Raw genomic sequence first — 140,577 nt, 5'->3', positions numbered from 1 at the left:
CCTTCCCAAACTTCAGGAGGCCCGTTTTTCGCCCTTCCCAAGCCTCCCTGCGCACCCTGCACTTACCTGCATCCAAATCGGGCCATGTGGGGACAACTGGGAGGGGTGGGGAGGGCAAGGCCCAGCCAGGAGTGGGATTTGGGGGTTCTCTGAACTGCGCAGAATCTTAGCCAGGGTCTCTCCTGAACCCCTGCGAGCCCCAGCAGCCCATCCGTGGAGGGGACGCAATAAGTGAGGTTACACAGGTTAGACAGAAAACAAACCCAAATTTCCTTTCTTCCGTTTGGAATCCACCAAAATTCCCAGGGAAATTATCAAGTTAGAAATGGGAAGGAAGGAAGCTTGTTGCTTTTCTAAATTGACCCATGTTTGTTTCTTTCATAAAACTTGCAATATTGTAAACCAGTCTCCGTGAAAGTGAGATGGGTGGTATGTAAATTTGACGAATAAAAACTCTGAAGCAATTTTTTCACCTATCAATTTGAAGAAAAATTTCTAGAGGCAGCAAGAGATAATATTCCAGTTTTACTTTAAAGAGAGACACTCAGTCCAGGTTTTGATAAAGAGAGAGAGAAAAAGAAAGAAAGAAAGAAAGAAAGAAAGAAAGAAAGAAAGAAAGAAAGAAAGAAAGAAAGAAAGAAAGAAAGAAAGAAAGAAAGAAAGAAAGAAAGAAAGAAAGAAAGAAAGAAAGAAAGAAAGAAAGAAAGAAAGAAAGAAAGAAAATGACCCACCTCAGGATCCTCACTCAATTATCTGAGCCAGATTAAGGACAATTCATGTCCCAAGAGTGGAATGAAAGGAAAATATCCTTTTGACAGAGCAAATAAAGCAGAGAAAGAAAATTTTAAAAAGCACTAAAGGGAAGTGTGGCAGTGAAATAATTAAGGGGGAAATCTTCATTGTGGCTCCTTTTCCTTGCTGTCCTAAACAAATTTTAATTTAGTGGTTGTTCCAGGACAAATCTGGCCACCTGAAATGCCATGAGTGTGGTAAATTTTCTTGAATTAAACGCTTTTTGATGAACTTTGGTCTGTTCTGACTCTACATCTGCTTTCTTTTTTTCCAGAAAACTATTCCATCTTTCAGGAATTCTTTCAGCCTTTTCACAGTTCCTAAGAAACCATGCAAGTAGCCAATAGGGAGAATCCTCCTTAGCTCTAGTGACACACACACACACACACACACACACACACACACACACACACACACACACCAGACAACAACCCTGATTATACCTGTAGTCAGCAGGACGGAGAAGAAAAAGAGCCCCAGCAGAAGCTGCATGATGATGAGTTAGGTTTTTAAAAAAATTATCTCTTCTTGAAGGAACACAATTGTGTGGCCTAGAGATTCTGCAAAATAGCACACAAGGCATCCAATGAACAAAAAGAAATCTGAAAGACTTGTAAAACTCTTTTTTAATTACCCACGACCACAAAGCTTCAACGTTGTCTCTAATCCTTACTGTAGAACAAGGGTCTTCAAACTTGGCAAGTTTGAAGTTAACATGACTGGAGGAGGAATTCTGGGAGATGGAGTCCACAAGTCTTCAAGCTGTCAAGTTTGAAGACCCCTGCTGTAGAATCACCTTCTGCACGGACTGTGGAGAACCTGCCTTGAGAAGGTAATTCGCCTTCCAGAGGTGGCTGTGAGGTGGGCTCTCAAGGCAAATTGCTCCAGCTCTGTTAAAAAGACATGGTGGGAGCAGTCTGTCTGCCCTTCCTGACCTTTTCTTTTTCATGGAAGTGGCTTCTGCACATGCGCTTCCCCAGACAAAGCAAGGCACCTCTCTCTCTTGGAAGCTCTGCACTGAAGGAGCCCTTTTCTCAAGCATTTGTGGCAGCCAGATGTCCAACTGAAGGTCGTTGCAATCCTTTCACCTGGGCTATGCCAAGCAGGAGGGCCCTGGCCCACATCTTCTCAGCTAATTTTAACTTTGGCAGCCCAGAAACAAATGTGTACCCTGGTTGTGTAATCTCAAAGCTCGCCTTGTGGTGAGATAGACGGAAAAACAAATTGAATAAATAAATAAATGGCCCACCTCAGGACCCTCACTCAATTACACCTGAGCCAGGGCCAGATTAAGGGCAATTCATGTCCCAAGAATGGAAGTCCAGAATGAAAGGAAAACATCCTTTTAACAATGCAGGTTAAAGTCAAAGAAAGAAAGAAAATTTTAAAAAAAGCACTAAAGGGAAGTGTGGCAGTGAAATAATTAAGGGGAAAATCTTCATTGTGGCTCCTTTTCCTTGCTGTCCTAAACAAATTTTAATTTGGTTAGTGGTTGTTCCAGGACAAATCTGGCCACCTGAAATGCCATGAGTGTGGTAAATTTTCTTGAATTAAACGCTTTTTGATGAACTTTGGTCTGTTCTGACTCTACATCCGCTTTCTTTTTTCCAGAAAACTATTCCATCTTTCAGGAATTCTTTCAGCCTTTTCACAGTTCCTAAGAAACCATGCAAGTAGCCAATAGGGAGAATCCTCCTTAGCTCTAGTGACACACACACACCAGACAACAACCCTGATTATACCTGTAGTCAGCAGGACGGAGAAGAAGAAGAGCCCCAGCAGAAGCTGCATGATGATGAGTTAGGTTTAAAAACAAAAATCTCTTCTTGAAGGAACACAATTGTGTGGCCTAGAGATTCTGCAAAATAACATACAAGGCATCCAATGAACAAAAAGAAATCTGAAACACTTGTAAAACTCTTTTTTAATTACCGGCGACCACAGGGCTTCAATGTTGTCTCTAATCCTTACTGTAGAACAAGGGTCTTCAAACTTGGCCAGTTTAAGACTTGTGGACTTCAACTCCCAGAATTCCTGAGCTGACATGACTGGAGGAGGAATTCTGGTCACAAGTTCTTTTACATAGACCAAGCTAACAGACTCCAATATCCAAGAGAGCCAACAAAACCATACGGGGCTTAGGCCACAAACACACAAGTACTCAAAGACTAATACTCACTGTGTATTCCTCCACTTCTTACTTTCAGGACACGTCCTCCTTTTATTATTCCGGTTTCTACTCCTTGTGAGTCCTACTGCTGGTCTGCAGTAACTTTATCTATCTTTATTTTAGGCTGCTTTTATAAACAAGTACACCTCCTTCTCTTTCTACGAAATACCAACACCTCTACTCCAGCTTTTATAGAAAAGAGCTAAGGCTAGGACAAGGCCACAGCCACACCCTCATTATTCTTTGTTGTTTTTTCTCTCCCGCCTACCATCCTCTCTAGTTTCTATTTCAGATCCTTCTGGGACTTGTCCAGTTGCTCATACTGCTGATGTTGCTCTCACTTGGCATCATGAAGTCTATCACCACTTCTGTCTCTATGTATGTATGTATGTATGTATGTATGTATGTATGTATGTATGTATGTATGTATTGAGCATGTATTAGATAACAGGTATAAGTATAAACATGATTATTAATACATGAAATGGATAAGAATAAAAGGGAACATTAGGACAGGGACGGTAGGCACATTGTTGTGCTTTTGCATGCCCCTTAAAGACCTCTTAGGAAAGGGGTGAGGTCAATAGTAGGGGTTTGGAGAAGAAACAACAGAGTCAGGTAGTGAGTTCCAGGCATTGACTACTCTGTTGCTGAAGTCATATTTCCTGCAATTGAGTTTGGTGCGGTTTACCTTGAGTTTGTATCTATTGTGTGCTCGTGTATTGTTGTGGTTGAATTTGATTAGTCATTGACAGGTAGGACATTGCAATGGATAATTTTATGTACTGCGCTTAGGTAGGACCAAAGTAGGCATAGTTCTAAGTTGTCTAAGCCTAAAATTTCAAGTCTGGTGGCATAAGGTATTCTGTTACAAGTAAAGGAGTGGAGGACTGTTCTCGTGAAATATCTCTGGACTCTTTCAATTGTGTTAATGTCCGATACACAATGTGGGTTCCAGACAGATGAGCTGTATTCAAGAATTGATCTGGCAAATGTTTTGTATGCTCTAGTTAGTAGTACAATATTACCAGAGGAAAAAAACTACACAGGATTAGGTTTACAACTCTTAATGCCTTTTTGGCTAGGTTGTTACAGTGGGCTCTAGCACTCAGATCATTACAGATGCGTACTCCAAGGTCCTTGACAAAGTTTAGTTCATCAACAAGGTCTTGACTATTCAGCTTGTATTTTATTTTCTGATTTTTTTGCCAATATATAAGACAGAGCATTTGTTTGTTGAGATTTGAAGTTGCCACTTGTTTGACCATTCTGACACATAGTCAAGGTCTTTTAAAGGGTATTGTTGGTGGTGTTGAAAAGTTTTACATCATCAACAAAAAGAATGCAGTTGCTTTTAATATGATCACAAAGGTCATTTATGTAAAGTATAGAGAGAGTTGGTCCTAGAACGCTAGCTTGGGAGCACCGCTGTTGACAGGTATGAGATTTGATAGGGTGCTCCCTATTTTGACTATTTATTGCCTGCTTGACAGGAATGCAGCTATCCAATTATGCAGGTGTCCAGAGATGCCATAAGATTTTAATTTTAGAAGTAGTTTGTCGTATACCACTGAATCAAGGGCTTTACAGAAGTCTGTGTAAATAGCGTCTATTGCTTTGCCCTGATAGAGTTGTGTAGTCCATATGTTTTTGCAGTATAGGAGTTGCAGATTACAGGATGTTTTTTCTGAAACCAAATTGTTAGAGAGTAGGTTGTTTGTCTCTATGTAGAGAGTAATGGATTGGTTAATAATTGATTCCATGACTTTGCAGGTGATGAAACATAAAGAGATTGGTCTGTAATTTTCAACTAGGCTGGGGTTTCCCTTTTTGAAGATGGGGGTGTCCATGGCTAGTGACCATAGATTGGGTAAGGAGCTGGTCCTGAAAGATTTTACAAAGATTATGCTTAGAGAGTCTGCTATAGCAGTGGAAAGCTTTTTTAAGAAATAGGCACATAGTCCATCGGGTCCAATAGATAGAAATGGCTTTAGACTGCGTAGTGCTTTTTCAACATTATCTTCTGTAAAATTGATATGTATCAGATCATTGTAATTATCTGTGGTTCAACTATGAAATATTGGGTATGAGCCATTGCTGTTTACAAAGACTGAGCCAAAGAATGTATTAATGAGGTTGGTTTTAATGGTTTCATCATTACAAACCGTTAGGTCCTTTTAGGGGTGGGATGGATCTCATGTCTTTAAGTTTGTAGTTAACAAAGTTCTTGAAGGCATGGGTGGATTTCGTGCACGGAAGGTTTTTCTCTTGTTTGATGTGATAATTGGTGCATTCAGTCTTTATCTAGGGGCATAAGTTTTTGTAGCAGCTTTTAAAGTTGGCTATGTAGCCAGTTTTGTTTTTCTGCCAAAAGGATTTTTTTTTTTTTATTGGAGCTTCCTTATTGTTATGGGTAATTTGTTTTTTCTAGTTTCGGGGGTTATTAGTGGCACGTTTAATTGGATGAATCTTTTGACTAAAAAAATGTATCGTGGTCTTTGGCAGTATTGCAGCCAGTGAATAGAATTTGCCAATCAAGAGATGAGAGGTCATTGTCTGTGAGATCATAGTTGGCTTTTTTAAAGTTATAATTGGGGATCCCGATATTGTGATGGACTTATGTTGAGACAAAAGTCAATCATGCTGTGCTCACTGTTGGAAAAGGGTTATTTTATTTGTAGTCCATAAATTGCAGAAGATGAGCTCGAGGCAGTTGTTGAATCTAGTGTTGTTAGTTACTAGTTGTTGCAGTCCCCTATTAGTTACAGCATTGTACAAAGTTGCATGTATGGGTTCAGTTGTACATTCATTTTGTACAACTGCATTAATAAGAGGAAATTGAGGTCATCAAGAAAGATAAGTGTGTGTGGGCAGGAGGTTGCCCACGTTAGTAGTGAAGTTAACTTTTTCGCATGTACGATGTCATAATCAGGGGCTCTGTAACATAGTAAGAAGTGAAATGTGATATTTAAGGACAGCTCTCAGATGATGGTCTCAGGAAGAGCAAGCTCCTGGGTAAGTTGAATACTTTTAGATGTAGGGACTTTTTGTAGAAGATAGGAACACCCCCTTCTCTATGGATTTCATGATCGGATCGGTAAACGTGATAGTCTCTTACTGTGGTAATGGAGTCAGGGATGGATGCATTTGGCCATGTTTCACAGAAAAATATAGTGTCGAATTTAGCTGTATTTAGTAAGAGGAGGAATTCAGGTATTTTATTTATGAGACTTCTTGCATTAAGTAGCTTGCATTTAAGATCATTAGTAGTTGGTATTAAGGCAGTTAGGGGCATGTGTGCCTATTTTTGGATGGTGGTATACTCATACAGCTGGTGTTGCTGTCACTTCTGATGTCTTTCACCATTTCTGTCGTCATGTCATCTGTCTGGTTGATTGGTTGGTATCTGCCCATTTGTCTGGCTCTGGAGACCCCCTCCTTGATATGTATGAAGGGTTTAAAAGCAACTTTCCTGTGATCACTTGAAAGCAATAACCAAAGCAAGATTCATCCGTAGTCTTGTAAGCAGTGGGGCCCCAACTGAACTTCATCTGTGGTTATGCTTACCAGGTACCTGTAAAAAGAGTACTTAGGCCTACGCCTATATGATCTTTTTTCCCCTCTTCTAATCACAGAAAGACGGGTTTTTCAAAGGCATACATGTGGTAGCCAAGAAAATAACTTGCCCATTTCACTGATAAAGGGTGTGTCAATTTCAGGCAGCAGCACAAAGCTCTTAAGAGGGTAGTCACGTAGTCCACCAATGAAGATTGTAGAGTGGAGTTTGTTAAATGTTCTTGTGTGGGTGTTTCTGTGTGTATATGTGAGTGCACCTTAAATGTGTTTGTGAAGCTTCCTTGACAATTAGAGAAACTGTAGGCTGTTGACTAAACTGGAAAGAAGACAAGTAACAAGAGTTGCCTTCAGGATTCAGATGTCATGAACAGAATAAAATAAACAGCGGATCAATAAAGTGTAACTACAATGGTTGAAAAAAAAATCATTACATGGGCAGGTTCTACATTTCATAAATTAATCAATAAAAATAAATCAATATCAAATCAAATCTGGAAGAAAGGAATGGCAAACAATCCCTCCAGAATATAAAATGTAGATATTTTGATTTTCTACACCAAAGCCAAAGAATCAGGCAATGACTGGAATGCAATTATTTATTTATTTTTTATTTAAATTACACCATCTTTTTTGCTCAAACCCTCGTTCCAAGCTGCTGCTGAGATTTCTGTCTGCTTAACAGGTTTTCCATGTGGGAAAAGCATAAGCATGACATGATCCAAGATCCCGCCTGATCAGCTGGAGAGAATATATAGGCCAAGAAAAAGGGGACAATTTCTCGGGTGGATGGAAGAGCTTTAGAAGAGAAGTTTCATCAGGAAGAGCCCAAGGAATGCTGGGAAGAAGGATGCGAATGAGGGAGGGGCTTTGCTGCAGGTAGCTTCTTTAATGACAGCTCCAGGTGGAACTTCAGGTATTCTACTAGGGTCAGCTTTCCCTTTCAGACGTTCATATCGCTTGCAATCATTTTTTTCAGCACAACGTTTTATGATGACTTGGATCGCTGAAGGAAGAGAAAAACGTCAGCGATCAGAGCAATCACTAAGACTTAAAGACATTCCTTCACCCACCCAAACACAGGTTTCCAGTACTCTCTATGCAATCAGGCTTAAATTATCCTATATCAGACACATTATGTGAAAGCCCAACTCTTGGGAGAAGCTTCCAATGCTGGGGAAAGCAGAGTGAAGAAAAGAGGAGGAAGAGGAAGAGGAAGAAGAAGAGGAGCAGGAAGAAAAAGAAGAAGAAGAAGAAGAAGAAGAAGAAGAAGAAGAAGAAGAAGAAGAAGAAGAAGAAGAAGAAGAAGAAGAAGAAGAAGAAGAAGAAGAAGAAGAAGAAGAAGAAGAAGAAGAAGAAGAAGAAGAAGAAGAAGAAGAAGAAGAAGAACCAGCAGTAAGGTAGAGGGGCTTCTTTACCGTGGTGATGGGGGCACTGTTGGAAGACCTGAAGGAACATCTCCAGTGGTGGGATTCAAATTTTTTTACTACAGGTTCTGTGGGCTTGGCTTATTTGGTGGGCGTGCTTGGTGGTCGTGTGGCTGGGTGGGCTTGGCTTGGTGGCCATGTGACTGGATGGGCCTGGCTAACTCAATGTCACTCATGCCCCTGACCCAGGCGACCGGGTCAGGGGCATGGCCAGCCAGAAGTCACTAACGGTTCAGCAACCCATGCCAAATCGTCGCTACCAGTTCGCCCAAACCGGTGCGAACTGGCTGAATACAACCACTGAACATCACCCACGTGACGGAACAGGATCAATCAGATTTATGTGGCTTGTCTTACTCACGTATTTTATCTTCTTCAGCCTTCAGAACCAAGCTCATACAGACGTGATTCTCATAAGGACATTCTTCCTTTACATTAGAACAATATCCATTAACTGCTAGACACTTTACACACTGCATGGAATTACCTGGAAAGAAAAGTGGAAAGGAGATAAGAAAGTAGGACAAGGAGAGGGAATCAGAGATGCTTCCAATATTACTGAACCAGGATTCTCAGAAGCCTTAGCTAGGCTGGTCAGTGGAGATGATGGTGAGACCCAATCCGAGCCATATTAAGGTAAACCTAGAACAAGATGAAGAACTCTCTCAGAGAGAAATTTTAGCAGAAGCCATTGTGAGGCAGAGGAGGCGTCCACAGCTAACTTTAGGCAGGGAGGGGACCAGGGGTGGACTTCAAAAATTTTAGAAAGGGGTTCTCTGCCCGGTTGCTGGGTGGGCGTGGCCATGGTGGGCGTGGCCTAGTTGGCCTCCTGCACCACAGCGGGAGAAGCATTTTTGTCCTTCCTGGGGTTCGGAGGCTTTCCTCGAGCCTCCAGGAGGGCGAAAATGGGCTCCCCAGGCTCTGGAAGCTGGAAACAATCCTATTTCCAGCGTTCCCAAACTTCAGGGAGGCCCATTTTTCGCCCTCCCAGACTCCATGGGGGCCCTGCACTTACCTGCATCCAAAACCGGCCGCATGGGGACTCCTGGTAGAGGAGGGGAGGGGTGGTCGGTGCCAGCCAGGAGTGGGATTTGGGGAGGTTCTACAAACTGCGCAGAATCTTAGCTAGGGTGTCTCCTGAACCCCTGCGAGCCCCCAGCAGCCCATCCGTGGAGGGGACGCAATAAGTGAGGTTACACAGGTTAGACAGAAAACAAACCCAAATTTCCTTTCTTCCATTTGGAATCCACCAAAATTCCCAGGGAAATTATCAAGTTAGAAATGGGAAGGAAGGAAGCTTGTTGCTTTTCTAAATTGACCCATGTTTGTTTCTTTCATAAAACTTGCAATATTGTAAACCAGTCTCCGTGAAAGTGAGATGGGTGGTATGTAAATTTGACGAATAAAAACTCTGAAGCAATTTTTTCACCTATCAATTTGAAGAAAAATTTCTAGAGGCAGCAAGAGATAATATTCCAGTTTTACTTTAAAGAGAGACACTCAGTCCAGGTTTTGATGTCTTGAAGCTCGCCTTGTGGTGAGATAGACATAAAAACAAATTTAATAAAAAGAAAAAGAGAGAGAGAGAGAAAGAAAGAAAGAAAGAAAGAAAGAAAGAAAGAAAGAAGAAAGAAAGAAAGAAAGAAAGAAAGAAAGAAAGAAAGAAAGAGAAAGAAAGAAAGAAAGAAAGAAAGAAAGAAAGAAAGAGAAAGAAAGAAAGAAAGAAAGAAAGAAAGAAAGAAAGAAAGAGAAAGAAAGAAAGAAAGAAAGAAAGAAAGAAAGAAAGAAAGAAAGAAAGAAAGAAAGAAAGAAAGAAAGAAAGAAAGAAAGAAAGAGAGAAAGAAAGAAAGAAAGAAAGAAAGAAAGAAAGAAAGAAAGAAAGAGAAAGAAAGAAAGAAAGAAAGAAAGAAAGAAAGAAAGAAAGAAAGAAAGAAAGAAAGAAAGAAAGAAAGAAAGAAAGAAAGAAAGAAAGAAAAAATGATCCACCTCAGGATCCTCACTCAATTATCTGAGCCAGGGCCAGATTAAGGACAATTCATGTCCCAAGAGTGGAATGAAAGGAAAATATCCTTTTGACAGAGCAAATAAAGCAGAGAAAGAAAATTTTAAAAAGCACTAAAGGGAAGTGTGGCAGTGAAATAATTAAGGGGGAAATCTTCATTGTGGCTCCTTTTCCTTGCTGTCCTAAACAAATTTTAATTTGGTTAGTGGTTGTTCCAGGACAAATCTGGCCACCTGAAATGCCATGAGTGTGGTAAATTTTCTTGAATTAAACGCTTTTTGATGAACTTTGGTCTGTTCTGACTCTACATCCGCTTTCTTTTTTCCAGAAAACTATTCCATCTTTCAGGAATTCTTTCAGCCTTTTCACAGTTCCTAAGAAACCATGCAAGTAGCCAATAGGGAGAATCCTCCTTAGCTCTAGTGACACACACACACACACACACACACACACACACACACACACACACACAGACAACAACCCTGATTATACCTGTAGTCAGCAGGACGGAGAAGAAGAAGAGCCCCAGCAGAAGCTGCATGATGATGAGTTAGGTTTAAAAACAAAAATCTCTTCTTGAAGGAACACAATTGTGTGGCCTAGAGATTCTGCAAAATAGCACACAAGGCATCCAATGAACAAAAAGAAATCTGAAAGACTTGTAAAACTCTTTTTAATTACCCACGACCACAAAGCTTCAACGTTGTCTCTAATCCTTACTGTAGAACAAGGGTCTTCAAACTTGGCAAGTTTGAAGTTAACATGACTGGAGGAGGAATTCTGGGAGATGGAGTCCACAAGTCTTCAAGCTGTCAAGTTTGAAGACCCCTGCTGTAGAATCACCTTCTGCACGGACTGTGGAGAACCTGCCTTGAGAAGGTAATTCGCCTTCCAGAGGTGGCTGTGAGGTGGGCTCTCAAGGCAAATTGCTCCAGCTCTGTTAAAAAGACATGGTGGGAGCAGTCTGTCTGCCCTTCCTGACCTTTTCTTTTTCATGGAAGTGGCTTCTGCACATGCGCTTCCTCAGACAAAGCAAGGCACCTCTCTCTCTTGGAAGCTCTGCACTGAAGGAGCCCTTTTCTCAAGCATTTGTGGCAGCCAGATGTCCAACTGAAGGTCGTTGCAATCCTTTCACCTGGGCTATGCCAAGCAGGAGGGCCCTGGCCCACATCTTCTCAGCTAATTTTAACTTTGGCAGCCCAGAAACAAATGTGTACCCTGGTTGCACAAATGTTTGCTCAATGCCTGCTAAAACCATGTTACTTGTTACTTAGTCGTGCTTCAGCAAATAAAGGGATTGGCCCGTGGAACAGCGTGTCAGGTAAAGGAGTCTGCCCTTTATTTCTCCTTCTGTAAAATCAGTTCCTTCTGCTTCAGAGCCCTCTGGGAGCCAAGAATGCCAGATTCAGCTTGAGAAGTTTCTAAAAAAAAAAATACCTTAGATAAATTGAAGCCATGGACCCCATTGAGAAAAGACAACAAGATGACAACTCGGGGAGCTGCCCTCCAGTGGTCATTGGGTCAAATGGGATGCTCAGCACGAGAACTGAAGAACTGGGAGTGACCTTTTGGGTCATAGATGTTAAACCTTTGCTCAGAAGTACTGGTAGGTGGTCAATTCAATGACCCCAGAGAGACAGCTGGCCTTTGCAATTGGCTCTATTTGTCCAACCCCTTGTCCAACAAGGACAGCATCTTTCAGCTTCTTTTTAAAAGTATAGCAACATGTCACAAGTTCTTTTACATAGACCCCAAGCTAACAGGCTCCAATATCCAAGAGAGCCAACACAATCATACGGGGCTTAGGCCACAAACACACAAGCACTCAAAGACTAATACTCACTGTGTATTCCTCCACTTCTCACTTCTACAACACTTCCTCCTTTTTTTACTCCGGTTTCTAATCCTTGTGAGTTCTACTGCTGGTCAGCAGTAGCTTTATCTATCTTTACTTTAGGCTGCTTTTACAAACAAGAACACCTCCTCCCCTTTCTCCCAAATACCAACACCTCCACACCAACTTTCTGTTCCGCTTTTATTAAAAAAGCAGCTAAGGCTAGGAATGGGTCTTAAAAGGACAGAGCCACAGCCACACAGGTAGCCTGTCCTTTCCTTCTATCTCACCCCTCATTATTCTTCCTTGGTTTTTCATTTCTTTCCCCCCATCCTCTCTAGTTTCTCCTTCAGGCCCTGGGACTTCTCCAGTTGCTCCTACTGCTGATGCTGCTCTGACTTGGCACCACCATGTCACCACCAACTTCTGTCTCCATGTCTGTTCCCACAACATCTGGTTGATTGGTTGGTATCTGCCCATTTGTCTGGCTCTGGAGACCCCCTCCTTGATATGTATGAAGGGTTTAAAAGCAGCTTTCCTGTGATCACTTGAAAACTTCCCATAGAAGTATGATATTTATTTGAAAAGTAAATGTGTAAAATGTTAAGATTTAAATGAATATTAATATTAATGATAGAATTGAATTGGAATGGATTGTTGTTTTAATTATATTATATATTTATAATTTTTTCTTTTTTCAAAATACAGTGTGTAGCTTTAGAATGTACCAAGCAGAATCCGAATGGAAGTTATGTATTATATTAAGTGTTATATTTTAGGGGAAAGATATAAAGGCGTCATACTCCAATTAGTGATTACAGGAGAAATTTTGTTTAATGAGAAAAGATAGTAGACAGTTGAAACAGGACAGACAAAGAATATAAGTATAATGATCTGAATTGAGATGAAATAAACAAAATAAAATTAAGAAAGTGAAAAGAGGGGAGAAGCTATATAGAAAATGTAGAATAGTAATAAGATATGGAATGGAATATAAAAATGAGCATGAACTTGAATTTGTGTCTGTACAAAGAGATGTAACCCGGGGTTATGCCGCTTTCAAAAAAGATGTTTTATGTTTTATGTTTTGTTAGTTTATGTTTGTTTTTAAAAATCAATAAAATTTTCAAAAAAAAAAAAAGCCACAACACACAAGCACTCAAGCGTTAATACTCACTACGTACTCCTCCACTTCTTCCCACTTCTACTACACTTCCTCCTTCTACGACTCTGATTTATATCCCTTGTAAGTCCTACTGCTGAAGACTTTTTTCAACTGCCTTGAGCTTCTTTATGCTGCTTTTACAAACAAACACACCCCTCTCCCAAACCCCAACCCTTCCAAACCATCTCTCTGCTCACCTTTTATAACCAACGCAGCTGAGCGGGCTACAGAGAAGTCTTAAAGGGACAGGACAACAGCAACACAGGTGGTGGCCATCTTGCAAGTAGAATGTCCTTTCCCATACTTCACCCATTTTAATAAACATCATTATCCTTTGATTTCTTTCTCTTCACTCTAGTGCCCTCTCTGTGTCCTTCTATCTTCATGGGAAGTCAGCAATAACATTTTGATGTTCCATGTGATGCATAATCCTGAAATGGTACAATTGAAATGTCAAATCTGGAAGCAGCAAATAGCAAATTTTGCTGTTTGCTGTAGAATGGAAAAAGTGATTCCCCCGATACCCAATCAAAAGAATCAGGCAATGATTGGAGTCCTATTATTTATTGTATTTTTTTAACATTTGAATTATGCAATCTTTTTCTTCAAATAAAAGATGCAAGGTGGCTGATTGTATTTCTGTCGGCTTAACTGGTTTCCACTTGGGAAAATATAGACACATACGCATAACATCCAAGATCCCGCCTGATCAGCTGGAGAGATTATACAGGCCAAGAAAAAGGGGACAACTTATTGGGTGGAAGGAAGAACTTTAGAATAGAATAATAGAGTTGGAAGGGACCTTGGAGGTCTTCTAGTCCAACCCCCTGCTTAGGCAGGACACCCTACACCACTTTAGAAGAGAAGCTTCATCAGGAGGAGCCCAAGGACTGCAAAGGAGGAAGGGTCTTTGCTGCCCTCCACCCCTTTAATGATAGATTCCTCTGGAACACGGATTCTCTTTCAGACCTTTGTATCGCTTGCAATCAGATTTTGGACTGCACCTTTTCAGGGTGACCAGGACCCCTGGAGGAAGAGAGGGATTTCAGTGATGAAAGCCATCAATCACTCAGTCCTAAAGTAATTCCCTCACCCATCCTAATACAGCAAGGGTGTCAAACTCAAGACCCGCAGGCTGGATCCAGCCCATGGAGGTGCTTAAATCTGGCCCCTGGGCAGTGATGGGATTCAAACTTTTTTTTACTACCGGTTCTGTGGGCGTGGCTTGGTGGGCGTGGCAGGGGAAGGATACTGTAAAATCCCCATTCCCTCCCCACCCCACTAACCTGCTTTCCAGCTCCGTTCTCCTGTGCAGGGCAACCAAAGGAGACCCAGCCAATCAGCTGGGACTCGGGAGGCAGAGAATAGATGGGGGCGGGGCCAGTCAGAGGTGGTTTTTTCCGGTTCTCCAAACTACTCAAAATTTCCACTACCGGTTCTCTAGAACTGGTCAGAACCTCCCGAATACCACCTCTGCCACTGGAAATATCAAAGGACCAGCCCACAGTGCCTCTGCTGGCCAAAACGGGTTGTGCGGAGGCCCCGCGAGGCCCGTTTTTTGCCTCCCTGGACTCCAGCAGCACTCTGCTGGCTGAAAACGTTAAGGTGGAGTTTAGTGAAGTACGAAAAATAAGTCATAAACGTTTTGCTAGTAATATCTGGTAGAAGAGATAGGAAAATGGTTATAGTAAAGAACCGAGGAAAGAAAGAAGAGAAGGAGGGGTGGGAAATGTGCCTTGAGTCTGTGTCAAACGCCCCACCAGGGCCATGTCCACCCCTGGCCACATGCCACCCCACCACTCCAGAGATGGTATTCAGCAGGTTCTGACCGGTTCTGGAGAACTGGTAGGGGAAATTTTGAGTAGTTCGGAGAACCGGCAAATACCAGCTCTGACTGGAGATTTTACAGTATCCTTCCCCTGCCACGCCCACCAAGCCACGCCCACAGAACTGGTAGTAAAAAAAATTGAATCCCACCATTGCCCCACCTGGCCCTCCAAGGTCAAACACAACCCTTTTTTTAAAAAAAAAAATTAATAATACCACTTCCGACTGGCCCCACCCCCATCTATTCTCTGCCTCCCGTATTCCACTGATCGGCTGGGTCTTCTTTGGTTGCCCTGCCCAGGAAAACAGAGCTGGAAAACAGGTTAGTGGGGTGGGGAGGGAATGAGGATTTTACAGTATCCTTCCCTTGCCACACCCACCAAGCCACGCTCACAGAGCCGGTAGTAAAAAAAATTTCAATCCCACCACCGATGGGACACTACAACCATCCTAAATACAGGTGGGGTTTTGAAATGCTGTAAATTTTGATCAGGTGATTGTGGGAATGCTGCAAAGGTCATAAGTTCCTTTCTGGGGCACAACCGCAAGCCAACATTTTCAGCTAAGACCCTTTTGTGTCAATCTGTGTCAACCACCCCCTCCATCCTCACCCTGTGACAAACGTGAGCATAAGTAAAGGATTTACAGTCAAGTCATAAATCTCTGCTTGTTTCTGGCCTAGAATTCCAGAGGGGAAAATATCCTTATTAAAGGGAAGAGCTTACTCAAAAGCACCCCACCCTTCCTTCTTCCTGAAATCACAAGGACCAGCTACATAAAAGAAATCACATCTTTGCAAATTTGGTCCCCAATGAGGTACTCGTGCATTTCTCTAAATTGTCACACAAATCCAGGGTACACTTGACAAAGAGTCAGATATACCACTGGAAAAAAAAAACTAGTTCCTGAAATCCAAAGGCGAATGCAGAAAGCTGCATTTCCTTCCACATTTAATATACGATTCTTTCTCTGAAAAGACAAGGCAAAGGTGTATTTGTGCTTTATGGCTTCTTAGCAAATTTGGAAGAGAATCCCAGCTTGCTCCCCACGTATCGCTGCCAGTTTTGAGACAAAATTCATCACTGCAGGTCCCGTGGAGTCTGCTGTTAAGTCCAGATGGAGTCATTCCCATCCTCCAGCTATCCCTCCCCCGTTATGATTAGCAAATGCCTCTCCTGTTTGCACAAGGCTTTTGCTCAACGCCAGCCAAAATCATGCTTAGTTATTTTGCTTTGGCGCATATCAGTTTGGCCTTTCATGTAAAAGTTTGTCAGCCTGCAGAGTTCTCTCCTTCTTTCTCCTTTGCAAAAACAGGTTCTGCTGTGAGCCAAGATTGGGCTTGAGAAGTTTTTTTTTATTTTATTTTTTTAGTAATGTTTTGAAGAAATGTAAACTATGAATTCCATTGAGGAAAGATCATAAGATGACAGCTCAGGTGGTTGCCCTCCACCGGTCAGTGGGTCAAATGGCATCCCCAGCGTGAGAACTGAAGAACTGAAAGTGACCGTTGAAAGTTGTAGATGTTAAAACCTTTGCTCAGGACTAGGCAGTCGGTACAATGAACCCCGAGAGACAGCTGGCCTTTGCAATTGGCTCTTGATTGTCCAGCCTCTTTTTTTGTGAGGGCAAGAACAGCACCTCACATCTTCTCTTCTAGAAAGAGTGCAGAGAAGAGCAACAAAGTTGATTAGGGGACTGGAGGCTAAAACATATAAAGAACGATCGCTGGAACTGGGGATGTCTAGTCTGATGAAAAGAAACGCTGGGGCAGTGGTGGTAATTCTACCGGTTTGGCCCGGTTCGGCCGAGCCGGTAGCAGCGATGAGCAGTGGAGACCAAACCGGTTCTCTCCGTCACTCTGCTGTTACCCAGGCTCCCATACCCACTTTTATCTTTTGCTTTTGAAGTGCAGCTGCTTTGTGTGGTGCAGAAGAGTGCCGCACAGCAGCTGCTGAAACAACCGGGAGAGTGCAGTCTTGCAGGAGGTGAGTTAGAATGCCTCTGCCCCAGTGGTGGGATTCAAATCTTTTTGTTACCTGTTCTGCGGGTGTGGCTTGGTGGGCGTGACAGAGGAAGAAGGATACTGTAAAATCTCCAGTCAGAGGTGGGATTTGCCGGTTCTCCGAACTACTCAAAATTTCCGCTACTGGTTCTCCAGAACTGGTCAGAACCTGCTGAATACCATCTCTGCTCTGCACCTGCGCAATGGCCTCTGCGCAAAGTGCACATTTGGCGCACGTACGCATGCAAAGTATGTGCACGCATGTAAAGCGCGCCCACCAAGCCACGCCCACCAAACCGGTGGTGAAGCTTTTTGAATCCCACCACTGGCTAGGGGTGACGTGAGAGCAATGTTACAATATCTCAGGGGCTGCCCCAAAGAAGAGGGAGTCAAGCTATTCTCCAAAGCCCCTGAAGGCAGGACAAGAAGCAACGGATGTAACTGGAAGATGATTTTAGGTTTGGTTTTGTCTATGTTTGTTTAAAAATAAAAATTCTTTTTTAAAAAAAAAAAACACAGTCACACAAGTAAGAAAAGTCCCTTTAATACCTCCAACTTTGCCTACAATATCCAGTCACCTTCGGCTGGAGAAAAAAAAAACTCTCCCAAAAACAGTCTTTAAGTGAAGGAAATTCAGTCCGAAAACAAAGTACATATAAACTGTAAATAAAAATCCAAACAAACTACATTGCAGCAATTAACTGCAGGATAAGGAATTGCAGACTTCAAAGGCCAACAAAACAGGGAAGACACCAGGAACCCAGATAAGCCTCAACAATAAAAGATAACTCACAATTTGCTTCCAACAAGTTTCTGTGCGCAATCTCCCTTTTTAAACACTGTGTTCCCAGCTGCAGCTAATGAAAGGAATCAGGGCCCTTTCTTCCCCTGTAAGCCACACAACTCATGTTGCTCCCTTCTCAGTTCCTCCCTGCGTGGCCTAGGATGAAGGCAGGGGGCTGGGTTTTCCTCCGAATTCCCTCTCCCTTGCTCTACCTCTCCCCTGCTCTGTCCAGCCGGCCTTTGCCCTTCCCCAGTTTCTTCCACAGCCAACCGGAGCCACACTCCCTGTCAGCTGCTTGGCCACCCCCTGGGCATGACAGTGTCCATGAAACTTCCTTGTACAGGAGATTGCTCAAGAAAGCTATAGGCTAAATTAGAAAATAATGCATGAGGTTGTCTTTGGGACTGATATGGCATTGAGATGAATAGAATAGAACAAAATAAAATAAAAGTTGAACAATAAAATCACATATAATGGTTGAAAGGGTGGGTTGTTTCTAAATCTGGTAGATAAATCAACAAATCAACATAAATAAACCTGGTCCTTCTGTCCCTCTTGAGTCAGATGTCGCACGCCCGTCTGATTCAAACACATCAACGCACCTTGTGAGATTTGTGGGCCTTCAGTTAAGAAAATAGCCTTGATAAATAAGATTAAACAATAGAACCACAGGTAGCAAGAGCAGACACCAGTGCAATGAGTAGACAATAAAGGGGAGTATTTGTAGCTTGGAGAACTGGGCATGGCTAGTCTAGTGAAGAGAAGGACCGGGGGAAACAGGATAGCAGTGTTCCAATATTTAAGGGGCTGCCACAGAGAGAAAGGGGTCAAGCTATTTTCCAAGGCACCTGAAGGCCAGACAAGGAATAATGGATGGAAACTGGACAAAGAGAGATTCAACCTGGAAATAAGGAGAAACTTTCTGACAGTGAGAACAATCAACCCATGGAACAGAAGTTGCCTTCAGAAGTTGTGGGAGCTTCATCACTGGAAGCTTTCAAGAAGAGACTGGACTGCCATCTGTCAGAAATGGTGTAGAGTCTCCTGCTTGGGCAGGGGGTTGGACTAGATGACCTACAAGGTCCCTTCCAACTCTGTTAATCTGCTTTCTGACAATGTTCCCTAGTTTGGGTAAATGAAACATCTGCGAGAAAAACAAGGAAGCTCAGAAAGCACCAAGGACCCCTCAGTGAGTAGACAAACAATAATACAGCAAAATACAGTGGATATGGATAACACAATAAAGAAATTAGCTTTTATGTGAGGTAATGTACCTCCTAGAGTAGCCCTACAGCGAAAGAGGCAGCAAATAAATAAATCATGAGTAAATCAATCGATGTTGTTCAGCGAATGCTAAAGGACCTATATTGTAGCAGCCCAAACTCTGCATTTATGGCTCTTGGGTAGAAGACACAAATGAGTCACCGAAACCATTTTTGTGGCCAGATGATCTCTCTCCAATCCCGCCCACTTCCTTCTGGATCGTGTCCCCCAATATCTCACAAGAGGTCCATGTGGCTCATCTTTCTAGCCGGGGTGACAGATCAGGAATCTGCTCCTCTGCTGGATTAGGATTTTCACTTCTTTTATGGCAGGAGGAATGCAGACCCAAAGACCAGGATGCCAGAGCAGTCCTCTCTAGGAAAAAGTTTTCCCCTCCCTCCCTCTCTCTTCCAATCTTCTTCTTCTTCTTCTTCTTCTTCTTCTTCTTCTTCTTCTTCTTCTTCTTCTTCTTCTTCTTCTTCTTCTTCTTCTTCTTCTTCTTCTTCTTCTTCTTCTTCTTCCCTTCTTCTTCTTCTTCTTCTCCTCCTCCTCTTCTTCTTCTTCTTCTTCTTCTTCTTCTTCTTCTTCTTCTTCTTCTTCTTCTTCTTCTTCTTCTTCTTCTTCTTCCTCCTCCTCCTCCTCCTCCTCCTCCTCCTCCTCCTCCTCCTCCTCCTCCTCCTCCCTTTCTCCCCCTCCTCCTCTCAGTCTCTACCTGTCTCTCTCTCTCTCCCCCCACACACAAAAGTTTCCAGAGCCTCCAGAGTGTGCCTTTCTGCTTCCTCTACTCCTTGTGAATCCTCTCTCCTCCTGTTTCTCCCCACTCTCCTTTTCCCTGGAGCTGCCTTTTCCATTTTCATCTCTCAGCTGTTGCCCCCCCTCCAATAGTTCTGCTCCACTGCACTACGATTCGATTTTCTCTGCTGTAAACTACATCTCCCAGAAGTCCACTCCAGCGTGCTTCTGTTCAATGTCCAAGGTGTCAGGTTTCCAGCCACCAGCCTATCAGGGAAGGCTGGTTGACTGGCCTATCAGAAACAGCTACTGGTCGAGACAACCTCAGAGATGCAGACAATAACACTCTAAGGCAGGGGTCTTCAAACTTGACAGCTTTGAGACTTGTGGACTTCAACTCCCAGAATTCCTCCTCCAGTCATGTTAGCTCTGGTTTTCTGAGAGTTGAAGTCCAGAAGTCTTAAACTGGACAAGTTTGAAGACCCTTGCTCTAAGAGCAGAAAGTGAAGAAGAATTAATACCACTCTTCCACTCACAATAGGATCCCCTATGCCTCCAAGGCTCGAAATTTTGGGGCCGGACAGTCTAGAACTGTGCCGCCTGCGGTCCAATCTTAAGAATACTACACAAAATTGTCTGTTACAACGTCTTACCTGTCAACGACTTCTTCAGCTTCCACCACAATAACACAGGGGCAAACAACCGATACAAATTCAAAAGTAAACCGCTCCAAACTCGATGGCAGAAAATACGACTTCAGCCACAAAGTGGTCAACGCCTGGAACGCCCTACCCAACTCCGTGGTCACAGCCTCAACCCCTCACAGCTTCAACCTCAAACTGTCTACCGTGGACCTCACCCCATTCCTAAGAGTTCCTTAAAGGGGGGCGTGCATAACTGCACCGGTCTTACTGACCCCATTTATCTGTATTTACTCCCTTTGTTCATGTTTATGTTCATACCTGTACTTATCACCTTGTACATGTTTGATAGATAGATAGATAGATAGATAGATAGATAGATAGATAGATAGATAGATAGATAGATAGATGAATAATACAGAGCTTCTGGATGAGGGTGAAGGAGAGCAAACATTGGCTTGAAACTCAACTTTGAAAAAAACGAGGATCTTGGCATCTGGAGCCATCACTTCCTGGCAACTAGAAAGGGAAGAAATGCAGGCAAGGCAGATTTTCTTGCGTTTCAAGGTGACCGCAGATGAGGACTGCAGCCATGAAATTAAAAGACGCTGAAGCACTCCTTGGGAGGAAAACTACGGCAAACCTAGACATCATATTAAAAAGCAGACAACAACTTGCCAGCAAGCTTCCTTATTAGTCCAAGCTGTGGTTTTCCCAGCACAGGTAGACCTCGACTTACAACTGTTCATGTAGTGACCGTTTCAAAGTTACAACATCATTGAAAAAAAAAGGACTTAGCGCCCTTTTTCACATGACCATTGCAGTATCCTCATGGTCCCATGATTAACATTCAGATGCTTAGGGACTGACTCATATTTTTGATGGTTGCAGTGTCCCAGGGGTAATAAGATTCCTCTTTTGAGACCTTCTGACAAGTCAAATCCAAGGGGAAACCAGGTTCAACTAGCAACCGTATTACTTTGGAAAAGAGCTTGACACACCCACACCCACACACCCGTCTGTGGCAGCCCCTCAAATATTGGAAGACTGATATCCTGTCTCCCCTGGTCCTTCTCTTCACTAGGTTAGCCATGCCCAGTTCCTGCAACCGTTCTTCACGTGTTTTAGTCTTCAGTCTCCTAATCATCCTGGTTGCTCTTCTCTGTACTTTTTCTAGAGTCTCAACATCTTTTTTATAACGTGGTGAACAAAACTGGATGCAGGACTCTAGGTGTGGTCTTACTAAGGCTTTATAGAGTGGTATTAGTACTTCCCTTGAACTTGATTGTATCCCTCTGTTAATGCAACCTAGGATTGCATTGGCTTTTTTGGCTGCCGCTGCACATTGTTCAGTGGTGGGATTCAAACATTTTTACTACCGGTTCTGTGGGCGTTGCTTTGTGGACGTGGCAGGGGAAGGATACTGCAAAATCCCCATTCCCTCCCCACCCCACTAACCTGCTTTCCAGCTCTGTTCTCCTGTGCAGGGCAACCAAACAAGATCCAGCCAATCAACTGGGATTCGGGAGGCAGAGAATAGATGAGGGCGGGGCCAGTCAGAGGCAGTATTTGCCGGTTCTCCGAACTACTCAAAATTTCCACTACCGGTTCTCCAGAACTGGCCAGAACCCGCTGAATACCACCTCTGGTCTTACTAAGGCTTTATAGAGTAGTATTAGTACCTCCCTTGATCTTGATTGTATCCCTCTGTTAATGCACCTTAGGATTGCATTGGCTTTTTTGGCTGCTGCCATACACTGCTGGCTCATATTTAATTGGTTGTCCACTAAGACTCCAAGAGCCCTCTATAAGGCACTATGAAGCAGTATATACAGTATAAGTCTAAGTGCTGTTGCTATTGCTACCTCCTCCCCTTCAACTCCCCCAAACATCCTGTTTCATTCTGCCTTTTTGCTCAGCTTTTATAACACTTCCTGCGAGAGGCTTCAAAACAACAAACTTGTGCAGAAGGAAATGAATTTCCGATGTATGGTTCCGATGTAGATAAGATAGATTATAGAAAGAAGAAAATTGACAATTGAGAGTAAGTTTGCACTGGAACCTAGGATTGCTGTAAATGAGGTCAGAAAGTACGTCTTTGCATCCGTTCTCTTTTTGTCTCATGTTGTTTTCCTTTCTTGCCATTTTAGCTTTCCCTTTGATTTCTTCCCTTCTCTGTTCTTTATATTAATTTTATTGGTTTTCATTTTCCGTCTTAAAACCCGTAATAAAATTATATGGGCGTATTTTAAAAAAAAATTGGCCTTCTCGGCCTTCGACAATTTAAATTGGCAATTTTTAATCCAAAAAATTTATAATATGAATTTAGGCACCAAATTTGAAAACATTATAACAACTATTTATGATACACAACAGGCTAATATTATAATAAACGGGGAATATACCTGCCCAATAAAAATAGAAGTCAGACAGGGCTGCCCACTCTCACCCCTGCTCTTCATATTATCATTAGAAACATTATTAATGCGAATTAGACAGAACCCAGATATAAAAGGATTAAAGGTTAAGAAAGAAGAATATAAGTTGCAAGCGTTTGTGGACAATATGATTTTTTTTCATTGAGGAACCAATAGAAAGAGGACAAAAATTGATGAATGAATTAGAACAATTTGGAGCAGTAGCAGGACTCAAAATTAATAGGAAGAAAACTAAATTAATGACTAAAAATTTAACAGAAAAACAGAAAATAGAATTAGAAGAAGTTATGGGAATACAAGTGATAAAGAAAGCTAAATACTTAGGAATATGGTTGACAGCACATTGTAAGACACTTAAGGAAAATAATTATGATAAATTGATGCAACAGGTAAAGAAGGATTTAGAAACATGGGGTAAGCTGCAACTTTTATTATTAGGCAGGATCGCTGCCATTAAAATGAATATTCTTCCAACATTTCTATATCTATTTCAGACTATCCCAATTAAAGTACACAAATTTTTTTTTTTTTGAAGAACTTAATAAAATAACTGTTAAATTTATTTGGCAAGGGAAAAAACCTAGAATAAATTTAAAGGCAATGCAGGATATGAAGAGCAGGGGAGGGCTGGCACTTCCAAATTGGGAGTTGTATTATATTGCTGCCTCTTTAGTATGGTTGAAGGAATGGGTGAATTTAACTAACAAGAGAATATTATTTTTAGAAGGCCATGATTTGCAGAGTGGGTGGCATGCTTTTTTATGGGATGTAGGGAAAACTAGCCAGAAATATTTCCACAGACACCTAATCAGAGACTCATTATTAACTAATTGGAAGAAAATACGGAAAAAACATTATTTAAAAGTACCAATTTGGATTTCAACAATGGAGGCGATGATTCACCCAAATAATCTGGATATCACTAAAATGATTAAATATAAGGACCTATTGGATACACAAGGAAATTTGAAATCGTGGCAAGAACTTCAAGAGCGGGGACTAAAAATTGATCAGTGGGCATACCTTCAAATTCAAAGTAGACATAAACAGGACAAGAAAGAATTCGGAATCAACAATAAACTCCAGCAATTAGATAAAATTTTATTAGGATCAGGCAAAAAAAAATGTAACAAAATTTTATAATTATTTATTAGAAGTAGAATTAGAAGAAGAAATTGTAAAAGGGAACATGATAGCCTGGAGTAGGAATGTAGGACGTAGCATCACCCTAACAGAATGGGAAAAGGTCTGGGGTAGAAATAATAAGATTACAAAATCGGTAGCATATAAAGAAAATGCCTATAAAATGTTTTATAGATGGCACCTTCCTCCTTCGAGATTAGTGAAGATGTACCCCAATATGAGTCCGAATTGCTGGAAATGCAAAAAAAAAAGAGGGAACTTTTTTCCATATGTGGTGGTCCTGTACAGAAGCTCAAAAATATTAGCAGAAAATTAGAAATTAGCTGGAAGAAATGACAAGAGAACAGACCAAATACAAACCAGAGTCTTTTTTGTTAGGGATCTTTGATAAACAAATATCAAAAAAAGCAAAATACACAATAATACACATTTTGACATTTTGATTAGCTTTCGCCCAATGTTGGAAGCAGCCTCATGTTCCATCAGAGGAGATGATCATTCAAAAAATTTCAAGTTGTGCAGAAATGGACAAATTAACTTTGGCATTAAAAAATAAAGACACCTCAATATACTACAACAGCTGGAACTGCTGGTACAAATGGATAGACCAAAGATAGACTTTACACTATAAGGCAAAAGAGGATAGGATAAATCCATAGTAGTGATACACAAATATATGTAAGGATTAGGTGTGTGTATATGGCATAAATTAAGGATAAAAAAAAGAGGTCTTACAAACTGTTGAAGATGAGAATGTTTTTAATTGTTTTCTATTTTTTTCTTTCTATTTTCTTCTCCCTTTTTTTCTCTCTTTTTTTTTCATTTGTGTATGTGTTGTCGGTTTGTTTTAATTGTAAAATCAATAAAATTTATTTATAAAAAAAGAAAAAAAAATGGCCTTCTCAGCCTTAAGGTTGGCCTCTGTCTTCCTCAATCTTCTCTGCCGGGAAGTTCCATGGTTCTGCACAGGATCTGAGCAGTTTCTAGCTCTTCTGGATGGAATATTGTGATGTTGTTCCCAGGATCTTTGAGAGCCATTCTCCCAGCCAAAAGGTCACAGCCTTAAGTTCTCCTGCTACCACTTGGGAATATTTGGTTGAACTCTACTTTCCCAACCCTCTCTAGTTTCTCCTTTATGCCCTGGTCCTTCTCCAGCTTCTCCTCCTTCTGATGTTGTTTTTATTGGCACCACTACATTTATCCCCATTGCTTTCTTCTGGTCTACTAGCACGATGTCTGACTGATTGGCAATTAACTAAGGTACCAATCTGGAATGTTGGATCTCGATTAGGAAGTCCCGCCCTTCATATATATCCATTTATTAAGGTTGTAGAGTGGAGCTTGTTAAATCTCCCTCTCTTTCTCCCTCTCCCATTCTCTCCCTCTCCTCCTCCCCCCTCTCTCTCTTTCTCCCTCTCTCCCATTCTCTCCCTCCCTCTCCCTCTTTCTCCCTCACTTCTCTCTCTTTCTCAGCGTGTGTGTGGTGTGTGGTGTGTGTGTTTGAAAGAGAGAGAGAGACTGAGTGCACACACCTTTGTGCCAGCCCAAATCCTTACATGCATCCTGAGACTTTCTTTTCTAGGTGACCAGCAGGGAACTCTGGGACTGTAAACTAAACTGGAAAGAAGAAAAATAATGCATGGATTTGCCCTCAGCATTGAGATGGCATAAATAGAACAAAATAAAAGAAGCAATTGATGAATAAAAAAAACATATAAGGGTTGGAAAATCAAATTTCTCAGTGTGGCAGGCAGTTTTCTACATTTGATATACAAATAAATAAAAGTAAATATAAATCAAGATATTAAATCAGGAGGAAGGGAATGGCAAACTGTATCTATCCTGGTAGAATCAAAGAAAGGTGGATTTCCCACCCCCCATCCCAAATCAAAACAATCGGGCAATGACTGGAATTCAATTATTTATGTATTTTTCACTTTACACTGTCACTTTCTTCAAACACACGAGTCTGCTGATTAAATTTCGGTCTGCTTAACGGTTTCCATTTAGGGGAATATAAGGACCTATGCATAAACATCCAAGAGCCCGTTCGATCAACTGGAGAGAATATATAGGCCAAGAAAAAGGGGGTAACTTTTTGGGTGGAAGGAAGAACTTTAGAAGAGAAGCTTCCTCAGGAGGAGCCCAAGGAACGCTGGGAAGAAGGACGCAAAGGAGGGAGGGGCCCTGTTGCAGGTAACGTCTTTAATAACAGACCCAATTTGAAAACTAGGAATAATAGCGGACATGTTGGGTAACGGGCCGGATAAAACGTTCCCTTTCTGTTTTTGTAGTTTCTTGCACTCATCTTTTGGACTGCAACTTTTCATGACGGTTACGATTTTCACCACTGGAGGAAGAGAGAAATGATAGTGATTACATCAATTGCTCAGAATAGAATAGAATAACAGAATTGGAAGGGACCTTGGAGGTCTTATAGTCCAACCCCCTGTTTAGGCAGGAAAGCCTATACCATTTCAGACAAATGGTTATCCAACATCTTTTTTAAACCTTCCAGTGTTGGAGCATTCACAACTTCTGGAGGCAGGTTGTTCCAATGAGTAATTGTTCTCACTGTCAGGGAATTCCTCCTTAGTTCTAGGTTGTTTCTCTCTTTGATTAGTTTCCACTCATGGCTTCCTGTCCTGCCCTCAGGTACTTTGGAGGAGGTTGAACCCACCCCTCTTCTTTGGAGCAGCCCCTCAGATATTGGAAGACTGCTATCATGTCAGCCCCAGATCCTTCTTTTCATCAAGCTAAACTAGAGCCAAAGGAATTCAGGTTTCCAATACTATCTATACCACAGTCCCCTAACTTTTCCAGTTTTTCTGGACCACAAAGAGGCAGGGGGAGAGAAGGGATGGTTCAGGGCAAACATTTGCACACTCGTCCACTTCTCGCACAAGTGAGGATGTGCATATGTGCTTCACTGCCACTTCCATGGCCCGGTTCTGAAAATCTCAAAGCCCGGTAACAGGCCGCAAGCCCAGAGGGTTGTGGACCCCTCATCTACACAACCAAGCTTTCTGGGGAAGGCTGTAATGGTGGGAAAAGGAGAAGAAAAGAGAAGAAGAGGAAGCGGGAGGGCCACTGTTGGAAAACCTGAAGGGCTATCCCCAACCTGATGATCACAGGATCCGTCAGATTTACGCGGCATGCCTTACTCACGTATTGTCGTTTCAGTGGTCAAAGTCATGCAGACAGCATTCTTCAAGGGACATTCTTTCTTTGAACCAGAGCACGTTGTTGAAGTAGCGGATACACAATGCTCACAAGTCAAGGAGTGAGCTGGAGAGGGGAAGAAAGTGGGAGGAGCTAAGAATATAGGATAGGGACAGGGTTTCAGAGTTGCTTTCAATATTACAAAACCAGCATGCTCAGCAGTCTTAGCTAGGCTGGCCAGACCAATGGTAAGACCCAATCAGAGCCATATGAAGATAAAATGAGGAATTGTCTCCTAGAGGCAACTTTTAGCAGAAGCCATTGTGAGGTAGAGGAGGTACGAATTGCTAACTTCTGGCAGGGAGAGGAAGAAATGAGAGAGAGAGAGAGAGAGAGAGAGAGAGAGAGAGAGCACAGGTTATACAGAAGTCAAAAACAAGTTGCATTTGTTGCATTTGGAATCTGCCAAAATTCCTGGGGAAAGTGGCCAGTTAGAAACAGGAAGGAAGCAAGCTTGTCGTTTCCTAAATTGACCATTGTTTGGTTCTTTCATTAAAAAAACCCCTACAGTACTATATAAACCATTTGGAGTCGCTGTGAGAGTGAGATGGGTGGTACCTAAATCTGCCAAATAAGAAAACCTGAAGCCATTTTTTTTTGGAAGATAAATTTCAAGAGGTAGCAGGAGATAAAAATTTCACTTTTACTTGAAAGAGAGACCACTCAGGCCAGGTTATGTTGTCTCGAAGCTCGCCTTGTGGTGAGATAGACGGAAAAACAAATTGAATAAATAAATAAATGACCCACCTCAGGACCCTCACTCAATTACACCTGAGCCAGGGACAGATTAAGGGCAATTCATGTCCCAAGAATGAAAGTCCAGAATGAAAGGAAAACAATATCCTTTTGAATGGAAGCAGAGAAAGAAAATTAAGGGGCGGGGGGGACACTGACTAAAGTGAAGATTGGTAATGAAATAGTTAAGGGTGTGTAACTAGGGAGGAAATCTCTGTGGTGCATCCTTTTCTTTGATGTACTAAAAATGTGCTTCTTTTACTTAATGGTTCTTCCAGGACTAACATGGTTATTTGTTTTTAACATTATTTTTATTCAGAAAGTTATTAAAACAGTAACCTTGATTTATATACATATACATATACATATACATATACATATACATATACATATACATATACATATACATATACATATACATACATACATACATACATACATATATATATATATGGATGGTATGGTATTCAGCTTTGTTCGGGTATTTTGAATAAGCTAAATACCATACACATAAAGGCTTGTACATATATATATATATATATATATATATATATATATATATATATATATATATATATATATATATATATATATATATATATTATAGTACATTTTTCGTTATCACATTTCCCATTTTACAATGGCAGTGTACTGGCTATATCAAGTCCTTTTTAAATATGCATCATAGTATACATCCTGGTTATAACTATTATTCTCATAGTCATGCAATATAGTCTCTTTTAAATACGTACTGTTGTACATCATAATTATAACTATTACTTTCATAGTTGTACCATAGGGCTAACAGGGTCATAGGACCCTGGGTGGAAGATTCTCTCTGGAGTTAAATACTAATCAATGATCTTTGGTTTACTCTGACTCCACTTTCTTTCCCCCCCAGCAAACCACTCCATCTTTGAGCACTTCTGGGGGCTTTTCACTGCCCTTTAGTGACCCCCTGCAAGTGGTCATTGTGGAGGAGCCTCCTTCGCTCCACTGACAACTCCCCCCTCCCAGGAGAACAACCCTGACCATACCTGTGGCCAGGAGGATGGAGAAGAAGAAGAAGAGCCCCAGCAGAAGCTGCATGGTGATGGGTTAAGCACAGAGGTTTAAAAAAAAAAATAGGATGTCTTCTTGAAGGGACACAACTGTGTGGCCTGGAGATTCTGCAAAACAACACACAAGGTAACCATAGACACACAAAAAAGAGGATGTGAAATAAAACTGCTGTTTTATTCCCCGTGAAAATTCAAAGTTGTCTCTGATTATTACCACCTTATCACCTTTTGCATAGATTTTGGAGGGCGATTTGGCCTCCAGAGTGGCAATAAGGTAATCTCTCCAGGCAATACTTATTTATTTATGTATTTTTTAACAATGGTTTGTTCGTTAGTTTACATCTCGCCTTTGCTACGTCTAATATTCCTTTTTTTCCTCCTATTTCCCCCGCTGTAACCTGTGAAGGACAGTCGTTGAGAGAGACAGAGAGTAAATGGTGGGCCTAGAATTCATTGCCTCTGTGGTGATTGGCCCAAAGTCACCCAATCAGCTTTCGTGCCTATGTGGGGCCTAGAAGTTTTAGCTTCATGTCTTAGTCACTACGCCAATCTCTCTCCCTCCCCTCTTTTCTCTCTCACACTCCCCCTTTCTTTCTCTCTCTCTCCCTCTCTCTCTTTCTCTCTCCCTTTCTCTTTCTCTCTCCCCCTTTCTCTCTCCCCTTTCTCTCCCTCTCTTTCTCTCTCCCTCCCCTTCTCTGTCTCTCTCTCCCCTCTCCCTGCCTCTCTCTCTCTCCCCCCTGCCTCTATTCCTCCCCTCTCTTTCTCTCCCTCTCCCTGTCCCCCTCTCTTTCTCTTTCTCTCTCCCCATCCCTCTCTTTATCTCCTCCTTTCTTTCCCTCTCTCCCCCTCTCTTTCTCTCTACCCTCTTTCTCTCTCCTCCCTTTCTCTCCCCCTCTTTCTCTCTCCTCTCTTTCTCCCTCCCTCCCCCTTCTCTGTCTCTCTCTCCCTCTCCCTGCCTCTCTCTCTCTCCCCCTGCCTCTATTCCTCCCCTCTCTTTCTCTCCCTCTCCCTGTCCCCCCACTCTTTCTCTTTCTCTCTCCCCCATCCCTCTCTTTCTCTCTCCTCCTTTCTTTCCCTCTCTCCCCCTCTCTTTCTCTCTTTCTCTCTACTCTCTTTCTCCTCCCCTCTTTCTCCCTCCCCTGCCTCTCTCTCTCTCTCTCTCTCTCTCTCTCTCCCCCTCTCCCTCCCTCTGAAAGAAACATGTTGGGAGCAATCTGCCTCTCCTTCCACTTCCTTTCACCGGAAGTGGCTTCTGTGCTCGTACAGAGGACACCTTCCCTACACAAAGCAAGACACCTCATCCTTGAAAGCAGAAGTTACAGGAACTGTGGGAGGTTCATCGCTGGAAGCTTTAAAGAAAACTGCCATCTGTCAGACTCTGGGAACCATTGTAAATAAATGTCTCTTGCCAAGTACTGACATTTTGATCCTGTGATTGTAGGAAATGTTGCAATGGTTGTAAGTCTGAGTACTAGTTGTCCTTTTTTAAAGTGCTGTTGTAACTTTGAGCAGTCACTAAACAAATGGTTGCAAGTCAAAGACTACCTGTAGTGCTTGGAAATTCCCCAAAGCACAATAGGATAGGATAGGATAGGATAGGATAGGATAGGATAGGATAGAATAGAATAGAATAGAATAGAATAGAATAGAATAGAATTCTTTATTGGCCAAGTGTGATTGGACACAAAAGGAATTTGTCTTTGGTGCATATGTTCTCAGTGTACATAAAGAAAAAATAAAATGAATATGAAATCATACCAGGAAACAACAGAACAATATAAATCGTAAAAATGCAAGCAACATGGTTATAGTCATTAAGTGGGAGGAAATAGGTAATAGGAAGGATGAGAAGAAGAATAGTAATACAGTCTTCGTAAATTGTTTAACAGTGTTGTGGGAATTTGTCATGCCCCTGGTGGAGCCTGACTCTGAGGGAGAGGAGGAACAGCCAACAAGGAGAGGGAAGTGTGGCTCCTGAGGTTGGGGAGGAGGCTGGGGAAGGGCAGAGGCCAGCTGAGCAGTCAGAGGAGGACCCAGGCCCATCCCCTATCCATCGTAGGGCACGCAGGGAATCTACTCAGGAGGAGAGGGCCTTGATCCTCTTCATGGGCTGCAGGTGTGACAACTGAATAAGAGTTTGCACCTGCATTCTGGCAAACGCTGGAGATAAAGCGTGTTTTATTTTGGTTTGAGGTTATCTTGGTTGGCGTCCTCCCAACAGACTGTGCCTTGTTATCTCCTTGAATTTGGTAAATACTTCTCCTGTTCCATTGTGGAAATTTCATCATTGTAGTTTGTTTGGTTTTTATTTTCACCTCTATCTGCTCATTAAATTTGGACTGTATTGCTTTCTTTTGAAGTCTATTTTTGAGCACGTTTTATCTCCAACTGAGAATTATTGAACAGTGGGGCCAAGTTGGAGGCATTAAAGGACATTTGTTTACGTTTTGGATTTTGTTATGTTTGTGTTACACTCTGGGTCATCACAGAATTACCGTATATGCCGGCGTATAAGACGACCCGGCGTATAAGACGACCCCCAACATTTCCACTCAAAATATAGTTTGTTATATACTCGCCCCCTCTTCCGCACGCCTTCCACTTTTGCACTTTTTTTTTTTTTTGAGGCACTTTTTGTGCACCGTGGAAACGAATCCGTGAAGCCGAAAGGAGCAGCCAGCCTTCTCCCAGCTCCCAAGGAAGCGAGGCTCGCACCGCCCGGGCTCCGCTGAGGTATCCGGCTGGGGCTGTCAGGAGTTGTTACCGCTGGCGCGGCTCCGCGCGGCTCCAGTCCCGCGTTGCCTCGGGAAGGGAAAGGCAAAAAGGAAGAGCCGCGGCGGCGCTTCCAATGGCAGCAGCGGCTCCTGGTTTTGCCTTTCCCTTCCCGAGGCAACGCGGGACTGGAGCCGCGAGCCGCGCCAGCGGTAACAACTCCTGACAGCCCCAGCCGGATACCTCAGCGGAGCTCGGGCGGTGCGAGCCTCGCTTCCTTGGGAGCTGGGAGAAGGCTGGCTGCTCCTTTCGGCTTCACGGGATCGCTTCCACGGTGCAAAAGTGCCTCAGCCGCTGGCAGCCGCAGTGCTTCCCAATTACTATTTGCCGGCGTATAAGGCGACCCGGCATATAAGATGACCCCCAATTGGAGGCATGTTTTTCAGGGCAAAAAAGTCATCTTATACGCCGGCAAATACGGTAGTTGCTTAGCAGAGTGATGGCATTCGGGGGGGAAACTGTCCTTGTATCTAATTGTTCTGATGTGCAGTGCCCTATAGCGTCGTTTTGTGGGTAGAAGTTGAAACAATTTATGTCCAGGATATGAGGGGTCTGTAGATATTTTCACAGCCCTCTTTTTGACTCATGCAGTATACAGGTCCTCAAGGGAAGGCAGGTTGGTAGCAATTGTTTTTTCTGCACTTCTAATTATCCGTCTGATTTGTTTGGTTGCAGAGCCAAACCAGACAGTTATAGAGGTGCAGATGACAGACTCAGTGATTCCTCTGTAGAACTTAATCAGCAGCTCTTTGGGCAGTTTGAGCTTCCTGACTTGGCGCAGAAAGAACATTCTTTGTTGTGCTTTTTTTTTTATGACGTTTTCGATGTGAGGTGTCCATTTTAAGTCTTGAGATACGATAGAACTTAGAAACTTGAAAACTCAAAAAAAAAAAAAAAAAGACGCGTAGTTTTTTTTTTAAAAAAGGACTTCCCGTAAGCCAGAAAGATGAGGAAATTCTTTCATGACTAACAGAGGTGCAATCTGCTCAGGTTTGTGATGGTGTTTCCAAGAATGTGTCCTCAAATCGTTTTCCAAGTGGGTGCAGCCCTACTACACACAGCAATAGCTCGAATTGTACCTTCTATTCCATCTTATAAATGCATTAGATCTCCCTTACGGCCATGTGCACATAATTGGAAAAGGCACTAATGGAGATGGTGAGAGATTACGAAGATGCAGGGTGGGGCAAGGCAAGGCAGGAGAGGGAATGGAGAAGAGAAAGGAGGGAGGGAAAGGAAGGGAAGGAAATAGATCGGGAGGGAAGGGGAAGGGGAGAGGAGGGGGGGATGCAGAGGGAAGGGGAGCCGGATATTAAAAAAAAAAGAGAAAGGCAGATGGCGAATTGGCTTATCTCAGAAAGAGCAGTTAAGTCCAAATGGAGTGAAACCGCCAAGACCGATTCACACTTTCGCCTACATTTTCCCTTTGCCGCAGCTTGACAATAACAGGGAGGAGGGTGGATGGAATGCAGGGATGGCTGCTATTCTCAAGGACACACGAAGCAGATGTCCTGGCTGTGGCTGGCTGTTTCCCATAACAAAATGAACAGCAGTGATTGATGGGCGCTTTAGACTGGTGGGGGGACCGTAAGGAAAAGGAGGAAATTAAAACCAAGCTTGCTTTTGCACTGGGAAACACTGAGTTGGTTTCGGTTCTTCTGTGCCAATGTGGTTTATTCAGTAAAGTTTTATACTCTTGGCAAAATTATGTCCCTGGAATTCCTTTTTTCCGGATTCGCCAACCTGGAAAGAAGCATTTCAAATAGTCTGCCTTCAGTGAGAACAAGAAATTCATTTTGCAGGATTCAAGGTTCTGTATTTATCCCTGACTAATGTTAAAATTACCCAATGAAAAATTGCATGTTTGTTTCTTTGATTTTACCCAGTATGGTAGAACTTCGGATAGTTTTCATTAAGATGGCCCTCTTGTATAAAGGTTGGACTTGAAGACCTCCCAGGTCCCTATCAGTTCTATTCTGATTGATGCAGAATGTTGGCCTTGGACAGAGATTTGAAGACCAGCTTCTCTGGTGAAAACCTTGCAAACTTAGTAAACCCCAGCTCCCTAATGGTACTATTCAGAGTTGAGCAATCCAACCATAGTAACTGCCAATGACATCAAAGAAAGCACCTGGCCTTCCATTCCTTAAGCCCTTGATGGCGAACCTATGCCATGTATGCTGGAAGTGGCACGCAGAGCCATCTCTCCGGGCACCCCAGCTGTCGCCCGTTGCTCTTCTGGGTTATGGCGTGCCCATTCATGCCAGCCAACTGGTCTTTGCATGCACAGGAATGCCAGAAACTGGAAGAGCAGCTCCCCAGAGTGCATGCATGTGGTAACCCCAAAAATAACCTGCCCATTTAACTGATAACGCTTGTGTCAATTTCAGGCAGCAGCACAAAGTTAAGAGGGTAACAGTCCACTAAATAAGATTGTAGAGTGGAGCTTCTTAAATGTTCTTTTGTGTGGGTATAAGTGTGTGTGTATGTGAGTGCACAGGCGTGCCCCTGAATCTTTGCGTCAACTCAATTCCTTAAATGTGTTCGTGAAGCTTTCTTGTAGAGCAGACAACTAGAGGAACTGCAGTGCTGTCAACTAAGCTGGAAAGAAGAAAAATGATGCATGCCTTCAGGATTCAGATGGCACAAACCGAATAAAATGAACAGTTGATCAATAAAAGAATATGTAATAGTTGGGGAAAAAATCAAATCTCGGTGAGATGGGCAGTTTCTACATTTGATATACAAATAAATAAAAACAAATCACATCAAATCTGGATGAAGGGCGTGGCAAACCAGCCCTGTAGAATGGAGAATGTTTTTTTTCCTCCTCCAAATTAAAACAAAAACAAAAACAATATCGGGCCATGAATGGAATCCAATTGTTTATTATTTATTGTTTTCTGTATTTGAATTATACATTTTTTTCCTCTTCAAACACACATTCAAGGCTGCTGATTATATATTTGTCGGCTTAACTAATTTCCATTTGGCTGATTATATATTTGTCTACTTGACTGGTTTCAGTTTGGGAAAATATAGAGACCTATGCATAACATTGAAGATCCCGCCTGATCAGCTGGAGAGAATATATAGGCCAAGAAAAAGGGGACAACTTCTTGGGTGGAAGGAAGAACTTTAGAAGAGAAGCTTCACCAGGAGGAGCCCAAGGACTGCTGGGAAGAAGGATGCAAAGGAAGGAGGGGCTTTGCTGCAGATAGCTTGTTTAATGATCGCTCCAACTGGAACAGTGGATGTTTGCTGAGTGATAGCCTTTCCTTTCAAATCTTCCAATCCCTTGCAAGCATCTTTTGTATTGCAACTTTTGGCAGTGGTTGTTATTTTCTGGGGTCCTGGAGAAACAGAAATATGTCAGCGATCAGATCCGTCACTCCGACTTAAAGGAAACCCCAACCCCTCCAGCCAAGTACAGGTTTCAAATATAGGTAAGTCAACTTAGAATCACAACTGAGCCCCAACATTTATGTCGCCGAGTAAGACAGTGGTTAAAAATGACTTTTGTCCCATTTTAGAATTGTTCTTGCTACCGTTGTTATTTTGTGCTATTGTTTGAACGGTGCAGGAAAAGGCCTTTGGGTGGAAATCTGTCCTCGCTGAAAGCAGAAGTGGCTATGGTTCTCACAGGTTAATTGAAACATCCTCGTCCCACGCATTCAAAAATGGATGGGGTTCGATTGGGTGACATAGGCGATTATCTTTGTTTGTGGATAATAAGAACGCACCCTCAAGCATATCAGATCGGACTATAAAAGCAATTTGTTTTGGGCGTTCCCTTCAATCAGATTTTGAGCTACAGACATTTTATTGCAATATTTCATCCCCAAAAAGTTTGGAGAACAATGGCAACAACATGCCAACCCTGAGACACACACACATCCATACATACACGTAAGGCGATTTTGATTCAATACTCTGAAAGTTGGATCTAGTTAGCCAACTATAGTTTCATCAATAGCCCATGATTCTGCAAGGGCAGGAATCTCTTACAGGCAGTCCTTGACTTATAACCACAATGGAGCCCAAAATTTATGTTGCTAAGTGAAACAGTTGTTAAGTCGGTTTTGCCCCATGTTACAACCCCATGGTTGTGAAGTGAATTCTGGCTTCTCCAATTGACTCTGCTTGTCAGAAGGACGCAAAAGGAGATCACGGGAACCCGGGACGCTGCAACCATCATAAATATGAGTCAGTTGCCAAGTGTCTGGATTTTGATCCCATGACCACGGGGATGCTGCAATGGTCATAAATGTGAAAAATGGTCCTTTTTTCAGCACCGCTGTAACTTCAGCCACTAAACCAACTGTACATGACCAGGCTCAAATGATCCCACTTCGGACAATTATGTGAAGGCAGCTCAGAGGTCTTCAAACTGGACAGCTTTAAGACTTGTGGACTTCAACTCCCAGAATTCCTCCTCCAGTCCTGTTAGCTCAGGGATTCTGGGAGTTGAAGTCCACAAGTCTTAAATTGGCCAAGTTTGAAGACCCTTGGCTCAGTTCTTTTGAGGAGGATATAATGTGGGGAACAATCAAAGACAAGAGAAAAAAGATTTATATAGCTTGCAAAATCCACGTTATTTATTCCCTTGTTGGGAAGAAAAGAGAACTTGTCTTACTCACCTAATTCAGTCGTCAATGTCATGCAGACAGCATTGTCAAAATTACACTCTTGCGTATGACCAGTACAATCTGAACCTTGTGAGGTGCATATTTCACAAGTCAAGGCACTGCCTGGAGAGGAAGGAAAAAATGAGGCACTAAGAAAGGGCTGGGATAAGGAAGCAGAAAATGCTTCCAATATTACAGGTGGCCTTTGACTCACAACCACAGCTGGACCCCAAATTTCTGTTGCTCAACATTTCTTAAGTCAACCTTGCCCCCTTTTACAACCTTTCTCGCCGTGGTTGTTAAGTGAACAGTTAGTAACCCAGTGTTGTGGTTAGCCGGCAGCAGGTGCGGACAGCTGAGGAGAGCGAGGATGCAGATGAGGGGCCAGGACCATTAGAGAGTGGACTGCTGTCCTCAGAGATTGTGGGGGCTGGCAGCAGCAATGAGGAGTTTCCCGAGGAGCCTGTGCCAAGTGCGCATGCGCGCAGGGCTGCTCATAGGAAAGAGCAGCTGCAGCAGCACGGGCAACTCAGGAGTAAGGCTGCAAGGTAATGGCCCCTCTTTCAAGAAGATAAAAGCCAGCTGTGAAGCGAACCTTCTTTGCAGGAAGCAAAAATGTTTTGAAACTCAGCCTCGTGGACATTGCAATATCTTAGTTGGTATTTGAAGACTCTTGTGTTGTAAAATATTTCTTAGCTGTTATTTTTGGCAAGCCTCACACAGTTTTGGTGAGGCTTGTGTTTATCAAAGTTAATTAGTTTGCAGCAGCCTTTTAACTGGGGATTCGTAAGAATCATTAAAAGGTTTCTGTTCCCTTTGGTTTGTGTTGGTTTTATTGGAAAAGAGTTTGGGTCAGAACACCCAGTGGTTAAGTGAATCTGGCTTCCCCAATGACTTTGCTTGTCAGAAGGAAGCTTAAAGTGTCCCGGGTCAGACCATCTGACCCTGGGACACTGCAACACTCATAAATATGAGTCGGTTGCCAGACGTCTGAATTTTGACCCCGTGATCGTGAGGATGCTGCATTGGTCGTAAGCATGAAAAATAGTCATAAGTCACATTAAGGAAAACTTAGAAGTAGATGAAGAACTCTTCCAGAGACGAGGTTTGGCAGAAGGCCTTGTGAGGCAGAGGAGGTACACGCAACTAACTTTAGGCAGGGATGGGAAAAAATAAATAAGAAGGTTTGACAGAAAGCAAAAACAAATTGCCTTTGTTCCATTTGGAATCTGTGAAAATTCCCGGGGAAAGTAGCCAGTTAGAAATAGGAAGGAAGCTTGTTGCTTTCTTAAATTGACTGTTGATTGTTCCACAGGAAAGATGATACGATGATGTTAGTATGACAAAATACTGGCGTGATAGCTTTTGCTTCCTGTTCGAAGGGACACCCGTTCTCACACAATTAAGAGGGTAACAATGGTCTCTTCATCTCTTTGTTTATTGCCATTAAACTGGGATTAGCTGGACCGTTTCCCATCAGAACATCCCAGAGAAAGGCGATGATGATAATGCAATTCTAGAAAGCTGCCAAGAAATAAACCAAAAGACCCAGCAGCCCCAGAACAAGAAGAAAAAAAACAGGAGTCATCTATATTCTATAACACCCAGTGTAATGACTGCCACAGCCACTACATAGAACAAAAGGAACAGAACATTTGCAGAATGCATCCAACGAACAGCCAGTAGACGTGATGAAAACTCTTTAATTTCACAACGTAGGAACAGACTTAACCATAATTTCAATTGGGAAACAGCGGATGAAGACAATGAGTGGGAGGGGAGGAATTGTATAAGTGCAGTGTGGCAATGAAATAGTTGTGGATATATAGAAATAAGGGGGAAAACATCTGTGGCACCTCCTTTTCCTTACCGTCCTAGTGTTTATTTTGATTAATGGATAATCCAGAGCAAACCTGGCTAGGTGAAAGGACCATGAGTTTGGTAAGTTCTCTTTTGACTACGTTTCAATAAACCTTGCTCTAGTCTGACTCTACAACCGCTGTTTTTCAAGCAAAGCATTCCACCTTTGAGAATTTCTGAAGGCTTTTTGCAATTCTACTATAGGAAATCCCCCCACCCCAAGGGGCTGTTATGGAGGATCCTCCTTAGACAACCCCCACACACACACACACACATACCCCGGGGACAGCCCTGATCGTACCTGTAGCCAAGAGGACGGAGAAGAAGAAAACTCCCAGCAGAAGCTGCATGGTGATGAGTTAGGCACGGAGGTTTCCAAAAAAAAACAACAACCTCGCCTTGAAGGAAAACACTTTTCTCAGCCAACCTGTTAAAAATGCAAACCTGTTAAAAGGGTCAGCCATTCTTTTTAGACCCCACCACCACCAACTAAAACAAATGTAAGTGGCAGCCACTCAAATTGGTGAGTTTTGCTTCATAAACAAATCCTATTAAAGAAATGGTGCTCACTTTCTTAGCCCAGCAGTTCAATGGCAAAATTTAATTTTTGCATTAGGTGACATGAACACACGGGCAGAAAGATCTGACAACTCTATGCCAAAATCTAGCTCGCAATTAACTAAAAGTTTAGTATCTCTCTCCCTCTCTCTCTCTCTCCTTTCTTTGCTTTTACAAAATAAACTTCTGCTTCCCAACCGCTTTGTGGGAAAGCTTTATCATATATATATATATATTCCTTTTGCTACTTTGTGATCAAATATATATATTTTCCCTATTAGCGGAAGATTCCCCAGCCTCCTGCTTGAAAAAGCATTTGGGGCGGGTTCATTGTATTGAGATTATCCTCAGGAAAAATTAATTGAAAAGCTGGAAATCGGGAAAACAGGCGAAGAGATGCTTGTCTAAGAAAAGTGCAAATCTCCTTACACGTCCATTTGCTACTTTGTTAGAAGAAACCAAGGTAGTACCCGTGAATGTCTTAATGAATTGCACTGCAATCTGCAGCCTCCTTTGGAAAAAAGAGCATTGCTTCTCTCTGCCTACCCCACCCAAATGCAGAATATGCCACTTAAATCTTCGGGATACACTAACATGGACTATTCGTGATAAATAGGAAGCTGGGACTTCATTATCTCATGGAAATTCTCATCTCAAAGAGACCAAAATACTTACCAGCTGCCGTGAAAGAAATCCAGGGAGAAGAGGGCGAAGAACCTGATGTTGTTTGAGATCCAAGCTTATGAACAGTCGAGCAGCCTCTGCCTGTATCTGGCCAAGAATTTCAGAGGGGAAAACATCTTTATAAAGGGAGGAGCTTAGTGCAAAGCACCCCACCCTTATTTCTGAAATCACGAGGACTAGTAAAAAAAGAGAGGTGGGGGGGGGATAGCAGCTTTGCAGATTAGGCCCCATGAGGTAATTTTTGCTTTTCTCTAAACAGCTTTGATGTCACATAAATCAGTTACATTTGACAAAGAGTCAGAGGGTGGATGACACTGGGAAAAATGCGCAGAAGGAATGGCTGCATTTCCATGCATCTATAATGATGAGTCACTGCAAACCCCAAGTGCGGGTGTATTTTTGCTTTAAGGCTTGTTAGGAAATATGGACGAGAATCCCACTTTGCTACACCAATATTGTGGCCAGTTTTGACACACATCCATCCTTGCAGCTCACAGCAGTCCAGCTGGAGTGGCGAGTTCTCTTTCAACCCCTTCCCCAGTTATTATTAGCCGTAGCTCCCCCTGTTTACCGAATGGTGCTGCTCAGTGCCTGCCAAATTCCTGCTTCTATTTTTGCTTCAGCTAGAAACTGTTTGGCCTTTCCTGTCAATGGTTTTCAGCCAGAAGACTTCTTTTTCCTTCCTCCTCCTCCTCTTCTTCTTCTTTTTTAAACATTCCTGCTGCTTTAGACCTCGCTGGGAGCCATGAATGCCGGAATGGGCTGGTTAAGTTTCTAAAAAGGGGTTTTGGAGAAATTTACACCGTGAACCCTGTAAAAGACAAGTCCACAAAGATTGACAATTGGGGAACCAGGAGTTTCAAGCCAGGCTTCAAAGTGCATCTAATATTTAGAATAGAATAGCAGAGTTGGAAGAAACCTTGGAGGTCTTCTAGTCCAACCCCCTGCCTAGGCAGGAAACCCTACACCATTTCAGACAAATGGTTATCCAACATCTTTTTTAAAACTTCCAATGTTGGAGCATTCACAACTTCTGGAGGCAAGCAGTTCCACTGATTAATTGTTCTGACTGTCAGGAAATGTCTCCTTAGTTCTAAGTTGCTTCCCTCCTTGATTAGTTTCCACCTGCTGCTTCTTGTCCTGCCTTCAGGGGCTTTGGAGAATAGCTTGACTCCCTCTTCTTCTTTTTTCTTTATTAAACGAACAAACAAACACAAACAAAAAACAAAGAATACATTTAAAAAATATTGAACGTGGTACAATCCTCCTAACCCACATCTTTGTCATTACATTGCTAAGTCAGATAGTACTAATACATATTTTCATTCTATCTATATCTATATCTATGGTATTCAGCTTTGTTCGGGTATTTTCCCACGTCATAGTAGTGGTGCTTTTAAAGTTGTAGCAACGTTTCGGCAGAATCTCATCTGCCATCATCAGGCTTCTGTATTGTGTTCGTCTATGAGTCAGACTTTCACAGCCGTTTCAGTTTTAAATTTGGTGCTAGCCTACTGCTGTGCCAGAATGGTTTTTCTTCATCCTGATTGGTTGGGAGTCTTGGTCTATGTTTATTGGTCTTGGAGTTTGCTGTGTTCTGCTTGATTGGTGTTTCTAATATCTTCTGTCTGTTTTGTAGCTTTTTTTTGTCTTGATTGGCTGGCAACATTGTGTTTCCTGTATTGGAGGCTTTTAGTGCGTCTTGGCTCCGAGTAAATGGACGGCTATCATTAGTTAGGAAGCTGGGTTTCATCTGGGTGCCTGGTTGGGGTGTGTTTGAGCTGGAGGTATCAGGGGGGGATCTGTTTGTGCCCAGGTGTTTGCCTGGCTTGTGGTGTGGAGATTTTTTTGTTTGTGAGTTGAGGCTTCCAAATAATTGACAGTCTGGTGGAATCATCTCTTCTATTCATGCTTTCAGGTCTTTTTTCAATCTCTATGGCTTCTCTGATAATCTCGGCTGGGGTTTTCTATAGTGGCTAGGGTTTTGGTGCCATTGAAGTTGATGCTATGACCTGTGGCTTTCATGTGTTGGACTAGTGAGGAAGTGTGTTCCAGCTTTTTTACTGCATTTTTGTGTTCATCCAGGCGGGTACTTATTCTTCTATTGGTCTGTCCAATGTATGTGGCCGGGCATGATGCGCAGGGGACTTCGTATATGCCTTGGTTTTCCAGGTCAATTTTGTCTTGGGGTTTCTGAGGATGGCTGCTATTTTTCTGTCTGTTTTGAAGGCAGTCTTGATGTGATGCCTGTGTAGTATCTTACTGATTTTGTCTGTAGTACCTCTTATGTAGGGCAGGACAGCTGTTCCATAGGTCTGTTCATCTTCTAGGTCTCCATTATGTCTCAGTGTGTTTTTGTGGATCAAGCCGGTGATTTTGCTTTTGTGGAAGCTGTTGGCTGTCAGTACTTTAGTCAGGGTGCATAGTTCAGTCTTTATGTGTGTCTTGTCTGCCAGGCGTTTGGTTCTGGTGATTAGTGTTTTGGCCACGGAGTTTATCTGTGCTGGGTGGTGGTGGGATTGGGCGTTGAGGTAGCGGTTGGTGTGTGTTTCTTCTGATATATGGTGTGTCCTAGTGTGCCATCTGTTTTTTTGTAGATTAGTACATCTAGGAATGGTAGTTGTTTGTTTGTTTCCGCTTCCAGGGTGAACTTGATTTTTTTTTATTGTGTGCTGTTTAGGTGTGTTAGGAAATTGTTTAGGTTTTCTTTTCCATGGGGCCAAATCACAAATGTGTCATCGATGTATCTTAACCATAGTTTGGGTTTGTGGGTGGTGTTAGCCAGGGCTCTGGATTCGAATTCTTCCATGAACAGGTTTGCAATGACGGGTGACAGTGGTGATCCCAGAGAGGCTCCTTCAATTTGCTTGTATCTTTGTCCTTTGTATATGAAATATGTGTTGGTTAAGCAGTGTTCTGCTAGTTTCATGAGGTGTTTAGCTGGTTCTCTGTGCTTCACTCTGAGAAGCACAGAGCTGAAGACAGAAGCCTGAAGATGATGAATGAGACTTCATCGAAACGTTGCCTAGATACTTCCAATCTTACGCGGGAGAAAACCCGAATAACCAAAGATCCACATACAAATACCCCGAGAACCTCAGAAAACATATATATATATATATATATATATATATATATATATATATATATATATATATATATATATATATATATATATATATATATACATACATTAAATTATTCCTTATTCTCTTGATCCTTTCTCTTCTCTAGCCAACCATAGAACTTATCCCATATTTTATAATAGTCGGATTCATCAATATTTTTTAATTCCTTTGTCAATTTGTCCATTTCTGCGCACATCCAAATTTTCCTGATTATTTCAAATTCATTTGGAGTTTCTTTACTTTTCCATTGGTGTGTGTATGCCAATGGATGGAATGGACGTGAGAGTGAGGAATATGAATTCTGATAAAACATTTTCTCTTGTCTTCATTTCTGTGCCTTGATCAGCTTTGCTCCTTCGTGCCCCTCTTTACAGAAGGAGTGGGGTCATGGGGGAGTGGGGGGTGCTGTCTCAGACAAAGATTTAAAACTGGTTTTACTTTTTTCTGTGGAAAGGGGGGTCACGGGGAGTGGGGGAGCTACTGCTCTGCAATAGGAAAGGGGTTGGAATTGCACATTCTTAGCGAGACAGAAGTTAGCACCTTAAACCACTAGCCAGGATATTAGGGATAAGAATAGCTTCCTTATATGGAAAACCCCCAAAATCACATAGCTGGCACATGAAACTAGGACACTTTGCAAGATACCCGTGACCTGGGGTGAAACACAGGTGATGCGACATTTAGCTATGTAGGGGGCTGAGATCCAAATAACCAATCAATATTATCTGTTATGCATGCATTATTAGGGGAAGGGCAAAGGGCTGAATGCGACCACCCCTTGGCTATAAACATTGCTGTAAGATTCTCATCAAGGCCCTTGGTTAGCTTTCAAACCGGGGTCCTTATACCTTGGTACCAAAATAAAAGTATAATTTTGTATCACACCTTGTGTCCGGTCACTTATCGGCTTCGGCACCAAGCAAGAGCCCAGTTTTGGGCACAACAGTTTCACCCAGGTGTACTTTAGGTTTTTCTTGCCTAGGTGTAAGACTAACTAGAAATGAGACACTGTTTCAGAAACCAGCAACCCAGAACTAAAGGGCCTTGAAGGTAAAATCCTCTCTGGGTTCAGACGCAGATTCTTCCTTGCAAAATTGTTACCAGGAGATATCCTCACATGGAGGGCTTATCTCACTAAAAGGCAGAGGATGCCATTTGCCAAACTGTCAGTGAATACTTCAGCTTCAACCACAACAACGCAAGAGCACACAATAGGTACAAACTCAAGGTAAACCGCACCAAACTTGATTGCAGGAAATACGACTTCAGCAACAGAGTGGTCAATGCCTGGAATACTCTACCCGACTCTGTGGTTTCTTCCCCAAACCCCAAAAACTTTAACCTTAGACTGTCTACTATTGACCTCACCCCTTTCCTAAGAGGTCTGTAGGGGGCGTGCATAAGCGCACCAACATGCCTACCGTCCCTGTCCTATTGTTTTTGTTTTTATTTTTCTTATAAGTATCTATCTCATGTATTCAAAACTGTTTTTTTTTTCTTATACCTGTATCTTGTAAGCAATTGACAAAATAAATAAAATAAATTTTTTAAAAATTGTTCCATTCCCATTGAAAGGAACGGATTCCGGGAGCGGGGACAAACCAGTAGCTCATTTTATGGCTGTTTTATGGCCGGTTTGGTGAACCGGCAAATCTCACCCAGCCCCTCCCAGGAGTCCCCACGTGGCCCGTTTTGGATGCAGGTAAGTGCAGAGCGCATGTGGAGGCTCAGGGAGAGTGAAAACTGGACCTCTTGGAAGTTTGGGAAGGCCAGAAATGGGCCTGTTTCTGGTTTCTAAGAGAGCCTCCAGAGCCCAGGAGGCCATTTTCACCCTCCCAGAGGCTCAAAGAAAGCCTCCGGAGTCTGGGGAGGGCAAAAATGCCCCCCCCAGGGGTGCAGGAGGCCGACTAGGCCACGCCCACCATGGCCACACCTACCCAGCAACTGAGGAGAGAACTGGTTGCTAAAATTTTTGTAGCCCACCCAGGGGTGGGATTCAAATTTTTAAACAGCCGGTTCTGTGGGTGTGGCTTAGGTGGTCATGTGACTGGGTGGGCATGGCTTGGTGGTCATGTTATTGGCTGGGCGTGGCCAACTCAACATCACTCACATCGAGGCACGCATCTCCTCACCTGCCTCTCATGACTGTGGGGATGCTGCAACAGTTGTAAGTGTGAAAAATGGTCATGTCACTTTTTTCAGTGCCATTGTAACTTTGAATGGTCACTCCACACAAGCAAAGTACCAGCAAAGGAGAGGAAAAAAAAACTCCAGAGAAGTTCCTGAGACAGGAAGTCTAGTCCTGCCAAGAATGTAATAAGGGTTAACGGAGAGGCAGTTTCTGTAAGCAACACCAGAATGTTTCCTTCCTGCCTTCCTTACAGGATTAGGCCAGTAATTTCTTCTAACAACCAGTTCTCCCAACTGCTTAGAATGTTAACAACCGGTTTTAGCGAATAGGTGCGAACTGGTAGAATCCCACCCCTGAGGCTACCCCTGAAGGGATAGCAGGAAAGCTGATGGAAACCATAAGATGTATGACTTTTCTTAAAGCTCATTTAATTTTCTAATTCCCTTCAACGAATCACTGAAGTTGGTTGAGGTTGTGGTCTCTAGGCAACGGGGTTTGTGTGTGTGTGTTTGTTTGTCTCTCTCTCTGTGTGTGTGTCTTTCCCCCAATCCCAAATTCTATCAAAAAAAAAAAAAAAAAAAGACAGCAAAACATGCAAATCCCATTTGTTTTTTAAACCTGTAGTTTATTTTTACTGAACTCCATAGGAGGAGGGGGAGAGAAAGAGAGAAAAGCAAACTACTACAAAGCTGAGAAGCTACAGACCGTAGGAAGGCCATGGAATATGGAATATGGAATACAAGGGAGGCAATACATCGGAGCAGAACTGAGCCACTTTTTTTCCTGTGCTTATTTCACTTAGACAAGTAACTTCAGGATCCAAAAGCTGGAGAAAGTCGTCAGGAAGGAAGCCAGAACTTGAGATGCCCCTGAGAAGGTACACATGAGTTTGCCTTTGTGTGCCTCACTTATCTCCTGCTTGCCCCCTTGCAAGACCAAGCACGTATTTTTGGAACCACATCCTTTCATGGTGTGTGTGGCGAGTTTTCCATCTGAATGGGAAGAACAGAATGGGGTCAAACAGCTGAAGAAGCTAAAGATTCCTCAGAACTTTTTCCAGGGGCTCCCACAGGGGATCGATGCAACGACCCTTCAGGCCCGTTAGAGAGCAGGCTGCCCATCAAATGGCCTGCACGGTTTATAATCAGGGGTCTCCAACCTTGGCTCTTTAGATTTCAGGACTAACTCCCAGAATTCCCCAGCCACCTGGCTGGGGAATTCTGGGAGTTGAAGTCCACAAGTCTTAAAAGTTGCCAAGTTTGGAGATCCTTGCTCTAGAACAGGGTGTCACCTCTGGCACTTTAAGACTTAGAATTCACTCCCAGACTCTCAGCCAGCAAAGCTGGCTGAGGAATTCTGGGAGTTGAAGTCCACAAGTCTTAAAGTTGCCAAGTTTGGAGATCCTTGCTCTAGAACATAGGTACCTTTCAGGACCCTATCAGATAGTGTGAAACGACACATATCTTATCTGGAGCCCAGCAGGAAAACACAAATAACAAATCACATTGTTCCCTTCGTCTCTCTTGCTCCCTCTCCCTCTCCCTCTTTTACTTGTTCTCTCACTCTTTGTCTCACTCTTTCTTTCTCTCTCTCCCTCTTTTTCTCTCACTTGTTTTCTTACCCTTAGTCTCACTCTTTCTTTTTCTCTCTTCCTGTCTCTTTCCCTTTTCTCCCACTTTCTTTCTCTCACTTGTTCTTTCACTTTCTCTCTCTTTCTTTCTCTCACTTGTTCTCTTATCCTTTGTCTCACTCTTTCATTCTCTCTCTTTCTCTCTCTTTCCTTCTTTCTCTTTCTGTTTCTTTCTCTCACTTGTTCTCTCACTTTCTCTCTCTCTCTCTCTCTCTTTTTTTCTCTCTCACTTGTTCTCTCACCCTTTGTCTCTTTCTTTCTCTCTCTTTCACCTTGTCTCTCTTTCTCCCTCTTTCTTTTGGTTTCTTTCTCTCCCTTACTTGTTCTCTTTTTCTAGCTCTCTCTCTCTCACGCACTCACTCACTCAGTCATGGCTGGCTGGCTGGGAAATTCTGGGAGTTGAAGTCTGCACATCTTTAAGTTCCCAAGATGGAGAAATAGGCTGCCCATTCATTTCAGGATTGGGGGCTTTAGTTAACCCCTTTAAATAGCCCAAATTTGCCCCAGCTTCCACCATAGTACAGCTGGAATGCCTTGCCAATTTTTTCAATCCCTCCTCACAATATATGGGCCCTAGACCAGTGGTCTCCAACCTTGGCCACTTTAAGACTTGTGGACTTCAACTCCCAGAATGGACCAACTCCCAGAGTGGACTTCAACTCCCAGAATTCCTCAGGAGCTTTGCTCCTCCTTAGGAGGAGGAGGAGGAACAAAGCTGGCTGAGGAATTCTGGGAGTTGAAGTCCACAAGTCTTAAGGTGGCCAAGGTTGGAGACCCCTGTCCTAGACCCTGGGGAATTCTAGTGAAATAAAAGCATGCAATACTTACTGGAAGTCATGTTCATAATTATAGTAAAGCAATCGGTATCTTTGCCAGAACATTGCACGGTATCTTTTTTACAGGACTCTCCCATGCTGTTGCAAGCAGGGCACTTTTTCCCTTTTGGGTCTTTCTCTAATGCTGGCACTGAAAGAAGAGGGTTCGAGGATTCTTAAGTCAAAATTCACAGTCAAAATTGGAGTAAGCTTCATTCAGAGACGAGCATATAGGTAGTTCTCGACTTACAACAGTTCACTTAGTGACTGTTCGAAGTCCCAATGGCACTGGGGGGAGAAAAAGCCGACTTGTGATTGTTTTTCACACTTACGACCATCGAAGCATCACGTGGTCACGTGATCAAAATTTGGATGCTTGGCAACTGGCTCATATTTATGATGGCTGCTGTTTCCCTGGAGGGGGGAGGGGTTGTCAACTCATAAAACATGTTGTATACACGTTTTATAGTTGACAACAGAAAGAAGGGGGGGGAGTTTCAAAGAGCAGTCAGCAGTGTGGAATCGAAAGTACATTACATTCGTATTTTCTTCAAAGACTGATTAGATGACGGTCTTGGCTGTGGACGTTTTTTCATTGGATGATACACCCAGAGGGGTGGGGTGCGGGAAAGCAGGATCAAGGGTGACAGTGAATTACATATCTCAGAGTCGGCTATGCCGGAAGTAGAATGTTAACTTCAAATAGATCCTCTTTAGTTTTTGGGAGTGTGGCTCGAGGCTCATGATTTAATTGGAGTAACTGCCGGAATCCTGATAGGGTTTTTTTTTGTGTGTGTGTGTGTGTGATCCCCCTTTTACGACCTCCTGACCAGCAAAAGTCTATGGGGAAGCCAGATTCCACTAAACAGCCCTGTAACTAACTGAGCCACTGCAGTGATTCACTGAACAGCTGTGGGGCAAGGAAGGTCGTAAAATGGGGCAAAACTCAGCAACGCAAATTTGGAGCGGCTCAAGTTAAGATCCTAAAGTCGAGGACAACCTCTATTGTGAGATATATAGCATACTTCAATGGCACAAGCAGCAGCCCGGGAAGGAGATTTCTAGAAGGTTCATCGGTAATGACGGGACGGTCTTAAAAGCTCCTAATTATTGTTTCCAATTAAATGTTCTTACTAAGTAATCCTGCCTAACAGTCTGCAGACAGAAGAAAGAAGAGAATGTAGCCAATGAATGAAAAGTTACCTCCTTCCCTCCCTTCCTTCCCCCCTCTCTCTTTCCTCTCCTTCCTTCCTTTTTTCCTTCCTTCCTTCCTTCCTTCTCCCTCCCTCTCTTCTCTTCTCTTTTCCTTCCTTCCTTCTTTCCTTCATCCCTCCTTCCCTCCCTTCCATCCTTCCTTCCTTCTTTCTCTTTCTTTTCCTTCCTTCTTTCCTTCCTTCTCTCTTTTCCTTCCTTCATCCCTTCCTCCCTTCCTCCCTCCTTCCCTCTCTTCCCTCCTTCCTTCTCTCCCTTTCTTTTCCTTCCTTCTTTCCTCCCTCTTTCCCTCCCTCCCTTCCCCCTCTCTTTCTTTTCTTTCCTTCCTTCTTTCCTTCCTCCCTTCTTCTTCCCTCTCTCCCTCCTTTCCATCTCTCTTTCTTTTCCTTCTTTCCTTCCTTCCTCCCTCCCTTCCTTCTTTCTCTCTCTTTCCTTCCTTCTTCCCTCTCTCTCTCCCTTTTTCTCTCTCTCTCTTTCTTTCCCTTCCTTCCTTCCTTCCTTCCTTCCTTCCTTCCTTCCTTCCTTCCTCCCTCCCTCCCTCCCTCCCTCCCTCCCTCCCTCCCTCCCTCCCTTCCTTGTCATCAGCGGTGTCCACACAGGGAGAGTCCCCAAAAGTTAAGGTTCTGGTCAGAACCATGTGGTTGAAATCCCATCCCTTTTGCGTGTGCCATATGATTGCGATTGCCATCTTGACTTGTTTTTGGTTTGTTTGGGGTTTTTTGCACGCATGCACACACACACACACACACACACACACACACCCCACATGGTACTTAAACAGAGAAACACACAGAGAAACACATAGAGAGCGCCAATTTGGTTTAGTGGTTAAGGCAGCAAGCTAGAATCCGGGAGACAGTGAGTTCTAGTCCCACCTAGGTGACTTTGGGCCAGTCACTCTCAGCACAATCCCACTTCACAGGGCTGTTGTGATGGGAAAAAATAGGATAAGGAAGGGGTGTTTGATAGATTGGCCGCCCTGAGTTTGTTTGCTTTTTACAAAAGTAATAGATGCGGGGTATAAATTAAATGAATAGCATACTAACTTGGGGATTAAAGGACCTATTTGGGTTCTCAGAGGTCTCAATTAGTTGGTCACTGACAACTTTTCAAATTAAGCTGCATAAAATTAACCAAGAGCCGCTTAATGGCCCAAAGGTTGGTGTTTGTTTGTTGTTGTTTCCTTTTCATGACTTTGAGGCATTTTTTGACTGCTAGTGATTGCCTATACAAGGCCCTGCGGTTTTCTTGGCAAGGTTTTTCAGAAGTGGTTTGCCATTGTCTCCTTCCCAGGGTTAAGATAAAGTGACTGGCCCAGACCACCCCGTTGGTTTTGTGCCTGAAGCGAGACCGGAATCCCTGGTTTTGTGCCTGAAGTAAGATTGGTTTCCCAGTGCCTTAATCGCTGCATTAAAGATTGCCTATCCATGATCTATTGTGAAAGTTGATGCAGATAGAGTTTAGTAGAGTTGGAAGGGACCTTGTAGGTCATCTAGTCCAACCCCACCCCCTCCCACCCAAGCAGAAGACCCTACTACACCATTTCTGACAGATGGCAGTCCGGTCTCTTCTTGAAAGCTTCCAGGGATGAAACTCCCACAACTTATTTTAACAAGCTAAACCCAACTAACTAAACCAGGTGTGTCAACCTTGGCAACTTTAAGAGTTGTGGACTTCAACTCCCAGAATTCCTCAGCCAGCAAAGCTGGCTGAGGAATTCTGGGAGTTGAAGTCCACAACTCTTAAAGTTGCCAAGGTTGGACACCCCTGAACTAAACTAAACTGAAGTTATTGTAGCTGACAAGTGGGGTTAAAATCCTTGGTGTAAAGCAGCTCTTACATGTTGTTGCAACTTTGGAGCAGGCTTCCTCCATGCAGCACTGTTGCATCATATGGTACATGTGTCCATTCCCCAAATCAAAGTGCATGTGGATATTATCACAGTCAGCAGATTTGCCACAGGATTTGTGAAACAGGTACCCAGGTCCATTATCTACAGTGGAGGTCAAAGAAGAAATTAAAACAGTATTTTGGAGGATTGGAAAAATGTCTTTCCTAGGGTTAGGAAGGATGATCTTTGCCTGAGCAACTTGTTTCATGGTCCTTCTCTGCGCGCCTACTGCGGTTTTCTTGGAATCACTGAATCCTGAATATTATGTTGAGTTGACATATTGAGACATAAACTAACCTCATGGGCTGGTTCACACAATATGCTAAGAGGAGGAGGAGGAGGAGGAAGAGGAACTACATAGCAAATGAGGTCTTGATGTCCTCTGAGGTTGGTGGTTTTCTTGCAGACATTTCATTACCAGTGCACTGATGATGTTATCTAGTTGGGTAATGAACGTCTGCAAGATCACCACCAAGCTGAGACAGCGCCAAGCCCCCCACAGTTCAACCCCAAGCTGCAAATATTCTCCTCTATTGAAACTTAGCAAAGGTAAAATTAACCACGCTAAGAATGCTGTACAAATGATTCTGACCTCTTGAGTGAAATGTGGTAGTGCTGACAGCAGCAGAGATGAAGACTCTCTACTCTTGGAAGGTGATGATGTGTGTGAGAAAGAGAGGGAGAGAGGGAGAAAGAGAGACAGAGAGGGGAGAAAGAGGGGGGAGAAAGAGGGAGAGGGGGGAGAGGGAGAGAGGGGGAGGAGAAAGAAGGAGGGAGAGAAAGAGAGGAAGAGAGAGGGAGAGAGGAGAGGGGGAGAGAGGAGAGGGGGAGAGAGAAAGAGGGAGGGAGAGGGAGGAGAGAGAAAGAGGGTGAAAGAGAGAGAGAAGGCGAGGGGGAGAGAGAGAAAGAAGGAGGGAGAGAGGGGGAGAAAGGGTGTGTGTGTGTGAGAGAGAGAGAGAGCTTTTATAAGCAGCTTTGAAACAGTACTTTGCACAAGTTTTCCTCAACTCCCAAAATGCTATTATCTGGCCTACCTGAGAATTCTTGGAAATACAAGTAGAGAATTTTCCAACTATACAACAAGCGGAGGTTGCCTTGCTGCAGTTGGGAATTTCCATCCGCCCATCAACACACACACCCCACACCCCACATTATTTTCTTGGTTTCCAGGTCCTTGCACCAACCCAGAGAAGATTGCACAATCCCAATGACGCAGGTGTCTCCATCAGTGCAGTTCTCCATGGGACCTGTACAGGAAGTCTTGTTGCTGTGGCAGGTTTCACATTGCAAACAACTGCCTTGAAGCGGGAAGACAAAGACAAAGACAATTAGTATGTTTGAGCAATGGGCAGGATGATGTTGAGGAGGAGGAGACCAATGTTCTTACTATCCAGAGCATATAAATCCTTGCTCATAAACAGTGAACGACAGGGCCATGGAAGAAAAAGTAGAAATAGTATAAAGGACAAGAAGACAATATGGGTACTGTTTATTGTTGGTTTGTCTACTTGACTGTTCGAGTTATGGGCCGCTCTAGGGCAGTGTTTCTCAGCCTCAGCAGCTTGAAAACTTGTGGACTTGCCAGCTGGGGGATTCTGGGAGTCGAAGTCCACACATCTTCAAGAAGGAAGAAGAAACATTACCCTAGAGGCAGAGCTCTCTAACTGATGCACGATTATGTTTCTCTTCCTGTTATTCAGGATACTGCTTATAAGTGGGGGTGGGATTCGCACCTATTTGCTAGAATCAGTTGTTAACTTTCTAAGCAGTACCGGAAAAAAGTGACTTATGACTGTTTTTCACACGACCATTGCAGTATCCCCACCGTCACAAGAGACCAGGCGAGGAGAAGCGCCCCTTGATGTGAGTGATGTTGAGCTGGCCATGCCCAGCCAGTCACATGACCACCAAGCCATGCCCACCAACTAAGCCACACCCACAGAACTGGTTGTTTAAACATTTGAATCTCACCCCTGCTTATAAGTGCTATCTGCTTAGAGCTCAAAGCATTGTTAGAGACCCCCACAAACCCACTTCACAGCCTGTTCCTGTTGCTCCCCTCTGGGAGGAGGTTTCGAAGTATTTCTAGCAGGACTTCCAGATTCTGTACCAGCTTTGTTCCCTAGGCCATCCATCTGGTAAACTTGCAAGGTTCGTTTTTCTTGCCATGTACCTGTATACATCTGAATTAGACTGTGGTGTTTCTCCATGTCATAGACTATATGTGGGTATATGCATAATTTTGTATGTATGTATGTATGTACGGTATGTATGTATTCATTTATTTTGTCATGTTCATGTAGTGTATATTGGAGGTGGTGAGCCTTCGAGAACTGTCTGCAACGAAATTTCATTTTTATATATGCTGATTAGTGTACATTCAAAGTGACAATAAAGTTATTATTCTATTCCAATCCCATTCCACTCCACTCCATTCCATTCCATTCTATTCTATTTTCATTCCATATTCTATTCTATTATTTTCATGTGCTTCTTTATGGCTGAGGCTGGAAATGAGGACATTTTCAGCAGCATCCTCAAAGGAGGTGCCAAAATGTACAAACAGTGGTTGCGTTTGCACAATTGAAGCTCCCACCCAGTGGTGGAATTCAAATTTTTTTTACTACTGGTTCTGTGGGCGTGGCTTGGTGGGTGTGGCAGGGGAAGGATACTGTAAACTCTCCAGTGTTATTTGTCAGTTCTCCGAACTACTCAAAATTTCCACTACCGGTTCTCCAGAAATGGTCAGAACCTGCTGAAGGCCACCTCTGCTCCCCTTCTTCAGGGGTGTTGAAATGAGTAGATGTCCTCATGTTTGGGGACCGCCATCTTGACTGTTATGTGACCACTTCCTCTTACCATGGCTGTCCAAGAAGGGATGTTAGGAAATACAGCAGGATCAGAATTAAAAGGCACTTTGTGCATGGGGAACCTTGGTTCCATGGGAGTGATGATGGGTGGAAAGCATTTCAACTTAGTCATGGGCATGGAAATTTCCAGAAGAGAAGATAAACAAATCATGGTGTCTGTACGATGACAGCATCCTACAAACAAAGGTTGTATTTGCATCCGGTGCTGTTACTCAGTAACCCAACCACTGTTTGAGCAACCTCTTCATACTTATATTCAAATATAATATAAATAGCCTGGGCATGGCTTAGCTCAATTGTTCTGTCCTAAAGCTGCTTGGTGCTGTGAAACTAAAACTGAAACTGAAACTCCTCTCCTTTGCTTGTGTTTTGCATTTGGAACAGATTTCTTTTCAGGTGGGGAGGGGGAGTAGAACTCCTTAGCATCAGAGCCTGTTAATAATAATATTGGGAATACTAAAGCTCTGATGGTCATTTTGAAAAATCCTTTCTTAGTGAGCACCTAGAAGTCAAGAGGAACATATGTGCCACATTTCAAGTTTGTAGGCTTTATGGTTCTGGAGATTTTGTGACAATGTGTGAGTGGTCTTTCACTTTTATATATACAGATTACCTTATTTATGGTTTTATTTCATATAGTTTTTCTCTTTTATGGTTGTAAGCCACCCAGAGTTACCTTTGAGGTAACATGGGCAGCCTATAAATTTTTATGAATAAATAAATAAAAATACTTTTCTTCAAGGACTTTTTTTTTCTTTTTTTTTTTTGAAGCTTGGACTTGGGAGCCCGGAGGAAATGCCCAATTAAAAAATAGGGAGTTTGGGATTAGTGGTGTTTGTTCTGGCCACACTATGAAACCATAGAATCATCAAATAAAAGTCAAAGGCTGCCTGTTAGTTCCATGCCTTCTTACCTCATTTTGGTTCAATATAGTTGAATGCTGCCCCTTTAGGGTATTATATGAGGGGAGATATACTACTCTCTACATCAGGTAAATGTCTATGGAGATTCTCTGTCATCCAGGACATGGTTGTCCAAGGTGTTTTTTCAAGAGGCAACTGGACTTCCTGGTTTTCTTTTGAAGACGTTTCACTTCTCATCCTAGAAGCTTCTTCAGCTCTTCAGAGAGAAGAAAAGAAGCTTCAGACAGCTGAAGAAGCTTCTAGGATGAGAAGCGAAACATCTTCAAAGGAAAACCAGGAAGTCCAGTTGCCTCTTGAAAAAACACCTTTGGGTCTCTACTCCAGAGTTTCCCAACTGTAACCATTTTATGTTGTGGTTAGCCAGCAGCAGGTGCGGACGGCTGAGGAGAGCGAGGACTCAGATGAGGGGCCAAGACCATTAGGGAGTGGACTGCTGCCTTCAGAGATTGTGGGGGCTGGCAGCAGCAATGAGGAAGTTCCCGAGGAGCCTGTGCTAAGTGCGCGTGAGCGCAGAGTTGCTTGCAGAAAAGAGCAGCGACTGGGGAGTAAGACTTCACGGTAATGGCCCCTCCCTCAAGAGGATAAAAGCCAGCTGTGAAATGAACATTCTTTGCAGAAGGCAAAGACGTTTTGAAACTCCAGCCTCATGGACATTCCAGTATCCTGAGTTTGTATTTGAAGACTCTTGTGTTGTAAAATATTTCTAGGTAACTTTATCTGTTATTTTTGGCAGCCTCGCACAGTTTTGGCGAGGCTCGTGCTTATCCAGGTTAAGTAGTTTGCAGCAGCCTTTTAAGTGGGGATTCGTAAGAATCATTAAAAGGTTTCTGTTCCCTTTGGTTCGTGTTTGTTTTATTGAACAAGGGTTTGGGTCAGAACATTTTAAGACGTGTGGACTTCAACTCCCAGAATTCCTCAGCCAGCAGCCAGGAATTCTGGGAGTTGAAGTCCACACGTCTTAAATAATGGGGAAGCATGGCTCTACACCCATTCCAGCTGGGATCCGATTCCGTTTGTCCAGCTGAACAACTAAGCACCAAGCAAAAGCCTTCTTTACCTGTTGCTAGAAGCACAAAGCAAAGAAAAATTTGTAGAAGAGCCTGCATGTTGTCCGATCTTAAGGAGCTCATCTTGTGATGGATCCTCAGAAGTCCCTGTGATGGCGTCCTGAGGAAGCAGGGAAGTCAAATAAGTATTACATGCATTAAACAATTACAGCAGGGGTGTCAAATTCAAGGCCCGGGGGCCAGATCTGGCCCGCGGTGTGCTTGGATCTGGCCCACGGGGCTACCAGTCCACAGTGCCTCAGTCAGTGAGCTTGGGGGGGGGACGTGTGTGTCCCCCACGCTCCATTTTTATAGGCAGAGGGCTGCAGGAGGCCATTGCAGATGAAAACGGAGTGCGGGGTGGGCGCACGTGCTCCTCCCCCGGGCTCCATTTTCGCTGCTGGAGGGCTATCGAGACAAACTAAAAACAAAACAAAAGGAGAAATGTTTTCCCTCTTGCATTTGAGCATGCAGGAAGGGCCAGGAAAGGAGAAAGGGAAGGAGGAAAGAGGGAGTAAAAGAAGAAAAGAAGGGAAGAGAACAAGGAAGGAAAAAGGAGGAAAGAGGGGAAGGAAGAAGAAAAGGAAGGAAGGTCAAAACCAGTGGTGGGATTAAAAAACTTTTACTACTGGTTTTGTGGGCGTGGCGTGGCTTGGTGGGCGTGGCAGAGGAAGGATACTGCAAAATCCCCATTCTTTCCCCATCCCACTAACCTGCTTTCCAGCTCTGTTCTTCTGTGCAGGGCAACCAAAGAAGACCCAGCCGATCAGCTGGGACTCAATGGGAGGCAGAGAATAGATGGGGGCGGGGCCAGTCAGAGGTGGTATTGGACGGTTCTCCAAACTACTCAAAATTTCCACTACCGGTTCTCCAGAACTGGTCAGAACCTGCTGAATACCACCTCTGGTCAAAACCATTAAAAAACCACAGCGGGACGGTGTCAATCTGGACGCGCCCAGGCGGGGGTGGGGGTGGCTCGCAGCTTGCGAGCAAAACAATCCAAAGCTGGATCAAATCCATTCCTCGGAGGGCAAACGGCAAGGAAAGGAAGGCGCGTCCTTCCCACGGAGCAGCAATGATCACCCCCCCAAAAAAAATCCCACCTCCACCTCCTCCTCTCTCTCTTTCTCCCCTTCTCCTCAGCTCTTGAAGAATCAACTTCCACTTCTCACCCTGTTGAAATCCTTCACGCCAAAAGTCTTAAAGTTGCCAAGGTTGGACACCCCTGAACTAAACTAAACTGAAGTTATTGTAGCTGACAAGTGGGGTTAAACCGCAGTAGGCGCGCAGAGAAGGTCCATGAAACAAGTTGCTCAGGCAAAGATCATCCTTCCTAACCCTAGGAAAGACATTTTTCCAATCCTCCAAAATACTGTTTTAATTTCTTCTTTGACCTCCACTGTAGATAATGGACCTGGGTACCTGTTTCACAAATCCTGTGGCAAATCTGCTGACTGTGATAATATCCACATGCACTTTGATTTGGGGAATGGACACATGTACCATATGATGCAACAGTGCTGCATGGAGGAAGCCTGCTCCAAAGTTGCAACAACATGTAAGAGCTGCTTTACACCAAGGATTTTAACCCCACTTGTCAGCTACAATAACTTCAGTTTAGTTTAGTTCAGGGTGTCCAACCTTGGCAACTTTAAGAGTTGTGGACTTCAACTCCCAGAATTCCTCAGCCAGCTTTGCTGGCTGAGGAATTCTGGGAGTTGAAGTCCACAAGTCTTAAAGTTGCCAAGGTTGGACACCCTGACTAGAGTGAATCATTCTTCTCCCAGTCGGGAAAAAGAAAATCTACCTATGGACTGCGGCGGATTCCAATGCAGCTTTTCCCTACTTCGTCCTCACACACACACCCCACTTCCTGATCTACTTCACTGCCCCCTGCTTTTTTAACAAGCCTCTCAAAGGGTGGTGGGGTGGTGGAGGTGAGACCCCCATGGGCGTGTTAACTTAAGGTGTAGGTGAGGGGGCCCATATTAGTCTTGTTCTAGCACTTAATACAATAACAATAACTTGGTCCTCAACACCAATAAGACCAAGGAGCTTATAGTGGGTTATAGAAGGAACGGATCAGACATTCAGCTCTTGCTTATCAATGGAGACCGAATGGAGCAAGTAGCCACTTTTTAAGTTACTGGGTGTTACCATTGTAGCCCTGGTCAAAAGGCCCCAGCAGAGATTATACTACCTGAGACTTCTCAAAAAACAACAACCAAGTGGAAAACTGCTGGTGACCTTCTACCGCTGCACCATAGAGAGTATTTTAACTCACTGCACCTCTGTATGGTTTGCCAATTGCACAGTGGCAGATAGGACAGCGCTCCAGAGGGTTAACATCATTGCCTAGAAGATCATTGGTTGCCCTCTCCCCTCTTTGGAAGAGCTTTATAGCTCCCGCTGCCTTAAGAAAGTTCAAAACATTCTCAAAGATCCATCTCATCCTGGGAACCCTTTTTTTGAACTATTACCATCTGGCAGACAGTACAGAATAATAAAAACAAGGACAAATAGGCTGAAAAACAGCTTCTATCCCAGTGCAGTAGCTCTCTTGAATTCTACTGTATAGTGCAGTGTCGGTGTCGGGGGTTTCCGGTTCAATGTGTGGAGTGTGAAGGATGTGTGTTTGTGTTTATTTTCATGGTCATGATGTGCACTGAAGATGGCGTTTGATTTCGTTGTACGAGGTGCAATGACAATAAAGTAAACTAAACTAAACTAAATAAAATTAATAATCCTCTTGGTGGTCCTGAGGAAGGAAGGGAGGGAGGGAGGGAGGGAGGGAGGGAGGGAGGGAGAGAGGGAGGGAGGAGATTATAATGAAAAAGAGGGAGGGTCTCAGCGAAGTCCTGCCATAGCACTTGGCCACCATAGGTGCCACCGACATGAGTGATGTTGAGCTGGCCACACCCACCACACCCTCCCCTCCCCTCGAGGTCAAACACAAATCTGATGCGACCCTCAATGCAGTGATGGGATTCAAAAAAATTTATTACTGGTTCTGTGGGTGTGGCTTGGTGGGCGTGGCAGGGAAAGGATACTGCAAAATGCCCATTCCCTCCCCACCCCACTAACCTGCTTTCCAGCTCCGTTCTCCTGTGCAGGGCAACCAAAGAAGACCCAGCTGATCAGCTGGGACTTGGGAGGCAGAGAACAGATGGGGTTGGTGGGGCCAGTCAGAGGTGATGTTTGCCGGTTCTCCGAACCACTCAAAATTTCTGCTACCGGTTCTCCAGAACTGGTCAGAACCAGCTGAATAGCACCTCTGCCTCAATGAAATTGAGTTTGACACCCCTGAACGACAGGTAATCCCTGACTTAGCACCGTTCATTGAGGGACCTTCTAAGTCAGGACGAGACTGAAAGAAGCAACTTAGACCGGTTTTCACACTTATGACTATTGCAGCACCCCCCAGGGTCAGATGATCACCCTTTGAGACCTTCCTTCTGGCAGGCAAAGTCAATGGAGGGGCCAGATGTGCTTAACAACTGTCTTATTAATTTAACAGCTGCAGTGATTCACTTAACAACCGTGGCAGGTCACTGAACAACTGTCTTGCTTCGCCACAGAAATGTTGGCCACCCGGATTACTTGCGCTTTATTTCAGTTCTTATTTCCTGCAGGTCTTTGCTGCCACCTAGTGGTATGTTTGCAACTGACACCTGAGAGCCATTTTTACCTATTTTCATTACTACAGGTAGTACCACCACTATGGACATTTTTGTGGCTAAGTGAGAAATTTTATTTTACATCTTTTCTATTTTATGTCTTTTCTTGGCACATTTGTTAAAGTGAATCACTGCAGGCGTTAAACTGGCGGCACGGTTGTGAAGTGAACCTGGATTCTGAATTGTCTCTGCTTGTCTGAAGGTCGCAAAAGGGACCCCCCAGGACATTTGTGACCGTCGTAACTGTGAGACACTTGTCAAGTACCTAAATGCAAATCATGTGACCATGGGAATGCTCCAATGGTCATAAGTAGTGAAAAATGGTTGTAAGTCACTTTTTTCACTTAGTTGTAACTTCAAATGGTCACTAAGCAAACTGTTGTAAGTCGAGGACTACCTGGTGAGCTGTCTCCTCGTTAACTTGGGTACTGAAAGGAATTGAATGGATCTGCGTATTGGCCGGACTGTCACAAAAGGAGAAAATCCTCGGGTGCCCGAGATTATATGTGGTGGGTTTTCTGCAGGGATGGGCTGCTACCGGTTCGTACCGGACCAGTTCAGCGAACCAGCAAATCCCACCCCTGGCTGGCCACACCCACCCCACTCTGCTCCGCCCCTCCCAGGAGTCCCCACATGGCCCGTTTTAGATTCCAGGTATGTGCAGAGGCTCAGCGAGGGCATAAAATGGGCCTCCCAGGAGTTCTGAAAGCTGGAAATGGGCCTCTGGAGCCTGGGGAAGGTGAAAACAGTCCCCCCGCAGCCCGTCTTCGCTTTCAGGCCAAGGTGGTGCAGGAGGCTTACTAGGCCACGCCTACCATGGCCATGCCCACCCAGCAACAAGGCAGAGAACTGTTTGCTAAATTTTTTGAAGCCCACCCCTGGTTTTCTGGCAGGGGAAAAAAACAGAGGGAGCAAGAAGAACTTTTAACTTTCTAGTGGCTTCCTCTTTGAATTTCCTTATGGGAATCTGGCAGGGAGCATCAAAAATCAGAAAAAAAACCCACCCATTGATCTGCTTAATGACTGTCACATTCACTTAATAACCGCTGCAAATAAGGCATAAAATCAGGGCTGGTTCCTGGGTGCCTTGACTTACACCCATAATGACTTACAATGGAAATTCTAGCTTCCATTACAGCCATAAGCCAAGGACCACCTGTAGAAGGAAAAGTCAATTAAAAACCTTACGTGGAGTTGGTTATGATCTGGAGCGTTAAAGAAAGAAACTGAAGGCTTTCTTTCAGCAGTTCAAGAACAAGCCAACATTCAACGTGTAACAAACAACAGTCACTTCTCCTCTCTGTTGTAAAGAAAAGGATGAAATAATGGACCATTTGATTAACGGCCACAGCAAAAACGGCACCAATCAGCCAGAAGCAACGTGGTAACCCAGATGCCAGAAGCATTCATTGGAAACTTTGTTGAAGGATTTGGCTGCTGCAAGAATTATTGGGACCATCAAATCGACAAGGTTTTGGGAAATGAGCACAGCTTAAGATCTTGTGGGACTTATGGGTCTAAACAGACAGACATCCTGTACATAACATACCTGTTATAATGGTCAATGAATTGAGTTCAGTTTGTTGGTGTTTCTATGCCAGTTGGTTCTAGGATTGAAGAAAAGCAATTTCAAAAAAAATATGAAATACTACAACTATTTAAGTTGAATATTTTTAGGGGGGTTGGAATCCATTGTTGCACCAATTATAATTGGAGCCCATGGAGCAATTTCTGAAATTTCCCAATATCTGAATATTTTGAATTTATCAGATCTGTACACCCTAATTTTTCAAAAACCCTGCTTGGAACTGCCTGTATTCTCAGATACCACCTTAATGATTCTTTAGGTCCTTAGATGTGAATCTAATCGTATATTCCCTATATGATTATTTAAAATTTGAAAATATATAATAATCTGGATGGCTGGTGACTTAGGGATTGAGGAGAATTTTCTTTGGGACGAACAGCCTGATATCAATTAATGTTATCTTACCATTATTAACAGATGGTTTTTGGCATCTCTCCTTGTTCAATCCTCTCAGCCCAGTGCTTTGGGTGTTTTTAACTGATGTTAACTGTCATCTGTCAGGTTCTATTGCACTTAAAGGGACAGTACTTTTATCTGTAAGTAGCCCATAGGTTTATAAGTCTGTGTGGGCATGAGAAAGAGGGAGAAATAGATGGGAGAGAGAAAGAGAGATAGGTAGGTAGGTAGATCTAACAGAGAAAGTGGATAGATAGAGGATAGACAGGCAGGACAGAGATGAGTGAGAGAAAGAGAGAGGATAGAGAGAGAAAGAGATGAGGAAGATAGATAGATAGATAGATAGATAGATAGATAGATAGATAGATAGATAGATGATAGATAGATAGATAGATAGATAGATAGATAGATAGATAGATAGATAGATAGATAGATACCCTGTTTCTCCAACAATACGGCCTCCCCCAATAGGAAGTCCCAGCATGTTTTATAGGCATGAAATGAAATTAAGCCCCTCCTCCCAAATTAAGGCCTATATTAAAACATGCGAAATGGGGGGGTAATGGTGGGGGGGCTTGCCGTTAGGAAGTACTTTTGTTGCACACCCGGATATGGTGCTGCCTGCGTTGACCCCGATACGAAGTGCCCCACCAACGCTGAGGTCAACATCCAAGCCGTCGTTGCCCGCCCGCCCAAAGATGCAAGGGTGGGGAATTAAGTCACCCCCGAAAAGACAACCTAGCCATTTTTTCAGGGCTCAAAAAAAAATAAGACCCGGCCTTATTATATGAGAAACACGGTAGATAGATAGATAGATAGATAGATAGATAGATAGATAGATAGATAGATAGATAGATAGATAGATAGATAGATAGATAGATAGATAGATAGATAGATAGATAGATAGATAGATATTATGGATGGATGGATGGATGGATGGACGGATGGACGGACGGACGGACGGACAGACAGACAAACAGATATAGACAGAGAGACAGAAACAGACAGACAGACAGACGATTAATAGTGAGGGATAGAGATAGAGGATAGACAGATAAACAGAAGGTAGAGAGAGGGAGAGAAGATTTGAGGGGGAGTGGATTGATTGATTGATTCATTTATTGATTCATTGATTTTGATTATGGTTGTAGGCCCAGTCAACCGTAGCCAACTTTGCAAAGCATTCCACTTTAATAATAAAAGTTAAAATAATTCACCATAGAGCATAAGTTCATTCAAGGCTCCGGTAATTGGCTATAAAGCCCATTATGGCATGGAGCTGGTTGTTTCAGGGACTGCCTCTAAAACCACCAGATTGGCATGCTCTCTCGATCCTGCCCACTGAAGACGGCCATCTGGTGGGATCCCAGAAAGAGAATCTTTTCTGTTGTGGTTCCCGCCTGTTGGCACTTCTTAAGTGACGAGTTTCAGGCTTCCCCATGGGTGTCCGTGCCAGTTGCCAAACTTCTGGATTTTGATCACGTGACCACAGCGGATGCCGCAACAACGATAAGTGCGAAAAATGTTTCATTTTTTTTAAAGTACCATAACATTGAACGGTCGCCAAATAAAACCGCTTTAAGTTGAGGACTGCCTGAGAACAAACCCATACACACAGTCCGTATGTGGGAGGTGTCAGACAGCAGTGAATCAAACAATGCGGAATACAGCCCTGGGGTTCAATTGCAGGTACATGAAAGGGTTAGTATTTTTGAACATCAAAGCAAGGAAGTGGCTCGCTTCCTTTGGCTGAAAGGAAACACGTCTAAAGTAGAGGTTGCTTTATTAGAGATATCGGTTTATAGAAATAGCGAGTCCAAAAAGAAAAAATAAGAAAGAAAAGCAGGCACGGATGCCATGCTTAAAATGCTAATATCGCCTTCATGAAAATGCTAAAGGCAAAGTCTGAAGGGGGTAGGATGCAAATTTTTTAAGTACCGGTTCTGTGGATGTGACTAAATGGTCATGGCCAGGTGGTCATATGACTGTGTGGGCATGGGGGTGGGGTTTGTTTTTGGCCTACTGGGCCTCCGGGAAGCTTCCTGGGAGCAAAAACAGGGCATGGGGGGACGCACAACAGCACCCACACACTTCATTTTTTGCCTCCTCGGCCTCAAGGAAGCCTCCTGGGTGAAGCAGTACAACAGCAAGGGGGGCATCAGCTGACGATTTCCTGCTTTCTAGCTAATCTAAATCCCGCGCCACAGCTGATCTTTCAGAAAACAGCTGATCTTCAGAAAACAGCTGATCACTGGGGGGGGGGGAAGGAAATACTTTGATCTTCAGTGTGTACCGGTTCTCTCCCAGATGATCTTTGGAGCTACTGGTTTGCCGGAACTGGGCCGAACTGGTAGAATCCCACCCCATGATCTAAACCAGAGCTGAAGAAGCTTCTTGAATGAGAAACGAAATGAGTGGATCAATGACTCTTGTTGCTAATTCATAAGTCATATGAAAAAAGCAACTGTTTGATTCCATCTAGTCATTCAAATAGGTCAAATAAGGAGTCTTTTAGCTTCATTGCTTGTTAATATAGAAACTTCAAAAACAGACAGCAGGAAAGAAACCAGTGGTTTATCAAGTCATAAACTAGAACAAGTTCAATGTTTTAAATATTTGGGAATAGTCTTTCAGCCTTCTAGGAAATTAACATCTCTGAATAATTCTCTCACCTCCCGGTGACAAATTGTTTATGGCTAAAATAAAGTTGCTCAACTATTTTATGTTATATAACTTGGCCCCCTTCACAAATCTATGGGCATGTGAAACTTTTTAATTGAGGTTCCTTAGGAAGTCGTTGGTTTCTTCAAAATGTGTCTCTAATGCAATTTTGAGGCTTGTTCCAAGATATTATCTTTATGGCTCTGAATCCTGTTTGATCCTAATGGGCTGTTACCTCAGCTGTTTACAAAAAGTGCCCAATCTTGTTGGTGTCAAACTTGTATGAAGAAATTATGCAGTCTTAAGTCTTTCTTCACAAATAATAGGCCAATCAATCCTTATGGGAACCAAATCAGTGGAAAAGCAATAAATTAGAACATTGATCATCACAGGGGGGGGATTCAAAATTTTTAACCAGTTCTGTGGGCGTGGCTTAGTTGGTGGGTGTGGCTTGGTGGTCATGTGATTGGCTGGGTATGGCTTGGTGGTCATGTTATTGGCTGGGTGTGGCCAACTCAATATCACTCACATCGAGGCACGCATCTCCTCACCTGGCCTCTCATGACTGTGGGGAAGCTGCAATAGTCGTAAGTGTGAAAAATGGTCATAAGTCACTTTTTTCAGTGCCATTGTAACTTTGAATGGTCCCTCCACACAAGCAAAGTACCAGCAAAGGAGGGGGGAAAAACTCCAGAGAAGTTCCTGAGACAGGAAGTCTAGTCCTGCCAAGAATGTAATAAGGGTTAAGAGAGAGGCAGTTTCTGTAAGCAACACCAGAATGTTTCCTTCCTGCCTTCCTTACAGGATTAGGCCAGTAATTTCTTCTAACAACCGGTTCTCCAAACTGCTTAGAATGTTAACAACCGGTTCTAGCGAATAGGTGCGAACCTGTAGAATCCCACCCCTGGATCATCAGAATAACCTCATCATTGTTCCTGAATTCCATAACAAATGTGAGATTACCACAAGCCCTCTATTGTGGGGTATTTATACTGTCTGACACTGAGTAAATATAAATGGACTTTTTCTAGAGCCCATGTTAACCATTTGTCTGAAATGGTATAGGTTTTCCTGAGTAGTGGGACAGCAGGATTCCGAAGCAGGGAGTTGGACTAGAACAGTGGTTGCCAACTAGTGGACCGGGGACCACTGGTGGTCCACGAGAAAATTTTGGTGGTCCGCAGAGAAATGTCACCCCCAAAGCAATTAATCTAGGCTGTGTGGGAACACAAGCCTGTGCCACCCACATGGCCCACAGGAACACAAGGCTTGTGTCACTTGCATTGAGAACAACACAAGGTAGTGAGGGGAGGGGGGAAAGGGCAGAGGGAGGGATTTGCCCCACTCACTCCACGCGCCTGGCCACCAGGCTGCTTCTTTCCGCTTCTTTCTTCTTCTGCTTTTGGCTGCACGCAAGGAAAGCAGCAAAAGTCTTTCTCTCCCCCAGACTCCGCCAGAAATGAGTCTTTGGGTCCCTGCAAGGCCTCCTACTCCAAGAGGCTACACCAGCAATGTCTCATTTCTGGCAGAGTTTGGGGGAGAGAAAGAAAGACTTCTGCTGCTTCTGCAGCTTTCTTTGCATGAAGCCAAAAGTCAGTCTCTCTCTCTCTCTCTCTCTCTCTCTCTCTCTCTCTCTCTCTCTCTCTCTCCCTCCCCCCCCACCCCCACCCCCGAAAATGGAGCTGGAGACAGAATCCTGCAATCCCAAATAAAGAAGGATCGATCGGTAGGAAAACAGGGTGGGGAATTTTTCTGCAGACTTTTTTGGGGATTTTCCCAGGGTCTCTGGTCCACGGGATTTAAAATTATGAGTTTAGTGGTCCTTGAGGTCCAAAAGGTTGGTGACCCCTGGACTAAAAAACCTCCAAGGTCCCTTCCAACTGTTATTCTGTTACTCTATTCTGTCTTCAAAAAAAAATCCAGAAAGTCCAGTCACTTCTTGAAAAAAAAGCACATTTGGGACAACCGTGACCTGGACGACTGAGAACCTCCATAGACAAACGAAGTCTAAAATCCCACGCAGCAGCATCCCCATCGGATACACAAAGCTCTTAAAACCCCGGGCTTTTTTCCCGCCAGGATTGCATGGATGGTCTCTCAGGTGCAGCTCAGTTAGGGTCTGCATTTGGTGTAGGGAATCACAGAAAGGGGTTTGGATATTGTACTGGATATGCCAGAGGTCAGCAGAGCTGGCAGCAGATTCGGACAGTGAGGAGGTTGGGGAGGAGCATGGACCAGTCCTGGGGTCTGGGGAAGGCTCTGATGAGTGGTCTACATCAGAGGCAGAGATGGGGCCAGGGTCTTCTGATAGTTATCAGCTGCCTTCGGAGTCAGACATCAGTGAGGCAGAAGAACAGCTGGAGCCTGTTCCCAGTGTGCACATACGCAGAGCTGCCTGAACAAGGGAATAGCTAAAGAACAAGGGTCGACTTGGGAGTAAAGCCACAGGTGGACAGTGAATGGCCCCTCCCATAGGGAATAAAAAAGGAGCAAAAGGGGAGTGGGGTTTGGCAAGAGACAATTAGAGTGAGGTATTGCCAAGTATCGTCTGCTACAGTGTGTGGCATCTGAAAGATATCAGCCTGGCAATTCCCCAAGGTTGATAAAGGTCTGTAATTGTGAAATATCTTGAAAGACTATTGGCCGGGACATTGCTGGAGAGAAATTCACTGTAAATTAAATAAAAGGGGTTTATCTGGACCAAGAGTCGGCTTCATGCTGTTGGGGAAGCCTAGGTCAGAACACAAAGCCCTTCTTTGCCTTTGTCCCTCTGCTTGAGGGGGGAAAATGTGGAGAAATGTCCCACTCCTAATTCCTTTTGAGGCCATATCTGCATCTCAAGGTATTGAGTTCAAGAATCTCATTGTTCCCTAATTTTTCCCAGAGCCGATAGAAATCCGACTGCACGTCACGTGTTTGCTTAAACATGTCATTTATTTTTTTTACAGAAGAAAACAGAGACCCAATGCCAAGAGGGGAGTTCATTGCCTCGGGAGACACTACAAGGGCGAAAAGGAAACCTAAATAGATAATAACTGCTTCAATGGCAGAGCTGATGCAGCCCCATAACAAATGACTTTTAGAGAAAGGTCCCGAGGAAAAAAAGGAACCCAGCAAAATACAGGGGGTGGAATTGGCAAGAGTAAAGCCTCTTCGAAGCCGCCACCAAACATGAGGCTGTTATAATCACTGTGTTGCGACGTTGAAGGATGAACAAGTCCCCGTCACTGATGTAACGGCATGTTGACTTGGTGGTGCAGCCTTCCATGATTGTGTCCCAGAGCACCCCATCTGGACATGGAAGACAAAATAAGCAATTCTGATGGGATCACATGGAGGAATCTGCCGGTGGTTGCTCTTCAACCCGTTTTCTCTCCATTAAGTCAAAATAAATAACGTGAAGTACGAAGTACAAGTGGAGAGATTGGAGTTTTCCCAGTCCAATAGCTACTTCAAATTAGGTGGAATCCAGATGTAGGAGATGACCAGGCTGAACCCAAAGGAGGAGTCAAGCAGGTCATCAGTCTCGAGTCCCTTTGTGCCCACCAGAGATCTAAGTCCAGCCCTCCTTGAATTTTTATCTACCACCAACTGGCTTTGACTGTTAGTAGTTCAGATTCTTGCAGAGAACTTAAGCTTGCAATCATCATCATCATCGTTTAACGACCTCATAATCCTTTACGGGGTGGAGTCTGGGCAATTGAATTGAGCTAGCAGAGTGTTTACTGGCCGGATGCCATTCCAGATGTCAATGCGGAGTTTTGTTCAGCAAATATATTCTCAGGGTGCCCAGAGAGAGAAATGTCTGCCTCTGCTTAGGATCGAACACACAGCCTCCTGATTGTGAGGCGAGACTTCCACCTCTAGGCCACCACACCACTCCGAGAGAACTTAAGTTTGCAATAAACCCATATGTTCATTTGACCTTTCTGGAATCCTGATTTCCCACGTTTGACCCCAGCCGTCAAAGGAAGCTCTCAAGCATGGGAAACGGAACTCACCTCCATAGGAACGCATAAAGAGATGGAAGCAGTAATTTTCATCCCCGGTACAGTTCGTAAATTCTTCCTTGCATGTACCTGTTTCAGAAAAGCAGGCAGGGCAATGCTTTCCATTGGCGTTAGTCTCTATTGATGGTACTGAAAACAGAAGTGGGGAGGGAGAGAAGATTCCCAGACAGTTTAACATTCAGAGAGGGTAAAGATAAAGGTTCCCCTTGCACATATGTGCTAATCGTTTCTGGGTCTAGGGGGCGGTGATCATCTCCGTTACAAAGCCGAAGAGCCAGCGCTGTCCGAAGACGTCTCCGTAGCCATGTGGCCGGCATGACTAAATGCCAAAGGTGCATGGAATGTTGTTACCTTCCCACCAAAGTGGTCCCTACTTTTGCATTTTTTACGTGCTTTCAAACTAGGTTGGCAGAAGCTGGGACAAGTAACGGGAGCTCACTCCATTACATGGTGCTAGGGATTCGAACCGCTGAACTGCCGACCTTCCTGATCGACAAGCTCAGCATCTTAGCCACTGAGCCACCACGGTCCCCCCCTTTTTTTTTCAGAGAGGGAGGGAGGTCTAAATAAGTGACTGGGCCAAATTCTCCCAGACTTTTGGAAAGGATATCCTCTTGCTACTTTTCAGTCCCACCCACCCCTCCCAGGGTTACTTTTGGGGGGGGCATCATTGTCCTTTTGTCTTATGCTGATTTTTTGGGGGGGATGTGGCTTTTGCTGTATTGTTCTTTGTTTTTCCAAAATGTTTTAACATTTGCAAATCTCCCAGAGTTGGGTAGCATATAAATCTAATATGTATGGCTGTCACTCAGATGTTTAGCCTAGATTATTAGAGGTAGTCCTCAACTTACAACAGTTTGTTTAGTGACCGAAGTTACAACAGTACTGAAAAAAGTTACTCGTGACCATTTCCTCGCACTTACAACCATGGACTCATCCCCCTTGATCACAGGATCAAGGTTCGAATGCTTAGCAACTGGCTCATATTCATGACCTTGGCAGAGTCCTGGGGTCACATGATCCCCTTTTGCGACCTTTCCGACCTTTCCAACAAGCTAAGTCAACAGGGAAGCCACTTCACTTAACAATGGCGCTACTAATTTAACAACGGCAGTGATTTCGCTTAACAAAGGTGGCAAGGAAAATGGGGCAAAACTCACTGAACAAATTTCTCAGCAGCAGAAATTTTGGGCTCCATTGTGGTCGTAAGTCAAGGACTACCTGTATGATGGCTCATCGCACAGTCTGCCAGGTGTTTAGGCTGGATTTGGCATGGACCTGAGATGGGCAGATGTGGCTGTTTGATGGGGTTACAGATATCGTTGCAGGATGTTAGCTGTGTTCCAAGTAAAGCTGCCTCTTGAAATTGACTGATGGTCAGTGGTGGTATTCTACCGGTTGAGCCCGGTTCTACCAAGCCAGTAGTGGTGATGAGCAGCAGAGACTGAACCTCTCTCCACCGCTCTGCTGTTGGGCCCAGCCGTCCACCTGGGCTCTCATAGTCACCTTTATCCTCTGATTTTGAAGCGCAGCTCCTTTGCGCAGCATAAAAGAGTGCCGCACGGCAGCTGCTGAAGCGCACCGGGATCATGCAGGCTTACAGGAGGTGAGTTGGCATGCCTCTGTGTCTGCGCAAAGTGCACGTTTGGCACACGCGCGCACACAAAATGTGTGCACGCACGCAAAGCACACCCACCAAGCCACGGCCACCGAACTAGTGGTAAAAACTTTTTGACTCCCACCACCGCTGATGGTAAATTTATCAATGTTACGTTATTTGTTTAATTGATATCCCACCTTTACTGTGTTTTTTAAACAACTCAGGGAGGCAAGTGTATCTAATATTCCTTCCTTCTCCTATTTTCTCCACAATAACAATACTTTCGGGGTGAGTTTGGGCTACCTTAGAGGACAAAACATATGAAGAACGGTTGGAGGAACTGGGCATGGCTAGTTGAGTGAAAAGAAGGACTCGGGGTGAGAGGATAGCAGTCTTCCAATGTTTAAGGTGCTGCCACAAAGAAGGAGGAGTCAATCTATTCTCCAAAGAACCCGAAGGCAGGACAAGAAGCAATGGATGAAAGCTGATCAAGGAAAGATCTGGAAGACACACCTTCGGCATTGACAAAATCCTCAGTAGTCAATTGCAAAAGGTAGCAGAATAACAGAGTTGGAGAGGACTTTAGAGGTCTTCTAGTCCAATCTTCTGCTCAAGAGGGAAAGCCTATACCTGTGATGGCGAACCTATGGCACGCATGCCACAGGTGACACGCAGAGCCATTTGTGCTGGCACGCAAGCTGCAGGCAGATTTACCTCACTGCATATGTGCATGCCTCACAGCTGATTTTCAGCAGGTTTGAGGCCTTTTTCGGCCTCCCAAAGGCTTGAGGAAGGCTTCTGCAGGCTTTGCAGGCCGAAAACTAGCCCCGTTTCATCACTTCCTGTTTTTCCGAAAATACCGGAAGTGACAAAATGGGGCTAGTTTTCGGCCTGCAGAAGCCTGCAGAAGCCTTCCTCAAGCCTTTGGGAGGCTGAAAAAGGCCTCAAACCGTCCGAAAATCAGCTGTGAGGCTCAGTGCAGGTAAGGGGATGGCAGGGGTGGGTGGGATTGCACACGCATGCATAGGGGATGTGTGGGACACGCATTGCCTTCTGGGTGCTGGCACATGAGCGCGAGCATGCAAGCGCGCGCACTATTTTTGGCACAGGAGCCCAAAAAGGTTAGCCACCACTGGTCTATACCATTTTGGACAAATGGCTATCCAATCTCTTATTTAGAACCTCCAGTGTTGGAAGGAGAAATTTCCTGACGTTGAGAATCAATTAATCAGGCTGGGGATTTTGTCAATGCCAAAGTTGTGTCTTCCAATCTTCTCCAAAGTTTCCTTCTCCTCTGGTGGAGACAGGTGTTTTTCTACCAGGTTCTGAGGAGGAAATCCGTTATCATTATCACTTTAGTTCTGTAAAGCATTGGGTGGCAATGAGGGTGATTGACTGGCTTGTACATTAAAATGCAAAAAAGCAAATATTGAGAGAGATGTCAAGAAAACATACACACTTACATGAAGGGATGGTTGTTTTACAAGCATCCCCAGTGCAACAAACCAAATTTCCTTGAAGGATTTTCCCGTTCCCCATGTTCAAGTGGGTTTTCGGAGCATTGCAGACTACACTGGATTCACAGCCCTGGGCCACGGTCTGCAACACTTTGCCTGCTACAGTGGAAATAAAGAGGAAGGCATGTCCTAAGGGACTAGACTAGCCAGCAGCTGCATCCCATAATTTAAGCAGGAAGGAGGACACTATTGACCTTGGGGTTTGGCCCAGAAGTTACTACAGCTTCTGGAAGTCTACTGGGGCAGCGTGGAGAATGTGTCACAGAGAAGAGAATCCATAATTGACGATGATCATCAACAGTTCTTAATCTACCACAGACCCAGAGGGCACCAAGAGTTGGTAGCTGTTATTATAATCCGGCAGACGTGATTGCCTTTGGGATGGATGGATGAGGGGTGGGTGTTGAGAGAGAAAGAGAGAGAGATGGTAGAGAGATAGGTAGATAGAGGTAGGTAAGTAGGAAGGTGGATAGAGAGATATTGATAGATGATAAAGATGGATGGATAGAGAGAGAGAGAGAGAGAGAGAGAGAGAGAGATAATGAGATATGTCGATGGATGGATGGATGGATGGATGGATGGATGGATGGATAGATAAATAGATTAGATGGATGGATGGGTAGGCAGACAGACAGACAGACAGATAGATAGACAGACAGATGGTAGAGATATATAGATGGATAGATAGATGGGGTGGATGGATGAATGGATAGATAGATAGATAGATAGATAGATAGATAGATAGATAGATAGATAGATAGATAGATAGATAGATAAATACATAGATAGATAGATAGATAGATATAGATAGATTAGATGGATAGATTGATAGAGAGAGATAGTATATATAGATGGATAGATGGATGGATGGATGGATGGATGGATGGATTAGATAGATGGATGGATGGATGGATGGATGGATGGATAGATAGATAGATAGATAGATAGATAGATAGATAGATAGATAGATAGATAGATAGATAGATAGATAGATAGATAATGATAGATATTTGAAATAAGCTATTTCTGTTGCATTCATTGGACTGTATCCAATCAATTGAGCATGGCACATAGGATACCCCTTTCTGCCTTTCCTGAGAATACACTTTAAGAAATGACTGGCTAAAGAGTTGTGGGAGCTGAAGTCCACGCATCTTAAAGCTCCCAAGATTGGGAATTATCTCAAAAAGACCATCGTTACCTTTGCCAATGCTCCAGAAATATAAATCAGCTAAACTTAGGTGAGGCATGTAAGCTAGGATTAGATGTCTCCATGTCATGATGCTATAAAGTCATCTAGCCTAAACTGTTCGCTTAAACAGAGTCTAGATGTGGTGTGCATTTGTCACTAACTTAGAGTGTTATGAATTAAAACGATGACGCATGTTTCTTGTTCAGGCTCACAGGTCTTCATATTGCCAGTACAGTTGGTGCCAATGTCAGAACATACTTCACACTCCAGAGTGGCAACTGAGGAGAGAGAGAAAGGGTTGGTTTTGTTTTTTTTTTGTAATTCATAAAATAAAATTTATATTTTTTTATAATTCATGTTTTATTTACAATTTTCCTTTCACATAGTTGAGGTAATTCCCCGTTAGGAGAATGAGCGCACACAGGGAGACGTAGTGAGAGTGGTGAAGAATAAGACACAAACAGCACACAGCTACACTGAATGTAGGTTTTTACTTCCAGTAAAACGGTTAAGCAAAGTTCAACAAACAGTCCAAGTCATTCACAGTTAAAGCAGTCAGTTTTCAGTCCAGGGGTAATCCAAATAACAAAGTCCAGTATCATAAACAGTTCAGTAACAGACTTACATCAAATCCAAGAATAACGATGATCAGTAACAACAGTCAATAGGGAAATGCAGGAACACACTCTCAGCAACAAGAGAACAGGACAACCCAGGTTTCTGGCTCCATCTTATAGCCATTTGAGGAACCACACCCAATTACAATTTTAGCATTCCCTTAAAGAGACAGTATTAAAATGTCTATCCAGGTTTATATATTTTCCAACCCAACTGTTAGGTGACTTACATTCCTAACACACACCATACATATTTTGTGGACAGTGCAATGACTGGGTCAATGCCCTTTTTAAACAATGCTAACAACGCTAATACAAATAAATATACACTATATAATACTAATCTTCCAACCTCAACAATACTATTCTCTCTTTATGGTTCTTATTTTTTTTCCCATTAATTCATTTAAGCATAGATAACATTTCTTTTCACTGTGTATTTATTATCCCCTATTAAGTCACTTATATTTAATGTTTTTAAAAATTACGCTTCATTCCACCATAATTTCAATATCCCAAATATCTAGAACTACTAAGCAAACCAAATGTTAACAAAATTTAGTCAATCCCGGAATTATATCTCAAAATCACCACAATCTCTAATCCTTAAAAGTTTTAAGTTCACAATATATTTTAATACACTATTAATATTAATAATACAATTAAATTACCTAATCCTAAACTTCTCTTTTTTAGAGAGAAAAAAAACAAAAATCTCTTCAAAAAAAAAAATAAGAAAGAAAGACATGGATGGGTGTTCAAAGGATGCAGCAGAAAGAGAAAACAGAGAGTATTTTCTGAGAATGTATATAATTGGATCATCCTTCCTGAATTCCTCAACCCTTTCCTTTGGAGGTTTTGTCAATGGATTATAGCAAACCTGTAAAATAATTGTTTGGGAAAGATTGCGCTGTAGAGATTCTGAAATAGAGTCAGAAGAGTAGGGGGAGTTTGGATTTTCTCCAGTCCTGCTCAAATCATCAATTCAATTCAGGTGATCAGTTCTATCCAAATTGAAAATTCAAAACATTAACCTGAACTGAATCTCCAAATCAAAATACAGTATTATACAATCCCAGCAGGTGCAGATAGCTAAGCAAGGCAGATAAGAGAAGAGGAGAGAAGAGGAGAGGAGAGGAGAGGAGAAGAGAAGAGAAGAGAAGAGAAGAGAAGAGAAGAGAAGAGAAGAGAAGAGAAGAGAAGAGAAGAGAAGAGAAGAGAAGAGAAGAGAAGAGAAGAGAAGAGAAGAATTGGAAGGGACCTTGGAGGTCTTCTAGTCCAAACCCCTGCTTAGGCAGGAAGCCCTATAGTATTTCAGGCAAATGGTTATCTAATCTCTTCTTAAAAACTTTGAGTATTGGAGCATTTACAACTTTTGGGGGCAAGTTGTTCCACTGATTAATTGGTCTCACTGTCAGGAAATTCTTCCTTAGTTCTAGGTTGTTTCTCTCCTTGGTTAGTTTTCATTCATTGCTTCTTGTCCTGCCTTCTGGTGCTTTGGAGAATAGCTTGACTCCCTCTTCTTTGGGGCAGCCCCTGAGATATTGGAACACTGCTATCACGCCACCCCTAGCCCTTCTTTTCATTAAACAAGTGAGTTGTCCCTGATTTTAAAACCTTTTCCCCATTCTTCTCTGAGGCTTCCTTACCTGTCTTTAGAAAATCAAAGAACAAGAAGATCTGCAGCAAAGATTGGACGGTCTTGGTTATTCCACCATGAGAGTGTATGTCCAGAAACCTTTTCTGCATGGTAGTAAATTCTTCAGGTGAAAGGTACCTTGAATGGAGAAGGAAGAACTAAGGCTGAAGGAGGTCCTTGTTATGGTTACTCTTGAATTACCCCGTAATCTATCATGGACCCGAGGGAGAAATTCATCCAGTCTGCATTTGGCTGAATTTACAAGGCATTCTTGACTTACAGTCAAAATCAGGACTCGAATTTCCATTACTAAACAAGGAGAAATTGTTTAACAGATTTGAATCATGCTGACCTTGAGCTCTAAACACCCAAATAAACATCGAAATGGTTCTTTACTGGAGGAGGAATGTGAAACTCGGCCAGTGTGATGATGGATGTTTGCAGGGGCCCAGGAGGCAGGAAGTGATATTACACAACTGTGACTTAAAATAAACATATGTGCTTCATAACAATACAGTCATAACAATACAAGAGCACAGGATAAATACAAACTCAAGATTAACGGCACCAAACTTGACTGCAGAAAATACGACTTCAGCAACAGAGAGGTCAATGTCTGGAATACTCTACTTGACTGTGGTTTCTTCCCCAAACCCCAAAAACTTTAACCTTAGACTTTCTACTATTGACCTCACCCCTTTCCTAAGAGGCCAGTAGGGGGCGTGCATAAGCGCACCAATCGTGCCTACCGTCCCTGTCCTACTGTTTTTTTTCTTATGTGTATCCATGTCTTCATAACTATGTTTTTGCTTATACTATTATCTTGTAAGCAATTGACAAACCAAATAAATACTAAATACTTCTGAGCAAAGGAGTTCAAAACAGGAACAAACTTTGTTGGATGTTGGATGCACAGTCCGATCTTCACATCCTCAGTGAGTCCTACAGTGCAAGCCTTATTCTCCTTGTCTCTCCTCTCAAAGCAAATATGTTTGTGTGAACTTCGAGAAATGAAGTTATGCCTCGCTAATGGCTTTGTATGAGCTACGGTGGCACAGTGGTTGGAGTGCAGTACTGCAGGCTACTTCTGCTGCCTGCCGGCTGCCTGCAATTCGGCAGTTCGAATCCCACCGGGCTCAGCCTTCCCTCCTTCCAAGGTGGGTAAAATGAGGACCCAAATTGTTGGGGGCAATAGACAGACTTTGTAAACCATTTAGAGAGGGCTGCAAAGCACTGTGAAGCGGTAAATAAGTCTAAGTGCTTTTGCTATTGCTCTTGTATGCATGCGTGCTTTCAAGTTGTGTTGACTCCTGACAACTTCCAGCATCACTCCCTGCAGTTTTCTTGGAAGATTTCAGAAATGGGTTGCCACTGCCTCCCTGCTAGGGCTGAGGGAGAGGGAGATGAAGGGAGGAGAGGGAGTCAGAGAAGGAGAGATGGGGAGGGAGGGAGGGAGAGGGAGAGGGAGGGAGACAGAAGGAGAGGGGGAGGAAGGGAGAGGGAGACAAAGAGAGAGGGAGAAGGAGGGAGAGGGAGGGAGGGAGAGAGGGGGGTGAGAGAGAGGGAGAGAGAGAGGGAGAGAAAGTCTGGCCCCAAGAAACTCAATCAACTTCAATGGCTAAGATGGGGCAAATTCAGTCCAGGAGTTAGACTGGGTGAAAGGAATTGAAGTTTTCTCTGGCCCCTATTGAAAACCATGGTCTAGATCCACAATGTGGATGATTTTATACCATACCAAAATAGTTCTAGATAGATAAAGACAGGATAAGTTCAGGTAATTGGTTTCTTTTCCGTATTTCCGGCAGTGAAATGAACCTAAATTAATTGCATCAGTTTAAGCTCCCACTTCCAGTAACTGACAACAGAGATGCTAAGGTTCTTTTTTTTTTTTTCTTCTTCCTTAAAGTGAAATTACCTCCATCCTCAAGATTGGGTACCTTGTGCTGGAACCCAGAGGAAGCTATGAGAGGAAAGAAATTTTACTCAATTTTTTTTTCTTTTTTTTGCAAGAGTAAACAATTTTTTTTTACTCTTTTTTTCCCTTTTTCTTGCAAAAAGTGGTAAGGGCTGTCTCCTGTGTAGGCCTTGTGTTGTATTTGAACATCTCTATCTCTCTCCCTCTGTCTCTCTCTCTCTCTCACACACACACACACACGTGTTTTACACTCCTCTTTTTCACGTGTTTTTAAACCCCCCGTCTGCTGGGCGAGCGGTGTATGAACATCCGGCTTAGGTGTTCTAACTGCCATCACTTCTAACTGCCATCACTGTGAGGAATGGCAGGACCTGGAAACGACATCAGCCATCTTCTTCTGGCAATTGAGGTAACATCATCAATCCAGGGGAAACCCAAGGAAAAAGAAAGAGGGAAAGGGTTCACCCTGTTCACCAAAATTACACCATTACTCATTTCACTGACACAAACATTACTTTTTAATTCAAACATAAGAAGGGAGAAAATAAACAGCATATATGTTTGATTTTGCATACATTTCACATTTCAAAGACTTGCCTGGGTCGGTACCCAAGAAACAGGAAGTTTGCATCTTGAACTGATGGGAAAGAGCCAAAGCCAAAGCCAGTTGCTGAGTGAGAAAAAAAAAATCAAAATATTTTTTCTTTGTGGTAGCAGAAGATGCAGCTTGAAATCCAGACTCTGGTGACTTCCGTTGCTTCTCAGCCAAAGGCCCTGAAATTGGCTGACCAGGGATAAGAGGTGAAACTGTCTCAGGAGGATATCTAGATGGATTATTGTGACATTTGGACCTTCAACCTTGAAATGAAGTTTCTACCACCCTATTGAGATGCCAGGAAGACTGTAGGACAGAGACACACGATCTAAAGATTTGACATGCTGGGGAGACAATCCAACAAAGGGGAAGGAGGATATTCCATGCCATTTGAAATATTTTCCATGCCATTTGAAAGCTGCACCAGTGTGTCGTGAGTCTTGTGTCAACATTTTGGGCAGCCTTGATGTCCAACTTCATCCGTGGATCTGTAAATCTCAATGCCGGATTCTTGTTTCAATCTCACACGTCTTTGACTTGTTCAAATAAATAAAAAGAAAATCAAAATATCTCCAAATGGCCAAACTGGGGAAGCAAAGTGTCAAACTTAACTGGTCTCTCGGTGGGCAGTCAGAAATATTTTTTTAATGAGCATTAAAGAGGAAAAGCATCATCGGCAGAAGAGCCAGGAAGAAAACTTCAAGAGAGGAGCAGCTGCTATCTGTCAACCCTGAAGTGACACTAACCCTATTGGCTTCTTGGCAGGTTACATCCTGGATCCTGGAATTTCCAATCAGTGGCCCTCGGTAGGTATATATATATTTCAGGTTCTTCAGGGGAATGACCAGAGCTCAGAAATAAGTCAAACATGCTGTTGACTATGACAGGTTTTTTTTTCATGTGTTGATGTTAAATAGTATAAAAATAGGCAATGCCATATCCTTTTGGAATACGAATGCCTTCTTTCTTTCTTTCTTAAGTAAGAGAGACAAGTTAGATAGATAGAAAGATTGGAAGGAGGGAGGGAGGGAGGGACAGATTAAACAGAAAGATACAGACAGACAGACAGACAGACATCTGGCTGGGGAGAGAGAGAAGCTTTATTTTCATAATTTTGGCAGCAAATGGAGCTGGGACCACTTACGGCTGACCTCACCAGAAATAAAAAGTCAAAAGGAAAAGCGATGGTCCCTCCCAGGTGAAGCCTTGGTGTGTTTGCAGGTAAGCCCAGGACTTGCTCAATGGAAAGACAGGCTATTTCCCAGACCAAAAGCAACTCCTACCTGAACTATCTAAGGCAGTGATGGCTAACCTTTGACTGACACACCTGTTGGTGTGGGGAAAACCTGCACATTTAGAGGCTGCCTGTGCTCTGCTCCAATCCCTGCTCCCTGCTTGTTGCGTGGAGGTGTGGTGTCACCGCTGCCGCAAGATCTTTGCAGCAGAGAACCAGTTTTAACCGCCATAAACTGAAGTTTGTCAGTTTCATTACCTCAGGAACGCTACAGGAGGAAAGGAGATCCATGAGGTTCACAGCCCTGTAAGGTGGCCTTCCGATCCCCACATCCTGCACCTGCAGCCCTGAGACCAGGGAGACGAGTTTCACAGCCCTGTGTGATCACCCCAGCCCAGTCCGTCATAAACCAAATTATTGATTATTTCTTGAAGTGACACACGACCCGAGGAAGGCTACACTTTTTCCCGATTTTCGACACACCAAGCTGAAAAGGTTAGCCATCACTGGTCTAAGGCAAGGTCTGTTTTCTGCTGGGCCAATTGCCACCGCTGCTTCCTGCATGTCAGGGACGATGGGCACACAGGGAGCGACTGAATTACAGGGATCAATTGTACGTTCTTAGGACCCGGCCTGTTTGTAAGGATCTCCAAAGGGACCAACTGCCCAATGATGAAGCAACTTGGTGGCTATGTACAGTATATAGTAGCAGAATTCTAGCTAAATACTAACAGGACTAAGGTTTCCCAAACCCTGCTGTTTCTTTCTCATCCTTCAAAGCAGCTTCTACCTCCCACATTTACAGCATGGCTTAGGAATGTCCTTTTGTGATTCACTCGGCTGCCACTACACAAAGGCTAATGTTTTCTCCTCTCTTTAAACCCGTTTGCTAATGCCCGAAGCACCTGGTGTTTGCCTGCCACAGTCTATTATTCTCTTTCCTGGAACCTCTTTGTGCATTTCTCTCATGTCTTCAAGCACCACAAACTTCTTCCTTGTTCCGACTTCGTAGGAGACTCGCCATGAAGCCGTGACAGAAAGCTGTTTTTAAGACTAAACCGAGTTCTTCACGCTGTAGGATTTGCCTAGTTTTTAATTGGCTGATGAATAGATAATCAGAGGCTTTTTTAAAGGGATGAATTTGTTCTGACCCAGCTCCCCAAACACGACCAACCCTCTGAAGTGAACTCAAAGATTCCTTTAATTAGGAGCGCCCGCAGCCCAGTAAAAAGTTTCTCTTTCAACACAGACTAACAAATCCATCCAGTCGGAAGATGAATAGTTGTCTGCCACATCTATTCATCTCTGCCCCCTGCTCTTTATCCCCAGAGCTAAGGTGGGGCTTCATTAGCAGCAGTGGCTGTTCCTTCCCAAGGATCGGCCCATAGATTTCCACTGCTCTCCTCTCCTTTCCTTTACCTTCTGCGTATCCACGTGTCAGGCACTAGACCAGGGGTGGGCAAACTTTTTGGCTCGGGGGCCGCATTGACTTTTAAAATTTGACAGACGGGCCGGGTCAGCACAAGATTTTTTGGGAATCGCCCCCCCTCTTTCCCCCTTCTTCTCCTCCTTCCCCTCCCCTCGGAGGCCCCCTGAGTCAGGAGTTGCTACCGCCAGCGCGGCTCCGCACGGCTCCAGTCCCGCGTTGCCTCGGGAAAGGAAAGGCAAAAAGGAAGAGCCGCGGGGGTGCTTTGGAACGGCAGCAGTGGCACCGGAGGCTCAGGCTCAGCGGCTCCTGGTTTTGCCTTTCCCTTCCCAAGGCAACGTGGGACTGGAGCCGCGCAGAGCCGTGCCGGCGGTAGCAACTCCTGACAGCCCCAGCCGGACACCTGAGCGGAGCCCGGGCGGAACTGCCTGTTGCTGCTGCGGGTGCTGCTGCGGGCGTCTGGCTGCCCAAGTAAAGAACCGCACCAGCTCAGGGCAACTGTGAGAAGCAAGAGGGGAGAGGCAGAGAAGGAGGCAGAGAAGGAGAAGGGGAAACCCGGAGCACCACCAGGTCGCCTCCTCCAAGCAGCCCGCCCGCCCGCCGGGCGGAACCCTTCCCGCTCCTCGGCGGGAAGACGCTCCTGCCTGTAAACTTTGCCTGTGCAAAGTTTAAGCCTGAAAGCCCGGAAACCGAGCAACTTCCCAGCAACTTTGGCTTCCTTTAACTCGCGGGCGCTCGTGCCTGGCCCCGAGCCACGCGGCGGAGGGGAAACCCGGAGCACCGCCGGGTCGCCTCCTCCAAGCAGCCCGCCCACCCCACCCGCCGGGTTTCCCCTCCGCCGCGCGGCTTGGGGCCAGGCACGAGTGCCCACGAGGAAAAAGGAAGCCGCAAGTTGCTGGGAAGTTGCTCGGTTTCGGGGCTTCAGGCTTAAACTTTGCACAGGCAAAGTTTGCAGGTGGGAGCGTCTTCCCACCGAGGAGCGGGAAGGGTTCCGCCTGGTGGGCGGGCGGGCTGCTTGGAGGAGGCGACCCGGCGGCGCTCTGGGTTTCCCCGCCGCGCGGCTCGGGGCCAGGCGCGAGCGCCCGCGAGTTAAAAGGAAGCCGAAAGTTGCTGGGAAGTTGCTTGGGTGCTGGGAGCAGGCTTTTAAAGTGCTGCCCGAGCAGGACCGCCAAGCCGGGAAACGGGGCACCAAGGCAGGGCAAGGCTCCACCAGCAGCGGCCTAGCTTTAGGTGGCTCCAAGCAGCCCGCTCCAAGCAGCCCGCCCGCCCACCGGGCGGAACCCTTCCCACTCCTCAGCGGGAAGACTCTCCAGCCTGCAAACTTTGCCTTTGCAAAGTTTAAGCCTGGAAGCCCCAGAAAAAAAGGGGGGATCGGCAGGGACTCACTTTCGGAGAGGTCGCACTCGAACGTGATTTCGAACTCCCAGCCGAGGCCTTTGCAAACTTCTTTTCTTTCCTACCCCGGGAGCGCTCCACACTGTTTTGCAGCTTTGGGGGCCACGCGGCACAGGGCAATACGCCACGCCCAGCGATTTTTTTTTAGGGGCGGGCCGGATTGGACAGACCAACGGGCCGGATGTGGCCCGTGGGCCGTAGTTTGCCCACCCTGCACTAGACCCAACTGTTCCTCCTCTTCCTCATCAGCCACCTCCAGGCCTGGGGGCTGTTGACTCTCCATCTGAGGGCTGATGGATAGCCCAGGCTCCATCTCTGTCTCTCTCTGTCTCTCTGTCTCTCTCTCTCTCTCTCTTTCTGCCAGCTCCATTCCTTCTTCCCCCTCAGAGCTCTTGGGTTGCCTTGATGCTGACCCTGACTCCCACGCCTCCTCCTTCTCATCCGATTAGGCTGCTGGAGGGGCCGATGGCTGACAGGCCACAACAGAATTATGTTTTGCCAAAGTTATGATTTGTGTCTTGCCTGCTAAGAGTGACATCTCTGCAACGCCTGCCAGTAAGAGTTAGCTGGTCAGTCGATCATGAACACTCAGAGTCGTTTTGGAACGAGATGGACGACAAATGAATTTAATAAATAAATGAACAAACAAATAAGGACTTCAAAATTTCTCTTTTATGGGCTGATAGTTTTGTGGCTTTGTTGCTCGACTCGGCCAACATACCTTGCAAACGAACCCATTATTGGCATTAAGGAAGGTGATCTGATACTTAGCTTAAACAAAGTTTAGCGGCGTTCAAGTAAGAGTCAGGACAGGAGCAATGTTTATCAGTAGCCTACTGTAAAACAGACTCAGAGGTAGTCAACTATTATGATAATGAAGGAGAAATAAATAATAAACGGAGAATGGTGGGATGGCTTTGCATTTCATGCATGTGTGTCTTGTTATATAAATCTGTAACCAATCAGCAACCTCCTTCCTTTTGTTTCCAGGGCTAAATTGCATAAAAATATCTGAGCCACATTACTGGTACACTCCTTGGGTGTGAAACTCAGAGGTGTCCTCTTCTGCTGGTGTGCCAAAACAAAAAGAGTTTTGTCTTTCCTTAATCCTGGCTGAAGATTGGCTTTTTTGCACCAGGTTTCAGTGACTAAACACCCTCCTGGACAGCAATATGTAGAGAACATTAAAATAGCATGAATTTAACCTCATGGTTCAAGTGCTTCCTGGTTTGTGTCCATGAGCTTAAAGTTGCCCCCAGACTCTTCCAAGTGGGAGACCCAGCTAGAGCTTGCTAGCAAAATAGGTAAACCACAATGTCCCTTTTTGGCAGAGTAGAAGTTTTGTACAAAAAGTAATGCTTGTGCCATTACTCTTAAGTTTACTAAATGATGGCTGTACATTCAAAGGGCTGGAACTCTGCACATGCTTAGAGGACAGAGAGCAGCCCTGCAGCTGTAGGAAATAAACCCAAATTGAACACTTCCTAATGTCTCTGGCCGAGTTTTTGGTTTCTACATTGCTGCTGAGCATGGGTAGTCTGTGTCATGCCCCTGTCAGAATCAGATTCAGAGGGGGAGGCCGAGCAGCTGTCAGGGAGTGGCAGTGTGGCTCCATTGGCGGTGGAAGAAACTGGGGAAGGGCATAGTCTGGCTGGGCAGAGCAGGGGAGAGGTAGAGCAAGGGTGAGGGAATTTGGAAGAAGACCCAGGCCAACCCCCTCTTCATCCTAGGGCACGCAGGGAGGAACAGAGAAGGGAGCAACGTGAGTTGCATGGCTTATGGGGGAGGAAAGGGCCCTGATTCCCTTCATTAGCTGCAGCTGGGAACACAGTGTTTAAAAAGGGAAGTTGCACACAGTCAAGTTGCTGTGAGAGCAAATCATGAATTATCTGGTATCCTTAAAGCTTATCTGCGTTCCTGGCATCTTCCCAACTGTGTGTGCTTGGCTGTGCTTTCAAGTCTGTGATTTCTTCTCCTGCCCTGTCAAGTTAATTACTGCAGCAAGGTTTGTTTGGATTTTTAGTTACAGTTTGTATGTACTTTGTTTTCAGACTGAATATCCTCCACTTATAGGCTGTTCCTGGGAGAGTTTTTCTCCAGCCGAAGGTAAACTGGACATTGGGGCAAAGTTGGAGGGACTCGTCTTGCTTATTTGACTGTGTTGCCTTTGTGCCACACCCCAGGTCATCACAGTCTGGGTCAGGGGTGGGATTCAAATTTTTAACAACCAGATCTGTGGGCGTTACTTAGGTGGTGGGCATTGCTTGGTGGTCATGTGACTGGGTGGACATGGCTTGGTGGTCATGTTATTGGCTGGGTGTGGCCAACTCAATATCACTCACATCGAGGCACGCATCTCCTCGCCTGGCCTCTTATGACTGTGGGTATGCTGCAACAGTTGTAAGTGTGAAAAATGGTCATAAGTCACTTTTTTCAGAGCCATTGTAACTGAATGGTCACTCCACAAAAGCAAAGTACCAGCAAAGGAGGGGGAAAAAACTCCAGAGACGTTCCAAAGACAGAAAGTCTAGTCCTGCCAAGAACGTAATAAGGGTTAACAAAGAGGCACTTTCTGTAAGCAACACCAGAATGTTTCCTTCCTGCCTTTCTTACAGGATTAGGCCAGTAATTTCTTCTAACCGGTTCTCAAACCTGAACAACCAGTTCTAGTGAATAGGTGCGAACTGGTAGAATCCCACCCCTGGTCTGGGTCCCCTCCAGTCATCCCAGTAACACTTCCCACCAGACCTAGAAGACCTCTCCATCATTCTGTCCCCCTGCTCTGACTTCGGTTATATTTTATGACTACAAAGCCTGCCTGCAAGCTATTTGAAGGGCTTTTTTCCTTTGCAATTGCCTATGGGCCAAAGTTGTGCAGCCGGCAGTGAGACCGAGGAAAAATAAACTGGCAATTCATTCTTCCACACATCCCTTCCATTCCTGTCAAAGGCACCTGGTCCCATGTTTCCCCATTTTTTAACCCAAACCTGTCTTTGTTATGATATGCCTTCTTCCATTCTTCAGAGCACTTCATTTCAGTTGAATGAAGCCAGAGTTGTGGGTGAGCAGGAAAGTGTTTTTCAACCTTGGCAACTTGAACATGTAGACCAACTCCCAGAATTCCCCATTCAGTGTGTGGAATTCAACAACCAGCATAATAATAATGAATACAATATCCCAAGCAGAATTCATTGAGCATTTTAATGTTCTTTCAAAAACAGTGAAATTTTGAGCTTAATACCCAAATCACCATTTTATTTATAATTGTTAAAATAGAAAAGAAAAAGAGGAAAAATAAAGAAAGAGGAAAAGAAAACAATTTCCCCCAAAAACAGAGAAACATTTCCTTTGTGATTTCCTCTAAAAACATCTATTGACAGAGATACTTATTTCCTCTTAAGGAGATCAAGCACAGACTTCAGTTGAAGAATAATTAAAACAAGCAGGAAAATAGGAAATTGGAGAGAAGGTTTCTAACTAGACATTGAAAAATATGATTACTTTCTTCGCCCATTCTCATTTGGAAGAAATGCTCTCCTTCAAAGTGGGCTGGATGGCTCCTTGGAGCTTTCATGGGATTTTGATCACTTAAGAAGCTTTGCTCGAACTTTTCGGGCGTTCTCCACAGCGTTGTCAAGAAATTTGTTCAGGAAATAATATGTAACAACAAATGAACTCACTCCACCAAACACCATCCCCAGATATTTCACAGGCAATGGCCTTACCCAGAGAGCAGACTTCATCAGAAGAGAAAGTACCAGCTGTGCACTGATTCTTTTGACTAATGGCCTTTTCTTGATCTCTGACCTCAGCTCTTTAAACCCTTTTCCCGTCTGAAGGGCCAGGAAACGGAGGGAGCCCTGGTCTATGCCCAACACCTTCCAGAAACATTTCAGTGCAACCATCACGATTCCAATATCACACGTTAGAGAGAGACCCACAACAGGAACTGCTCCACAAACGCAAGATATGAATGCTAAATACTTTATATACGATTCCATTTTAATCTTTTTGTCCATCAAATTATCTTCTGAGAAAACCTGCACAGCCAGGGTTAAAATGTGTTTCTTGTAATCAGGAAGTTCGGCGGCCATTTTCTCTCGCAGGAGAGGGAATTCATACATGTGTGCATGCAGGTTGGATACCAGAAATACTCTCGCAGGGAGCTTAGCTGACTCTTTCAAATTATCTTCACAATAATTCCTGATGGTCTCCAGGGTTTTCTCCATGCTGAAATTCCTTTTCCTCCTTTCACTTTCAATACTGATATCCATTTTGCTACGCACATAGTAAAACTTCTTTCTCATTCTTTGTATTTCCTTTGCCAGGAAAGCATCATTTTCAGTAAAACGGTCAGTGACAACCATAATAAAGACATCATATCTTTCAAACTGGACCTTCTGAAAATATTCAGCTGCCTTAGAATTACGCTCCCTGATCTCTGGTAGCTCCCATATCGTTATATTGGGAGAAGAGGGGTGAGGATATGCCTTTGGCACTTTGGTTTCCTCTACTCTCCAGACCTCGGCTGCTTCATCATTCTCATCCTCATTTATGCCCCAAAAGGCATTAATGAAGGAGGATTTACCTGCACCCGCCTTTCCAACAACTGCAATATTGAGTGGCAGGTTTTGCATTTCATTTAGATATCCTCGGTATTCAGCTGCCGCTTCGGGGATATTGCCTTCATTCAAATCACTCTTTAAATCTTCAAATTCTGTTCTTACATCATCTTTTAGAAATATATTGCCCATAGTTGCTTTTTGTTCTGCGCAGGTTATCTGGAATCAAAGAGAGAGATTGTGATTCTTCTCAGTTGTGTCATGGCTCCCTGCACATTCCCTATAGTTGCTAGTAAAACCACCTCATCTTCTGAGGTCATTCACATAGGTAAACCTAAGTGTATCATGGAGGGGTATATTTGTGCCCCATCTCCATATCATCAGCTTTGTCAAGTGCAAGAAATCGAATCCAGGCAGTTTAGAGGAATATATAGGTTTATTGTATGTAAAAGCTCTCTACAAGGATCTGAACTGCTAGAGGTCAAAGCGAATTGGTGGTAGATAAGATTCAACAGAATTCAAGGTGGGCTGGACTTAGATCTAGTGTGGACATGAAGGGACTTGAGAATGATGACTCATTTGACCCCCATTCTACCCCATTCAGGCTCAGCCTGGTCATTGAGGATTGCCAGTCTGGATAGGGCACAATAGCAACCTTGTGAAATTGCTTCCAGGGCCATTCAAGTTATTGGTTATGACCTCTAAAGCCCTACATGGCATGGGGCTAGGCTACCTATGGAATCATCTTCATCTCATTCCATCAACCCATCCCACCCAGTCAGGCATGTTGTAGACCATGTTGTAGACCTGTCAGCTAAAGAATCTCCCAAAGGAGCAGTTAGGAAACAAACATTCAACTACCTTCATCTCCCATAGCTTTCCATAGGCCTGGCTAGCACATCTGGAGCAGAAATATATCAGCCAACCTGGATGGGATGTAATTGTATTGATGTCAATTGGTAAAGCATTCCTATGACTCTTTTCGAGTTGCCATAAGCAGGAGGGAGGAAAAATCTGAAGGAGCAGTACGGCAATTAACCAGAAGTACATTCCATGCTTATCTTACTAAGATTGTAGCCTAGGCTACTGGATCTTCTGCCCGTGAAAATCTTTCATTGGAGAATGTGATGTATGACACCCAGGCCTTGAATGAGCTTCATTGGAGAATGATTTATGACACCCCCAGGGGGGAGGAGAGAAACAGGGTCACAGGTGACCATAAATTACATGTGGCAGAGTAGGATTCATATGGGTCAGTGCCGACATGTTGCTCCTAATAAATCTTTTGGATTCTTTTGAAGCTTGGCTCAAGGCTCATGATTTAATTAGGACAATCACCGGAACCCTGACAGTTGATGCACCTTCCCACCTTTCCCTGCTTTGATTTGAACAGGAACATTGGTAACCCAGGAGGGAGGACCAGGCTTCCCACCCCCAAGCCCTCCCTCACTCCCCTCTGGAACCTGGAATGTTGTTAAAGTGGCAACCTGAGAAGTCAATCACACTACCCAGTGTGGGACATGAAAGACTACCAGGCCAGTTGCTTTCTGTGTTGGCAGTGGGAATCCTCCCATTGCAGCTTCCATATTGACAAACCCCCTTGCCCATAACTGGGTCCTTTCATTTGCCACTTTCCAGGTCAGCTGGAAGGATTCTTACAGACGTGGCTGAATCCACCCAACTGCAGAACCTTCTCACACCCAGGAGGCAGCTTTGGTCTGGACATCTCTCAGAAGAGCCAAGGAAAGTCCCACCTGTAGCCACCTCACTTCTAAGTCCCCAGATGCGTGCAAGTCCACCTCCCGCTTGGTTGGGAGATTCCACTCAACCCGTGTTGAAAAATAACTCAGCTGAGAAATCAAAGGCAAGGTGAGGAGGGGGCAGGCAGGACTCTCACCCACCTGTTTGTCCAACCCTTCATTGAACCTGGCCAATTTGGGGCTGGGCATGTCCAGTTGGCCAGGCCAGAAAACAGGTTTCACAAGAATAATGGAAACTCTAGTTACTGGACCTTGGAAGCCTCATGGGACCTTGCCTCCCTCCCTCCCTCCCTCTCTGCCTCCCTCTTGCACCCAGGACCATTTAACTTCCTTTCTCTTCTGCTTTGTGGCTCCCATTATAGCTTTTCTGGGAAATGGCTGTCTAGTCACCCCCTTCAGAAGAACCTTTATGATGTGAGCTTATTCCTCCCCCCCACCTCACTCCTGTTCTGAGCCAAGGGACATCCAGACCTCTTTGTTCTCATCCCCATCAAATATTTGTTCTTCACTTTGTAAATGAGTTGACAAAGGTTACAGTGGATAAATTGCAGTTGAATTCAGTGGTTTCTAGCAGCTTCCCTAGTGATTCTCCCTTTAATTTGATTAACCAAAACCTGCGATCAAAGGTTTATTTAAAATTTATTTTTATTTAAAGAAGAGATATATTTCCAAAAACGATTTGTGGATAGACAGATCATAATTGAAGTTATTCAATTAAAAATGAGTATAACATGAATGAGATACCTCAAGCACAGTACGTTCTCATGGTATTTTTAAAAAACGGTTATGAAATATGCAGCTTCGTATCAAATTTGCTGTTGTTTTTTTCTTTAGAATTGTAAAAAAGAAAAAAAGAAAAGAAAGAAAAAGAGGAAAACAACAGGAAAAGAAAAGCACCCACCACCCAAGCAATATAGATAAATGTTTAATTTCTGAATTCACATAGAGATACCAGCAGATAAGGGTGATCTTTGCCCTCAGGGTGATCAAGCACATATTTCAATCAGAGAATTCTTAAAAACAGGAAAATAGGCTCTCCTAATAAGGCATTGAAACATTATTATTTTCCTCCATCCAGTTTCATTTGGATGAAATGCTTGGCTGTTTCCTTCAAAAGGGAAATGGGGAGGTTTTTTCAAACTCCCTGGGATTCCGGTTGCTGAAGAAGTTTTGCACGGACATTTCGGGCATCTTCCACGGCATCTTCAAGAAAGCTGTTCAGAAAATGGTACGTGACAACGTATGAACTCGCTCCACCAAACAGAGACCCAATAACTGGTATAATATCAAGAACCGTTTCCACAAGCGACACGGCGACCCAGAGGGATGACCTCATCAAGAGAGTAAATACCAATTCTCCATCGATTGCGTTGGCTAACGGGGTTTTCTTGATAGCCGACCTCAGAACTTCAAATTCTTTTCCCGTTTGAAGTGCCAGAAAACGGAGGGACCGGTCATCTAAGCCAAACACCCTGCAGAAACGTTTCAGAGCATCTATCAAAATTCCAACATCACAAGCCATCGAGAGACCGGGACAGGCACGACTCCACAAGCACAAGATATCAGCGCTATCTTCTTTATATAGGATTTCATTAGCTCTTTTTTTTCATCAATTCCTTTTCGGAGAAAATATGTACAGATAGTGTTAAAATATCTTTCTTGTGGTCAGGAAGTTCAACAGCAATTGTCTCTTGCAGGAGAGGGAAGTCATACATGTATACCTCCCGGCTGGATACCAGAAACACTCTTGAGGAAACCTCAGCTGCCTTTTTCAAGCAACTTTCACAATATTGCCTCATGGACGCCAAGGTGTCCTCCACATTGAAATTCTTTTTCATCATTTCATTGTTGATAGTGATATCTATTCTGCTACACACATAGTAAAACTTCTTCCTCATTCTTTGTATTTCCTTTGCCAGCAGAGCATTATTTTCAGTAAAACGGTCAGAAATAATCATAATAAAGATATCATATCTTTCGAATTGGACGTTCTTCAGATATTCTGCTGCCTTAACCTTGTATGTTCCGATCCCTGGAAGGTCCCATATTTTTATATTAGGAATGAAGGGTGAGGATATGCCTTTGGCTCCATGGTTTCTTTTCCTGGCCCTACCTCGGCTGCCTCTTCATCATCATCCCTGACTCCTCGGAAGGCATTGACAAAGGAGGATTTCCCAGCACCGGCATCTCCAGTAACTGCGATATTCAGGGGAGATTTTGCATTTCATTTAAACGGTTTTGGTATTCAGATGCCACTTTGGGGATATTGCCTTTGTTCAATTCGCTCTTAAATCCTCAAATTCTCTCCTTACAAAATCCTTTAGAACTAGATTGCCCATCGTTGCTCTTGGTTCTGTGCCGATTATCTGAAAGGGAAAAAAGATATTGGGATGTTTCTCAGCTACACTGGGCACTTTGAGTTTGTAGTTGGAGAAGATCCCTGAGAATAACGCGGACAACCAAGAAAACAAACCAATAGATCATAAAAAGAATCAACCCAGAATTCTCAACGAGGAGCAAAGGTCCAGGTTCAACTTATCCTACTTTGGACACATGATGTAAAGACCCAGCTCTCCGCTGATCGCTCTGATGCTGGGAAAAGTGGAAATCAGGAGGGTGAACTCAATTATTTTGGAACTGAGTCCAACATTAGGACTTGCGAAAGAACAGATAAGGGATTGAAAATCTTGGAGAAAATTTGTCTATATGGTCACTAGGGAATGAAAATCATTTGATGGCATAAAATCAGTTTATTGGAGAGGGAGGGTGGTTTTGGAAATAAAATGAAAGTGAAGAATTTCAAAGCTCTCTGCTTTTCCTTCATGTCTACACACCTTTAGTTACCTAATCTTGGAAGCATGATGGTGATTTCAATATTTCCCTCCCTCTTGCACTCAAGACAATTAAGGAAGAATCCGTTTCAGTTTCTTTCTAATGTTCTCTTCCTCTCGGAAGTACTTTCAGACTTGCAAGATTATGTTAATGTAACCTTATAGTAAAGTAGCATAAGCCATCTGATCCTGTTTCCTATCTGGTCTAAATCCTAAAGGTCCTAAATTTAAACACTGCACCCTGGTGGCACAGTGGTTAAAGTGCAGTGTTCCAGGGAAATTCTGCCCACAGCCTAGAGTTTGATCCTGACTAGGTTCAAGATTGACTCATCCTTCCATCCTTCCAATATCAGTAAAACAAGGACCCTGTCAGGGTTCCAAGTACCCATAGCAGACAAAACTCCGAGGCAGGTAAAATCTTCAAAGAATAGTTCTTTTGGATTTGTCATATTGGTACAGGCTGGTGAAAACTGACTCTGAATATTCCCATGGCTTTCATGGAATTAAAAGTTTGCCACTTTCTCAAAATAACCAGTCACAGGATCCAATTAGGTTACTGTCCGGTTGCTAGGTGACTCCAGTCCCCTCCTTCTGAGCACCTGCAGGAATGTCCTTGGTTCCCAAGAGAACATATTTTGTTTCGACTACAACACCCCAACTATCTCTACTCCCCCTCCCCTCCCTATCCCTGCAGTGTGTCAGCTATGAAGTCCCAAAATTGCCTCAGTCAGGCCAGCTTCAGGGTTGACAGACCCAGAATGTTGGGACCGATATGCAAATAGTCCTTCTACATTGTAAACCTCCAAGAGGTATAAACCGCTATAAAGCTCCATGGGATGAGACATAAGCCTAAATGCTCTTGCTATCGCCAAAGCTGAACTCAGTCTTGCAAATCTGAAACTGCTTCACTTCTCGGTCCCCTTTTTGGCGAAGAACTAGAGAGGGTCTCTCTTTTGCCTCTTGCTCCATTTACATTCTTACTGCTGCCTAGTTGCCTTTGATTTCTCTGTTCTTTCTATTGTGTGTTAAGGTCAAGTTGTAATTGTATACAACTGGTGTCTTTCATAACTGCAACACCAATATGCCTGGATGACTGCACAAACCAGGAGGGAGGGTATGAGAAGCCAGTCAGGGGAGGGGAAAGCATTCCAGATGTTCTCCTCCCTAGCCAGACAAAACCAACACCTCCTCTTGACACCACACAAAACCTCTAGTATATACATACTAGCTTGATATCCGTGCTTCGCTGCAAAACTATGTGGTTGGGCTTAGTTTTGGGGGAGGAAAATAAGGGGGGGGAATTCTGCCTCTGCCTACCAGCATCCATCAGTATTCATCTGGTTAGCGTCCTGTCAGTGTGTGAGAGAGTTGAGGGCTGTTTGGAAACTGAAGCAGTATTTGCTGTGTGAGAAAGAAGGAGACAGCAAGGAGCCTGGGCGTGGCCTAGCTCAACTGTTCTGCGCTAAAGGTGCTTGATGCTGTGAAACTGAACTGAAACTGAAAATCCTCTCCTCTGCTTGTGTTTTGCATTTGGAACAGATTTCTTTTCAGGTGGGGAGGGGGAGTAGAACTCCTTAGCATCAGAGCGTGTTAATAATAATATGCGAAATACTAATGCTCTGATGGACATTTCGAAAAGTCCTTTTTTAGTGAGCACCTAGAAGCCAAGAGGAACATATGTGCAAATTTCAAGTTTGTTGGCTTTACGGTTCTGGAGATTTTGTGATGATGTGTGAGTGGTATTTCGCTTTTATATATATAAATATAATATTATTATTCCATTGCTTTCCTTTCTTATCTATAAAATATCTGCCTGGCACAAACATAACCCAATCTATTTACTAACCGCACTCAATTGCAACCCAAAATCCAGTGTAGACCCAAAGAAGGCATTATCAAATGCGGGGGAGAACAGTCTGCTGTTTCTTCGTCTGATTCCCCAAAACCATCTTCAAAAAAACTTTTGGGCCCAAAAATGAACTGGTGCCTTTCATAATTACGACACCAATTCTGCCTGGATCATGTGGGAAGAGGAGGAGATGAAAAGCCAATCACGAGAGGGAGAAATTTCCCAGATGTTCTCCTCCCCAGTCAGACAAAGCCAACTCATCCTCTTGACATCACCCTAAATCCCTGGGCATTTCTTCTTCTTCTTCTTTTATATATCTACATTTTCTCTTCTCTTCCTTGCTTATCGATAAAACCGCTGGCACAAATGTAATGGGGGTTAGTTATTAACTACTATTTTAACTACTATTAGAACCACAAGTGAGCCCAAAATTTATGTTGCTAAGTGAGACACTTGCGAAATGCGTTTTACCCCAGTTTACGACCTTCTTTGCCGCAGTCATTGAGTGAATCACTGCCGTTGATAAGTTAGTAAACTGGTTGTTAAGTGGACCTGGCTTCCTTATTGACTTGGCTTGTCAGAGGGTTGCTGAAGGGAATCGCATGACCTTGGGACGCACCCAACGGTCATAAGTACAAACCAATTGCCAAGCGCCTGAATTTTGATCACACAATCGTGGGGAGGCTTCAAAGATTGCAAGTGTGAAGAATGGTTGTAGATCACTTTTTTCAGTGCCGTTGTAACTTTGAACCAGGGTGGATTTAAATCAAGTTGATTTAAATCACGATTTAAATCAAGGGTCTTCAAACTTGGCAAATTTAAGACTTGTGGACTTCAACTCCCAGAAAACCTGAGCTAACATGACTGGAGGAGGAATTCTGGGAGTTGAAGTCCACAAGCCTTAAAGCTCTCAAGTTCGAAGACCCCTGATTTAAATCACTAGTAAAAAGGCTTGATTTAAATCCACTCGATTTAAATCATATTTTTTAAAGAGCAATATCATCGCTGTCCCTCAGCGGCTCCTCCTCTGACGGCAGTCCCAATATTGCAGAATATACAGCTTCATATGCTATATAATTAAACTCCATTTCATGCTGAATCAACTAAATTATGAATGTATCTTAAATAGAAAACTATCTTTGGATGGATTTTTTTTATTCCAAAAGCATTTTATTAAAATAAATTTGATAAAAATAAAAAAAAATCCCATTTAAACTTTTTAAAACCTGATTTAATTTTTTTAAAAAAACAACAATTTTTTGGATTTAAAAGAAAACATAGATTTTTATCCACCCTGTTTTGAACGGTCACTAAATGAACTGCTGTAATTCGAGGACCACCTTTACACACACACACACCCCAAAAAAAGTAAACCCAAAGAAGTCATCATTAAGGGAGGGGGAGTAAACTCTGCCGATTCCCCAGAACCACCCGTTAAAAAATAACCTTTGGGTTCAGAAACGAGGGGAGACGGGAGCATGCATACATAAATCCTGAAGGGTTTTCAGCCATTCGCAGATGCCTTGGCACAATGCAAGGTAGAAAAGAAATTATAGTAGAAAAGAAATTATATTGAAGGCTCCTTGATAGGAAGATCAACAGAAGCTGAAAAGACAGTAGAATCTGAAAAGCAGGAAGTGCAGAATCTACAATAGTTATTCCTAGAAAGGGGAAAAGTATAAAAATGCTTACTTGCTTTTATAAAGTGATTCTCAAAGATCTCTACGCAGGCTAGGGTGGCTTTCTTTTCAAAAACAGCCAGACTGCTCAGGTCAGAAGGACTGCATGTGATATACCCGTCAGTTCCCAGTGCGTTCTTTCTTGAAATAATTAAAAACGTTCCTCCCATTTTGCCTGACTCAAAACCCTGCCTATCAAATCAGAGTTTCCTACAGGGGCCAGGATGAAAAGCAGCTGATGTCCAAGAAAACGAAACTTACTTTTGGATGGCTATCAAGTTTCGTTCTTTGCAAATCCTGTGGCCAAACACTGCAAAACAAACAAAGTGGGGTTTGTTTGTTTTTTCAAACTTGGCAACTTTTCAGGTGGTTGAATTTCCACACCTAGAATTCCCCAGCCAGGCAGTTTGGTCCATATAAACAGGGGTCTCCAACCTTGGCAACTTTAAGCCTGGAAGACTTCAACTCCCAGAACTCCCAGGCAGCTTTGCTGGGAATTCTGGGAGTTGAAGTCCTCCAGGCTTAAAGCTGGCTGGGGATTCTGGGAGTTGAAGTCTTCCAGGCTTAAAACTGGCTGGGGCTTGCTGGCTGGAATTCTGGGAGTTGAAGTCCCCAGCCTTAAAGCTGGCTGGGGAATTCTGGGAGTTGAAGTCTTCCAGGCTTAAAGCTGTCTGGGGAATTCTGGGAGTTGAAGTCCTCCAAGCTTAAAGTTGCCAAGATTGGAGACCCTGCATATAAATACTTGTTTTTCTATCAGGAGTCGTTCCCAGAGGGATCAAGGCCAGCTGCAGTTGATCTCAGCCGAAAAGTCTCCAGACTCTTCAGAGTGGACTGGATCCCATTTATACACACTCTTTAACTGGGCAGTTCTTGCAAAATCATCCAATGTTCCTCTCATTTTTCCTCACATGCAGCCCCGCCTGTCAAGAGTCTCGCACCCAGAGAATCCATTTCCATAATCTGGAGCTCCGGGAAAGAGGCGGAAAGGGGGCAGTAGAACAAGCTCCTTGATTGTAGCACCTCAATTACGGCCACACAACAAGCTCTAAGAAAGCCTTTTGAAATGTTCAAAAAGAAAAGGAAAGTCCTGCAGATGAAAACTTCATTATTCCTTTATGGGGTAATCCAGGGGTGGGATACGACAGAGTTAACTATCGGTTTGGGATTTACGAGCTTCCCTGCACCGCTGTGAGCCGCGCACCTGTAAATCATCATCAGCATGCTGTGTGCAGAGACGCAGCCTTTGAAACAGCCCTCTTTTCCTGCATTTTTAACTGCAGCTGTGCCTCGTTTGGCAGCTGAAGTTGAAAAATCAGAAAATAAAGATCAGGTAAGAGCCCGGATGGGCAGGTGGGCAAAACCCCAGCAGACATAGAACCGGTTCTATGTCTGTTGCCCTTCAGAGCTACCGGTTCTACAGAGGGGCAGAACCGGTGAAACCCACCCTGGGGTAATCACTTTCATGCCAAATGCAGAGGCTTGGGGAGGGCAAAAAAAACAGGCCTCCCAGAAATTTGGGAAGGCTTGAAATGGGCCCATTTCTGGCTTCAGAAAGCCTCTGGAGCAGTGGTGGGATTCAAAATTTTTACTACTGGTTCTCAGGGCTGGTTTGGTGGGTGTGACTCCGTGAGCCCAGGGGCCTTCTGGGCCTCAGCCTCTAGTTTTTCTCCTAAGCCCTCTGGGCCTCAGGAAGGACAAAAATCCGGCATAGCTGATCGTATGTACAGCTGGAGGCTTGAGAAAAAGCCTCCGGAGCCCATGGAGAGCCAAAATGCCCCCCCACCACACACTGTAGTGCAGGAGGCCGACTAGGCCACACCCACCATGGCCACGACCACCCAGCAACCAGGCAGAGAACCCATTGCTAAAAATTTTGAAGCCCATCCCTGGATACATTTCTTGCCACAGGAACAGGAAGCAAGTTCAAAGCCCAACAGAGGGTATAAATATATATCTCACTCTCTTATCCATGTGCTCTTTTGCCCAGGACCTCAATGTGCTCCTGTCCACAATTAAAACCATCCTTCTGAATGTCCTCCATGTTTCCAGTGTCTTTTTTCCCCACTTGGAACTTAACCCAGATGGCCATTTCTTCCAACAGGAGAAAAGGAGAATTACAGAATACAGAATAATCGCAAGGGACCTTGAAGGTCTTCTTGTCCAACCCCTTGCTTCGGCAGGAAATCCTATGCAGGTAGCCCTCAACTGAGAATCACAATTGAGCCTAGAATTATGTTGCTAAGAGAAAATTGTTACATCAGTCTTGCCTCATTTTATTTTATTTTCTTGCCACATTTGTGAAGTGAATCTCTGCAGTGCCGTTGCAACTTAGGACGGCCACTAAGTGAACTGTTGTAAGTCGAGGACTACCTGTGCTGGGTCTTCTGGTGTCTAGGTGGTTGAAACAGGGCCAAGGGGAGGGCTGGAGTGGGCCCTTTGAATTTGGGGACCCCACCGAATGGGGTATTGAAACCTACTTAAGAAAAGTTTGCTTTCCTAACAGGAGAATTTCTCCAACTGCCCTGGAAGCAGAGAAGGAGACATCAATTTCCACTTCCATATACGGAGCCGGTGAAACCTGGGATTAGAGCTTCCACTCGAACTAACTCGTCCTGCAGCTCATCTGACAGACCATCCTGGAAGGCGTCCATTAACGTTGCAGCATTCCAGATGGAGTCCAGGCACAAAAGCAGAAATTCAGAAATAAACTCTTGCAGGGGGCGCCTCCCTTGGCGAAGGTCCTTAAGATGCCTGGCTGCCGTCTGCACTCGTATGGGGTCTTCATACATGTGGCGCATGTGTTGCCAAAAACCCTGGTAATTAGTTAATAACGGGCTGTTCTTGAGCAACAAAGGCGTGGCCCATCTGGCGGCCGAGCCAGAAAAAAGGCTTATCGCAAACCCCACCCAAGCCCGGTCATCTGGGAAATCCTCTGGCCTCATAAATAACTGGCACTGTCCCATGAAAGCCGGGAACATCTCAGGCTGCCCAGAAAACTTATCTGGCACAGCCACCAGGCATTTCCGACGGGGAGGGGGAGGAGGAGCTGCATGAGCCTGCAGCAAAGCAAATTGGGCTGTTAATTGAGCCACTTGCTGTTGTAGAGTTTGATTTTCATCTTGCAGCTGTTGTTGAAACGGCTGCTGCTGCTGGTGATGGTGGTGGTCCATCTTAGGTAGAAGATGGTTTAAGTCAGGTACGGGACAAAAATGTTCTGTCTCGCCTTTCCTCTTTCCCAAAAGATGAAAGAGTACACACACACACAAACACAGGCAGGCAAGCTGGCTCGGACTTCACAGAGTTAATTCTTTGGAACTGATAATATTCTTGGGATTCCACCACGTCCTGCCTGCCAAGTCCAAACTGATAACAAATAAAGTTTTACTCACAGAAAATCACAAGGCAGTCCACAAAATTAATCATTCAGAAAGAAAATCTGAAGTAAGGTTAAACTTTGTCCTGTACAAACTTTAAGGAGAAAACACACCCACTTTTATCCCCTGTGGGGTGTGGCTCAATGACTCAGCGCACTCTCTGACCCTCCCACGCCTCCTACGTTGCTGCTCACGTTTCTCCCTACGACGCTGCTTGGGGTCAAGCCAATACTCTTTCTCTTTACTCTCTGTCAGGGGCTGCTCCAACATGCCTTCCTCCTGATTAATCTCAGGCTGTTCCTCTAGGTTGTCTGATGGAACCTGAGGCATTACCAGGGAGGAAGGTCCTGGGGAGGAAGACATTCCCAGAGAGGAAGGTCTTGGGGAGGAAGACATTCCCAGTTCCTCCTCCTTATCTTCCAGATCCTCTTCCTCTGACAGCATAGGCTTGGGAATCGGGGCCACAACATATGGTATCTAATGTAGCCTGGGTAGAGACATGTGGGCACCCCTATATCATTGATTTGCTTTTAAAATGGACTCACCTCATACCATTTACTTTGTGGGGTTTTTGGATTTTTAGTTACCGTTTGTATGTACTTTGTTTTCGCACTGAATATCCTCCACTTATAGGCTGTTCCTGGCAGAGTTTTTCTCCAGCCGAAGGTAACCTGGACATTGGGGCAAAGTTGGAGGGACTCTTCTTGCTTATTTGACGGTGTTGCCTTTGTGCCACACCGCAGGTCATCACAGTCTGGGTCAGGGGTGGGATTCAAATATTTAACAACCAGTTCTGTGGGCGTGACTTAGGTGGTGGGCGTGGCTTGGTGGTCATGTGACTGGGTGGACATGGCTTGGTGGCCATGTTATTGGCTGGGTGTGGCCAACTCAATATCACTCACATTGAGGCACACATCTCCTCACCTGGCCTCTCATGACTGTGGGGATGCTGCAACAGTCGTAAGTGTGAAAAATGGTCATAAGTCACTTTTTTCAGTGCCATTGTAACTTTGAATGGTCACTCCACACAAGCAAAGTACCAGCAAAGGAGGGGAAAAAAACTCCAGAGAAGTTCCTGAGACAGAAAGTCTAGTCCTGCCAAGAATGTAATAAGGGTTAACGGAGAGGCAGTTTCTGTAAGCAATACCAGAATGTTTCCTTCCTGCCTTCCTTACAGGATTAGGCCAGTAATTTCTTCTAACAACCGGTTCTAGTGAATAGGTGCGAACTGGTAGAATCCCACCCCTGGTCTGGGTCCCCTCCAGTCATCCCAGTAACACTTCCCACCAGACCTAGAAGACCTCTCCATCATTCTGTCCCCCTGTTCTGACTTCGGTTATATTTTATGACTACAAAGCCTGCCTGCAAGCTATTTGAAGGGCTTCTTTCCTTTGCAATTGCCTATGTGCCAAAGTTGTGCAGCCGGCAGTGAGACCCAGGAAAAATAAACTCTGCCCTTGTCATGTACGCAGAACGCTTTTCTTCTCTTCTGGCAATTCATCCTTCCACACATCCCTTCCATTCCTGTCAAAGGCACCTGGTCCCATGTTTCCCCATTTTTTAACCCAAACCTGTCTTTGTTATGATATGCCTTCTTCCATTCTTCAGAGCACTTCATTTCAGTTGAATGAAGCCAGAGTTGTGGGTGAGCAGGAAAGTGTTTTTCAACCTTGGCAACTTGAAGATGTAGATTTCAACTCCCAGAATTCCCCATTCAGCGTGTGGACTTCAACAACCAGCATAATTATAATGAATACAATATCCCAAGCAGAATTCATTGAGCATTTTAATGTTCTTTCAAAAACAGTGAAATTTTGAGCTTAATACCCAAATCACCATTTTATTTATAATTGTTAAAATAGAAAGGAAAAAGAGGAAAAATAAAGAAAGAGGAAAAGAAAACAATTTCCCCCCAAAACAGAGAAACATTTCCTTTGTGACTTCCTCTAAAAACATCTATTGACAGAGATACTTATTTCCTCTTAAGGAGATCAAGCACAGACTTCAGTTGAAGAATAATTAAAACAAGCAGGAAAATAGGAAATTGGAGAGAAGGTTTCTAACTAGACATTGAAAAAATATGATTACTTTCTTCCCCCATTCTCATTTGGAAGAAATGCTCTCCTTCAAAGTGGGCTGGATGGCTCCTTGGAGCTTTCATGGCATTTTGATCACTTAAGAAGCTTTGCTCGAACTTTTCGGGCGTTCTCCACAGCGTTGTCAAGAAATTTATTCAGGAAATAATAAGTCACAACAAATGAACTCACTCCACCAAACACCATCCCCAGATATTTCACAGGCAATGGCCTTACCCAGAGAGCAGACTTCATCAGAAGAGAAAGTACCAGCTGTGCACTGATTCTTTTGACTAATGGCCTTTTCTTGATCTCTGACCTCAGCTCTTTAAACCCTTTTCCCGTCTGAAGGGCCAGGAAACGGAGGGAGCCCTGGTCTATGCCCAACACCTTCCAGAAACATTTCAGTGCAACCATCACGATTCCAATATCACATGTTAGAGAGAGACCCACAACAGGAACTGCTCCACAAACGCAAGATACCAATGCTAAATACTTTATGTACGATTCCATTTTAATCTTTTTGTCCATCAAATTATCTTCTGAGAAAACCTGCACAGCCAGGGTTAAAATGTGTTTCTTGTAATCAGGAAGTTCGGCGGCCATTTTCTCTCGCAGGAGAGGGAATTCATACATGTGTGCATGCAGGTTGGATACCAGAAATACTCTCGCAGGGAGCTTAGCTGACTCTTTCAAATTATCTTCACAATAATTCCTGATGGTCTCCAGGGTTTTCTCCATGCTGAAATTCCTTTTCCTCCTTTCACTTTCGATACTGATATCCATTTTGCTACGCACGTAGTAAAACTTCTTTCTCATTCTTTGTATTTCCTTTGCCAGGAAAGCATCATTTTCAGTAAAGCGGTCGGTGACAACCATAATAAAGACATCATATCTTTCAAACTGGACCTTCTGAAAATATTCAGCTGCCTTAGAATTACGCTCCCTGATCTCTGGTAGCTCCCATATCGTTATATTGGGAGAAGAGGGGTGAGGATATGCCTTTGGCACTTTGGTTTCCTCTACTCTCCAGACCTCGGCTGCTTCATCATTCTCATCCTCATTTATGCCCCAGAAGGCATTAATGAAGGAGGATTTACCTGCACCCGCCTTTCCAACAACTGCAATATTGAGTGGCAGGTTTTGCATTTCATTTAGATATCCTCGGTATTCAGCTGCCGCTTCGGGGATATTGCCTTCATTCAAATCACTCTTTAAATCTTCAAATTCTGTTCTTACATCATCTTTTAGAAATATATTGCCCATAGTTGCTTTTTGTTCTGCGCAGGTTATCTGGAATCAAAGAGAGAGATTGTGATTCTTCTCAGTTGTGTCATGGCTCCCTGCACATTCCCTATAGTTGCTAGTAAACCACCTCATCTTCTGAGGTCATTCACATAGGTAAACCTAAGTGTATCATGGAGGGGTATATTTGTGCCCCATCTCCATATCATCAGCTTTGTCAAGTGCAAGAAATCGAATCCAGGCAGTTTAGAGGAATATATAGGTTTATTGTATGCTAAAGCTCTCTACAAGGATCTGAACTGCTAGAGGTCAAAGCGAATTGGTGGTAGATAAGATTCAACAGAATTCAAGGTGGGCTGGACTTAGATCTAGTGTGGACATGAAGGGACTTGAGAATGATGACTCATTTGACCCCCATTCTACCCCATTCAGGCTCAGCCTGGTCATTGAGGATTGCCAGTCTGGATAGGGCACAATAGCAACCTTGTGAAATTGCTTCCAGGGCCATTCAAGTTATTGGTTATGACCTCTAAAGCCCTACATGGCATGGGGCTAGGCTACCTATGGAATCATCTTCATCTCATTCCATCAACCCATCCCACCCAGTCAGGCATGTTGTAGACCATGTTGTAGACCTGTCAGCTAAAGAATCTCCCAAAGGAGCAGTTAGGAAACAAACATTCAACTACCTTCATCTCCCATAGCTTTCCATAGGCCTGTCTAGCACATCTGGAGCAGAAATATATCAGCCAACCTGGATGGGATGTAATTGTATTGATGTCAATTGGTAAAGCATTCCTATGACTGTTTTCGAGTTGCCATAAGCAGGAGGGAGGAAAAATCTGAAGGAGCAGTACGGCAATTAACCAGAAGTACATTCCATGCTCATCTTACTAAGATTGTAGCCTAGGCTACTGGATCTTCTGCCCGCGAAAATCTTTCATTGGAGAATGTGATGTATGACACCCAGGCCTTGAATGCGCTTCATTGGAGAATGATTTATGACACCCCCCAGGGGGGAGGAGAGAAACAGGGTCACAGGTGACCATAAATTACATGTGGCAGAGTAGGATTCATATGGGTCAGTGCCGACATGTTGCTCCTAATAAATCTTTTGGATTCTTTTGAAGCTTGGCTCAAGGCTCATGATTTAATTAGGACAATCACCGGAACCCTGACAGTTGATGCACCTTCCCACCTTTCCCTGCTTTGATTTGAACAGGAACATTGGTAACCCAGGAGGAGGGACCAGGCTTCCCACCCCAAGCCCTCCCCTCACTCCCCTCTGGAACCTGGAATGTTGTTAAAGTGGCAACCTGAGAAGTCAATCACACTACCCAGTGTGGGACATGAAAGACTACCAGGCCAGTTGCTTTCTGTGTTGGCAGTGGGAATCCTCCCATTGCAGCTTCCATATTGACAAACCCCTTGCCCATAACTGGGTCCTTTCATTTGCCACTTTCCAGGTCAGCTGGAAGGATTCTTACAGACGTGGCTGAATCCACCCAACTGCAGAACCTTCTCACACCCAGGAGGCAGCTTTGGTCTGGACATCTCTCAGAAGAGCCAAGGAAAGTCCCACCTGTAGCCACCTCACTTCTAAGTCCCCAGATGCGTGCAAGTCCACCTCCCGCTTGGTTGGGAGATTCCACTCAACCCGTGTTGAAAAATAACTCAGCTGAGAAATCAAAGGCAAGGTGAGGAGGGGGCAGGCAGGACTCTCACCCACCTGTTTGTCCAACCCTTCATTGAACCTGGCCAATTTGGGGCTGGGCATGTCCAGTTGGCCAGGCCAGAAAACAGGTTTCACAAGAATAATGGAAACTCTAGTTACTGGACCTTGGAAGCCTCATGGGGCCTTCCCTCCCTCCCTCCCTCTCTGCCTCCCTCTTGCACCCAGGACCATTTAACTTCCTTTCTCTTCTGCTTTGTGGTTCCCATTATAGCTTTTCTGGGAAATGGCTGTCTAGTCACCCCCTTCAGAAGAACCTTTATGATGTGAGCTTATTCCTCCCCCCCACCTCACTCCTGTTCTGAGCCAAGGGACATCCAGACCTCTTTGTTCTCATCCCCATCAAATATTTGTTCTTCACTTTGTAAATGAGTTGACAAAGGTTACAGTGGATAAATTGCAGTTGAATTCAGTGGTTTCTAGCAGCTTCCCTAGTGATTCTCCCTTTAATTTGATTAACCAAAACCTGCGATCAAAGGTTTATTTAAAATTTATTTTTATTTAAAGAAGAGATATATTTCCAAAAACGATTTGTGGATAGACAGATCATAATTGAAGTTATTCAATTAAAAATGAGTATAACATGAATGAGATACCTCAAGCACAGTACGTTCTCATGGTATTTTTAAAAAACGGTTATGAAATATGCAGCTTCGTATCAAATTTGCTGTTGTTTTTTTCTTTAGAATTGTAAAAAAGAAAAAAAGAAAAGAAAGAAAAAGAGGAAAACAACAGGAAAAGAAAAGCACCCACCACCCAAGCAATATAGATAAATGTTTAATTTCTGAATTCACATAGAGATACCAGCAGATAAGGGTGATCTTTGCCCTCAGGGTGATCAAGCACATATTTCAATCAGAGAATTCTTAAAAACAGGAAAATAGGCTCTCCTAATAAGGCATTGAAACATTATTATTTTCCTCCATCCAGTTTCATTTGGATGAAATGCTTGGCTGTTTCCTTCAAAAGGGAAATGGGGGTTTTTTCAAACTCCCTGGGATTCCGGTTGCTGAAGAAGTTTTGCACGGACATTTCGGGCATCTTCCACGGCATCTTCAAGAAAGCTGTTCAGAAAATGGTACGTGACAACGTATGAACTCGCTCCACCAAACAGAGACCCAATAACTGGTATAATATCAAGAACCGTTTCCACAAGCGACACGGCGACCCAGAGGGATGACCTCATCAAGAGAGTAAATACCAATTCTCCATCGATTGCGTTGGCTAACGGGGTTTTCTTGATAGCCGACCTCAGAACTTCAAATTCTTTTCCCGTTTGAAGTGCCAGAAAACGGAGGGACCGGTCATCTAAGCCAAACACCCTGCAGAAACGTTTCAGAGCATCTATCAAAATTCCAACATCACAAGCCATCGAGAGGCCCGGGACAGGCACGACTCCACAAGCACAAGATATCAGCGCTATCTTCTTTATATAGGATTTCATTAGCTCTTTTTTTTCATCAATTCCTTTTCGGAGAAAATATGTACAGATAGTGTTAAAATATCTTTCTTGTGGTCAGGAAGTTCAACAGCAATTGTCTCTTGCAGGAGAGGGAAGTCATACATGTATACCTCCCGGCTGGATACCAGAAACACTCTTGAGGAAACCTCAGCTGCCTTTTTCAAGCAACTTTCACAATATTGCCTCATGGACGCCAAGGTGTCCTCCACATTGAAATTCTTTTTCATCATTTCATTGTTGATAGTGATATCTATTCTGCTACACACATAGTAAAACTTCTTCCTCATTCTTTGTATTTCCTTTGCCAGCAGAGCATTATTTTCAGTAAAACGGTCAGAAATAACCATAATAAAGATATCATATCTTTCAAATTGGACATTCGTCAGATATTCTGCTGCCTTAACCTTGTATGTTCCGATCCCTGGAAGGTCCCATATTTTTATATTAGGGAATGAAGGGTGAGGATATGCCTTTGGCTCCATGGTTTCTTTTCCTGGCCCTACCTCGCTGCCTCTTCATCATCATCCCTGACTCCTCGGAAGGCATTGACAAAGGAGGATTTCCCAGCACCGGCATCTCCAGTAACTGCGATATTCAGGGGGAGATTTTGCATTTCATTTAAACGGTTTTGGTATTCAGATGCCACTTTGGGGATATTGCCTTTGTTCAATTCGCTCTTTAAATCCTCAAATTCTCTCCTTACAAAATCCTTTAGAACTAGATTGCCCATCGTTGCTCTTGGTTCTGTGCCGATTATCTGAAAGGGAAAAAAGATATTGGGATGTTTCTCAGCTACACCGGGCACTTTGAATTTGTAGTTGGAGAAGATCCCTGAGAATAACGCGGACAACCAAGAAAACAAACCAATAGATCATAAAAAGAATCAACCCAGAATTCTCAACGAGGAGCAAAGGTCCAGGTTCAACTTATCCTACTTTGGACACATGATGTAAAGACCCGGCTCTCTGCTGATGGCTCTGGTGCTGGGAAAAGTGGAAATCAGGAGGGTGAACTCAATTATTTTGGAACTGAGTCCAACATTAGGACTTGCGAAAGAACAGATAAGGGATTGAAAATCTTGGAGAAAATTTGTCTATATGGTCACTAGGGAATGAAAATCATTTGATGGCATAAAATCAGTTTATTGGAGAGGGAGAGTGGTTTTGGAAAGAAAATGAAAGTGAAGAATTTCAAAGCTCTCTGCTTTTCCTTCATGTCTACACACCTTTAGTTACCAAATCTTGGAAGCCTGATGGTGATTTCAATCTTTCCCTCCCTCTTGCACTCAAGACAATTAAGGAAGAATCCGTTTCAGTTTCTTTCTAATGTTCTCTTCCTCTCGGAAGTACTTTCAGACTTGCAAGATTATGTTAATGTAACCTTATAGTAAAGTAGCATAAGCCATCTGATCCTGTTTCCTATCTGGTCTAAATCCTAAAGGTCCTAAATTTAAACACTGCACCCTGGTGGCACAGTGGTTAAAGTGCAGTGTTCCAGGCAAATTCTGCCCACAGCCTAGAGTTTGGTCCTGACTGGGTTCAAGATTGACTCATCCTTCCATCCTTCCAAGATCAGTAAAACGAGGACCCTGTCAGGGTTCCAAGTACCCATAGCAGACAAAACTCCGAGGCAGGTAAAATCTTCAAAGAATAGTTCTTTTGGATTTGTCATATTGGTACAGGCTGGTGAAAACTGACTCTGAATATTCCCATGGCTTTCATGGAATTAAAAGTTTGCCACTTTCTCAAAATAACCAGTCACAGGATCCAATTAGGTTACTGTCCGGTTGCTAGGTGACTCCAGTCCCCTCCTTCTGAGCACCTGCAGGAATGTCCTTGGTTCCCAAGAGAACATATTTTGTTTTGACTACAACACCCCAACTATCTCTACTCCCCCTCCCCTCCCTATCCCTGCAGTGTGTCAGCTATGAAGTCCCAAAATTGCCTCAGTCAGGCCAGCTTCAGGGTTGACAGACCCAGAATGTTGGGACCGATATGCAAATAGTCCTTCTACATTGTACACCTCCAAGAGGTATAAACCGCTATAAAGCTCCATGGGATGAGACATAAGCCTAAATGCTCTTGCTATCGCCAAAGCTGAACTCAGTCTTGCAAATCTGAAAGTGCTTCACTTCTCGGTCCCCTTTTTGGCGAAGAACTAGAGAGGGTCTCTCTTTTGCCTCTTGCTCCATTTACATTCTTACTGCTGCCTAGTTGCCTTTGATTTCTCTGTTCTTTCTATTGTGTGTTAAGGTCAAGTTGTAATTGTATACAACTGGTGTCTTTCATAACTGCAACACCAATATGCCTGGATGACTGCACAAACCAGGAGGGTATGAGAAGCCAGTCAGGGGAGGGGAAAGAGTTCCAGATGTTCTCCTCCCTAGCCAGACAAAACCAACACCTCCTCTTGACACCACACAAAACCTCTAGTATATACATACTAACTTGATACCTGTGCTTCGCTACAAAACTATGTGATTTGGCTTAGTTTTGGGGGAGGAAAATAAGGGGGGGAATTCTGCTTCTGCCTACCAGCATCCATCAGTATTCATCTGGTTAGCGTCCTGTCAGTGTGTGAGAGAGTTGAGGGCTGTTTGGAAACTGAAGCAGTATTTGCTGTGTGAGAAAGAAGGAGACAGCAAGGAGCCTGGGCGTGGCCTAGCTCAACTGTTCTGCGCTAAAGGTGCTTGATGCTGTGAAACTGAACTGAAACTGAAAATCCTCTCCTCTGCTTGTGTTTTGCATTTGGAACAGATTTCTTTTCAGGTGGGGAGGGGGAGTAGAACTCCTTAGCATCAGAGCGTGTTAATAATAATATGCGAAATACTAATGCTCTGATGGACATTTCGAAAAGTCCTTTTTTAGTGAGCACCTAGAAGCCAAGAGGAACATATGTGCAAATTTCAAGTTTGTTGGCTTTACGGTTCTGGAGATTTTGTGATGATGTGTGAGTGGTATTTCGCTTTTATATATATAAATATAATATTATTATTCCATTGCTTTCCTTTCTTATCTATAAAATATCTGCCTGGCACAAACATAACCCAATCTATTTACTAACCGCACTCAGTTGCAACCCAAAATCCAGTGTAGACCCAAAGAAGGCATTAGAAAAATGCGGGGGAGAACAGTCTGCTGTTTCTTCGGCTGATTCCCCAAAACCATCCTCAAAAAAACTTTTGGGCCCAAAAATGAACTGGTGCCTTTCATAATTACGACACCAATTCTGCCTGTATCATGTGGGAAGAGGGGGAGATGAAAAGCCAATCAGGAGAGGGAGAAATTTCCCAGATGTTCTCCTCCCCAGTCAGACAAAGCCAACTCATCCTTTTGACATCACCCTAAATCCCTGGGCATTTCTTCTTCTTCTTTTATATATCTACATTTTCTCTTCTCTTCCTTGCTTATCGATAAAACCACTGGCACAAATGTAATGCAGGTTACTTATTAACTACTATTAGTTATTAACTACCCTCTACTTAGAACCACAAGTGAGCCCAAAATTTCTGTTGCTAAGTGAGACACTTGCGTAATGTGTTTTACCCCAGTTTACGACCTTCTTTGCCGCAGTCATTGAGTGAATCACTGCCGTTGATAAGTTAGTAAACTGGTTGTTAAGTGGACCTGGCTTCCTTATTGACTTGGCTTGTCAGAGGGTTGCTGAAGGGAATCGCATGACCTTGGGACGCACCCAACGGTCATAAGTACAAACCAATTGCCAAGCGCCTGAATTTTGATCACACAATCGTGGGAGGCTTCAAAGATTGCAAGTGTGAAGAATGGTTGTAGATCACTTTTTTCAGTGCCGTTGTAACTTTGAACCAGGGTGGATTTAAATCAAGTTGATTTAAATCACGATTTAAATCAAGGGTCTTCAAACTTGGCAAATTTAAGACTTGTGGACTTCAACTCCCAAAAAACCTGAGCTAACATGACTGGAGGAGGAATTCTGGGAGTTGAAGTCCACAAGTCTTAAAGCTCTCAAGTTCGAAGACCCCTGATTTAAATCACTAGTAAAAAGGCTTGATTTAAATCCACTCGATTTAAATCATATTTTTTAAAGAGCAATATCATCGCTGTCCCTCAGCGGCTCCTCCTCTGACGGCAGTCCCAATATTGCAGAATATACAGCTTCATATGCTATATAATTAAACTCCATTTCATGCTGAATCAACTAAATTATGAATGTATCTTAAATAGAAAACTATCTTTGGACGGATTTTTTTTATTCCAAAAGCATTTTATTAAAATAAATTTGATAAAAATAAAAAAAAATCCCATTTAAACTTTTTAAAACCTGATTTAATTTTTAAAAAAAAACAACAATTTTTTGGATTTAAAAGAAAACATAGATTTTTATCCACCCTGTTTTGAACGGTCACTAAATGAACTGTTGTAATTCGAGGACCACCTTTACACACACACACCCCAAAAAAAGTAAACCCAAAGAAGTCATCATTAAGGGAGGGGGAGTAAACTCTGCCGATTCCCCAGAACCACCCGTTAAAAAATAACCTTTGGGTTCAGAAACGAGGGGAGACGGGAGCATGCATACATAAATCCTGAAGGGTTTTCAGCCATTCGCAGATGCCTTGGCACAATGCAAGGTAGAAAAGAAATTATAGTAGAAAAGAAATTATATTGAAGGCTCCTTGATAGGAAGATCAACAGAAGCTGAAAAGACAGTAGAATCTGAAAAGCAGGAAGTGCAGAATCTACAATAGTTATTCCTAGAAAGGGGAAAAGTATAAAAATGCTTACTTGCTTTTATAAAGTGATTCTCAAAGATCTCTACGCAGGCTAGGGTGGGTTTCTTTTCAAAAACAGCCAGACTGCTCAGGTCAGAAGGACTGCCCGTGATATACCCGTAAGTTCCCAGTGCGTTCTTTCTTGAAATAATTAAAAATGTCCCTCCCCTTTTGCCTGACTCAAAACCCTGCCTATCAAATCAGAGTTTCCTACAGGGGCCAGGATGAAAAGCAGCTGATGTCCAAGAAAACGAAACTTACTTTTGGATGACTATCAAGTTTCGTTCTTTGCAAATCCTGTGGCCAAACACTGCAAAACAAACAAAGTGGGATTTATTTATTTTTTCAACCTTGGCAACTTTTCAGGTGGTTGAATTTCCACACGTAGAATTCCCCAGCCAGGCAGTTTGGTGCATATAAACAGGGGTCTGCAACCTTGGCAACTTTAAGCCTGGAGGACTTCAACTCCCAGAACTCCCCAGGCAGCTTTGCTGGGAATTCTGGGAGTTGAAGTCCTCCAGGCTTAAAGCTGGCTGGATTCTGGAGTTGAAGTCCCAGGCTTAAAGCTGGGAGTTCTGGGAGTTGAGTCTTCCAGGCTTAAAGCTGGCTGGGGATTCTGGGAGTTGAAGTCTTCCAGGCTTAAAGCTGGCTGGAGATTCTGGGAGTTGAAGTCCTCCGAGCTTAAAGCTGGCTGGAGATTCTGGGAGTTGAAGTCCTCCAGGCTTAAAGCTGGCTGGGGATTCTGGGAGTTGAAGTCTTCCAGGCTTAAAGCTGTCTGGGGAATTCTGGGAGTTGAAGTCCTCCAAGCTTAAAGTTGCCAAGATTGGAGACCCCTGCATATAAATACTTGTTTTTCTATCAGGAGTCGTTCCCAGAGGGATCAAGGCCAGCTGCAGTTGATCTCAGCCGAAAAGTCTCCAGACTCTTCAGAGTGGACTGGATCCCATTTATACACACTCTTTTAACTGGGCAGTTCTTGCAAAATCATCCAATGTTCCTCTCATTTTTCCTCACATGCAGCCCCGCCTGTCAAGAGTCTCGCACCCAGAGAATCCATTTCCATAATCTGGAGCGATCCGGGAAAGAGGCGGAAAGGGGGCAGTAGAACAAGCTCCTTGATTGTAGCACCTCAATTACGGCAGAAGAATTTCACACAACAAGCTCTAAGAAAGCCTTTTGAAATGTTCAAAAAAGAAAAGGAAAGTCCTGCAGATGAAAAACTTCATTATTCCTTTATGGGGTAATCCAGGGGTGGGATACGACAGAGTTAACTATCGGTTTGGGATTTACGAGCTTCCCTGCACCGCTGTGAGCCGCGCACCTGTAAATCATCATCAGCATGCTGTGTGCAGAGACGCAGCCTTTGAAACAGCCCTCTTTTCCTGCATTTTTAACTGCAGCTGTGCCTCGTTTGGCAGCTGAAGTTGAAAAATCAGAAAATAAAGATCAGGTAAGAGCCCGGATGGGCAGGTGGGCAAAAACCCCAGCAGACATAGAACCGGTTCTATGTCTGCTGCCCTTCAGAGCTACCGGTTCTACAGAGGTGGGCAGAACCGGTAGAAACCCACCCCTGGGGTAATCACTTTCATGCCAAATGCAGAGGCTTGGGGAGGGCAAAAAACAGGCCTCCCAGAAATTTGGGAAGGCTTGAAATGGGCCCATTTCTGGCTTCTAGAAAGCCTCTGGAGCAGTGGTGGGATTCAAAATTTTTTACTACTGGTTCTCAGGGCGTGGTTTGGTGGGTGTGACCATGTGACTGGGTGGCCGTGACTTTTTTTTTTGCAGCCCCCACTCATTTTTGGGGCCTTCTGGGCCTCAAAGGAGCCTCTAGGGGGGCGTCTTTGTTCTCCTAAGGCTCCTCTGGGCCTCAGGAAGGACAAAAATCCCGGCATAGCTGATCGTATGTACAGCTGATTGTCAGGAGGGGGGGGAGAAATACCTCAGGCGTCAGGCAGGCGGGGTGAGCGAGCATCGGGCAGGAGGGCGACCAGGTAGGGGGCGTGGCCAGCCAGAACTTACTACCGGTTTGGCGACACACACCAAATTCTTGCTACCGGTTCACCCGATCCAGTGCAAACCGGCTGAATACCACCACTGCTCTGGAGCCCAGGGAGCCCATTTTTGTCCCCCCGGAGGCTTGAGAAAAGCCTCCGGAGCCCATGGAGAGCCAAAATGCCCCCCCCAACTGTAGTGCAGGAGGCCGACTAGGCCACACCCACCATGGCCACGACCACCCAGCAACCAGGCAGAGAACCCATTGCTAAAAATTTTGAAGCCCATCCCTGGATACATTTCTTGCCACAGGAACAGGAAGCAAGTTCAAAGCCCAACAGAGGGTATAAATATATATCTCACTCTCTTATCCATGTGCTCTTTTGCCCAGGACCTCAATGTGCTCCTGTCCACAATTAAAACCATCCTTCTGAACGTCCTCCATGTTTCCAGTGTCTTTTTTCCCCACTTGGAACTTAACCCAGATGGCCATTTCTTCCAACAGGAGAAAAGGAGAATTACAGAATACAGAATAATCGCAAGGGACCTTGAAGGTCTTCTTGTCCAACCCCTTGCTCCGGCAGGAAATCCTATGCAGGTAGCCCTCAACTGAGAATCACAATTGAGCCTAGAATTATGTTGCTAAGAGAAAATTATTACATCAGTCTTGCCTCATTTTATTTTATTTTCTTGCCACATTTGTGAAGTGAATCTCTGCAGTGCCGTTGCAACTTAGGACGGCCACTAAGTGAACTGTTGTAAGTCGAGGACTACCTGTGCTGGGTCTTCTGGTGTCTAGGTGGTTGAAACAGGGCCAAGGGGAGGGCTGGAGTGGGCCCTTTGAATTTGGGGACCCCACCGAATGGGGTATTGAAACCTACTTAAGAAAAGTTTGCTTTCCTAACAGGAGAATTTCTCCAACTGCCCTGGAAGCAGAGAAGGAGACATCAATTTCCACTTCCATATACGGAGCCGGTGAAACCTGGGATTAGAGCTTCCACTCGAACTAACTCGTCCTGCAGCTCATCTGACAGACCATCCTGGAAGGCGTCCATTAACGTTGCAGCATTCCAGATGGAGTCCAGGCACAAAAGCAGAAATTCAGAAATAAACTCTTGCAGGGGGCGCCTCCCTTGGCAAAGGTCCTTAAGATGCCTGGCTCCCGTCTGCACTCGTATGGGGTCTTCATACATGTGGCGCATGTGTTGCCAAAAACCCTGGTAATTAGTTAATAACGCGCTGTTCTTGAGCAACAAAGGCGTGGCCCATCTGGCGGCCGAGCCAGAAAAAAGGCTTATCGCAAACCCCACCCAAGCCCGGTCATCCGGGAAATCCTCTGGCCTCATAAATAACTGGCACTGTCCCATGAAAGCCGGGAACATCTCAGGCTGCCCAGAAAACTTATCTGGCACAGCCACCAGGCATTTCCGATAGGGAGGGGGAGGAGGAGCTGCATGAGCCTGCAGCAAAGCAAATTGGGCTGTTAATTGAGCCACTTGCTGTTGTAGAGTTTGATTTTCATCTTGCAGCTGTTGTTGAAACGGCTGCTGCTGGTGGTGATGGTGGTGGTCCATCTTAGGTAGAAGATGGTTTAAGTCAGGTACGGGACAAAAATGTTCTGTCTCGCCTTTCCTCTTTCCCAAAAGATGAAAGAGTACACACACACACAAACACAGGCAGGCAAGCTGGCTCGGACTTCACAGAGTTAATTCTTTGGAACTGATAATATTCTTGGGATTCCACCACGTCCTGCCTGCCAAGTCCAAACTGATAACAAATAAAGTTTTACTCACAGAAAATCACAAGGCAGTCCACAAAAATAATCATTCACAAAGAAAATCTGAAGTAAGGTTAAACTTTGTCCCGTACAAACTTTAAGGAGAAAACACACCCACTTTTATCCCCTGTGGGGTGTGGCTCAATGACTCAGCGCACTCTCTGACCCTCCCACGCCTCCTACGTTGCTGCTCACGTTTCTCCCTACGACGCTGCTTGGGGTCAAGCCAATACTCTTTCTCTTTACTCCCTGTCAGGGGCTGCTCCAACATGCCTTCCTCCTGATTAATCTCAGGCTGTTCCTCTAGGTTGTCTGATGGAACCTGAGGCATTACCAGGGAGGAAGGTCCTGGGGAGGAAGACATTGCCAGAGAGGAAGGTCTTGGGGAGGAAGACATTCCCAGTTCCTCCTCCTTATCTTCCAGATCCTCTTCCTCTGACAGCATAGGCTCGGGAATCGGGGCCACAACATATGGTATCTAATGTAGCCTGGGTAGAGACATGTGGGCACCTATATATCATTGATTTGCTTTAAAAATGGACTCACCTCATACCATTTACTTTGTGGGGGTTTTGGATTTTTAGTTACCGTTTGTATGTACTTTGTTTTCGGACTGAATATCCTCCACTTATAGGCTGTTCCTAGGAGAGTTTTTCTCCAGCCGAAGGTAACCTGGACATTGGGGCAAAGTTGGAGGGACTCTTCTTGCTTATTTGACGGTGTTGCCTTTGTGCCACACCGCAGGTCATCACAGTCTGGGTCAGGGGTGGGATTCAAATTTTTAACAACCAGTTCTGTGGGCGTGACTTAGGTGGTGGGCGTGGCTTGGTGGTCATGTGACTGGGTGGACATGGCTTCGTGGTCATGTTATTGGCTGGGTGTAGCCAACTCAATATCACTCACATCGAGGCACGCATCTCCTCACCTGGCCTCTCATGACTGTGGGGATGCTGCAACAGTCGTAAGTGTGAAAAATGGTCATAAGTCACTTTTTTCAGTGCCATTCTAACTTTGAATGGTCACTCCACACAAGCAAAGTACCAGCAAAGGAGGGGGAAAAAACTCCAGAGAAGTTCCTGAGACAGGAAGTCTAGTCCTGCCAAGAATGTAATAAGGGTTAACGGAGAGGCAGTTTCTGTAAGCAACACCAGAATGTTTCCTTCCTGCCTCCCTTACAGGATTAGGCCAGTAATTTCTTCTAACAACCGGTTCTAGTGAATAGGTGCGAACTGGTAGAATCCCACCCCTGGTCTGGGTCCCCTCCAGTCATCCCAGTAACACTTCCCACCAGACCTAGAAGACCTCTCCATCATTCTGTCCCCCTGCTCTGACTTCGGTTATATTTTATGACTACAAAGCCTGCCTGCAAGCTATTTGAAGGGCTTTTTTCCTTTGCAATTGCCTATGGGCCAAAGTTGTGCAGCCGGCAGTGAGACCGAGGAAAAATAAACTCTGCCCTTGTCATGTACGCAGAACGCTTTTCTTCTCTTCTGGCAATTCATCCTTCCACACATCCCTTCCATTCCTGTCAAACGCACCTGGTCCCATCTTTCCCCATTTTTTAACCCAAACCTGTCTTTGTTATGATGTGCCTTCTTCCGTTCTTCAGAGCACTTCATTTCAGTTGAATGAAGCCAGAGTTGTGGGTGAGCAGGAAAGTGTTTTTCAACCTTGGCAACTTGAAGATGTAGATTTCAACTCCCAGAATTCCCCATTCAGCGTGTGGACTTCAACAACCAGCATAATTATAATGAATACAATATCCCAAGCAGAATTCATTGAGCATTTTAATGTTCTTTCAAAAACAGTGAAATTTTGAGCTTAATACCCAAATCACCATTTTATTTATAATTGTTAAAATAGAAAGGAAAAAGAGGAAAAATAAAGAAAGAGGAAAAGAAAACAATTTCCCCCAAAACAGAGAAACATTTCCTTTGTGACTTCCTCTAAAAACATCTATTGACAGAGATACTTATTTCCTCTTAAGGAGATCAAGCACAGACTTCAGTTGAAGAATAATTAAAACAAGCAGGAAAATAGGAAATTGGAGAGAAGGTTTCTAACTAGACATTGAAAAATATGATTACTTCCTTCGCCCATTCTCATTTGGAAGAAATGCTCTCCTTCAAAGTGGGCTGGATGGCTCCTTGGAGCTTTCATGGGATTTTGATCACTTAAGAAGCTTTGCTCGAACTTTTCGGGCGTTCTCCACAGCGTTGTCAAGAAATTTGTTCAGGAAATAATAAGTCACAACAAATGAACTCACTCCACCAAACACCATCCCCAGATATTTCACAGGCAATGGCCTTACCCAGAGAGCAGACTTCATCAGAAGAGAAAGTACCAGCTGTGCACTGATTCTTTTGACTAATGGCCTTTTCTTGATCTCTGACCTCAGTTCTTTAAACCCTTTTCCCGTCTGAAGGGCCAGGAAACGGAGGGAGCCCTGGTCTATGCCCAACACCTTCCAGAAACATTTCAGTGCAACCATCACGATTCCAATATCACACGTTAGAGAGAGACCCACAACAGGAACTGCTCCACAAACGCAAGATACGAATGCTAAATACTTTATATACGATTCCATTTTAATCTTTTTGTCCATCAAATTATCTTCTGAGAAAACCTGCACAGCCAGGGTTAAAATGTGTTTCTTGTAATCAGGAAGTTCGGCGGCCATTTTCTCTCGCAGGAGAGGGAATTCATACATGTGTCCATGCAGGTTGGATACCAGAAATACTCTCGCAGGGAGCTTAGCTGACTCTTTCAAATTATCTTCACAATAATTCCTGATGGTCTCCAGGGTTTTCTCCATGCTGAAATTCCTTTTCCTCCTTTCACTTTCAATACTGATATCCATTTTGCTACGCACATAGTAAAACTTCTTTCTCATTCTTTGTATTTCCTTTGCCAGGAAAGCATCATTTTCAGTAAAGCGGTCGGTGACAACCATAATAAAGACATCATATCTTTCAAACTGGACCTTCTGAAAATATTCAGCTGCCTTAGAATTACGCTCCCTGATCTCTGGTAGCTCCCATATCGTTATATTGGGAGAAGAGGGGTGAGGATATGCCTTTGGCACTTTGCTTTCCTGTACTCGCCAAACCTCGGCTGCTTCATCATTCTCATCCTCATTTATGCCCCAGAAGGCATTAATGAAGGAGGATTTACCTGCACCCGCCTTTCCAACAACTGCAATATTGAGTGGCAGGTTTTGCATTTCATTTAGATATCCTCGGTATTCAGCTGCCGCTTGGGATATTGCCTTCATTCAAATCACTCTTTAAATCTTCAAATTCTGTTCTTACATCATCTTTTAGAAATATATTGCCCATAGTTGCTTTTTGTTCTGCGCAGGTTATCTGGAATCAAAGAGAGAGATTGTGATTCTTCTCAGTTGTGTCATGGCTCCCTGCACATTCCCTATAGTTGCTAGTAAGACCACCTCATCTTCTGAGGTCATTCACATAGGTAAACCTAAGTGTATCATGGAGGGGTATATTTGTGCCCCATCTCCATATCATCAGCTTTGTCAAGTGCAAGAAATCGAATCCAGGCAGTTTAGAGGAATATATAGGTTTATTGTATGCTAAAGCTCTCTATAAGGATCTGAACTGCTAGAGGTCAAAGCGAATTGGTGGTAGATAAGATTCAACAGAATTCAAGGTGGGCTGGACTTAGATCTAGTGTGGACATGAAGGGACTCGAGAATGATGACTCATTTGACCCCCATTCTACCCCATTCAGGCTCAGCCTGGTCATTGAGGATTGCCAGTCTGGATAGGGCACAATAGCAACCTTGTGAAATTGCTTCCAGGGCCATTCAAGTTATTGGTTATGACCTCTAAAGCCCTACATGGCATGGGGCTAGGTTACCTATGGAATCATCTTCATCTCATTCCATCAACCCATCCCACCCAGTCAGGCATGTTGTAGACCATGTTGTAGACCTGTCAGCTAAAGAATCTCCCAAAGGAGCAGTTAGGAAACAAACATTCAACTACCTTCATCTCCCATAGCTTTCCATAGGCCTGGCTAGCACATCTGGAGCAGAAATATATCAGCCAACCTGCATGGGATGTAATTGTATTGATGTCAACGGGTAAAGCATTCCTATGACTGTTTTCGAGTTGCCATAAGCAGGAGGGAGGAAAAATCTGAAGAAACAGTACGGCAATTAACCAGAAGTACATTCCATGCTTATCTTACTAAGATTGTAGCCTAGGCTACTGGATCTTCTGCCCGCGAAAATCTTTCATTGTAGAATGCGATGTATGACACCCAGGCCTTGAATGCGCTTCATTGGAGAATGATTTATGACACCCCCAGGGGGGAAGAGAGAAACAGGGTCACAGGTGACCATAAATTACATGTGGCAGAGTAGGCTTCATATGGGTCAGTGCCGACATGTTGCTCCTAATAAATCTTTTGGATTCTTTTGAAGCTTGGCTCAAGGCTCATGATTTAATTAGGACAATCACCGGAACCCTGACAGTTGATGCACCTTCCCACCTTTCCCTGCTTTGATTTGAACAGGAACATTGGGAACCCAGGAGGGAGGACCAGGCTTCCCACCCCCAAGCCCTCCCCTCTGGAACCTGGAATGTCAACAGTCCCATAAAAGTTGTTAAAGTGGCAACCTGAGAAGTCAATCACACTACCCAGTGTGGGACATGAAAGACCACAGGCCAGTTGCTTTCTGCGTTGGCAGTGGGAATCCTCCCATTGCAGCTTCCATATTGACAAACCCTCTTGCCCATAACTGGGTCCTTTCACTTGCCACTTTCCAGGTCAGCTGGAAGGATTCTTACAGACGTGGCTGAATCCACCCAACTGCAGAACCTTCTCACACCCAGGAGGCAGCTTTGGTCTGGACATCTCTCAGAAGAGCCAGGGAAAGTCCCACCTGTAGCCACCTCACTCACAAGTCCCCAGATGCGTGCAAGTCCACCTCCCGCTTGGTTGGGAGATTCCACTCAACCCGTGTTGAAAAATAACTCAGCTGAGAAATCAAAGGCAAGGTGAGGAGGGGACAGGCAGGACTCTCACCCACCTGTTTGTCCAACCCTTCATTGAACCTGGCCAATTTGGGGCTGGGCATGTCCAGTTGGCCAGGCCAGAAAACAGGTTTCACAAGAGTAATGGAAACTCTAGTTACTGGACCTTGGAAGCCTCATGGGACCTTGCCTCCCTCCCTCCCTCCCTCTCTGCCTCCCTCTTGCACCCAGGACCATTTAACTTCCTTTCTCTTCTGCTTTGTGGCTCCCATTATAGCTTTTCTGGGAAATGGCTGTCTATTCACCCCCTTCAGAAGAACCTTTATGATGTGAGCTTATTCCTCCCCCCCACCTCACTCCTGTTCTGAGCCAAGGGACATCCAGACCTCTTTGTTCTCATCCCCATCAAATATTTGTTCTTCACTTTGTAAATGAGTTGACAAAGGTTACAGTGGATAAATTGCAATTGAATTCAGTGGTTTCTAGCAGCTTCTCTAGTGATTCTCCCTTTAATTTGATTAACCGAAACCTGCGATCAAAGGTTTATTTAAAATTTATTTTTATTTAAAGAAGAGATATATTTCCAAAAACGATTTGTGGATAGACAGATAATAATTGAAGTTATTCAATTAACAATGAGTATAACATGTACGAGATACCTCAAGCAGAGTACATTCTCATGGTATTTTTAAAAAACGGTTATATAATATGCAGCTTCGTATCAAATTAGCTGTTGTTTTGTTCCTTAGAATTGTAAAAAAGAAAAAAAGAAAAGAAAGAAAAAGAGGAAAACAACAGGAAAAGAAAAGCAACCACCACCCAAGCAATATAGATTTTAATTTCTGAATTCACATAGAGATACCAGCAGATAAGGGTGATCTTTGCCCTCAGGGTGATCAAGCACATATTTCAATCAGAGAATTCTTAAAAACAGGAAAATAGGCTCTTCGCCTAACAAGGCATTGAAACATTATTATTTTCCTCCATCCAGTTTCATTTGGATGAAATGCTTGGCTGTTTCCTTCAAAAGGGAAATGGGGAGGTTTTTTCAAACTCCCTGGGATTCCGGTTGCTGAAGAAGTTTTGCACGGACATTTCGGGCATCTTCCACGGCATCTTCAAGAAAGCTGTTCAGAAAATGGTACGTGACAACGTATGAACTCGCTCCACCAAACAGAGACCCGATAACTGGTATAATATCAAGAACCATTTCCACAAGCGATACGGCGACCCAGAGGGATGACCTCATCAAGAGAGAAAATACCAATTCTGCATTGATTGCGTTGGCTAACGGGGTTTTCTTGATAGCCGACCTCAGATCTACAAATTCTTTTCCCGTCTGAAGTGCCAGAAAACGGAGGGACCGGTCATCTAAGCCAAACACCCTGCAGAAACGTCTCAGAGCATCTATCAAAATTCCAACATCACAAGCCATCGAGAGACCCGGGACAGGCACGGCTCCACAAGCACAAGATATCAGCGCTATCTTCTTTATATAGGATTTCATTAGCTCCTTTTTCTTCATCAATTCCTTTTCGGAGAAAATATGTACAGATAGTGTTAAAATATCTTTCTTGTGGTCAGGAAGTTCAACAGCAATCGTCTCTTGCAGGAGAGGGAAGTCATACATGTATACCTCCCGGCTGGATACCAGAAATACTCTTGAGGAAACCTCAGCTGCCTTTTTCAAGCGACTTTCACAATATTGCCTCATGGACGCCAAGGTGTCCTCCACATTGAAATTCTTTTTCCCCATTTCACTGTTGATAGTGATATCTATTCTGCTACACACATAGTAAAACTTCTTCCTCATTCTTTGTATTTCCTTTGCCAGCAGAGCATCGTTTTCAGTAAAACGGTCAGAAATAATCATAATAAAGATATCATATCTTTCGAATTGGACGTTCTTCAGATATTTTGCTGCCTTAACCTGATGTGTTCCGATCCCTGGAAGGTCCCATATTTTTATATTAGGGAATGAAGGGTGAGGATATGCCTTTGGCTCCATGGTTTCTTTTCCTGGCCCTACCTCGGCTGCCTCTTCATCATCATCCCTGACTCCTCGGAAGGCATTGACAAAGGAGGATTTCCCAGCACCGGCATCTCCAGTAACTGCGATATTCAGGGGGAGATTTTGCATTTCATTTAAACGGTTTTGGTATTCAGATGCCACTTTGGGGATATTGCCTTTGTTCAATTCGCTCTTTAAATCCTCAAATTCTCTCCTTACAAAATCCTTTAGAACTAGATTGCCCATCGTTGCTCTTGGTTCTGTGCCGATTATCTGAAAGGGAAAAAAGATATTGGGATGTTTCTCAGCTACACTGGGCACTTTGAATTTGTAGTTGGAGAAGATCCCTGAGAATAACGCGGACAATCAAGAAAACAAACCAATAGATCATAAAAAGAATCAACCCAGAATTCTCAACGAGGAGCAAAGGTCCAGGTTCAACTTATCCTACTTTGGACACATGATGTAAAGACCCGGCTCTCCGCTGATGGCTCTGATGCTGGGAAAAGTGGAAATCAGGAGGGTGAACTCAATTATTTTGGAACTGAGTCCAACATTAGGACTTGCGAAAGAACAGATAAGGGATTGAAAATCTTGGAGAAAATTTGTCTGTATGGTCACTAGGGAATGAAAATCATTTGATGGCATAAAATCAGTTTATTGGAGAGGGAGGGTGGTTTTGGAAAGAAAATGAAAGTGAAGAATTTCAAAGCTCTCTGCTTTTCCTTCATGTCTACACACCTTTAGTTACCAAATCTTGGAAGCCTGATGGTGATTTCAATCTTTCCCTCCCTCTTGCACTCAAGACAATTAAGGAAGAATCCGTTTCAGTTTCTTTCTAATGTTCTCTTCCTTTCATAAGTACTTTCAGACTTGCAAGATTATGTTAATGTAACCTTATAGTAAAGTAGCATAAGCCATCTGATCCTGTTTCCTATCTGGTCTAAATCCTAAAGGTCCTAAATTTAAACACTGCACCCTGGTGGCACAGTGGTTAAAGTGCAGTATTCCAGGCAAATTCTGCCCACAGCCTAGAGTTTGATCCTGACTGGGTTCAAGATTGACTCATCCTTCCATCCTTCCAAGATCAGTAAAACGAGGACCCTGTCAGGGTTCCAAGTACCCATAGCAGACAAAACTCCGAAGCAGGTAAAATCCACAAAGAATAGTTTTTTTGGATATGTCATATTGGCACAGGATGGTGAAAACTGACTCTGAATATTCCCATGGCTTTCATGGAATTAAAAGTTTGCCACTTTCTCAAAATAACCAGTCACAGGATCCAATTAGGTTACTGTCCGGTTGCTAGGTGACTCCAGTCCCCTCCTTCTGAGCACCTGCAGGAATGTCCTTGGTTCCCAAGAGAACATATTTTGTTTTGACTACAATACCCCAACTATCTCTACTCCCCCTCCCCTCCCTATCCCTGCAGTGTGTCAGCTATGAAGTCCCAAAATTGCCTCAGTCAGGCCAGCTTCAGGGTTGACAGACCCAGAATGTTGGGACCGATATGCAAATAGTCCTTCTACATTGTACACCTCCAAGAGGTATAAACCGCTATAAAGCTCCATGGGATGAGACATAAGCCTAAATGCTCTTGCTATCGCCAAAGCTGAACTCAGTCTTGCAAATCTGAAAGTGCTTCACTTCTCGGTCCCCTTTTTGGCGAAGAACTAGAGAGGGTCTCTCTTTTGCCTCTTGCTCCATTTACATTCTTACTGCTGCCTAGTTGCCTTTGATTTCTCTGTTCTTTCTATTGCGTGTTAAGGTCAAGTTGTAATTGTATACTGTTACAACTGGTGTCTTTCATAACTGCAACACCAATATGCCTGGATGACTGCACAAACCAGGAGGGAGGGTATGAGAAGCCAGTCAGGGGAGGGGAAAGCATTCCAGATGTTCTCCTCCCTAGCCAGACAAAACCAACACCTCCTCTTGACACCACACAAAACCTCTAGTATATACATACTAACTTGATACCTGTGCTTCGCTACAAAACTATGTGATTTGGCTTAGTTTTGGGGGAGGAAAATAAGGGGGGGGGGGATTCTGCTTCTGCCTACCAGCATCCATCAGTATTCATCTGGTTAGCGTCCTGTCAGTGTGTGAGAGAGTTGAGGGCTGTTTGGAAACTGAAGCAGTATTTGCTGTGTGAGCAAGAAGGAGACAGCAAGGAGCCTGGGCGTGGCCTAGCTCAACTGTTCTGCGCTAAAGGTGCTTGATGCTGTGAAACTGAACTGAAACTGAAAATCCTCTCCTCTGCTTGTGTTTTGCATTTGGAACAGATTTCTTTTCAGGTGGGGAGGGGGAGTAGAACTCCTTAGCATCAGAGCGTGTTAATTATAATATACGAAATACTAATGCTCTAATGGACATTTCGAAAAGTCCTTTTTTAGTGAGCACCTAGAAGCCGAGAGGAACATATGTGCAAATTTCAAGTTTGTTGGCTTTACGGTTCTGGAGATTTTGTGATGATGTGTGAGTGGTATTTCGCTTTTATATATATAAATATAATATTATTATTCCATTGCTTTCCTTTCTTATCTATAAAATATCTGCCTGGCACAAACATAACCCAATCTATTTACTAACCGCATTCAGTTGCAACCCAAAATCCAGTGTAGACCCAAAGAAGGCATTAGAAAAATGCGGGGGAGAACAGTCTGCTGTTTCTTCGGCTGATTCCCCAAAACCATCCTCAAAAAAACTTTTGGGCCCAAAAATGAACTGGTGCCTTTCATAATTATGACACCAATTCTGCCTGTATCATGTGGGAAGAGGGGGAGATGAAAAGCCAATCAGGAGAGGGAGAAATTTCCCAGATGTTCTCCATCCCAGTCAGACAAAGCCAACTCATCCTTTTGACATCACCCTGGGCATTTCTTCTTCTTCTTTTATATATCTACATTTTCTCTTCTCTTCCTTGCTTATCGATAAAACCACTGGCACAAATGTAATGCAGGTTACTTATTAACTACTATTAGTTATTAACTACCCTCTACTTAGAACCACAAGTGAGCCCAAAATTTATGTTGCTAAGTGAGACACTTGCGTAATGTGTTTTACCCCAGTTTACGACCTTCTTTGCCGCAGTCATTGAGTGAATCACTGCCGTTGATAAGTTAGTAAACTGGTTGTTAAGTGGACCTGGCTTCCTTATTGACTTGGCTTGTCAGAGGGTTGCTGAAGGGAATCGCATGACCTTGGGACGCACCCAACGGTCATAAGTACAAACCAATTGCCAAGCGCCTGAATTTTGATCACACAATCGTGGGGAGGCTTCAAAGATTGCAAGTGTGAAGAATGGTTGTAGATCACTTTTTTCAGTGCCGTTGTAACTTTGAACCAGGGTGTATTTAAATCAAGTTGATTTAAATCACGATTTAAATCAAGGGTCTTCAAACTTGGCAAATTTAAGACTTGTGGACTTCAACTCCCAGAAAACCTGAGCTAACATGACTGGAGGAGGAATTCTGGGAGTTGAAGTCCACAAGCCTTAAAGCTCTCAAGTTCGAAGACCCCTGATTTAAATCACTAGTTAAAAGGCTTGATTTAAATCCACTCGATTTAAATCATATTTTTTAAAGAGCAATATCATCGCTGTCCCTCAGCGGCTCCTCCTCTGACAGCAGTCCCAATATTGCAGAATATACAGCTTCATATGCTATATAATTAAACTCCATTTCATGCTGAATCAACTAAATTATGAATGTATCTTAAATAGAAAACTATCTTTGGACGGATTTTTTTTATTCCAAAAGCATTTTATTAAAATAAATTTGATAAAAATAAAAAAAAATCCCATTTAAACTTTTTAAAACCTGATTTAATTTTTTTAAAAAAACAACAATTTTTGGATTTAAAAGAAAACATAGATTTTTATCCACCCTGTTTTGAACGGTCACTAAATGAACTGCTGTAATTCGAGGACCACCTTTACACCCCCCCCCCCCAAAAAAAGTAAACCCAAAGAAGTCATCATTAAGGGAGGGGGAGTAAACTCTGCTGACTCCCCAGAACCACCCGTTAAAAAAAAACCTTTGGGTTCAGAAACGAGGGGAGACGGGAGCATGCATACATAAATCCTGAAGGGTTTTCAGCCATTGGCAGATGCCTTGGCACAATGCAAGGTAGAAAAGAAATTATAGTAGAAAAGAAATTATATTGAAGGCTCCTTGATAGGAAGATCAACAGAAGCTGAAAAGACAGTAGAATCTGAAAAGCAGGAAGTGCAGAATCTACAATAGTTATTCCTAGAAAGGGGAAAAGTATAAAAATGCTTACTTGCTTTTATAAAGTGATTCTCAAAGATCTCTACGCAGGCTAGGGTGGGTTTCTTTTCAAAAACAGCCAGACTGCTCAGGTCAGAAGGACTGCATGTGATATACCCGTCAGTTCCCAGTGCGTTCTTTCTTGAAATAATTAAAAACGTTCCTCCCATTTTGCCTGACTCAAAACCCTGCCTATCAAATCAGAGTTTCCTACAGGGGCCAGGATGAAAAGCAGCTGATGTCCAAGAAAACGAAACTTACTTTTGGATGGCTATCAAGTTTCGTTCTTTGCAAATCCTGTGGCCCAACACTGCAAAACAAACAAAGTGGGGTTTGTTTGTTTTTTCAAACTTGGCAACTTTTCAGGTGGTTGAATTTCCACACGTAGAATTCCCCAGCCAGGCAGTTTGGTGCATATAAACAGGGGTCTGCAACCTTGGCAACTTTAAGCCTGGAGGACTTCAACTCCCAGAACTCCCCAGGCAGCTTTGCTGGGAATTCTGGGAGTTGAAGTCCTCCAGGCTTAAAGCTGGCTGGGGATTCTGGGAGTTGAAGTCTTCCAGGCTTAAAGCTGGCTGGAGATTCTGGGAGTTGAAGTCTTCCAGGCTTAAAGCTGGCTGGAGATTCTGGGAGTTGAAGTCCTCCGAGCTTAAAGCTGGCTGGAGATTCTGGGAGTTGAAGTCTTCCAGGCTTAAAGCTGGCTGGAGATTCTGGGAGTTGAAGTCCTCCGGCTTAAAGCTGGCTGGAGATTCTGGGAGTTGAAGTCCTCCGGGCTTAAAGCTGGCTGGGGATTCTGGGAGTTGAAGTCTTCCAGGCTTAAAGCTGGCTGGAGATTCTGGGAGTTGAAGTCCTCCGGGCTTAAAGCTGGCTGGGGATTCTGGGAGTTGAAGTCTTCCAGGCTTAAAGCTGGCTGGAGATTCTGGGAGTTGAAGTCCTCCGGGCTTAAAGCTGGCTGGAGATTCTGGGAGTTGAAGTCCTCCGGGCTTAAAGCTGGCTGGAGATTCTGGGAGTTGAAGTCCTCCGGGCTTAAAGTTGGCTGGGGATTCTGGGAGTTGAAGTCTTCCAGGCTTAAAGCTGGCTGGGGAATTATGGGAGTTGAAGTCCTCCAGGCTTAAAGTTGCCAAGGTTGGAGACCCCTGCATATAAATACTTGTTTTTCTATCAGGAGTCGTTCCCAGAGGGATCAAGGCCAGCTGCAGTTGATCTCAGCCGAAAAGTCTCCAGACTCTTCAGAGTGGACTGGATCCCATTTATACACACTCTTTTAACTGGGCAGTTCTTGCAAAATCATCCAATGTTCCTCTCATTTTTCCTCACATGCAGCCCCGCCTGCCAAGAGTCTCGCACCCAGAGAATCCATTTCCATAATCTGGAGCGATCCGGGAAAGAGGCGGAAAAGGGGCAGTAGAACAAGCTCCTTGATTGTAGCACCTCAATTACGGCAGAAGATTCTCCTCGAGCCGCTCGGAGCATCCAGAGACTGGGATGTGCTTCTGAGTCCTCTTCTTGCAGGCTGAGCTTTAGATGAGGAAACGCTCCGCCCCCTCACGTGGTATTGCGCAGCGTCTCCCCAGTCTTTTGCTCAGCCTCGAAGAGTCAGGCTGTGTTTTCAGAGAGCTCCTTGGCTGATCGTACATTTCTTGCCTATTTCTTGCCTATTCCAACTCTCGTCTTCATAAGGTTTGCCTTTCCTTCCTCCTCCTGCGCAAAGGGTCTGGACTTCAGGGAAAAATTTCCCCGTCCCTGGGGCGAAGCTGCGGGCTCGCAGCGCGATAGCGCGACCCCACCCCACCCTTATCAGATCGCGTCGCTGCCTCCGCGTTGCCTTGTGGCACGCATTTCTTTTATTGCTGGATTCCCCCCCACCCTAAACGCCGATCGGGAGGGTCATCGCCCCTAGGGCCCTAGGAGCTGAGCTGACCAGCAAAGCCCTCCTTTTCCGTCCCGAAGGCGTCCCGACGGTTCAGCTTGCGGCCGCCATTTTGGCTCCGCATCGTGGTCGGGCGCCATTTTCAAATACTTTAGCTGCGGTGAATTGGAGCTCCAGGCCTTGGGTTAAAGCTTAGCTGCCCATCTCTCCACCTGGCCCGCTCTTTTATTACTTGTTGGCCTCCCGCAGCCCGTTTCGGGGCGAAGTTGCAGCCCCCCCCTCCGGTTTTATTTTTCTTGTCTGGAGGCCTGCTGCCAGAGGCCCTTTCTTCTACCATAGGCCTCAGGCGTTTATTTGACTGATCCGGCCTGTACAGAGATATACGAAGTCCCTGTTCGGTTATTGTTTAAAATAAATAAATAAATAAATAAATAAATAAATAAAAATAAAAATAATATATATATATATATATATATATATATATATATATATATATATATATATATATATATATATATATATAATAATTTTGTTTTGTATAATAATATTTTTCGTAGATATATAAATATATACGAATAACCTGTATATACATTTGGCACAAATAACCTAATAAATATTAAAAAAAAAAAAAAACAATCAAAGGAAAAGAAGAATTACAAATTAGAGTATCTATTTTTCTGTACATACTATATTTCTTAGCTACCTTACTGTTATCTCTGTACTTAAAAAATTCCAAAAGGGGGAGAGGGCCAGCTTCACCTTCACCCGGCCTCATCCAGGCCTGCTCTGGGCGAGCCAACCGCCTTTGCTAGTATTTGTTATCTAACATGGCAGACGACAATCCCTCTAAACGTCCTTCTTTGAAGGCTAAGCCAAAGTCCCACTACTTGCGCAGGCAGGACAAGGAACCTAAGGGCTCTAGACAGGACAAGGAACCTTCCAAGGCCGCCCAACGTGACGCCTTAAGGCGCCACAAGGCATTGGAAAAGAGTTTGACCGGCGTTCAAGGGAGTCCCGCTCGGAGCCGTCAATTCCTCCTCCTCCAACCCCTTCTACCTCTGCTCAACCTCTCCCCTCAGACCCCTCTTCCCTACCTAGGCGCAGTTCGCTTCAAGGTCTTCCGACCCTCGGACCTCCGACTAGACGGACCCCCGAGGCCACCTTTACACCCACAGCCGCTGGTCTGCGCCACGATGAACCCTCTACCTCCGAGGTTCCGCCTCACATCAGGGCCTGGATGGAATCAGCCATCCGCCAGGGCATAGCAGAGGGACTACAACACATGACCAGATCAGGCTTCTCTCCGCGAGCCTCCGAGCACGACTCGTTATCAATCAGATCCCTTCCACAACCGGCTCCCCCAGTTGATCAGGTACTCTCTCAGAGGGACAGCCCTCCTCCGATTGGGGCCCAGGTGGAGGAGGAAGGGGACTTTGGAGATTTCAGGGAAGAGGAAGAGGATTCCCGGATGGGATCTTCCCGCTACAGTGAACCCCTCTTAGAGGCTGACATCATGGAGGGGAGATGTCGGAGGACGAGGCCCTTCCCCCGACCAACCCACCTTTGGGGGGCTGTTCAAACCGCATATGTTCAAGTCCCTCCTCCTTAAGGCCAAGAATGTCTCTGGCCTTCTTCCCCAGTCCCCTGCAGAACCCCCCCCCTGTCCCAGAGGGCCCGGAAGACTCCATTTTCACCCAACCAGTGGTGGAAGCTGAGGTCATCCCATCCCCTCCCATCTTCGTGGATCTGGTAGCGAAGCAACTTACCTCCCTCAGGGACCCCTCCCACTCCCTCTAGCCAAGACAAGAGATTCTTTAATCTCGATTCGGCTCTGTCTAACCTTCTCAATATTCCGGAGGTTGATGACCCCATTGTGGGTCTAGCCTCCTCCTCTACCCCTAGTGAGGCCCTAGAGGCCCTGAAACCTGAGGACAGGCGGGCGGAGCTGGCACTGCGCAGGGCTCACCTATCTGACGCCTGGGCCATTAAATCAGCTACGGCCGCCTCTTTTTTCACAAGGTCCTCTATCCGTTGGCTATGTCAGCTCAAGGACCACATCCCTGCTTCCAATCTGAGAGCTCACCAGGATATAGCGAAGTTAGTGGCTGCAGCCGAGTTCTCGGCTGACGCCACTTACCAGTCGGTAAAATTTTCTTCAAGGGCCATCACGTCGCACGTCACGGCTCGCCGCATGCTATGGCTCAAACACTGGCAGGCGGACGTAGAAGAATAAGGTCAAGCTGGCCACTGCTCCCATTACGGGAGATAAATTGTTTGGCCCAGCTTTGGAACCTCTACTGGTCGAGGGCCGCAGTAAGAGAAAGTATCTGCCCTCCCTTTTTCGAAGATTGGAGGCCAGGGGCTCTCAGCCCTTTTGGAGGAGCTTTCCCGCCCCTTCTATCAACCCCCCGTCCCGCCCAGATACCCTAGACCCCCTCCTTCTGATCCCAGGATCGCACGGACCCGGGCGACAGAACCAGACGCGGTGGCGGCTACAAGAGACCCTTTCGGGGATCGGGAGGAAGGCCCTACCGCAGAAGGTAGAGCCTCTTCCTCCCCTCCCATTGGCGGCCGCCTCAGCCACTTCGCCGCCCAATGGGACATATCCACTTCCGATGCATGGGTCAGGGACACAATCAGGTTTGGTCTCGCCCTGGAGTTCAGGTCCGCTCCCCCTGATTGTTTCTTCTCATCCCCCTCCTCAAGGGATCCCTCCAAACGTGCACTAATGGAGGCTGCCATCCATCATCTTCTTGACATCCAGGCCATTCAACCTGTCCCTCCGGATCAGAGAGGAAAGGGATTTTACTCCCATCTCTTTGTGGTACCCAAACACTCTGGGGGTTGGAGAGCCATCCTGGACTTGAAACGGCTCAACCGTCACCTTATCCAGCGTAGATTCAAAATGCACACCTTGCAATCAATTCTTTTAGGCACCAGGCGGGGAGACTGGTTATCTTCCATAGATCTTTCGGAAGCATACCTCCATATTCCAATCAGGCCTTCCCATTACAAATTCCTCAGGTTCTGTCACAATAGCCTTCATTATCAATACGTGGCCCTACCCTTTGGACTGGCCTCGGCCCCCGGACCTTCACCAAGGTCCTGGCGGCCCTGGCGGCTCATCTCAGGAGCGTTCCGTCCGCCTCCACTGCTACTTGGACGATATTCTTATTCTATCCCCATCCAAATCCCAGGCAGTCAGGGATACCAGGGTCACCCTCTCCGTCTTACGGGCACACGGGTTTCTAGTCAATTGGCAAAAGAGCCAACTTAACCCTTCCACCCGAATCAACCACTTGGGTGCCATAATTGATTCGGTTTCTCAAAGAGTTTTCCTCTCCCCGGAGAGATTCCTTAGCATTCAAGCCCTAGTCACACAGGTCAGGCGTTCAAGGAGGGTGGCCTTGCTGGACCTCTCTAAATTGTTGGGCAAAATGGTGTCATGCATCTCTATTGTTCCCTGGGCCCGTCTACACAGCAGATCCCTCCAGTGGTTCCTGCTCCCGTTCCAACGATCCGGAAGAAGCAACTCGAAGGCCAGAGTCAGGGTCCCTCCAAGGGTCCTCACGTCTCTTCTCTGGTGGACCAATCCCGCCATCAACAGAGGCCACCTCTTCGCGGAACCTCATCGACTCACCGTCACTACAGACGCAAGCCTGTCCGGTTGGGGCGCTCATCTCGCTCTCGGTACAGGGCAGATGGTCGCCGACCGAGCAGAGGTGCAGCATCAATTGGCTAGAGCTTCACGCTGTCCATCTGGCCCTGCGCAGTTTTCCTCAGATCCGCAAACATCACGTTCTCGTTCTCACGGACAACGTCACGGCCAAGGCCCATATCAACAGGCAAGGGGGCACCCAGTCCATTCAGCTAATGAGGGAAGCCGAGCGCCTTTGCCGCTGGGCAGAATCCAACCTTCTATCACTAAAAGCAGAACACATCTCCGGAGTAGACAATACTCAGGCGGACTGGCTGAGCAGGGCCACGGTGGACCAGGCAGAATGGCGTCTACATCCATCCCTATTCGAGGAAGCGTCCAGAATATTCGGCCTTCCGGTGGTAGACCTCTTCGCCTCCCCGTCCAACACTCAGCTTCCTTGGTTCTTCTCCCGGTATCCGTCTCACCGGTCGGAGAATCACAACGCTCTGCGCTGTCCATGGCCCCCAGGGCTCCTATATGCCTTCCCTCCGCTCCCGTTAGTTCCCAGAGTAATACAGAAACTTCTTCAGGAGAGGGCAGACCTTCTCCTGGTGGCTCCCTATTGGCCCAGGCGACCGTGGTTTGCGGATCTCCGCAATTTATCGGTAGCGCCCCATGGAGGATCCCCGGACAGGGTCTCCCTCTCTCAGGGGCCCCTTCTGCATCCGGAGCCTCAATGGCTCCAGTTAGCCGTCTGGAGGTTGAGCGGATCCGTCTGACTAGTGAGAATCTCTCGAGTCAAGTCATCGACACTATTTTGGCCGCCAGGCGACCTTCCACTACACGAATTTACGATGCCACTTGGAAGGGGTTCTGCAAGTGGTGTAGCGGGTCTCAGGTGGATCCCTCTCTCCCTCTGTGGCTCAGATCCTAGATTTTCTTCAGGAAGGCCTTCGCAAGGCTCGCACCTAACACCCTGAGACGACAAGTTTCTGCCCTCTCAACCGTGGTCTCCTGTGATAACTACGGTTCCCTTTCTCATCACCCCGAATTAGATCTTTCCTTAGGGCGCCACCAACCTGTGCCCTCCCACTGTTCACAGGTTCCCCACATGGGACCTCAACAAGGTCCTCGTTTCTCTTACTCGTCCCCCGTTCGAGCCTTTGAGAGATTCATCCCTTCAGTTTCTCACCTTTAAGGTAGTTTTTCTAGTAGCTATTACTTCTGCTCGTCGAGTTTCGGAATTAGCAGCTCTGTCAGTCAGGAGCGATCTATGCGTGTTCCATGCAGACCGAGTGGTCCTTCGTCCCGACCCCACCTTCCTACCCAAAGTCAACTCTCCCTTCCATAGGTCACAGGAACTGGTTCTACCAAATTTTTGCCCTAGGCCCTCCAGGGGCAGGGAGGTCCTCTGGCACTCCCTAGATGTTAGAAGGGCCTTGCGTATATATATTAAGCGCACTCAATCCATGAGAAAGTCGGAATCCCTCTTCCTATCCTTTCAACCCAGGTCACTGGGGCTTAAGGTTTCTCCTTCCACCATCAGTCGCTGGATCAGGGCCACCATTGCGGTGCTACCTTTCCCATTCCCTGCCCGCTCCGGGTGGAATAAACGCCCATTCCACCAGAAGTGCAGCCACCTCGGCGGCCTGGGCCACGCAAGCCCCCATTGCTGACATTTGTCGGGCAGCCACCTGGACCTCTCCGTCCCGTTTATCAGATATTATAAAATAGATACGTACGCCTCAGCGGAGGCCTCTTTTAGCCGACGGGTCTTACAGAGGGTCATCAGTGATCCGGAGGGGCCTTCGGCCAGACGGAGTCCCACCCGTAGGACAGCCCAGCTTTGGTATGTCCCAGTCTCTGGATGCTCCGAGCGGCTCGAGGGAGAATGGGCGTTGGTTCTTACCTGATACGCCCCTTCTCGGCGAGCCGCGAGGAGCATCCAGCCCCACCCTAATTTCTCCGTCTGGTGGGGACTCTTGCTTCAGCCAAGGAGCCAATAGTAGATTAGAAAGAATTAATAACCTCTCTTCTCGTTATCGCAAAAAACTGGGGAGACGCTGCACAATACCACGTGAGGGGGCGGAGCGTTTCCTCATCTAAAGCTCAGCCTGCAAGAAGAGGACTCAGAAGCACATCCCAGTCTCTGGATGCTCCTCGCGGCTCGCCGAGAAGGGGCGTATCAGGTAAGAACCAACGCCCAATTTCACACAACAAGCTCTAAGAAAGCCTTTTGAAATGTTCAAAAAAGGAAAGGAAAGTCCTGCAGATGAAAAACTTCATTATTCCTTTATGGGGTAATCCAGGGGTGGGATACGACAGGGTTAACTATCGGTTTGGGATTTACGAGCTTCCCTGCACCGCTGTGAGCCGCGCGCCTGTAAATCGTCATCAGCATGCTGTGTGCAGAGACGCAACCTTTGAAACAGCCCTCTTTTCCTGCATTTTTAACTGCAGCTGTGCCTCGTTTGGCAGCTGAAGTTGAAAAATCAGAAAATAAAGATCAGGTAAGAGCCCGGATGGGCAGGTGGGCAAAAACCCCAGCAGACATAGAACCGGTTCTATGTCTGCTGCCCTTCAGAGCTACCGGTTCTACAGAGGTGGGAAGAACCGGTAGAAACCCACCCCTGGGGTAATCACTTTCATGCCAAATGCCCTGGAGGCTTGGGGAGGGCAAAAAACAGGCCTCCCAGAAATTTGGGAAGGCTTGAAATGGGCCCATTTCTGGCTTCTAGAAAGCCTCTGGAGCAGTGGTGCGATTCAAATTTTTTTACTACTGGTTCTGTGGGCGTGGTTTGGTGGGTGTGGCCATGTGACTGGGTGGCCGTGACTTTTTTTTTTTGCAGCCCCCACCCATTTTTGGGGCCTTCTGGGCCTCAAAGGAGCCTCTAGGGGGGTGTCTTTGTTCTCCTAAGGCTCCTCTGGGCCTCAGGAAGGACAAAATCCCGGCATAGCTGATCGTATGTACAGCTGATTGTCAGGAGGGGGGAAATACCTCAGGCGTCACGCAGGCGGGGTGAGCGAGCATCGGGCAGGAGGGCGACCAGGTAGGGCGTGGCCAGCCAGAACTTACTACCGGTTTGGCGACACACACCAAATTCTTGCTACCGGTTCACCCGATCCAGTGCAAACCGGCTGAATACCACCACTGCTCCGGAGCCCAGGGAGCCCGTTTTTGCCCCCCCCCCCGGAGGCTTGAGAAAAGCCTCCGGAGCCCATGGAGAGCCAAAATGCCCCCCCCCAACACTGTAGTGCAGGAGGCCGACTAGGCCACACCCACCATGGCCACGACCACCCAGCAACCAGGCAGAGAACCCATTGCTAAAAATTTTGAAGCCCATCCCTGGATACATTTCTTGCCACAGGAACAGGAAGCAAGTTCAAAGCCCAACAGAGGGTATAAATATATATCTCACTCTCTTATCCATGTGCTCTTTTGCCCAGGACCTCAATGTGCTCCTGTCCACAATTAAAACCATCCTTCTGAACGTCCTCCATGTTTCCAGTGTCTTTTTTCCCCACTTGGAACTTAACCCAGATGGCCATTTCTTCCAACAGGAGAAAAGGAGAATTACAGAATACAGAATAATCGCAAGGGACCTTGAAGGTCTTCTTGTCCAACCCCTTGCTCCGGCAGGAAATCCTATGCAGGTAGCCCTCAACTGAGAATCACAATTGAGCCTAGAATTATGTTGCTAAGAGAAAATTATTACATCAGTCTTGCCTCATTTTATTTTATTTTCTTGCCACATTTGTGAAGTGAATCTCTGCAGTGCCGTTGCAACTTAGGACGGCCACTAAGTGAACTGTTGTAAGTCGAGGACTACCTGTGCTGGGTCTTCTGGTGTCTAGGTGGTTGAAACAGGGCCAAGGGGAGGGCTGGAGTGGGCCCTTTGAATTTGGGGACCCCACCGAATGGGGTATTGAAACCTACTTAAGAAAAGTTTGCTTTCCTAACAGGAGAATTTCTCCAACTGCCCTGGAAGCAGAGAAGGAGACATCAATTTCCACTTCCATATACGGAGCCAGTGAAACCTGGGATTAGAGCTTCCACTCGAACTAACTCGTCCTGCAGCTCATCTGACAGACCATCCTGGAAGGCGTCCATTAACGTTGCGGCATTCCAGATGGAGTCCAGGCACAAAAGCGGAGATTCAGAAATAAACTCTTGCAGGGGGTGCCTCCCTTGGTGAAGGTCCTTAAGACGCCTGGCTGCCGTCTGCACTCGTATGGGGTCTTCATACATGTGGCGCATGTGTTGCCAAAAACCCTGGTAATTAGTTAATAACGGGCTGTTCTTGAGCAACAAAGACGTGGCCCATCTGGCGGCCGAGCCAGAAAAAAGGCTTATCGCAAACCCCACCCAAGCCCGGTCATCTGGGAAATCCTCTGGCCTCATAAATAACTGGCACTGTCCCATGAAAGCCGGGAACATCTCAGGCTGCCCAGAAAACTTATCTGGCACAGCCACCAGGCATTTCCGATGGGGAGGGGGAGGAGGAGCTGCATGAGCCTGCAGCAAAGCAAATTGGGCTGTTAATTGAGCCACTTGCTGTTGTAGAGTTTGATTTTCATCTTGCAGCTGTTGTTGAAACGGCTGCTGGTGGTGGTGATGGTGGTGGTCCATCTTAGGTAGAAGATGGTTTAAGTCAGGTACGGGACAAAAATGTTCTGCCTCGCCTTTCCTCTTTCCCAAAAAATGAAAGAGTACACACACACACAAACACAGGCAGGCAAGCTGGCTCGGACTTCACAGTTAATTCTTTGGAACTGATAATATTCTTGGGATTCCACCACGTCCTGCCTGCCAAGTCCAAACTGATAACAAATAAAGTTTTACTCACAGAAAATCACAAGGCAGTCCACGAAAATAATCATTCACAAAGAAAATCTGAAGTAAGGTTAAACTTTGTCCCGTACAAACTTTAAGGAGAAAACACACCCGCTTTTATCCCCTGTGGGGTGTGGCTCAATGACTCAGCGCACTCTCTGACCCTCCCACGCCTCCTACGTTGCTGCTCACATTTCTCCCTATGACGCTGCTTGGGGTCAAGCCAATACTCTTTCTCTTTACTCCCTGTCAGGGGCTGCTCCAACATGCCTTCCTCCTGTTCCTCTAGGTTGTCTGATGGAACCTGAGGCATTACCAGGGAGGAAGGTCCTGGGGAGGAAGGCATTGCCAGAGAGGAAGGTCCTGGGGAGAAAGGTATTCCCAGTTCCTCCTCCTTATCTTCCAGATCCTCTTCCTCTGACAGCATAGGCTCGGGAATCGGGGCCACAACATATGGTATCTAATGTAGCCTGGGTAGAGACATGTGGGCACCCCTATATCATTGATTTGCTTTTAAAATGGACTCACCTCATACCATTTACTTTGTTTCCCCTTTTAAGTGTTGGAAGTTAAAACCCATCCCTCCTCTAGGAAAGTGAAATATTTCAGGATACACTAAAAAGGCAGAATATTTTCCCTAAAAGAAAAGTAATTTCTGTCAGAGAGACAGAAATTCAGCCCCCCCCCCACCTTTGTTAATGGGCGATTAAGGCCTGGGCCCATCTATTCTACATAACAAAGATCTACCTCCTTCAGACAGAGCCATAATAGGAATTGCACAAAGCCCTTTCAATTACATCATCACCCAGCAAGAGTCAACCAAGCCTGAGGACTCAGGACAACCTACAGAGTTGCCTCTGCATGACCCCATCATGGGAGTCTAACAACCAATCCAAATACAAGTTCAAATTCAAAAGCCCAGAGATGGTATAAAACCCAGGCACACTCAGCATCCCTTCCCTTTTTTTTCCTTCACCCAAGACATGTGATCCTGTCCACCATTAAACCACCTTCCCAAGCAGTCTCCATGTTTCCAGTGTCTTTCCTCCCCACTTGGAACTGAACCCAGAAGGATATTTCTTCCAACATAAGTAAGTAGCCAGAGTAGCCGTGAAGGAGTCTGTGCCAACATGCCAACCCAAAGAAAAGATGGCAATTCCTTCTTACTGCAAAGAATGACAAAATCCAGGAATCTCTGGATCCCCTTTATGAGTTGGATCCCTTATTTACCCAGCCTTAGTAGGTCTTTGGGCGAGGTCAAAATTACCAACCCAGTCGCTTGGTGTAAGAGGAAGCTGCAAGCCTGTTTTAGATTATGGTAGGGAAGAACAAACACAAAAGTCAGCACAATTGGAACAATACATGTCCGGGGAGAAGGGCCTTTGCTCAGGAAACTTAGAAATGGCCATTGGCTTTGGAAAATATAAACCATGCCCAAATCTTTGATTTTTCCTAAGGTTGGAAGTTTGAGAGGCTGGGCCAGCCCCTTCTTATTGACATCTGGACACTGCAGGCCATCAGATGAATATTAAGCTGTTATGAGGACAAGAAAGTGAAGCCAGAGAAATTGGGAAGGATCAACCCGACTCTTTTATTAGTGGTAATTGTTACACATGGAATAGGAAAAAAGCTAATGAAACAATATGGATAAATACTTAATTTCTAATTTTCCATGCAAACGAAGAGACTTAATTTGCCCCTTAGGGTGATCAAACACATACTGCAATCGAAGAATAACAAGCAAGCAAATAGAAAGTTTTAATAAGAAGATAATGAAGCATATTATTATTTTCTTCCCCTTCTTCTCATTGGGATAAAATTCTCTCCTTCAAAGAGGGAAGGGTGGCTCCTTGGATGTTTCACGGAGAGTTTGATCACTTAAGAAGCTTTTCTCGAACATTCTGGGCATCCTTCACTGCACTGTCAAGACATTTGTTCAGAAAATAATACATGATAGCATATGAACTCACTCCATCAAACACAGACCCAATATGAGGCATGTAATACGCGATAGCATATGAACTCACTCCATCAAACACAGACCCAATATGAGGAATGTAATCAAGAACCATTTTTGGAACCCACAAAATTTCACAAAGAGAGGTCCCTAGATATTTCACAAACGGGAGCATAACCCAAAGAGCAAACTTCAACAGGAGAAAAAGTATCGGCTGTGCATTGACTGTTTTGACAAATGGCCTTTTCTTGATCTCTGACCTCAGCTCTTCAAACCCTTTTCCCGTCTGAAGGGCCAGGAAACGGAGGGAACTCTGGTCTATGCCCAACACCTTCCAGAAACATTTCAGTGCAACCATCACAATTCCAATATCACACACTAGAGAGAGACCCACAACAGGAACTGCTCCACAAACGCAAGATAGAAATGCTAAATACTTTATATACGATTCTATTTTAATCTTTTTGTCCATCAAATTATCTTCTGAGAAAACCTGCACAGCCAGGGTTAAAATGTGTTTCTTGTAATCAGGAAGTTCGGCGGCCATTTTCTCTCGCAGGAGAGGGAAATCATACATGTGTGCATGCAGGTTGGATACCAGAAATACTCTCGCAGGGAGCTTAGCTGACTCTTTCAAATTACCTTCACAATAATTCCTGATGGTCTCCAGGGTTTTCTCCATGCTGAAATTCCTTTTCCTCCTTTCACCTTCGATACTGATATCCATTTTGCTACGCACGTAGTAAAACTTCTTTCTCATTCTTTGTATTTCCTTTGCCAGGAAAGCATCATTTTCAGTAAAGCGGTCGGTGACAACCATAATAAAGACATCATATCTTTCAAACTGGACCTTCTGAAAATATTCAGCTGCCTTAGAATTACGCTCCCTGATCTCTGGTAGTTCCCATATCGTTATATTGGGAAAAGAGGGGTGGGGATATGCCTTTGGCACTTTGCTTTCCTCTACTCTCCAGACCTCGGCTGCCTCATCCTCATCCTCATTTATGCCCCAGAAGGCATTAATGAAGGAGGATTTACCTGCACCTGCCTTTCCAACAACTGCAATATTGAGTGGCAGGTTTTGCATTTCATTTAGATATCCTTGGTATTCAGCTGCCGCTTCGGGGATATTGCCTTCATTCAAATCACTCTTTAAATCTTCAAATTCTGTTCTTACATAATCTTTTAGAAATATATTGCCCATAGTTGCTTTTTGTTCTGCACAGGTTATCTGGAAACAAAGAGAGAGATTGTGATTCTTCTCAGTTGTGTCATGGCTCCCCGCACATTCTCTATGCCTGTGAAATCCACCATAGCCCCTAGTAAGACACCTCACCTTCTGAGGTAATTTTAATCACTAGATAATTAACTTAAATGTGTCATGGAGGATACATTTGTACCCCTTCTGCAGATCACTGGTTTCAGACTGAAAATTCCCAGTCTGAATAGGGCGCAATAGCAACTGTTGGAAGAAAAATTCCTGTGTTTGTTTCCCAGCCAAGACATAGTCACTGATGCTGAGAACAAATGGATTCAGAAGCCAGCTGCCAGAAAGCAGAATTCCTTTAATGTAGGAAGGCAAGAAGCAAAAGTGACACAGCTCCAGCGTTCCTAGCTTGCAAGAAAGATTGGGAGTGTGACTCTGGGCTGTTTATGCTTAATTCCCCTTTGAAGCTCTTGCAGCTTGATGGGTTTTGATGTGTTTCTGATTGCCCTGGTTTTTGTTTTTTTTCCTGTTTTACTGGGTTAATCTTGGTCCAGGGTCTTTTGTTTTTCCTGTCCTAAGGGTTAATAGCAATAGCACTTAGACTTATATACCACTTTATAGTGCTTTACAGCCCTCTCTAAGCAGTTTACAGAGTTAGCACATGGCCCCCAACAATCTGGGTCCTCATTTTACCCACCTTGGAAGGATGGAAGGCTGAGTCAACCTTGAGCCTGGTGGGATTTGAACTCCCAAATTGTAGGCAGCTGGCTGTAACAGAAGTAGCTTGCAGTACTGCGCTCTAACCACTCGCCACAGAGGCTCCTATCCTGTCAGGGAGACAGGAAAAGGGAGTTGTGGTGTGCCTTAGTGTTATTTTTAGCCTGATTCCACTTACCTTTATTGACTCTCCAGATGTGTGCAAGTCCACTCCCTGCTTGGTTGGGGGATTTCCCTCAACCCACATTGAGAACATAGGCAAGCTGGGGGTGCCAGTTTGGACTCTCAGCCATTTTTCTTCTCTACCCTTCATTGAACCTGGTCAGTTTTGGGTTGGGCATGTTCAGTTGACCAGGCCAGAAATAGGTTTTACAAGAATGCTGAGAACTCTACTTGCTCTAGTTATTGAATCTTGGAAGCCTGATGGGACCATCTTTCCCTTTCTCTTTCTTGCACCCAGGACAGTTAAGGTGGAATCAGTTTAAGATCTTTTCTCTCCCTGCTTCAACAATAGTTCCTTCCTTTCCCCAGTCCAACCATGGCTCCCATTACAGCATCCTTGAGAAACGGCTGTTTAGTCAACCCCAATCTTAAGAACCTGCACAAAGTTGAGACCTTGGATAGGCAGGTTAAGACCAGTTTTTAAAAGTGGGCAAAAGGAGAATGAGCTAAAGAAAAGGACAGAATTGATTCCAGTGGAAACAGGCTCTGATGAAGATAGGAAAGTGACGTTGGAGAAATTTATGGGAAGGATGGGAACCAACCATTCCAGGATGACCGCAATTCCAACTCTCCCATCTAGCATCTCAACCAATTGGTTATATTAAAAGGGTATGTATCAAGAACAGATAATTTCCAGCAATCCAACTTAATTAAAGGGAAAGGAGAGTCATAACCATCTGAGGAAACAAGTCCAAATATTTTTGCACACTTTGAAATAAACTAGGTGTGTCATACAATAAAGATGCTTTTAAAACCAGGAATAATTATTTCACTGAAAATTATCATCCCTGGTCAGATTTAATCAGCATAAGTGGCAGGAGGGCCTGTATGCAGAGCTGAGCTTATTCTGGGGAGTCCTTGATGTTCTCTGACCTTGGCTATTTGCTTGAAGCACTGATCATGTTACCTCGTGGGGTAATGAAACGTCTGCAAGCAAACCACCAAGCTTAGAGAGTATCTGGGTCTCCACACTTCAACCCTGAGCGACAGGGAGCCATTTGCTTTGAGTTTCTCTCCCTCCCTCTCTCCCTCCCACTCCCTCTCTCCCTTCCCCCTCTCCATTCCTCTCTCCCTCCTTCTCTCCCCCTCCCTCTCCCCCTCCTTCTTTCCCTCATTCTCTCTCTCCCTCCCTTCCCCTCCCCATCCATCTCCCTCTCTCCCTTCCCGCTCCCTCTATCCCTCTCTCTTTTTATCTCCCTCTCTCCCTGTCTCCCTCCCTCTATCTTTATCTCCCTCCCTCTCTCTTTCTCTCTCTCCCTCCCTCTCTCCCCCCACTCTCTCTCTCTCTCTCTCACACACACACACCCCTTGAGAGACCCCTCCCCTATCCTGTTTTCAGGCAAGGGACATTGAGATGTCTTTGTTTACTGCCCCACCAAGTATTTGTTCCTGAGTTTGTAAATGGGTTGACAAATGTTACAGTGGACAAATTGGAATTTTGTCCAGTGACTTCTAGCAGCTTGTCTAGTGGTATCCCTTTCAATTTGATTAGCGACTCTAGCATTCGAACCTTTGTTTAAAATTCTTTTTATTGCAGGAAAACATGTATTTCAGTTATAAAAATTATAATTAAGGAAGGACAGAAAACTATTGAAGTTATACAAATAATGCTCAGTGTGACATTAGTAGCTTTAGAAGAGTACATTGAGTTTTCATGGTATTTTTAAAAAAGGATTCTAATATTTTCAGCTTGATAGCAAAGTCTCTCCTGTTTTGTTTTGTTATTTATAATAGTTACATGCAGAAAAGAAAAAAACAAAAGAAAAAAAAAGAAATATTTAATTTCCGGCTTCCTATGAAAACATCTGCAGACAGAGATAGTTATTTGTCCTAAGGATAATCAAGCACATACTTCAATTGAAGAATTATTAAAACGAGCAAGCAAATAGATAGTTCTACTATGGCTTTGAAGCACATTATTATTTTCCTTCCCTGCTTTCATTGGAGGAAATGCTTGACTGTCTCCTCCAAACAGGGTTTGAGGGTGCCTGGGACCTTTCCCTGGGACAAGGATCACTCAAGAAGCGTTGCTCGAAGATTTCGGGCATCTTCCATAACATCATCCAGAAACGTGTTCAGAAAATGATATGTGACAGCAAATGAACTTGCTCCACCAAACCCAGACCCAATAAGAGGTATAAAAGTAAAAGCCACTTCAGCAATCGACACATTTACCCAGAGAGATGACTTCATCAATAGAGAAAATACCAATCCTATGTTTATTGTGTTGGCTAAGGGAGTTTTCTTGATAACCGATTTCAACTCTTCAAATCCTTTTCCAGTGTGAATTGCCAAAATATGGAGCGAATTGTCATCGAAACCAAATGCGTTGCAGATGCATTTCAGAGCATCCAGCAATATTGGAATATCACAAAGCACAGAGAGACCTGGAACAGGAACTACTCCACAAGCACAAGATACCCACGCCACCTTCTTTATATATGATGTTATTTCAGCTTTTTTCATCATCAATTCACTTTCAGAGAAAAGCTGCGCAGCCATTGTTGAAATATGCTTCTTGTAGTAAGGAAGTTCAGCAGCCATTGTCTCTCGCAGGAGAGGGAAATCATACTTGTCTACCTTCCAGTTGGAGATCAGAAATACTCGTGTGGAAAGTCCACTTGCCCTACTCAAATTACCTTCACAACATTTCCTTATAAATGCCAGGGTTTTCTCCTTCATGAAATTGTTTTTCCTCTTTTCTCTGTCGATATTGACATCTATTTTTGTACACACACAGTAAAACTTCTTCCTCGTTCTTTGTATTTCCTTTGCCAGGAAAGCGTCATTTCCAGTAAACTGATCAGATGTAACAATAATAAAGGCATCATATCTTTCAAAGTGGACTTTCTGCAAATATTCCACTTTTTTAAACATAGGTGTTCCAATCCCTGGAAGGTCCCATATTTGGATATTGGGACAAGAGGGATGGGGATATGCCTTTGGCACCATGGTGTCTTCTACTGTTCCAACTTTAGCTGCCTCATCATCATCATCCATTACACCCCGAATGGCATTGACAAAGGAGGATTTACCAGCACCTGCCGGCCCAGTAACTGCAATATTAAGGGGCAGATTTTGCATCTCATTTAAATGTTTTTGGTAGTTATCAGACATTTCATGAATGCTGCCTTGACTCAAATCTCTCCTGAATTCTTCAAATTGGCTCCATAGATAATCCCTTGTAATTTCATTGCCCATCGTTGTTCTTTGTTCTGTGCAGATTATCTGGAAAGGAAAAGAGAGATTGGGATGCTTCTCAGCTTTGTCTGGCCCTGTGAATGTTAAGGTTGGAGAAGACCCCAAGAATACCGTGGACTCAAACCGACGAACCATTAA

The 140,577-nt window shown here is 44.3% G+C and overlaps 10 protein-coding genes, 2 long non-coding RNA genes and 1 pseudogene across 14 annotated transcripts in view; all 13 read right to left on the bottom strand.

The window, feature by feature from the left end:
* LOC148129950 (uncharacterized) overlaps positions 1–2,646 on the bottom strand; it is a 4,475-nt gene extending 1,829 nt beyond the window's left edge. Inside the window, exon 1 of the long non-coding RNA XR_015750525.1 lies at positions 2,535–2,646. This is a non-coding gene — a long non-coding RNA (uncharacterized LOC148129950). The remainder of the gene's footprint in view (positions 1–2,534) is intronic.
* Positions 2,647–7,120: 4,474 nt separating this feature from the next.
* LOC148129949 (uncharacterized) lies at positions 7,121–8,447 on the bottom strand. The gene is made up of 2 exons (XR_015750526.1): positions 8,324–8,447; positions 7,121–7,541 (listed from the first exon to the last, which is right to left on the bottom strand). It is a non-coding gene; the product is annotated as an uncharacterized LOC148129949 (long non-coding RNA).
* Positions 8,448–34,455: 26,008 nt separating this feature from the next.
* Positions 34,456–39,406, bottom strand: LOC113427973 (phospholipase A2 inhibitor NAI-like). Its single transcript, XM_026690520.2, has 4 exons — positions 39,305–39,406; positions 38,373–38,498; positions 36,224–36,334; positions 34,456–34,936 (listed from the first exon to the last, which is right to left on the bottom strand). Exons 2-4 carry the CDS (start codon positions 38,419–38,421, stop codon positions 34,722–34,724), a joined length of 375 nt encoding a protein of 124 aa, XP_026546305.1. The 5' UTR covers positions 38,422–38,498; positions 39,305–39,406; the 3' UTR covers positions 34,456–34,721.
* A 5,806-nt stretch (positions 39,407–45,212) lies between these two features.
* LOC113430924 (phospholipase A2 inhibitor gamma subunit B-like) lies at positions 45,213–55,077 on the bottom strand. Its single transcript, XM_087971046.1, has 5 exons — positions 54,971–55,077; positions 51,305–51,418; positions 50,070–50,222; positions 47,031–47,168; positions 45,213–45,564 (listed from the first exon to the last, which is right to left on the bottom strand). Exons 1-5 carry the CDS (start codon positions 55,041–55,043, stop codon positions 45,371–45,373), a joined length of 672 nt encoding a protein of 223 aa, XP_087827172.1. The 5' UTR covers positions 55,044–55,077; the 3' UTR covers positions 45,213–45,370.
* Positions 55,078–66,199: 11,122 nt separating this feature from the next.
* On the bottom strand, positions 66,200–74,107 carry LOC113427972 (phospholipase A2 inhibitor NAI-like). Its single transcript, XM_087971045.1, has 5 exons — positions 73,867–74,107; positions 71,762–71,878; positions 70,355–70,507; positions 67,283–67,420; positions 66,200–66,572 (listed from the first exon to the last, which is right to left on the bottom strand). The coding sequence occupies exons 1-5, from the start codon at positions 73,964–73,966 to the stop codon at positions 66,361–66,363; spliced, it is 720 nt and encodes a 239-aa protein (XP_087827171.1). The 5' UTR covers positions 73,967–74,107; the 3' UTR covers positions 66,200–66,360.
* Positions 74,108–83,603: 9,496 nt separating this feature from the next.
* LOC148129948 (interferon-inducible GTPase 5-like) lies at positions 83,604–93,213 on the bottom strand. The gene is made up of 2 exons (XM_087971044.1): positions 93,116–93,213; positions 83,604–85,202 (listed from the first exon to the last, which is right to left on the bottom strand). Exon 2 carries the CDS (start codon positions 85,173–85,175, stop codon positions 84,006–84,008), a length of 1,170 nt encoding a protein of 389 aa, XP_087827170.1. The 5' UTR covers positions 85,176–85,202; positions 93,116–93,213; the 3' UTR covers positions 83,604–84,005.
* LOC113430454 (interferon-inducible GTPase 5-like) lies at positions 87,371–93,152 on the bottom strand (annotated as a pseudogene). The gene is made up of 2 exons (XR_015750524.1): positions 93,116–93,152; positions 87,371–89,109 (listed from the first exon to the last, which is right to left on the bottom strand). The product of XR_015750524.1 is annotated as an interferon-inducible GTPase 5-like (transcript).
* A 5,036-nt stretch (positions 93,214–98,249) lies between the features above and the next one.
* LOC148129947 (interferon-inducible GTPase 5-like) lies at positions 98,250–107,881 on the bottom strand. Its single transcript, XM_087971043.1, has 2 exons — positions 107,754–107,881; positions 98,250–99,844 (listed from the first exon to the last, which is right to left on the bottom strand). Exon 2 carries the CDS (start codon positions 99,815–99,817, stop codon positions 98,648–98,650), a length of 1,170 nt encoding a protein of 389 aa, XP_087827169.1. The 5' UTR covers positions 99,818–99,844; positions 107,754–107,881; the 3' UTR covers positions 98,250–98,647.
* LOC113430453 (interferon-inducible GTPase 5-like) lies at positions 102,008–107,894 on the bottom strand. Its single transcript, XM_026692897.2, is given in 4 exon segments — positions 102,008–102,977; positions 102,980–103,501; positions 103,504–103,747; positions 107,754–107,894. Coding segments are annotated over 3 exon segments (1,203 nt in total). The 5' UTR covers positions 103,721–103,747; positions 107,754–107,894; the 3' UTR covers positions 102,008–102,513.
* A 5,658-nt stretch (positions 107,895–113,552) lies between these two features.
* On the bottom strand, positions 113,553–122,898 carry LOC148129946 (interferon-inducible GTPase 5-like). The gene is given in 3 exon segments (XM_087971041.1): positions 113,553–114,766; positions 114,768–114,874; positions 122,805–122,898. Coding segments are annotated over 2 exon segments (1,167 nt in total). The 5' UTR covers positions 114,848–114,874; positions 122,805–122,898; the 3' UTR covers positions 113,553–113,679.
* On the bottom strand, positions 117,052–122,926 carry LOC113430451 (interferon-inducible GTPase 5-like). Its single transcript, XM_026692889.2, has 2 exons — positions 122,805–122,926; positions 117,052–118,793 (listed from the first exon to the last, which is right to left on the bottom strand). The coding sequence occupies exon 2, from the start codon at positions 118,764–118,766 to the stop codon at positions 117,558–117,560; it is 1,209 nt and encodes a 402-aa protein (XP_026548674.2). The 5' UTR covers positions 118,767–118,793; positions 122,805–122,926; the 3' UTR covers positions 117,052–117,557.
* An 11,780-nt stretch (positions 122,927–134,706) lies between these two features.
* The window catches only part of LOC148129945 (interferon-gamma-inducible GTPase 10-like), a 7,308-nt gene continuing 1,437 nt past the window's right edge, over positions 134,707–140,577 (bottom strand). The window contains exons 1-2 of one of the 2 annotated variants that reach the window (XM_087971038.1): positions 136,997–137,126; positions 134,707–136,323 (exon numbers count right to left, since the gene is read on the bottom strand). In XM_087971038.1, coding sequence (XP_087827164.1) covers positions 135,010–136,296 — 1,287 coding nt within the window. In that variant the 5' untranslated portion in view covers positions 136,297–136,323; positions 136,997–137,126 and the 3' untranslated portion in view covers positions 134,707–135,009. Of the gene's footprint in view, positions 136,324–136,996; positions 137,127–140,577 lie in introns of those variants that run through there. The other variant, XM_087971037.1, reaches the window with a different exon arrangement.
* Positions 139,120–140,577, bottom strand: part of LOC113431419 (interferon-inducible GTPase 5-like) — a 2,910-nt gene continuing 1,452 nt past the window's right edge. Inside the window, exon 2 of the mRNA XM_087971040.1 lies at positions 139,120–140,466. Coding sequence (XP_087827166.1) covers positions 139,252–140,439 — 1,188 coding nt within the window. The 5' untranslated portion in view covers positions 140,440–140,466 and the 3' untranslated portion in view covers positions 139,120–139,251. The remainder of the gene's footprint in view (positions 140,467–140,577) is intronic.

The sequence above is a fragment of the Notechis scutatus genome, chromosome 8 (assembly GCF_049901735.1).
Source record: "Notechis scutatus isolate UNSWTSFEM ecotype Mainland chromosome 8, rNotScu1.2, whole genome shotgun sequence".
NCBI classification, from domain to species: domain Eukaryota; kingdom Metazoa; phylum Chordata; class Lepidosauria; order Squamata; family Elapidae; genus Notechis; species Notechis scutatus.
This window is presented reverse-complemented; position numbering and strand designations above follow the sequence as displayed.

What these genes read in the sequence shown, in the direction of transcription:
- LOC113427973 (XM_026690520.2), bottom strand. Translation starts at nt 38,421, where the DNA reads ATGCAGCTTCTGCTGGGAGTTTTCTTCTTCTCCGTCCTCTTGGCTACA. An exon ending in CTCCGTCCTCTTGGCTACAG is followed by an intron (nt 36,335 to 38,372) that starts GTACGATCAGGG and finishes CTTCCTCTCCAG; the next exon opens with GCAGTGCCTTGACTTGTGAA. An exon ending in GACATTGACGACTGAATTAG is followed by an intron (nt 34,937 to 36,223) that starts GTGAGTAAGACA and finishes CTGTTTCTCCAG; the next exon opens with GACCCCAGAAAATAACAACC.
- LOC113430924 (XM_087971046.1), bottom strand. Translation starts at nt 55,043, where the DNA reads ATGAGCTCCTTAAGATCGGACAACATGCAGGCTCTTCTACAAATTTTT. An exon ending in CTTTGTGCTTCTAGCAACAG is followed by an intron (nt 51,419 to 54,970) that starts GTAAAGAAGGCT and finishes TCCCGCTTCAAG; the next exon opens with GCAGTTGTTTGCAATGTGAA. An exon ending in AATTATGAACATGACTTCCA is followed by an intron (nt 45,565 to 47,030) that starts GTAAGTATTGCA and finishes CTTCCCATTCAG; the next exon opens with ATGGAAAACTCGCCACACAC.
- LOC113427972 (XM_087971045.1), bottom strand. Translation starts at nt 73,966, where the DNA reads ATGCAGAAAAGGTTTCTGGACATACACTCTCATGGTGGAATAACCAAG. An exon ending in CTTTGATTTTCTAAAGACAG is followed by an intron (nt 71,879 to 73,866) that starts GTAAGGAAGCCT and finishes CTCTCTCCTCAG; the next exon opens with TTGCCACTCTGGAGTGTGAA. An exon ending in TTTAATTCATAACACTCTAA is followed by an intron (nt 70,508 to 71,761) that starts GTTAGTGACAAA and finishes TTTCCACTGTAG; the next exon opens with CAGGCAAAGTGTTGCAGACC.
- LOC148129948 (XM_087971044.1), bottom strand. Translation starts at nt 85,175, where the DNA reads ATGGGCAATATATTTCTAAAAGATGATGTAAGAACAGAATTTGAAGAT.
- LOC148129947 (XM_087971043.1), bottom strand. Translation starts at nt 99,817, where the DNA reads ATGGGCAATATATTTCTAAAAGATGATGTAAGAACAGAATTTGAAGAT.
- LOC113430451 (XM_026692889.2), bottom strand. Translation starts at nt 118,766, where the DNA reads ATGGGCAATCTAGTTCTAAAGGATTTTGTAAGGAGAGAATTTGAGGAT.